The 144,179-nt window shown below is 40.6% G+C and overlaps 1 protein-coding gene across 1 annotated transcript; it reads right to left on the minus strand.

Moving 5' to 3' along the window:
• Window positions 1-312: 312 nt before the first annotated feature.
• NEBL (nebulette) lies at window positions 313-111,336 on the minus strand. The gene is given in 29 exon segments (XM_045464332.1): window positions 313-5,680; window positions 7,544-7,650; window positions 29,985-30,134; window positions 31,362-31,454; window positions 33,841-34,012; window positions 34,998-35,102; window positions 36,393-36,485; window positions 38,005-38,097; window positions 39,679-39,771; window positions 42,122-42,159; window positions 42,162-42,213; window positions 45,285-45,377; window positions 47,728-47,832; window positions 50,739-50,849; window positions 51,018-51,128; window positions 56,183-56,293; window positions 58,287-58,397; window positions 61,045-61,155; window positions 65,903-66,010; window positions 67,971-68,075; window positions 72,438-72,539; window positions 74,127-74,240; window positions 84,705-84,806; window positions 85,775-85,876; window positions 95,272-95,382; window positions 102,401-102,511; window positions 104,153-104,257; window positions 110,958-111,029; window positions 111,121-111,336. Coding segments are annotated over 29 exon segments (3,036 nt in total). The 5' UTR covers window positions 111,199-111,336; the 3' UTR covers window positions 313-5,503.
• Between the last annotated feature and the right edge of the window lie 32,843 nt (window positions 111,337-144,179).

Consider the following 144,179-nt stretch of genomic DNA (forward strand, 5'->3'; position numbering starts at 1 on the left):
ATTAAAATTCTACCATTGAGAACATATGAGGAATTTAATCTTGAAAGAAGTGAACTACAACGCTGTCCTATTCTGGTGCTTTGATATAAACTCAGATACTGAGCTGGAAAAAGCATAAGATTGTTATCATTTAAAACTGTGTTTATTTGGGGGAGGAAGACACGTTTTGAATGACTCTCTAATGGAAGTGCACTGAAGCCAGCAGATAACTACGGTGTGATTTAATGTAAGTTGTCACGGTAAACCTAATTCCCGGGGGAGCAGCAACGACCCAAGCACCAAGAGACCAAGGTGAGAACCAAGAAAGAACCATTTTGTTATATCCTGCATTTATTTAAGCAAACCGAATGTGTAGAGATAGGAAATTAAAGCGTTGTAATGTCTTACAAATACAGAAAGAAGACACAGAATAATAATACCCTGAAGAGAGTGCATCCGAACACAGTTGTATCACAGAACATCTGCAGTGACCACATGGAAGCCATGGCCGACACATCCACCTGTCATTCTTGTTCTGACATCGTTCAAGGAGATTTAATAGATCAATCGGCGATTTGCTTTTTCAACAAATACCACTACTAATGATTATAGTAGCCTTGAAGGGTTTGTGAGTGACTATACTAAACATACATGATGCTCGGCTTAAGGTGTTATTTCAGTGCCGTTGTACATTATCCCGGGGGAAATAATGTCTTAGTACACAATTACTGTGACATCCACTAAAATGTGAACTAGTTTGCATAGGTTAGTCCTTTGGGCAGCACGATGTTGCTCTAGTCCACCAAGGCTTAAAGATTCACAGTGTAGAGGAAAAAAACATGAATTAAAGCATTTCTACTAAAATATATTTTAATAGCTGGTGTTAATTTGCATAACAAAAGCCAAATTATGTTCATAACATCGTATCATTCTATAAGCCCCTTCATTTCAAAAAACATCGTTTCCACCCAAACCGTCTGCTCTCAAAGTTAGCACAACCTTGCAAATGAATCATCAACCACAACTGCACGTTTTTGAAGCGAACAGAATCCAAACTGCACATTGGTTTCGTTCTCTATTCCCATCACAGGTCAAAGGTCAACATGTCCACACCACGCCTGCCACAGGTCTGGTGCTGTCTCTAAAGGCTCCGCCATTCATTGTATGGACACCGAAGAAATGGGACTGTGATGCGGTTTTCTCTTTACCTTCAAAGCAAATCATTCTTTACAGCAACTGGATTACAAAGAAGCGTGTACTATGTGAACGGGACACCGTGTAGCAAACACAAAAAGCATCTGAATCCCATGGCTATACTGAAGTGATAGGGACAGCTGGGGAGAAGTCTGCCCTGGGGATCCTTCCAGGCTTGTGGACTCCAGCGGTCTAGACATCGTGAAACGATGGCCACACAAGCATCATACAATGTCCTGATTTTTTTTTTTTTTTTTTTTTTTTTTAATGAACAGTTGACAGTCAGCTGCCTGGAAAGGATCCGAAGGGGCATGGAATACTTCAGAAAGAGACTTCCGTTTTAGCATTCTTAACTGAGTTCGCGTTGTTCCTCGCTTAACTGAAGCTTTCTCGCCTCGGAGTCACGTTACCCAGAACATGCACGCTCTAGCCACTTTTAGATTATCAGAAGCAAATAGCTAAGGTATAATGACATTTATGAAGTGAATCTCATCTTCTGCAATGAATTCAGCCTCATAACATAATGCTTCTATCTTACAATAGGTATTTTAAGTCTCAGGCCTGAAGTTAATGTTTATGCATCCTGACTACATATATAAATCCACAAAGAACCTTTCAGAAATAGATGGGGAAAGTCAGTGTTTTCTAAAGTTCTAAACCTTTACAGGTAAAATACCATCGGTTACCACCTTCCGGATCTGTCAGGAGCGTCTCACTCCCCCACCACAAAAATACCAGTCATGTATAATAAAATATTACTATAGAATAGATAGAAGTTTGCTTGCTTGCTTGGTTTTCTTTCCAAGACCATCAGGGATTAACAAGGGCAATCAAAAAGGCACCTTTTTAAAATATATCTATATTATAATTTTGGTATAAACTCCATCCACTTTATATAGGGGATGTGTTATTAAAGGATCACACACGTTTTCTTTATCTTTTCATTAAAAACATTTCGTTGCACATGGACGCACCTGAAAAAGAGATGTATGTACCTCCTGAACTTCACTGTTCGAGAAAAGTCTGGTTCCCGCCCTCCCGCAGCGTCATCAAGCCCGACGGGGAGATGACGGGGGAGAAAGACCGCGGGCGGCCTGCCCACACCACATCTCCATCATCTTCGAGCAAAGAACCAAGCTCTTTGGCAAGAGAGGGGCCAGTCCAACCTCATCCATGTTCACACAAGGTGCCCGGAGAAATCGTGCTGGCAAATTCCTGTGTGGTCTCTGGAGGTGGGGGAAGCCTGAGGAACAGGCAGGGACCACGCGGGGATCTGACAACCAGATACAAATTTTAAACTGGGCTACGCTGCGGATGTGTAAACGAGGACAAGAAGGTGTGAAGAAATTTGTTTTGCCACAGGTGAGAAATAGAAATCCTCCCTAGAGAACGAGAATTAGTAAAAACGCTTGCTACAAAAACTGACAACAGAGGTCCTCTATCCTGTTGGCTCTGCTTTTCTCAAGAGAGACAGGATCCGCGTGGAGTTGTGTTTTGGGAACCTTATACGCACGTGTCAACCTGCTCCTTTGTGCTTTTTATCAGGCTTGAGAATGCATCAGATTCAGAAAATCAAGTGCATGCTCCCTGTGCTTGAACATTTCCCAGTCTCCTTTAACTTGATTTGTAAAAGATGGATTTTTTTTCCAACCCTTCTTTCGCCGCCAGCGTTATGTATGAGATACGGGTCGCCAAATTGAAGGGGGGAGGCGCGTGCAAAGTGGAACCCCTGTTCGAGAATGTAGTTTTGAAAAATGATCCTGTAAAAATAGCACTTTGGTATTATACATGTATGTTTCCTGTATTTCTGCCGAGATGCTCAATATCCTGACAAGTTTTAGTAACAGTGACATTATCAAGTTATGGTGTCGGGAGCACGTGACATCTCGGTCTCCCTCAGTCTTTATGGTAGAGTAGCTGCTCTCTAGTTAAATTCTGAGCAGGCCTTGATTCCTAGAGGCTGGGAGCAGAAACATCCCGCTGTGCAAACATTATGGGAAGCTTCCAATCTTAGGAGAATTATTCCCCTAATAATTATTGACTTCCACATTCCATGAATCTGATTTTGAAATTAGTGGATGAGAATGACCGTGGAGCATCAAACTGCTGCCTTACGGTATTTTCTCAAAATTATAAGCATCATGTCAAGTCTGCTGCTGTTCAAATGTGCCATTTCTCAAAAACTGTACCCGTCCCACACTTAGTCTGCAGATGTCATCAACGACTTCACAAAAAGTGGACTGTCTGGGGGAAATATAAGTAAATCGAGCAAGTTCATTGCCCTAGGTTTTAATGCACAGAAATTTTTGTAAGAATGTTTCCATTTCAGCTTGTCTTTGTCGGTTTGCCTACGAGACTATCAAAACGCAAATGGGGTCGATTTAATCATGACCGACCATTTCACTGATAGAAAAAATCAGTCCAGTTGGTTATGTAGTAATCTGTGAAACCCCCTCAAAAAGACTCTCTAGTTTTTTTTACCCAAATTCCTGTCTTTTCTTTTTCTGTGACTGTCTTACAGATGCAGCTCGAGTGTAACAAAGCTTTATTTGCTCTTTGAGCCGGATCGAATGAAACTATCGATTTTCAAAAGTATGCGCTAACTTTTCAAAAAGTACAAATGAGTTAGCATTTGGTTTTGGACTCCTAAACACTTCAAAAAAAAAGGTACTTTATAGCATGTTTTGTTAATTTCTTTGCATATACTATAGAAGGGAGATATCCCCAAGATCCATACATTTCACCATATTTCTGTGACTTGGCTTTTCCAGCTTCATCACTGTAGAGTGAGTCTGTAGAGTCAGGCCTCCAAAAACACTACCCTCCTGCACGTCTGAACCCGTCAGAAAAACACAGAGTCGCTGATGGACGTTCATTTCTCCAGTGATCTAGACTGTGGACCACAGGTGAACCTTCATGAGCCACCAGCAAGGGCTGTAGCATGGCTGTGAGTCCAGAAAGAGCCTGCAAGGTCTCTCATTTCAAATTCGAGACAGGACAACAGTTGCTTTTTTCAGTGGACAACCTCTTGGGCCTATACCTAAAATCTCGGTTGGCAATTTCACCTTACCCCCTGAATGTGGTTTAGAAAAGAAAAACCAGAAGAAAGTGGAAGGGAAGTCTTTCCAAGTCTAAGCGGTTTCGGTGGCTAGATTTCCATTCCCAGATCTGAATGCCGTTTTCCAAAACAGGAAACCGGCTCATCTCGGTGTGGAGGGGGGGACTTTTTGCTCACGTGTCGCCTCTAGTACACTGCGTCGTCACTGGCTCCTAGTCCGTTTTCTTTCCTTTTCAATCAACGGCGGCATTAAGTTAATGAAAGTTGCTCAGTAAACACCTAAACCACTTATGTGCTAGAGTAGACGTCTATTTCCTAAAGGTGTAAATCCTTCAAAACTAGAGTGCAGGACAGCAAGCGGATCTCAAGCAACTTTTCAAAAGATGTTTTTCTGATGAGCTGGCCGCTAGAGGGAGGGGCTGTGAGGTTATCAGCCACGGTTTTTGTTTTCATAACAGGGACGGGCAGTGCGGCTGCCTATGTTACAGAGCTTGAACCTACGTGACATGCAGCAGGGTAAAAGCTACTAGGGAAATAACAGCGATGACTTTAAACTTTGCCCTTTGCGGAGTAGCTGTGACATCATTTGGTCCTGACATTCTGTGCAGTCAAGCGTAGACTCGGGCCCACAGGATGTAAGTGGAGAGAAGGGTATCCCTTGATACAAATGAGAAATAAATAGACCCAAGTCAGCCTAGGGAACAAGGAAATGTCTGTTCGGTAGAAGTTTCTAGGTCCCTAAGGCCACCAGTCAGTATAATTGTAACCAAACTGTCATTCTGCCACTGCTTATGTTTATTATATTAGGCAATTTTCACTTGAATTGGAAATTCCCCAATGACTCAAAAGCTAACTGTTTTTAAACCATTGGCCGTGTTACTGAATTAAGAGAATCGGCTTCTGGTGGTTCCAAAGTGACAGCTAAGAAGTTTCAGAGACTTGTTACATTTAAGGGACACTCAACATCTCTATTAAAGTCTACAAAAATACATTTCCCAGCAGTGTTCGAAAGCCAGTCAAAGGAAACCATTAACACAGTTAGCAGCACCAGGGTCTCCAGACCTAACGATTTTGTTTACAGCAATTCCTGAAAATGCTGCTGTTTTCAGCCCAGAAGTCATTCCCTCTTCCTGGTACCTGTGTGTCTAATTGTCAAAGTAGAGAGAGATTATTGTAAAATAACTGCCAAGTTGTCTTAAAAGTATCTTCTAGCCTTTAAAAAGATTAGGTCTAGTATACATTAGAATAAAGCTCAAAGACAAGGGGAGATAATTAATTAACAAACTCGATGTAATTCGCCGGGAGCATCCCCGTTTTCCCAGTTCTCTGCACCGTGCCGTACATCCAGCCGTCGTCGATGGGCTGCACGTTGACGATGTAGTCGCCGTCCCTGAAGGAGACTTCGTCTTCGTCCTGGGCGCTGTAATCGTACATGGCTCGGTAGGTCCTCTGAGAAAGGAAAGAGCGGGTCACGTGACGGATACGAACTAGTTACGGCCACAAATGCCAATCACGGCAAGCCAGCCCCCACGCGGTAAGGGAACTACGAGGAATGTTCCCCAGTATAGGACTTATTTCTGGAGATGTGCACACCTGAGCCTAGCGTCTGTCCCAGTTGTGTCCGGCTCCAGTTTACCAGTCTAGCAAAAAGGGTAATGTTTGGGGGCCCAGAATGGGGACAGAGAAAGGCCCTGGCTACAATCACCAGCCCATCAACAAAGTAAGCTTTGAAGCAGTAAAGCCACCTTCCCCAGCTACAGATAACCCCAGAGACCTCAGGTCATGGAGATTCTCCCCTCTTCCACATTCTTCAGAGAAAAGCTCTCCTAGTGGAGACAGAGGCACGTCACTGTTGCTGTCCCCCATCCCCGTCAGGGAGAGGAAATGAATTTTTCTTAAACAGATACAAAGGATTTTTGCTTCCTCTTAAAAACACGTACCACAAATAAAAGAAAAACACATAATATACTTACTTTGTAGGTTTCTGAATCCCGGTGACAGAAATTTAGTACACAAGTGTTCTGAATATTGAGGTACGCATAACATAATAGGGAAAATTTTCACTTTCTAACTTTAAACTATATTACAAAGCTATAGTAATCAAAACACTGTGGTATTGACATAAACACATAGATCGATGGAACAGAACAGGGACCCCAGCAATAAACCCATGCATATAAGGTCAATTAATTTATGATGAAGGGGCCAAGAATACATAACGGGAAAAGGACAGCCTCTTCAGTAAATGGTGCTGGGAAAAGTGGACAACATGTGAAAGAATGAAACTGGGCCACTCTCTTACACCATACACAAAAATTAACCCAAAATACGTTAAAGACTTGAATGTTAGACTTAAAAGCATACAACTCTTAGGGGAAAAAAAAAAAAAAAAACCATAGGCAGGAAGCTTCTTGACATTGGTCTTGGAAATGGTTATCTGGAATTGATACCAAAAGCAAAAATAACCCGGTGGGACCACATCAAACTAAAACGTTCCTGTGCAGCAAAGAAAACCACCAACAAAACAAAAAGGAACGTACCAACTGGGAGAAGATATCTGCACATCACACGTCTGCCGTGTGGTTCGTATCCAGAATATAAATTTAGTTTCACCACATTTGTTTTCATTACAGACCAAGAATTTAGTTAATGTGAACATTGGAAAATCTCAAAATTCAGTGAATTCAGGGACTGAGGAAACTGGCTGAGACACAAAGAAGGTCAGAGCTGGTAAAGCTGAATTCCAACTGCTTAGAAGGACCGCTTGTTGCTGAGGGCTAAGGTTAAGCTACTGTGTCCGGAGGGTGGAGAGAATTTAGCACAAGATGCCCATGTGACCAGATGACCTTGAACAGTGCTTCCAAACTTCACATTTAGCGAAGCAATCAGGAAGTACTTCAAGATTTCCAATGGGAGGTTTCGAAGACATACGCTGGCCATGTCATTTGGGCTGTAGTGGCCATTTGGATTGCTGGCCATTTGGATTAATGTGACCCGATATTTGTGCTTTCTCGACCTGAAGGAAGATGACAGTTGGCTAATGCCCATCATGAGGTCACAATCAGGATATCGTTCTGGTAGAGTCTTTCTATGTTTTACTGGTTACGTGTTTTCACATCATGCTTTCCTTTCTCAGTGGTTTACCTCTGTAAGTCTTTTGCTTTCTTCAAAAGGGTACAAACAGCAAGGTCAGCATTTCCCCTTTATGCGAAAATGGAAAATACTCCATGCAAATCAATTCCATATGTATTTCTATTTTGGAGACAAAACGGGAAGAGCAGGGAAGAACAAACACTTCAAACTGATACTTACTAGATTTGGTGAGTGCTGCATTGACCTCACGGATGACAGGCTGGTCTGGTGCATGTACCCATAGCCTTGAGAATGGCTTTGCTGATAAGCTCCAGGAAGGACAGGTGCTGCACATTAAACACACACACACAGATGCCTCAAAGCGAGTCTCAAAATACCCCTCCCAAGTCCTCAAGTGATGTCATGCTCCGCTAGAATCCTCTGAAACAAAATGCCATGTCTAGTGTCTTGTGCAATTGGGGTAGTAATGTTAATAGTGATCTCTAGATTAGCACACATTTTGGCCACTAAGCACAGACAGAGGGAATCAGTTTAACACACGGTGAAAATATGTTCTAGAAATATTTGTGTTACTCGACTGCAGATGCTCCGTGCAAACAACATGAGTACAAAACAAAAATTTCCCATAACCTTTTAACAAAATCTCATTTTTACTGAGCTACGTAATCCCCCTAGACAGTTTCTAAAATTAAAAAAAAATAAGAAGAAGAAATGTTGGGGGCGCCTGGGTGGCTCAGTTAAGCGTCCGACTTCGGCTCAGGTCATGATCTCTTGGTTCATGAGTTCAAGCTCTGCATCGGGCTCACTGCTGTCAGCACAGAGCCCGCTTGGATCTTCTGTCCCCCTCTCTCTGTGCCCCTCTCCCACACTCTCTGTCTTTCACAAAATAAATAAATAAATAAACTTAGAAATTTTTTTTTAAATAAGAAATTTTTAAAAACTTTGGGGCGCCTGGGTGGCTCAGTCGGTTAAGCGTCCGACTTCGGCTCAGGTCATGATCTCGCAGTCCGTGAGTTCAAGCCCCGCATCAGGCTCCGTGCTGACGGCTCAGAGCCTGGAGCCTGTTTCAGATTCTGTGTCTCCCTCTCTCTCTGACCCTCCCCTGTTCATGCTCTGTCTCTCTCTGTCTCAAAAATAAATAAACGTTAAAAAAAAAAAATTTAATCGGATTGGCAAACCAATGATAGAGTATAAATGTTTTCACAGAAATAACGGATGCTCTCAATATTTCAAGACATACAGCTGAATACAACTTTACAAAGATGGTAAATATAGCATATGGTTAGCTTAGCAGTTAATAATGAGTCTATCCCAAAAGAAGACTTTATTTAGAATATATAAATTCTCCATTTTATTTTGCCTGTAAGTCAAGACTAAATAAGTCGGCCAAATATGTTACCAAAGCCTAACAAATCAAACCATGTAAAGAATTTCACAAACATCCTTCTATGTCAAAAAAAAAAAAAAAAAAAGCAAAAGAAAAGAAAACAGTAACATAATATTCACTCACTGTGTGCTGTTCTTATCACTAATTAGGACATTCAAAAGACATCATTCCTGCTTTGAAGAACACTGAATTCTAGAGAAACCAACAGAGAAACTAGATACAAACCCCACAAACTCAGTAGGTGGATGCTTGAGTGTGTGTTTCTAAGTATATTTAATTATTTGTAATCAGAAGCATGGGGCTGGCTATGAATCAGAGTATTTTAGTAGCACGCCCTTCGTTGTATCTTGAATAATCATATGATATATTAGTAAGACTTATACATGTGCTATAAAAATCCATAATAGGTTGCCATTTTTGCTCAACTAGGTTGAGTATGTAAAGTAATTACCCTAGGTTGATTGATTTAGGACAGTTTTTATAATAAAAGAATAAAGCAGATATAATTCTTGGGTACGATAAATAATTAATATTTTATAAGTGGCATGTGCAGTCTAACGATATATGAGAACGTCAAACTTTAAAGATGTTGAATCATCAGAAAATTACAAATCATTAATGTGTTCTCCAGATAATAGTGATATTAGGTTGAATGGAAATTTTTAAAAAGTTCTTGAATTAATTCATGTTACAGTGTGGCCACAGATCGTGTTTATTTATTGTCTCGATGTTCAAAGAGACAAAGAGAAGCTGCCAAGAGAAGCTGCCAAGACCTTTACTTGGATTGTAGAACATTCTAAAGTTATTAAAGCATTAAATATCAAATACTTGAGAACATCGCACTTCTTAACATTAGCAGCTCAATTTAAATATTTAATGTCAAGAGGAAGTCAGGCATATCGTCAAAATTCACTCATGAAGAAAAAATAATGAAATCCCTAAAAATATCTAAGTCCACTTAATCAGCTGAGGAGAAGAGCCTTTTCTGTGTGTTGGATGCCCTGCCCATTCATTTCTTCACTCCCTCGATACTCCGCAAATATTGACTGAGTGAGTTCATGTGTGCCCAGGGCTTACTACATTGCCTGTCACTTAGTAAGCCTCCATAAATTTTAACAACTATCACCATCCACTACGTTCAAGGCATGCCAGGCATGAAAGGAGAGGAGTGACGAAAACAATTGCTCTCCCCAAGCAATAGTGACCCTGGACATCTGTCCTTTGCCGAGCTGAAGACATGGCTCAGAATACTTAGGGCATTTCCAGTTAAATATGTAAGTCAAGGGCACCAATTGTACCCCCAGACTGGCAGCCGTGACTGGTTTTTAGCCATTGAAACAAATCAGTGCTGAGGCACCTGGGTGGTTCAGTCGGTTGGGCGTCCGACTTCGGCTCAGGTCATGATCTCACGGTATATGAGTTTGAGCCCCGCATCTGGCTCTGTGCTGACAGCTCGGAACCCGAAGCTTGCTTCCAATCCTGTGTCTCATTTTCTCTCTGCCCCTCCCCCACTTGTGCTCTGTCTCTCAAAAATAAATAAATGTAAAAATAAAAAAAATTTTAAACAAGTCAGTGCTTTATAACTTATTATTTTAATCTATTGCTAAATTCTAAAAGTTAAATGTAAAACTCTTATAAACTTGGCTTAGAATTAAAAAAAAAAAAACTTTTATCCTTTGTTACACTATCAAACTGACCTTCACCTTCTGATGTGCAGAGTTAAGCAAAACCATCTTAAAATATTTTGGGGGAAAACCACTAGGAAAAGACAATGATGAAAAATATTTTTAAACATGCTGTCTCGTATGCTGTAATGTGTTTATGTTTATATAATTTGTACGTCATAATCCCAGGACTGACAGTTCAAGAGTGTTGTTGAACAGCGTTCTCTAATTTTGGCTTTTAAAAACCAAGTGTATTCATGCCTGTTCGACTGCTCAAACCTGGCCTGCAAAGAGAACCTGTAGCCACTGTCAAATATAGCAAGAGAAGAAAGTGATGTATTTGCCCTAAATCTGTGTGGGTTGGAGAGAACAGGGGAGAGTTTAGAAGGAGGAACCTTGGGGTAAACATAATCTATCTTGTTCTTACGGTTTCTCCTCATGCCTTTATCGATTCTTTCCATTTCCCTCTCCGGCTGCATTACTTAATGCACGTTCCTCGAGGGCTATCAAACCTTGTTATCTACCTTATACCTGATACAATAAAAGAGTTTTTAGGAAGCTCCTATTAGAGCTATGAAAAACATAACTGAGAGCCCAGAGGAATCAACTTACTAAAAGCACATGCCAATCTAAAAAGAGGCACAGACATTGCTTTTCTTTATTGTTTTGGTACGTGATTTCTTTTGTATGTAGTGTAGGTAAAGTAAGCAATAGGAGATTTAAAACAATGGCTTTGGAAATTGGGTTTATTAAGAATTTGGGTGAAAGATAGCTAGTCTGTGTGCGTGTGACATTCTTCCATGAAAATACGGAACTCCAAAGGTTTTGCAAAAGCAAGATAGTAGGCTAATTTCGCCACAAACCTGGCCTTTTTATCAGAGAAAAACATATAGTGCCCTCTTCCTTCAACCAGGGGTCAGATTCCACCGGCACTGATACAGATGGATAATGGCGAAGGGACCATGACAGTCTTCCAATTCAAGAGTCTTGAAGTTGAAGAGTTTTTTATTACAATGGCGTAAGAGGCATAAAACAATAGTTTCATTATCCTAAGGCAACAGCAAACACACAAATGTGACTCAATTTTCATTTCACACTGGTAAGATTTATTGACCAGAGGTCTGGAAGCTGACTCAAGCTTTAAGGATTTCAGGCTCTATTTGGAATGTCTCATAGTATTTAGAAAACCAAAATCTCTCCCCTCGTGCACCGTAAAGTTCTTGCACAAACAGCCAATACTAATATTTTCTATTTAACGTTTCTCCTTATCACGGAAGGAGATAAAGCCAAGATAAAGAAGCACGCAGACACAAAGATCATAAAACAGAGGGTGAGAATGGAAGAGGAAACATGTTTTGGAAGCTTCGCAAATCTGAAGCTGCAAAAATAAGGAAATACGCGTAAACATGTGCAGTAGAGTAAATGAACCAAGGATATGCACCCATAATAAAAGGGGAAGAATATTCAAAAGGAGGCCAGCCCACTGTGGGGGAGAGGTTCAGAAAGCCTCACCATGACAATAGCATAATAGTAGATGGCCAAACGCCACACACAAAAATAAGAACGGTGCCTTAGCCCATTAGGGTTGGTATACAAAAAAATACCATAGACTGGATGGCTTAAACAACAAATGTTATTCCTCACTGTTCTGGAGACTAGGAAGTCCAAGATCAAGACACCGCAGACTCAGGGGCACCTGGGTGGCTCAGTCGGTTAAGCGTCCGACTTCGGCTCAGGTCATGATTTCGCAGTTTGTGAGTTCGAGCCCCGCCTCGGGCGCTGTGCTGACAGCTCGGAGCATGGAGCCTGCTTCCGATTCTGTGTCTCTCCATCTCTCGGCCCCTCCCCTGCTCATGTCCTGTATCTCTCTGTCTCTCAATAATAAATAAAAACATTTTTTAAAAAATTAAAAAAAAAGACACTGGCAGATTGAGAGTCTGATGAGGATCCATTTCCTGGTTCATAGATAAACTACTTCCTTCAGCTGAGCCCTCGAATGGCAGAGGGGCTGAGGGAGCCCTCTGGGCCACTAAATCCACCCTCATGACCTAGTCACCTCTTAAAGGCCATACCTCCTACTACCAACATTTTGAGGATTAGGATTTTGACATGTGAATTGGGGAGGGACACAAGCATTTAGTCTGTAACAGCTGGCTAACCTTAAACATAACATAAGCAAAGAAAATAATTTGGGAGTGTTTCTCATAGGCTTACTTTAAAAAAAAAAAATCATCAGAATAAGGAGAAAATCACCCTTCAGAAGGTTTGCAATCAAGAATAGAGGATACAATCACATTACTGTCCTATTTTCTTAACAGCTGACTACAGTTTTATCACCTACTATGTGTCAAAGAACTTAGAGAAGCGTGGGATGTTTTTGTTTTCAGAATAAAGAATCTCGATTTGGGCAACCACAGGGGAGTTGCTAAAATGAACAATGACCGTAAATGAGAAAGTATGAAGATACTGCTGGCCTTGAAGTAAGTATTAAATAAGGAGCCAGAACCTCATCAGATCTCATCTTGGCCATAAGCAAGGTGGCTGAGCTGACTGGTAATAAAATAGGCCCATGATGTGGACCTTTTTGCTCAAGTAGCTTTTACAGGTGCCATCAAGGGTTCCAATTCAGAGCCTCGCTTCTTCCTGGCATCTGATTCTCTCCACAAGCCCCAAGTGAGCGCTAAATCCACAACATTTATGCTGAATCCAGCGGCAAGATGCTTTTTTTTAATCTGATAGAATGCTAGGCACTCTAGAAAATTCTTTCCCATCCCTGCAGAAGACAGAAACAAGCCAGATTGCCTCCAGGTTTTTGTTTGTTGGTTTTTAATTATAAGCTGTAAATAGACAAGTACCTAAGAAACCGGCTTACGGCATAATAAGCTATGAATCAACAGACTTTAACATAAAAGTGAGCTAACCTACAATTGAGTTAAAATCACCAAGTTGTAAAGACAAGCATCATCGTCATCACTGGGATACAAAACAAGTGCTCAAACTTTGGAAATCATACGTAAAAATAAAAGCAATCATTACTATTTCCTATGCTAAATTTCCAGCTCTGGCCAGGCCAGAACCTTGTGGGAAGGAAAAGGGAACAGAGACAGAGAGGGAATCCGTTACTCTGTGGGTGGGTTTCCATTCTGGCCACATACTGAATTCACCTGGGATCTTTTAAAACCATGTTATGTCCAGGTCCCCCAGACCAATTAAATCAGAATCTGTGGGGTGGGAGTGAAGGGACTAAACGTCGCTGTCTTATTTTTTCAAGGATTCCAAGTGATTTACATGGGCAGCCACAGTGAAGAACCACCGGGCTATCTATCAGCTTTCTCCCCAACCCGACACAAATTTAGAGGCTCACGTGACCCTATTTACGCGATTCCTAAATTCGCCCTCTCCCCCTGAAACCGACTGAATATTTGTGTTGGCTGCTTCCAAGATTCATATGCTGAAATCCAAACCCCCAAGGTGATGGTTTTGGGAGGTGGGGACTTTGGGAGGTGATCTGGGACATGAGAGCGGAGCCTCTAGATTAGGATTCGTGCCCTCAAGAGAGGCCAGAGAGTAGCCAGCTCTCTTTCCATCAGGTGAGGGTACCAGAAGATACCGGTCTGCAACCTGGGAAAAGGGCCCTCTCCGACTCAACTGTGCTGGCTCCCTGATCTCAGAGGCCCAGCCTCCAGAAGTGGGGGAGACGGATTTCTGTTGTTTGTAAGCTATCTGGTCTGTGGTATTCTGTGACAGCAGGGGGGAACAGGCTAAAGAAAATACACATCTCCCCCTCCGTGACTTGTTTGTATTTGTGGAGGCGAATGTTTAGCCCCAGACATGAGAAGCAACCAGAGGCCGTCAGAAGAAATCTTAGTGAGGGGAAGCTCCCTGCAGAAGAATCCAAGAATCCAGCTGTTCCGGTAAGGCAAGCACCAGGAGGCACCACCTAGGGAGGGCGAACCAATGGAAGCCGACCCCGCTTCTGCGAGGCTGACCAGAACAGGACCTCTGAGAGAAAGGGGGCTGTGCAGCCAAAAAATGTCTTTACAGATTCAAAAATCATCCCCCAAGCCAGTGCTAGGTTCCTACAATTTTCTCCTTCTAGACTCCGATATCATCTTTGTTTTCATTTCTATTCTCGGATAAATGTTATTACTCTAAGGTGTTGCAAACCCCCTTTAAGACAATTCAATACATGGGAACATATTTAATCACCTAGGTATGTGTCCCTGTGACACTTCACGGGGGAAAGACGTAACATAGGACTCTGCCTTCCAAGGAACATACGCTATGAATACAATAAAATTTGATTGGATGAAGGGCTTATATGTTAGAGGACTAATTCAGTTTGCTCAGGACTCGCCCAGTTGTAGCAGAGGAAGTCCTGCTCCCCAGGAACCCCCTTGGTCTCAGTCCAGTTGGGGTCCCCCTACTACAACATGCCCTGTGCTCAGTGGGTCACACGCATCAGCTGGTGAAATCGTCATTCCCTTACAGGTGGCAAAATGCCCACATTTTCCAAATGAAGAATCTGAAGGTTAGAGAGGTGCAGTAACTTGGTTAAAAAAAATATCAGGGCCACGTGGAGCTGGTATTTAAATACACAACAGTCTGACCCTAGAACCCTACAGTCTACTCTATCGTCTGACTGTCCCACAGCAAAATGATATGGACGAAATGACAAGACAGTGTGAGATCAATGTGCAAAGAAGCATTGGGAAATCGGAAGCGTGAAAGAGGGCGCTGTGGTCTGGAGAGCACAGGAGCTTCCAGCATAGAGGGCTTTGTGGGGAGTTGAAAGACTCCTCAGTGGACCACTCACCCCTGCGGTGGGGCAGACTGCAGAGAGGGAAAGGCGAAAGAAAAAGAAGTTTGGTGCGTGGGGAGATGTGGAAGTCGGCTTCGTCGGGTTCCCAGAGGTCACTGTCACTAGCACGGACTCTTTCCGTGGTAGATTCAGGGTAGAAACTCCACAGGAAGTTTAGGTGACTGTGGTTGATGATGGGATGCTAGTTACATCGCTGGAAGAAATTACGGTGAGAATGAGTCATTCGCTTTTGGAAAATCCAGCTCAAGTCATAGAAAACAGCATTACTTCTGAAGCAATGGCTTTCAGATTTCTTTTAAGGCTCATTTTGGCATCTGATAAGTCTCTGGAGTGTTTGTGTGTGTGTGTTAGAGAGAGAGAGAGAGAGAGAGAGAGATTTGTTTCTTCTTCCCTTTGCCAATAGTATCCTATTTTACTCAGGACAATTGTCACTCAGTCACCTTATCCTGTATGAATAATTTCAAGTCTGGGTTTAAGCCACACGTCCTAATAGGACTTCAGCCACTCTCCCACTGAGCAAGGAAGACCCCCATCATGATGCCACCTGACAATTTTCAAAATCCTTCTGGAGGACACTGCCTGCAAGGACACGGTTACTCCCCCAAGTCAGCATCAGAATGGCGACAAGCACTACAGTCATGCTAAGAATTCAGTTGCAAATATAATAAGTCCAGAAGACTGCTTAACCATTTCTTCTCTAAATTTAAATAATAGATTTACAATGTTGCTCTAGCCAAATATAAGTCGGATATTTAAAGATTCCTACTTACCTATTAATCGCAAAAGGAAACATCCAGATTATGTACTTTCTAGCGCTATGCATGTATGCATTACATCTTACCACTTCTTTTCTAGATTTGGCTTAGTTGCCCCCAAATAAGAATTTCGGATATATTGTTTTAAGGCTCTGCAGTTCGTAAATATTGGAAAAAGGGGCACTTGGGTGGCTCAGTTCGTTAAGCATCCAACTTCAGCTCAGGGCGTGATCTCAGGGCTCCTGAGTTTGAGCCCCGCATCGGGCTCTGTGCTGACAGCTCAGAGCCTGGAGCCTGTTTTGGATTCGGTGTCTCCCTCTCTCTCTGCCCCTCTCCCACTCATCCCCCCCCTCTCTCTTCCTCTCAAAATAAATAAACATTTAAAAAAATCACTAAATATTGAAAAAAAGAATCACAAAATAAGCTATTTTTTACATTATCAGCCAGGTACACTTAGTCTCACAAGCCAGGAAAAGCAGTAGGTCGCGATTTCAAAGCTAACTGGTTTTTGTCATGAAAAAATAAGTCTGTGAATCTTCTCTGGCAGAATGGAACCAGGACACAATGTGTTTTGAACAGAACTAGAGAGATTTAGAGTTAGGAATATCTGCTATTTTGCCTCAGAGTAATCTAACCAGTTTACTCATACATTTACATTTGAATATCAACTTGTGTGTTTCTTCTCCAATTTGTTTCTCGGTTTTAGCTATCTAATCCAGGAGAGACTCCCCAACTTGTAACTGTAACACAAACCACACGTAGAAGCAGCATTGTCACTGAGGGAAAAGGAAGTGCTTTTTGCCCCAAATTACAAAGTCTTTAAAAATGTTCTCGTGGCACAAAATCAATAAGGTATGTATCTGTGTCTACGCACACACATGCATGCTATCTCTCAAAACAAAACAAAAAAGAAAATAAAGGAATTCACAGTATGGAAACATATAGATAGATATAGATAGATATAGATAGATAGATATAGATATAGATATAGATGTATATAGATATATAGATATAGATATATAGATAATATAGAGATAGATAGATATATGTCCATATCTATAACTTTCTGACAAGAAATACATAATTTGGGGCAGTTCTTTGATAAGATGAAAGCAATAAAGAACTTAAGGATAGCAGGGATACAGGGATGCTGTTTCCATTTGGGTAAACCACGGCACTGAATCTAGTGTTCGACACAAGTTATGCCATGACTGAAAGGTCAGTTCATAGCAAATCCCAATTTTCCTCAATGAATACTACCATCCATATTGTGTAAGTCAGTCTCATCCAGAAAGATTCATTATTCAACAATGAAAAAAATTCTCATTATGCTATCGTAGAGGATAGTCTATAAATACCTGTTAGATAAATAGACATAACCTATTTTTAAAGACTTTAAAACAGACTAGGCATGTGGTTTCTTCTTGTGCTAATCAATTCAAATACTGACCCTTGGGAAAAGCATCAGTCCACAGGTAGTTCCCAAATACAGTTTTATATTAGACACCCTTCGTGACAAGGCACACTAAATATCATATATAGATACATCTCAGGCTTGGGAACACTTCTGAATGAGCAAGCGTATATTTTTTCAACCAACAGACATACACGAAACTGAACCAATGTGTCCCTGACATGATTTGAAGACAGGGAAATGTGGGCAAATGAACATAATGGCTTGTCTGGGCCTCGCGGAGCCCAAGGTTCAGTTTAAGGTAAGTGGCTGGGGCTGAAGAAATAGGCAGGTACCAAGAGTCACAGTCAAGTAGGGAGATGGGGAACAGGCCCCCGGAATCAAAGGCATGCAATTTTAAAGATACTTTGACAGGATCTAGGTAAGAATCTGACAGACTAGTAAACAAGTTCAGTACACAAGGGTCAGATATATGCTGGGAGATAAAGATCCAAGGCAGAATGTCTGAAAAAATGTGGAACGGGCAGATGAGGAACATTTTTGGAATAAGAATAGGCAAGGAGTAGGGAATCTGGCCACAAGAGAGGAAACACACAACAGTGAGCTTGGGCAACAGGAGATAATGACCGAACAAAAGGCAGAGACTCAACACAACGTCACCCGGCTGCATCAGCCCGTGGAAATTTTAAGTAGTTCCTGTAAAAAGTCAGGATCCAATCCCCATGACCTACTAGCCTGGGGCGGGAGGATGTGGGGTACCTGGATGAAATAGGAAGTCGGGGCAGGAAAGGAAATGCATGACTACAAAGGTGACATTGTGACTGTTTTATCTCTAAGGCAGATATGCAAATATGTGGATCTACTCAGTCCGCCATCCAACTTGGATGTTAAATTTGATCCCTAAAACCCAAAACTACCCTTTCCATTTTCACTGCTGATGTTCAACATGAAAAACTCATTCTGTCCTTTCCACGTACATCACTTCACAATTTACAAAGCTCTTCCAAAGTTTTCTCATTTGACACATATGCTATGGCCACATTTATCTCCTTCCCGATGATCAAACCTTCTCTTTCTCCCCAATCAACTAGGCTTCGCAGGAAATATATTTCTAATGTTTTATTGTTTGCTACTTTCGGCGTCAGATGTTTCTCCTTCACACACATATGGAACCCTTTGATTTAATTTTGGCAAATCAATGAAAGACACATGTGCATCTTGAAACAAGTGCTATTCATTAGGACTTGATCCTTTTCCCAGCTTCACACTCAGAAGAGGAAACTTGTGACGCTGCTTTCATTCCCAGTCTATTGATATCAGCAATAGGAGTTTTTCTCTAAGGACTTCAAATTCAATCAGAATCCTGAACCTTTTTCTCCAGGAACGAACTAAAAGTTTCTACCAGTTGACAATATGTGCTTTTTTGCAGGCTAGAGGCACCAGCTAGATGGCTACATGTGATCAGGTAATAGCTGACAATAGGATTTTACATTATAAAGGACTCATTTATTTTCCTATAGATTAGTTTCATCACAGAAATTTATCTCAGAAATTGACCACAGAAGTATCTCAGCTATCAACTCTTTAAATCTTCCTGCACTTAAACGAAGACAGGAAAACATCACTTTTTGACAGATATTGCGCACTTCTCAAATTCAGATTGGAAGCAGCTCTCACATACAGGGAAATAATGCGACTGAAATTTTCTTGTTGAAGGCATTTTCTTTACGGAAGTCAGGCTAAGAAGGAGTTGGACTTTTTCAGGGGGCTAGAGCTGCCCATCGGTAGTCAGAAACCAAAAGTAGTGGCTTCCCTAGAAATACTGGCACATTTATTTTAAACAAAGACAAAAATACGAAGAGTTCAAAATCAAAAGTGTACTTCCTACTAAGCAGTTCTGGCTTTCTAATTTTAAGACTATGCTCACCATTAAAAACAAATGTTGTATTTGGGTAGAATACCACTCATAAAGCATAAAACGTAAATCCTCAATGCACAAAGAGGATCAACAGAAAAATTAATGCAGAGACCGAGCAAAGGATTGTGACGTTATGGACACTGCTCCTATTAAAGGAGATTTTGAAACACCGCTGGTTGGATGCATATCCATCACTTTCAAAATATACTAGTAGTTTAGTATTGTGCCTGCATTTACTATTTCTGTTCTCAACTTAGTGGTAAATTTAACTTTCAATGATGGCTATTATCCTTCGGAACTCAGGGTGCATTCTGGGGTCTTTGCTGTGTCTAGGACAGGGGCGACTTGTGCTTACACTTTGTCTCCTCTCGTTCACCCTTTATTCATCGAGCATTCGCGGCCCTGCGCTGTGTACAAGAAGCAAAGCTACATGGCACCTTTCATTCTCTGCCACCATGGAGTTCATGATCAAACAATAAACTGGAATACGCTGAGACGGAAGCGATACGAGGTATGAATTTCAGAAGTCCTTACTCAGGACAGTTGTCACAAGTGAAATAAAACATTGAAATGAGAGGTCTTTATGTGAGAACAGAAGTGTTAATGTAGGAATAATTTACTGATTTCTTGGTTATGAAAGGTCACCCGCTGACTCAGGCTTTGTAATAAACAGAGGTTACCATGTTATGGTCCAGCGAAACATCTTCCGTTACTGCTTAAAAAAAATTAAGAAGTAAAAGTAAAAAGGCTATTATTGCACTGTTACCCTCAGCCACATTAGCTCTAATTAGATTTAATAAATTAAAGACTGATACCAAGTTTTAGTGATTTAGCACATGTAACAAAGCGGTCTCTTTGTATTTCAGATCAAACTTTAATTTGAATGTATTTATGTGTCAACAATATTAAGTGTCTGTATTGTTGGTACTTTTCTAGATGTAGTTACAGAATAGAGAACAAAGCAGGCAGAACGATTCTGTTCTAATAGAGTTTATACTCTGGGGGAGACATAATTAGTTAATACATAATGCAATACAGTATCAGATGATAAAAAGGATGATAGCTATGTACCCAGAAACAGAATTGCTAGATCATATTGAAATTCTATTTTTAATTTTTTGAGGAACCTCCACGCTGTCTTCCATGGTGGCTGTACCATTCTACATTACCACCAACAAAGTATACGGGTTCCGATTTCTCCACATCCTCGCCAACATTTATCTTCTTTTGTTTGTTTGAGTTTTTTGTCCGTCTGTTTGTTTGTTTGTTTTTGGACAATAGCCATCCTAACAGATATGACATCATGTCACATTGTGGTTTTGATCTGCATGTACCTGATCTGGAAGAGATATCTGTGGCTCCTGGCTCACTGCAGCACTATTCACAATAGCCAAGAAATGAATATAGCCCAAATGACCATTGACAGATGAACGGAGGAAGGAAATGGAACGATGGAATATCACTCAGTCTTGAAAAAGAAAGAAATCCTACCATTTGTGACAACATGGATGAACCTAGAGAACATGATACTAAGTGAAACAAGCCAATGATAGGACACGATTCTACTTATACGAGGTATCCAAAATAGTCAAATTCATAAAGCAGAAAACATAATGACAGTTGCCAAGGGCAGAGGGAGAGGAAAATGGGAAATTGTTGCTCACTGAGTATAAAGCTTCTGAGATCTGCCGTACAACATAGTACCTCTAGTTAACGATACTGTATGTTGTATGGAAACCAATTTGACAATAAACTATATAAAAAAAGATAAAATGTAATATACAAATTATCTAATATACAAATGCATGGATATAAAGTTAGGTAAATAGTAAAAGAATTAAAAAAAAATACTGTACTGTGCGCTGGAAAAGATGTTAAGAGGATAGTTCTCATGTTAAGTGTTCTTATCAATCATACACACACACACACACCAAACACACACACACATGCACACACACACACACACACACAAGAACACAAGGAAATTTTTAGAGATGGTGGATATGTTTAGTATCTTGATTGTGGTGATGGTATCATGGGTATATGCATATGTCCAAACTCATCAAAATTTTGATATTAAACACATGCAAATTTTGTTTATCAATAAAGCTTAAAAGAAGAGTTACAGAGAAAAATAAAGCAGGGTAAAGGGATAGAGAGTTATGGGTGTACGTAGATTGAGAGTTTTCCAGGTAGAGTGGTCCAGAAAAGCGTTTCTGATGAGCTGACATTTAATCAGAGACCTGAACCAAGGGAGGCAAGCCACAAAGCACCTCAAAACACTTGGGAGTGTTCCAGGCAAAGGGACCAGTGATTGCAAAGAGCCCACGGTGAGAGGACACCTAACGCCGGGAGGTCTGTGTGGCTGGAGCAGACAGTCTGGCAGAAAAGGAAACTGGAGACATGACCAAGTAAGTACCAGACCATGCAACACCTTGTAGTCTACGGATCTTGGTTTTTAGATGAAGTGTGATTGGAGCTATTGGAGAATTTTGAGCAAATATGTATGTGATCTGATGCAGGGTTTTTTTTTTTTGTTGTTTTTTTTTAATTTTTTTTTTCAACGTTTATTTTTATTTTTGGGACAGAGAGAGACAGAGCATGAACGGGGGAGGGGCAGAGAGAGAGGGAGACACAGAATCGGAAACAGGCTCCAGGCTCTGAGCCATCAGCCCAGAGCCGGACGCGGGGCTCGAACTCACGGACCGCGAGATCGTGACCTGGCTGAAGTCGGATGCTTAACCGACTGCGCCACCCAGGCGCCCCTTGATGCAGGGTTTTAAAGGATCATTGGTCACTGGGCAGAGGTCAGCTTGAAGAGAGGCAAAAAGGAAATTATAAAGATCAGGAGCCTATTTTGGAGATCTCCAGGAGCCGGGATGGGATTTGCTCAGGGTGTACCGCGACTAGCAAGGAGGGGATAGATTTGGAACAGATCTATAGTGAACAGAGTCAACAGGTTTACAGACGGATTGAATACGAAGTGGGAGAGGAAGAAAGGCAATGAGGACATCACGGGTTTTGTTGGTCTAGTGTTGTGAATGATTGCGTCACCAGCTGAGATGGTGAACAAAGACACGAACAGATGTTTGTTTGTTTGTGTGGGAAGATAGGAAATTAGACACTGGTTCCACACGTAGGATTTGATACGCCTATGAAGCAGCCAGCAGTAGGCTATTTTGTCTGGAGTCTGGAGGTCGTGAGAGTAGGAAGATGCCATGATTTTGGAGTTTCTGCTCTTCTACATCGATGCTGAATATCAACAATAAGAGACACTGTGACATCTGAAATAAAAATCCACACTGCTGTCTCTACACCATGAGCCCCTCTACAGGCCCTTCTGGTCTTGGGATGCCCAAGAAGTCGGTTCTCTTGGTAGGATCTAAATCATCCAATGCAGGCTAGATCCGTAGACAAGCTCCTAGAGGGGATTAAACTTCCAAGCCACAGATTCAATTACCTACCAGTCTAGAGAACGGGTCCTCTCCGTAGCCTCCAACTCTCCTGCTGGACAGAGCCCAAGGGGAGGGCCCACAAATAATATTCTCTTGCACCCTGTCCCTGAGGAGGCTGTGGCTTGGCACTCCCCACACTCTGGTCTGGTCTTCAACCTATTTCCTAGACACACGGCCCCTGGGCTTAAGACGTGCCAGAGCACCCCAAGTTTCCCATATGCTCATAAGCTACTTTTCGGCCTCAAACACTCCTTTCCCGTGTCCCCACCTGGCTGATTCCAACTCTCTGTGTCAGTCCATCACAACGCCTTCCTGGATACAATGGCTTCATGCATCCGGCTCTCTCGTCCGAATGTGAGTTATTCGAGGGCAACAACTAGACCTTTAATTTTTCGGTTTCTAGCGTCTCCCACACGTAGGAGATAAATGTTTAGTGGATAAACAGATGTAGTTATGGATGCCTTGAAAACACGCACAGGTTTAGGACAATCAGCTCCCTAATTGGTGCACTGCCCTCTTGGTACACCTACAGACAATCTACTGAGAGTTCCGGAATGTGCCGAAGCATTTCTCGCAAGAGGGCGTAGGACACGGGCTAGAATGCTATAATAAGCACAGCTCAGACAGGGCGGCCACAGAATTCAGAAGCTTGTTTTCCATCAGTGAAGGCAGGACAAGGTCATCCCAACAAGACTCCTTCACAACAGAACTGAAAAAGTTCACAAGGCTGGAAAACCCAAAATGTCCATTTTAAAAAGTACCTCTGTCTTTCTTTCCCTGTCGCACCCCCATACCCTTGTACGCTCTCAAGGGAAACAGAAGCACATAAAATACCTGAAGCAAAATGAAACACGAGTTCAAACTGAGAAGGGTAGACACTGGGCAAGACTGCAAACACACAGGAACACCAGCAACACAGAACACTGCGAGTTAGGGGAAACCAAAGAAACACAAAGTCGTACCGGGAGGCAAATACACGTTGCAGACAAGTGTGTGGAAGACAAACACAGAGATCAGAGAAAACCTTGCAGTGAACCGAGCAGGAGACATCAAGAGTATTTCCAACTCAATGAACTGCGTGTCGAATGAAAACAAGTTAACCTAATCTGATACCAAAAGGCAATAAAGGTAATTTCAAATGATACTATTCAAGAATCAAAACAAAATCAGATCAAGTTTAAATAAAAAGCCTCCTTTATTGAATCAAAGTAACACAGTAGAGATGTAACATGAAAATGCTTTGGTAACTTAATACCTTGGAAAGTAGATGGAAAAGTAAGAAAGCTCAAAATAATCGCATAAGAAAAGGAAAATATTCAGCAATCAAAGCTAGATGGGAAAATATCATGAGAAACACATAAAGAAAACAACGATAAAAACTTAAAGGAGAAGGCTTCTATGCTAATGCTCATGAAAACCAAATGTGAATGACGAAAACAAGGTACTTTTGCCTCAAGGAAATGAGCCGATTGTTTAATCCTTTATCCTAACAGAATTTCCTCTGACTCATAAGAAGAACCCTAAAATGATGACTCTCATAACTGCCCAGCTACTTAATTCACAAAGTAGAACAGATCAATTTTAGAACATAAACGTATTCTCATACACAGAAAAGAAAGGGGGGGGGGAAGTTTATGTAAATTTATGGCAAGTAGTTTAGGAAGTGTAAAATATCTTTGAGAGCTTCTTGTTCTATGTCCCTCTTGTTACACAAGTGGACTCTGTGCCTAATCAAGTTAGATGCTCTCCAGAGACCTCAGTTCAAGGAGGAGACAGCCAGGGTGAAGTCCAAAGCCTCGTCCTGTGGCACACAGCTGTGTCCACTAAAGTGCAGCACGGTCACACACACACCCTCGACAGCAGGGAGATAACCCAATCTCCAAGGACATCTCGCTGGGACTTAGCACATTTTATCCTATAAAATCCTAATCTGTATCTAAAAAAAAAAAAAAAAAAAAAAAAAAAAAAAAAAAAAAAAAAAAAAATCGAGTATGGAAGAAAAGCTGGCGTTTCCAAATACTTACGTTGTCTTTTTTTCTTCATCTTACCACTAACAAGTACGGTTTTAAAATTCTATTCCGTTTCTAGAATGGTACTTAAACCAATACATATGATTAACTAAAGACACCAAAGGTTTTCATCAAACAGCCGTCAAGACCATAAAAGTTGCTTCCTTCTACAGAGTCAATCAGCACCTCCTTCCCAGGGCCCAGCATAGTACACATTTCAAAGGGGACCCTAAATTTCAAAGAAACTAAGAAGTCATGGGTACTGCTTCCTCCCTTCACCATCAGGAGAAAAAAAACAAAACAAAACAAAACACTGGGAATGTTTCTATTTTAGGTTATTTTTCAGCTATGCTTTAATGTCCTTGAAACATATCAAAACATCATCCAAACAAAAATGGGAGAATTTCCTTGAAAGCCTTCCACAACAGCCTTTTATTTAAAAAAAAAATAATAATTATAGTGTATATATTTATGCACACAGTTCTAGTTTTTAAGATCTTAGTTTCTTGTATACCCGAAACTACTACCACATTACATGTCAATCATATGTCAATTAAAAAAAAAAAAAAAAAGAAACAGGAAAAAAAATATTAATTTGGCCATTTCATTCATTCACCCAATACTTGCTGAGTGTTTATTCTTCACAGCTGGTGACAGAGTCGTGAACAAAAGAACCAATATCTCTCTTGCAGGGCTTCTATTCTAGCGAGGCAGAGACAGACAAGCAAATAAATAGATATATAATATCTCAGATGGTACCAAGTGCTAGTGAAGGAGAAAAAAAGGGACAGACAGGAAAAGTGCTACTTTGTCTCTGGGAGTCAGAGGGAGGTGTCTCCAAATAAAGTGACTTCTGAGCAGAATTATGGAGAAAAACGGGATTCGGCCAAAGCAAATATGGGGATGAGAGGGAATGTTCCAGGCAGGGAAGCAGTTACGTACAAGGCGGCAGTACAGGGTGGGAGCTTGCTTGGAAGGTTTGAGGGAAGCGGGGACCACAGGAGTGTTCCGAGAATGGAAAGAGACGAGCTTGGGGAAGTAGCCAGGGCCCAGAGCAGGCAACGGTGAGGATTTGGGTTATATCCAGAATGAAATGGTAGCAGAAGAATGACGTGATTGGACTTTCGGAAAGATCCCTTCTGGCTACCAGGTGGAGGAAAGAGCAGGACAGAGGGCTGGCGGCCTGAGAGGCAAGAGCAGGAACAGGAAAGCGGTCAGGAAGCTACCGTGATGGTCCGAGGCAAGGAGGGCCCCACTGGAAACGCGGAGTGAGGGCAGAGGGGGGCCCAAGCAGTCAGATTCTGCGTATGTTTTTCCCGGTGGAGCTGATAAGATTTGCTAATGGGTTGGAGGTAGGTGTGAGTAAACAACAAGGGTCAAGGATGACTCCAAAGGCTTTGACCTCAGTACCTGGACGGGTGCGGTTGCCATTTAGCAAACTGAAAACCTGGGAAAGAGCAGACTGTTGTGGGGGGAAGGTGGGGGGCGGGGATATTGCTTTGAACATATTGGGTTTGGTATATCACTGATCATCTGAATACAGACACAAGGTGCCAACAGCTGGAATGCGTCTTGCCTCCCTTAAAATCAATGGAGTTGGGAGCATGTTCCCATGTATTCTAAAATCTTTTCAAATTAACACAGACATCTGGTGTTACACATACTTGTATGTACGTTAGAACGCTTACTGGTACATCTTTACTTCTGCTTCGTACTTCAGTATCCATTTTCCAAACTAGGAAACGTCACTAAAAGCAGAGCACCTTGACCCCATAACGGGGGGCTGAGAATGACAAGGCATTTTCAAAGGCATTTTACAAGCCATTATTTAAGCTACTGAGATACACCTTCCTGTCAGAAATCCAGCCCCCAACCCCCACCGCCACCTAACATGGCGTCTGAAATTCCTCCATTTTAAAAAATGTAATTATGCCCTCTCAATCAAGTGTTAATCTTACATTCTGGCATAAATATAAGAATATGTATGTATACTGTCTTTCTTTTTTTTTTTTTTTTTTAATTTTTTTTTTTCAACGTTTATTTATTTTGGGGACAGAGAGAGACAGAGCATGAACGGGGGAGGGGCAGAGAGAGAGGGAGACACAGAATCCGAAACAGGCTCCAGGCTCTGAGCCATCAGCCCAGAGCCCGACACGGGGCTCGAACTCATGGACCGCGAGATCGTGACCTGGCTGAAGTCGGACGCTTAACCGACTGCGCCACCCAGGCGCCCCTATACTGTCTTTCAATGGAGACATTTTCTCATTCCGTTTGGCATAGAATGGGGTCCTTTTGCTAGAAGTAATCAGAAAAGAGAAGGTATGGCTTGGGAAGAGAAAGAAGAGAGAAGCCAACAACAGCGGGTTTTCACAGTGCAGTCCTGGGGACAGAGAATGGAGAGTCAGCAGGTGCAGAGGGACTGGAGACGTTTGGCGGAGGGGGTCTGAATTCTTCTCTACGCAGGCTCATCCCAGTCCTCATCACTGACACCTTCCACATCGACCTCCAGTGTAGCCTTCCTTCTGGACTCTGATTGCCTACTCGACACCTCCATTCGAACATCTCACCCACACACCATCTCAGTGCTCCGTTCTCTCTCGCAAAGACATTTTTCTCCCAAAGCCTCCTTGGCCCAGTTAACATCATTTAGCATTTGCGTTTCGGCTCAAATCCTCCTTCTCTGGGAAGGCTTCCCTGACATCAAGGCCAGATCAAATTCCCCGGTTGTACATCTTGCGGCCCCCACGCTCTCCCCCTCAAAGCCCCTTCTCTGTTCTTAATTATACATTACGTGGGTCAGTATCTGTTTCATGTCAGAGTCCCCCACCAGACTCCGAGTCCCTTAGAGCAGATGCACATCTCTTTTGCTCACTGCACTATGCATCACCAGATCTGAGCTCTTGGCTGGTGTAAAAGAACACTCAGTAAACATTCGGTGAATAAATGAATGAATGCTGCATTGGGTGCACAGACGTGAAGTCGAAGGGTCACTGCTGAAGCAGAGTCTCTAAGGTACATCGCATCAACTCTAAAACACTGGACTGAGTAAAGTTGACTACAATGGCTCCGAGTTTATTCTTGTATTTGCTTTGCATTTTGCTCGTCTCATCAAACATCGGCATTATTCCATACCTCCAGAACCCCAGAGGACACCAAAGGGAGAAATCAATAACCCCAAGTCCAAAATCAAAAAACTCAAGAAGTTACTGAACCCTTTGTTAGAGAACCAGCCACAGAAAAGGAAGCTCCCCCATGACTGCTGTGTCTACAAGACGGCAAAAGTACCTGACAAACATTTCATTAGAATCATAGAGAAAAGAGATCTTTAAAAACGTCCTAGTAAGGTGGGATCTTAAAAACCAAACCAAACCAAACAGACAAACGAAAGGCAAACTCATAGAAACAGCACAAAAGTGGTTGCCCGGGGGCTGGAGCGTGGGGAAAACAGGGAGGGGTTGGAAAGGGGGTAGAAACTTGGAGCTATATGGAGAACAAGCTCCGAGAATCTAACGTATAACGTGGTGACGACAGTTGACAACACTGTATCGTATCGTTGAAATTTGCTAGAAAAGTAGAACTTTAACGTTCTCACACACACACACAAGATAACTATGTGACGTGACGGATGTGCTAAGTAACCAGCTGGGGGGGGTGGGGGGGAGTCCATTTCACAAATGTACTCACATATCAGACCATCCCATTGGACACTTCGGATACCTTACAATTTCACATGTCAATTGTACCTCAGTAAAACTGAAACATCAAAGAAAACAAAACTTTCGACCCAGCTAAGGCCAGTCTAAATATGCAGTTTAAGATGTATAGGATGTAATTGACTCTAACCTCATAAGTGCTTTATTTGAATGGATGAAAAAAAAAAAACAAAAAAACACCAATCATACAATTGCAAGGGCTTTCACGGTTTTATCAGGTCTTTGGTCACTTTGCTTTCTCCGCAACCGCCCCTCACCCCCATGTTAAGTTGCTCAGCATCAAAATTTCCTGCCGTTGGGATGTCAGCGATAGGACCTCTGTGGTTGAAGAGGAAATTCAGGGTTCTTTTTATTCTTATGTGCTTCAGACCCCTCACCTCCTTCCCCATGGCACTTAAATGGAGGTGCTCCATGGTCTTAACTTTTAATAAGACCTTTGTCAGCAGGATTAGTTGAACATCCAAAATAATTTCAACTAAAAGGTCTAGATGTAATCTGCCGGTTTGGATATAGAAAACCGGAGAAGGGATGACTACATAAAACATAGGGAAGATTATTAACAATGAACAGTATTTTCCAGTTTTGTTTTGTTTTTAAATCTCGTATCTCAAGTATCACAGCCAATTTCTTTTTTTTTTTAATTCTTTTTATGTTTATTTATCTTTGAGAGAGAGAGAGACAGAGTGTGAGCAGGCGAGGGGCAGAGAGAGAGGGAGACACAGAATCTGAAACAGGCTCCAGGCTCTGAGCTGTCAGCCCAGAGCCCGACGCGGGGCTCGAACCCACGAACTGTGAGATCACGACCTGAGCGGAACTTGGGCACTCAACCAACTGAGCCACCCAGGCGCCCCTACAGCCGATTTCTTTTAGGCAAGATCTAACTCTGTCTGCAAATGTATATCAACGTTAGAACGCACACAAGGGGCGCCTGGGTGGCTCAGTCGGTTAAGCGTCCCACTTTGACTCAGGTGTCATGGTTCCTGAGTCAGGGCCGCACATCGGGCTCTGCGCTTTCGGCTCCTCTCTCTCTGCCCCTCCCCCACTTGCACGCACTCGCTCTCTCTGTCTCAAAATAAATAAGTAAACTTGAAAAAAAGTAATAATAAAATAATAATAAATGCACACGAATTCATAGCAACCCCTTCTAGCTGTTCCAATATAACTGTAAGATTGATTTCCCTCAATGGAAATCAAACACAAACTCCACAGAACCCAAGTGTCCACTCTGGCTGTGTACCTCCATCACACCATCATGCAACAAACTCACACAGCAGGTCCCAAGACCCTTTTGTCAATAAAAATCCATTGGCGGTGAAAATAGTGAAGAAAGACAGGAAAAAACAAACGTACAGGAATGCAAGTTAGTAGTATAAAAGAAAAGGACTCCACTTTCTGAACAGAATTTAAAATTTTCAAACACACCCAGGCTACATGTTTGTGCAAAGGTGAAGAATGTTAGGCACGCTTACGACAGGTTTGCAAAACTGTATTATTGTTCTCTGAGACTGATTCAAATTTACTACCTCCTTCGTCCGACGGCCTGGTTACCTCACTGCAGCATGAAAAGCTGGGGTAAATCTCGGATATTTCTGACTTGTCGTCTCCCAGACCTGTGCCAAAAGTACTGCTCGAATGAGAGCGAGAACGATGTCTCCTATAGTGACTTGCCTTTTCTACAGCGGAAGGAAAATATTCGTATTTGTGATTAAGTGACTTGAAGAACCACAACAAAAAAATTACTGAAAAAAATGTAACAAGGACACAAAGCAGGTCTCTTATAAATAAAAATCCCAAAGCTCAGGCATTACAAGTTCTAGCCACCTGTTACCAAACTTCCACATATGCTGTGTCAAGTGCATCAAGGTTGAACAATCACTTATGCTCATTTTAAGTGTAGATTTTGAAGGAGAAATGGGGGTGGGGTGGGGAATTAACAAGAACTAAGGAAACACTAGCAAACTAAAATGTTTCTATCAAACATAGCATCTGGTTATACATAATTGTTTTTAAGAATCGCCAAGCGTAAGTATTTGTTGCCTTTTCTTTATCTTCAGAAAATTTAATGAGAGCTTGGCTGCTTATGTAGATCAAACCGAGGACAAAAGTATTAGAGTCCCTATTTTCCCTTGGGCTTTCCATTTTATTAATGTCAGTAACTAAATGTAGAATATAAATCAGGGGGTAGAGACAGACCCAAAGGATATAATACATCTATTTATATTGTTTGAAATAACTGCATAACTGTCAAGGCTTCTGTGTGTTCAACACTGTCTGAAAGTCTGAAATGCCAAAGCATGCTATCCCTGTACCCAAATATCCAAGCCATTCAGTTTTTGCTTTTAATTAGAAACATGCGGTCTAAATTAAAAGTCGAGTGAACTTGCGACATACGCCATAAATTCTGCATTATACAAAAACTCAGAGATAAATTTTAAGGGTACCAAAAAGTCTATTTTATTTTAACACATTCATGATGCTATATAGGACACCTCCCCCACCTTTTATATAAAGGAGAAACGAATCTCCTTTATATCTTAGCAGTTTAACGCAATCCAAATAATTGCATTTGAAAGCCCAGAAAACCTATCAAATCACATTCACTAATGAAAAGCAGAAACAAGGAAGCTCTGGACACCTTTCCAGGTGAACCTGGGACAAACTAATCTAGGTCCGATATATTAAAAAGCTGTTTTGCGAGGTTTGTTTTCATGCATGATGAATGGCATTTTAAAGCAGCATGGCATTTTTTTTTTTTTTTTTTTTTTTTTTTGGTTTTTCAAATCCTCAACTTTAAAAATTCACAATTCACAGTTGGCACCAGGTGCCTCTAAGGCTCAGATGAGCTGCCCTTTGAGGACAAAACCACGTAAATGAGGAGGAACTCAAAACGTAAGCAGTACCAGAGAGCATATGGAGACTTCTAGACTGAATATTGTCTTCCAGGGGATCAATGTCGAAGATGGAGCCAGGATCTGTGCGCCAAACTTTGAGGTCTTTTACCAAAAGGAAGAAATCAACAAATCAAGAACGAATCTTAAAAAGTCAGCACCGGAGTCAAGCACAAGTCTGGAAAAAGATGTACATAAGAAGCAAACACGTAGAGGCAAACCCACGGTCCTGCAGACATCAGAGAACGAAGGGACAGTCGCACCCACATAGATTTGGTAAGAAAATCTTGTGAGCAAATTTAAGTTGCCTGGTTTATTTTTCATTGTCCTTCTGTCTGCAGCCTGTGACTCATCACCCAACACACATGCATACCAGACACCCCCCCGCATCCCTGAACCCCCAACACTCGTGCTCAAAGAAGTAAAATGTTTGACATAAACTGCTGATTAAGGACATGTGAGTAATTCCCAGGGAGTGACTGAGAGGTTTCGATCCGAGAAAACCAAAGAAAGAACAGAAACTTCTCTCCTGAGGGCATCTGGATGCTCAGCAGAAGCATCCAACTCTTGACTTCGGCTCAGGTCATCTCACGGTTCATGAGTTCAAGCCCCACGGTGGGCTCCCCACTGACAGTGTGGAGCCTGCTTGGGATTCCCTCTCTCTCTCAAAACATAAATAAGTAAACTTTAAAAATAACTCACTTCAGTTACTCCCTGCCTGGTTCAAAAGTTCGTTTGTGGAATGTACTGCATTTTGGGGCTTCGTAGGGAAGTCCTCAGTGGAAAACAGTCTCCCCCCCAAAAGAAGAAATGCACCGACCTCTGGATTACCCAGTATGGGAATAATTTAGAGACATGTATGTTGCATTTAGAAAAAAATAGCAATTTCTAGGGACACCTGGGTGGCTCAGTCAGTTAAGCGTCCAACTTCGGCTCAGGTCATGATCTCACGCTTTGTGAGTTCAAGCCCCGCGTCGGGCTCTGTGCTGACAGTTCAGAGCTCGGAGCCTGCTTCAGATTCTGTGTCTCCCTCTCTCTCTGCCTCTCCTCGACTTATTCTCTCTCTCTCTCCCTCCCAAAAATAAACATTTTTAAAACAATTTTTAAGAAAAGAAAAGAAACGAATTCCATGTTATTGTCAACAAAAACATCTCAACCCATCCACCCAACTGAATATGATTCTTTTAAACAATCAACTTTGGAAGGTGTGCAGAGCTATCTGCAAGGTGTGTCAATCTATTTGGAATCCCTCTTGGAAAAGACTTGCAGATTCACTTAATAATCACTCAACAAACTTACGCCCTGACTTCAGTACCGTTGTTTTATATGAAGACATTACCCTGTCAGATACGCACCTCCGTCCCTCAGCTCACCTCTAAATGGCCTTTCACTAGTTCCAAAAGGCAAGCTCTTACTTGTGAAGATGAAGCTAACTTCACATGGAGATTGCTGGTGAGCATGTTGCATGGTTCCCAAAAATATTATCTGAGCTTTAGAACTGGGCTAGCTACAAAAATTCAGACGCTAACTGCTCTGAAGAAGAACAATCATTTGGAAGTATGGGTCGTTTGTGCGTACCGAAAACTCAGTAACTGTCCTTTCTAGCCCTGCCTTAGATTCCGGTGTGATCACTGCTGTCTCAGCCACCATTCAAAACTTTGTTCCGAACATGCGCCCAGACAAACTAGGAGGAATAGTGAGAAGTTTCCTTCCTCTCAGATTTATGGCACGTGCAGACAGCTCTCGGTTATCCCCACTCGGGGATAATATCAAAAAAAATATCAAAAACGGAGCCTGGGTGGCTCCGTCAGTTAAGCGGCCGACTTAGGCTCAGGTCATGATCTCGCGGTCCGTGAGTTCGAGCCCCGCATCGGGGTCTGTGCTGACAGCTCAGAGCCTGGAGCCTGTTTCCGATTCTGTGTCTCCCTCTCTCTGACCCTCCCCCGTTCATGCTCTGTCTCTCTCTGTCTCAAAAATAAATAAACGTTAAAAAAAATTAAAAAAAAAAAATATAAGCTCTTCATATTGTGGAATACCATCAGAATCTCTCTGGCACTATTTGTGGTAAAAGGTCCTACATGGGATCAGTTCTATTATTTCTGTCCCCCATGTAGACAATGTCTGCAGTACAAGGCATTGCTCAAGTACGTTAGCTAAAGGAAGAGAAAACAATTGTCCGGCCTTTGTTATCACTCCTGGCTGGTATCTGGGCCGCTCCTTGGCTTAAGAAGTAAGAACACTCTTAAGACCAGCAAGTTATTGAAGACAGAGAAGCTCCAATAATCCAAAAGATGTGCGATGATAGCTGACAAGGATCATGAATCCCATTCAATGTGGCACAAACAGTTAACACTTAGCCTGTCATCCCTTTTCAATTGGGCACCACATCCAACATTTGAGGACGAGTCCCATGAATAAGGAGGCTGATTCTACAGCGGGGGCAAGGACCACCTTTTTGACCGTGCACACCTGCTGAGAACCGTCAGCTTACCAACAATGATTCCAGGTCTCCGGTCCATCTCCACAATGTGAGGATGGACGCCCTTGTAGGCCGCATCGCTGACAACTTGGGTGTTCTTCCTCACTCGCTCTGTCACGGGGTCATCTACAACAGGAGTAAAGCCTCTGCCCTTTGTCTTTTCAAAGTCTTCATGATATTTTACCTGAAAAAAAGGAAAAACAACATAAACTCCAACTGAAATTTCCTGATTGTTAACAGAGCTCACACAATTTCGACATAACGGCAACTGTTACAGAATCAACTACATCTAGACTATTTTCCACACAGATGTGTCTTTTCCAATTACTCCGAAAATAGTGTCTGAAATGTCAGCTTCCTAGCATCAGAAATCAAGTGCTGAGATTTTCACAACGGTTTTCCTCATTACGGTTAGAAGCTCTTTTAAATTATATATAAACCGGTATATCGGTGAGAAGGTTTAAAAGATATATATTGTTTAATCCTGGCAATGTCCTAAAATGTACTAACTTAGGTATAAGTTAATTTTCTATTTTTAAACTTTTAATAGGTTTTAAAATGATACTCTATTTCCACACATTGACATGATTTTTTTTTGTATATATATATATATATATATATATATATATATATATACACACACACACACAGTTCAAACACACATTTTTTTCATGTTCTGATATTGGATTACAGTGGTAGTTATTCAATTCTGTAAATCTTACTATATACCACTGAATTGCACACTTTAAATGAAGAAACCTTATGGCCGATAAATTATATCTCAGGCAACTGTCTTAAAAAAAAACATACCTAACTTTTACATTCTTTGCAACATGTAAACATACCAAGCTCTGTCTTAAAATTAACTGAAAAGAAGTCCAAGCAAATGTCTTTCACAAAATGCATTTAGAGTAGTCATGTTAGAAATAAAAACACACCCCAAATATCACTGAGAAAAATTACTTTATTAGACTAAATATTTCCATTACATTTCAGTGTGGTTAGCGGTCACCCCCCCCCCCTCCAAGGGAGGGTCCCATCTGCGTTTTGCTTTGCATTCATGCTGGTTAGTTATCCAGATTAATGGTGAACAACGCCTTCTGTATACCGGGTGGGGCCGTTCCTTAGTATGTTTTAGTCATGAGAAGAAGAAGCTGGTTGTACCCTACCATGGAAATATGATTTTGTGCTTCTTTGACATATCTCAGACCAGGCGTATCTAAAATCAGACTTGGTCTACCTTTCATCTGTTTATGGTCCTGGGTATATTTTACCTGCAAAGGACACAGTAGAACGTACTTAAACAACACGACAATTGTAAGAGAAAACATTACGCCACGTTTTCAAACTTTCCAAATGAGTGACACATCTACAACAAATTCAAAATGATTCCCCAAGTAAGTTGTTCAGTGAATTACAGGTCATTCTAGGGTAACAATCTAAAATTTTGCTCTCAAAGTTCACTTTTAAAAACTAAAGCAAAAACCACCTAAATCTCTCGATTAACCAAAAACCAACGTGTGAGTGAGCGATATCCACTAACAGTGTAGTCGGGAACAGTGGAAAAATCCACACTAAATTAAACAGGAAAAATCCACACTAAATGAAACCTAAATTTATTTTTCTGTTTCTAATATTTCCCCGTTTGCCACCATAACACTGTTGAAGAATATATACCTACCAAGTCCAAGCATCCCTCTATTTCCTTTTATTTTTTTTTCCCATTGTGGAGAATAAGAAACTGTGAGTATCAGATCTAATTTCCTTCTAAGCAGCCACAGCTTAAAGGTAATTTATGTCAAATACGGTCAGCATCTCTGGACAGAAATGCCACTGGCGAACAGTAAACCGTAAACCCTAAATGCTGATTCCCAGGCATGAGCTATCTTCTTGATAACTGACCAGCAGAACTCTGCTATCTATGAAGCTGGTTATGCATGATATGAGGAAAGCAACGATTGAGGACCTGAGGACATATGTGCAATTCGGAACTGAAGCCCTGATATTTACTAAAAGAAAGCACACAATCCAAATAAGACACTGATGTGCACCACGGGCCTTTAATGAATAACTGAATGCTATACGCAATGCATTTAAAGATTTTTTTTCCCTCTAGGTCCCTACTCTGGAGTAATGAGTCATTTCTGATTTTGTTTTGCAGAGAACATCTAACAATTCACATTCAATGGGATACATCTGCACAATGACAATTATTTAACTTACGCATCAAAGACTTCACCACTTTCAAAGACACTGGCTAAAGTAACATGAATCATTGTTTAAAGGAGCATAATATAGTTTAAAACTAAACTTTGAATGTAACCATTGGTCACATCTGGAAATACCGAGGAAGGGCTTGCATGATGACGTCAGGTTGCGCAACGGCAGCTTTTGGAAATCATCTGAAATTACACGTGGACTTACTGCATGTATCACAAATGTTTCTTGAGAGTACGTTTTATTTTCACGGGGAAAAAAAAAAAAACAACAACAAGAAAAAGACTGCAAGTAAATAATAAAGGACGCATCCTTTGTAACGGACCAAAATGAAAAAAGCAACTTGCCGAACTAAGATTTTCTTGATTCTTCTTCACTCTTTCCATTTCAGGAGTTACACTTAAAGCTGTGGCTCTTCCCAGCTGACCTTTATAATAAACCTATCATTGCGGAGAATAAAAAATAAAGAGCACGGTGAATCCATTCACCTACATAAGAGTCTCACAGTAGCTATCTTAAAGAGCTAGCCGAGAAAAGGGCACAACGGAAAACAGAGAGGATGGCTTCGGAGGGCTAGCCACATTTACAAGGCTTGCATCTGAAATCGATTTCAATTCATCCCACTGCGTCTATGGCTGGGAATGACGTCACTGTGAGTACACTCAAATACATGGGCATACTGTCAGGAAAGCGGACATGAGCACTAGATCACAAAGGAACATGGTAAGAAATGTCTTTCATGGATATCGCTTAAAGGCACTCGTACCCATATACTGTTGTAGTCTGTTAGTAATTAACTGCAGCAGGGTTTTCAAAAAGATGCCTAAATAGGCGACCGTGGTCATCCAAAAACTGGTCGCTGCACTTCCCACGACCCCATTCTTCCTTCTCAATAACTGAGTTCCTTTCTGAGAGTAATGGAGTTATATCAACCTTGCCCCTAGATATATCGGGCAGAGATGGGCACCTACTTCTCCAAAACACAGTTGTTAGGAAAATGGCCAAACAACAGCCTGCCTTTGTTTTATGATCTGCCCCCAAAGACTTTAAAGGTTTGAAGAATAAAATATTTCTTTGAGCCTAATAGATTTCTAGATTTCCTCTTCCAGAGAACCCAATCAAATTTTTTTTACTGTTTTTTTTTTTAATCTTTGAGAGAGAGAGACACAATGTGAGCAGGGGAGGGGCAGAGAGAGAGGGAGACCACAGAATCCGAAGCAGGCTCCAGGCTCTGAGCTGTCAGCATAGAGCCTGACGCGGGGCTCAGACTCAAGAACCCGCGAGATCATAACCTGAGCCAAAGTCAGACACTTAACCGACTGAGCTACCCAGGCACCCGCAGAGATCTCAATCTGTATGTCAAGGACTTCAAAAAAAGATGCTCTCCGTGAACTACACCTATGGATTACAAAAACAGAAAGGGGTCAAGAACAGGCCAGGAGTTGGTGCTTGAGGAAAAACTAACAGCCCCCTTTACAAGTGCCCTGAAAAATGGGCCTGTCCCGTGTGACCTGTGCAGGCTTGCACACTTTATAATTTTACCCCCCAAGTCATCATCCAAAAATAAAGCGACTAGAGCTGGGAGTGGGCGACAGGGCTGGACAGGCTAACAAACAAGAACACATACAGGTAAGAAAGGCAGTGGGAAAGCTTATTCGAAGGGCCAAGACACTAGGAGCCATCGCCGCATCCCTTTGCAGAACGACAGCAACTGTAAGCGTTCAGACAAGAGGGAGCCACAATAATCGGTCGCCAAAAATCATAACTGGCGGTCACTGGGAACTCTGGAGCCCGGAATGCCTGGCTGTTCCCACACCTAACACTCCACACCATTTCAAGTTAGACAGGCAGTCAACTGAGAGCACAGTATCAACTTGAGAACTTTATAAACACAACTCTTCACTGACATGTTGAGAATACGTTTGCTATCATAAGGAAAAAAAGTTACTAAGGTCACACATTGCTGAGGTTCTTCTGGTTTTCTTTAGCTCTCTTCAGCTCTGGTGGATCAGAAATTGAAGTTGCTTGTTTAACCCCTCCTTTGTATTTTACCTGCGGAGGATAAATGAGAATTTTAGTAGATAGCAGAATGGTCAAGACACACACACACACACACACACACCCCACAGAGCATGAGCCTCGAAATTAACCCTATCTTTCCACACTTGTCCCCACAGTAGACATGCAGAAACCGGTCAGTTCATGTCCACACCTGGATCCTTATTCTTCTGATGTGGCAAGCACAAAATGGCGTTGTGCTTCTTTAAAATGATGTTTCAAGGGGTGCCTGGGGGGCTCAGTCGGTTGAGCGTCCGACTTCAGCTCAGGTCACGATCATGTGATTCGTGGGCTCGAGCCCCACATCGGGCTCGCTGCTGTCAGCCTGTCAGCACAGAGCCCGCTCAGGAACCTCTGTCCGCCTCTCTCTGCCCCTCCCCCGCTTGCACTCTCCCCCAAATAAAGACATTTTTTAAATAAATAAATAAATGATGGTTTCAATACATATTTTGCTGTTCAATGCCAAAGCAAACTGCAAATCCCACCACTAAAAGCAATGGGAATATAGGGGAGAAACACAGGAATGAACCATTCCAAGAGAACCACAGCGAAGCTGCTGGCCCAGCCTGGGCCATTTACTCTCATTCTGGAGGACCACTGGTCCTCTGGAGGACCATTTACTCTCATTCTGACCTGGGGCTTCCACCTTCAAAAGAAGCTAAAGATCTCTCCCTCCTACTGCCTTCCAGGGATATTATAAGGATCAGGTGGTGTTCAGCCTGATTTTCTCCTCTACCTGTAAGAACTCACACTCACATTGTAAAGTCTTTCAAAACTACCCGTTTGGGAGGAAGAACGCTATTGTTTATACTGGTAAAAGTTCCACAAAAGGGTCCAAAAAATGGGAAAAATAGCTAGCAAGGGGCACCTGGGGTCCCCAGGGGCACCCAGGCAGACCTGGGGTCAAATCCCAGCTCGGCCCTTCAAACTGTGGGTCCCTGGCATGTCCTCTGACCTCTCCAAGACTCAGCTTCCCACACCTACAAACCAGAGAAATAAACTGCGCCGACCTCAAGGGTTCAGAGAAAGCGGTCAGCACACATGCCATATTGGAAGTATCTCACAATTATTAACTCTCGTTCCTTTATTAGCAATAAATCATTGATGACTAATGTTTTTCATTTTATTTACAAGGTTCCCTGCCTTGACGTTATGTCTTAGCAGCCCAGTCAAGCCGGGTCTTCTCCTGCTCTTTTCTAACAGCTAAATTCTTCTTCTCAGGTTGACAACACACCCACTTCTCTCCAGGTCCTTCCCTGAAAGGAGAGATTTACCCACGAACCTATGAGGCCCGTGGAGACAGGAACTAGGTCTCACCCATCTTTGTGTACCAGCAACCAGGACCACGCCTGGCACCCTGGGGTGCTTAACGAAGACTTCTTGACTAAACGAACACAGCTAAATCATAGCCAGACAACCCCAAACTTCCCGGATTGCACCGGAGAACCAAAGTTCCTGCCCTTGAGCATGGGACTGCAGGAAAGAGCATCCGATCCGTAGAGGGCTCGAGCTTTTCGGAGAGCACTGTGAAGAATAAAAGTGCATGACGCTTGCTAACACAGAGGAAACACTTGCCGCACTCAGCTGCTCCTGGTTTCTCCTCACCCTCTCCATCTCTGGCGTGACGCTCACGGGCGTGGCTTTGTGGCACGGCTCTTTGTACCGGAGCTGAGAGACAGACAAGGTGCGAGACAGGGTGGGGTTACGTGAAGGAAAGGTGCACCCACAGTCTGCAACAGATTAAAAGAAGCGTCCTTAGGAGTTCGCGGGGACCTGCGCATCGCTAGCAGACTTCACCGTCGCCACGAGCCCAGGCTGCAAGCTTGTTCTCGCCCGAATGGTTTTGAACTCTACCTTTGGCTGTTATTCTTTGCGTCGCATCATTTGTCGGGGGCCCCCCTCCGAGTGTGATCGGTCCCGGGAATAATAAGTGATCCCTTCCGTGAGTTCCTCTCTTCAGAGCACAAAGGCAACGTTAGCAAACTACCATTTCGTATTTAAAAATAAAAATCCTACGTTCCTCTCATCGGCAAGGAGGATGGCACCATGCCTGCCCCTTCGTGACAGGCTGTCACTGCGGAAACGCACCCCGAACCTCAAAGTTTCCTTATCTACAAAGCGCCCACGTGGGAAGGCCTGTGCTCTGACTCGCATTTATGGAAATTTTCCTGCCCTACCGTGTTGAGGTGCTCTTTCTTAGCTGGAGGATCAGGCCCCAACATTTGTGGTCAGTTTTCCGGCAATTCTGCAACACCCCGGGAAATAAATGAGCCTCCAGCACAAAGAAACAGAATAGTAGGTCCATCAAATGAATCTTTGACAGGCAAAAGTTAAACTGGAGGTTAAAATCCTATTATAAGGAACTCCACAGGGACGGTCTTAATGATCTTCCGGAGTTTAAATTTAGTGTAAGGGAATTTTTTTTTTTTTTAAGACATCACAAGACCTTCAGGGCCCGCAGATAAAATGGACCCGGGATGCACACCCTTAACCGTGAGTGTGCCAGTGAAGAGAAGCTTGACAAGCCTGGAAAATAAATGACAAAGGGTCAGGCCCCTTCCGTGTGGCAGCTTTCCTCAGCGGGCGGCTTTCTCTGTGCCGTGATATGTAATTGAGAGTTTAGGCAGATTCTGTGTCTGTGTCTGTGTCTGCGGTAAAGTGAGAAAAGATCCAGTGTAATCTCTACGGATGGCAGGATATAAGGAAAGATTACTCCGAGTAGAGCTCGGAGGGGAAAAGTCTGCTGAACGGCATTACGGATGTGGAGAAACTATCGTAACCAATTTCTGGTGGGTCTAAGTTTGGGGAAATCAAACTGATAATGGCGACTGTTCATGTCTTGTTTTCATCCATTCACAAATATGCTAAGTGCTCTCCAGGTAATACCTCCCTTAATGGTATGGCTCCTGTGTCACAGATAAGGAAATTGAGGCTGGGAGAGGTTGGTGGCTTATAAAGGTTACACAGCAGGTAAGGGCTGGAGCTGGGATCAAGCCAGGAGACCAGGGTCCACATTCTTCCCGTTATTCTGTATTGTCCAAATTTCTACCGTGCACACACCACTTGCCTTATGTCGGGCCAGCTATCAACTGGGCTGTGATTTGCAGTATTCGTCTTCCATTAAATTAGGTCACTATTATCTTCAAATAAAGTTATTTTATGGGAGTGTTATGTGTCTCTGATAAATTGAACACGACTATCCTTTCCTTTCGAAAAAGAGGTACATTAAAACAATACAATCCCTAAATCATGGCCTGCTCACGCGCCAAGCACCTATCATTTATATACCAACCATACTTTAGGAAACACTGGGGTTCCCGACGTGACTCCTTAGAGCCCGAATCACAATTTCTCTCTCACCATCATCTTCTGCCGTCTTTCATCACATGCACCCATCACACTAAACCTTCCTCTCCTTGGACAGAACCTGGACTGTGAACAGGTTCAGTTTGCTCCGCCAGGAAGGCACTGCTTCACGACATCCACCCCCCCAGCTGTGATTAATTCTTCAAGATCCAACTCAAATGTTACTCTTCCTCCGAGGGTTTGCCTCTCTCTCTCAAGGACATACCCTTCCTTCTCTGCGTTTCCACAACCCTTTGCAAAGGGAATACTTGCTTATCGTTAAACGACACACTGCGCGTAAAGTACTCCAAAAGCCTCGTAAACAGTCAATAACTATTAATTATGGTCACAGCACTTAATGCGTAATGGGTATTTATGCCTCTGTCTGTTTCTCCTAGAGGCCTTGAGAATCCTCACTCATCTTTGAATTTCCCAAGAACAAGAACAGAGCAGGCATTCAGTTAACATGTTCTCGGATAAATAAATGCACGCACGAAGTGTTGTGCTAGCCCAACAGAAAGAAGGGCGAAATCCTATCTCCACCTTCCAGGCACGGGCCCTCCAGCAACAGAATGCATCATCACGGGACTTCACCTGTGTAAGTGCTGGGCCCCCCATTGTCTACTGCCATCCAATAAAATAGAAAACAGTACTTAAAGCAACATGATCACACATTGCTGATGTTCTCCTGGTTTTCTTTGGCCCTCTTAACTCTGGAGGATCGGAGATGGCTGTTGCCTGCTTTATCTCTCCTTTGTATTTCACCTGAATAATGTATTGAAAGAACAATGCGGGTTTTATTCAACACAAGGCTTGCAAGGTAAGAATTCTGCATTTGTAACCATTACATAGTTGAACTTTTTTCACCGCCAACGTTAATTTTCCTTCCATGGGAACACAAATTTTTATTTCAGCTGGTGATGCTTTTAGGATTCCTTTATCCTAAAGTGTAAATAAACTCATATTTATTCACCTAGCCATACTACAGGAGTTTATTTAATTACAATAAGCAAATGCCGCTTACGAGAATGAGTTTTATCATTAGGCAGATACACACACACACACACACACACACATAAAAACCTTGGGAATTATCTTAAGTAATATAATAACTTATCATTTTTCTATCTGAAAAGCCGTTTCTACTCATTAATGTATGAATTACAATTTATCATGCATTTAAAGTCCAAAGTCAAACCGAGTTAGGGGCAGAGTCTTCGGGAAGACTGCTTATCTGAGTGAGAACACACAAATAATCCAGGATAAGGAAAAAAATTAAGTGGCCACAATAAACGAAGAGAAAGAGGAAGGTGGAGGGAAATGTACTAAAAGCAGAGGCCATGACCTCTGTTCACTATGGAAGGGCCAGTGGCAAAAAGTCAGGAAGTGTCTTGTACCCACATAATCACGTTATACAAAGCCAGCCTGTATGTAGTCTGGCACCCATTCTATTCAAAAGCCCTTCCTTCAAATCCATTTAGAGGAAGATCAACCAGACAAAAATGATAAAGCCAGCACACTGCTAGGCATGGGACAAGAAACAGCTCTTTAAATTTATGAAAAGATTAGTAATGCCATCCTATCTGGTGGTATTTCAATATGTCTAAAATTCATGGAAGATTAGATTCAAGAAAAAGGACACACATAAATATTTATTTGTATGCAAACACAGGCTGAACTTAAGAGGCACATGCTGAAATTTAGCAAAGACTTAAATCTACACAAAACAGGGTTTAGAAATCACTTGGTAATGTTTAAATGATGAAGGCTGAAATCCACACTGACAGTCGCAAAGAAATGGTAACCTAAATATCTAAGATATCATCCATGTCCTAGTAGCCGTAGGTTGAATATGGGTAACAACAACGTTAGCTCAGACGTGAAACAGTTAAATTGAGAATACACCAAGAAAGACTACCTCTAAATAAGATTCAAAAACACTCCTTAACAGAGAAAGCTAATAGCTAAAAGGCTTGTACGATGGAGGTGGAAAATGTCGAGATCTTTAAATGTTAGAGAATCATATCTTCGTTTGACAGATCTAGCTAATCTTGAAAGGGCAACTTTCCATTTGAATACTAAGCAGGAGTTTATGGCCCAACCTTATAGAGATACAGAACTACACATTTATTGTTTGCTGGAAAAGGCAGTGGGACGCTGGAAAAAGAAATGATAAACCGCACTACTCTGTGCGATTTTCCTCGGGTGAGAAGCTAAACATGATTAAAGATGAACATTTTTGTTTTTCAGACGACTCTAAACTAATCAAAAAGGCAGTCATTTTACTGCAGGCAATGGAATCGCCTACCACAGAACATTTTTAACACTGTATCTCAGTACACTGATGGGTGCATTTCAAATATTATCATTTGAAAGTGAAGGAAACAAACATTTCATCCTTCTCTGCCAAACAAACTTCTCCAGCTGGACCCCAGCATTGCCTGACACAGGCTCTCGCCATGGTGGATGGGAACACCCTCATTGTAAGGTCTTCTCTGGAAGCCTCCTTCAGGAGCTAGCTTCATTCAGACTACAGAAATTTTACTGCACTAGTATTCTGCAGATTTTTTTGAAATATGATTTAATACAGCATTACCTTGCCTTTTCTATTTTTTCTCTGCAAAAGCCAACGCATACTCATACTCTAGAATGCCACATACTGTCCTGACTGATATGTATGTCTAACCAGACCAGTTCTACTTGAACTAGTTAACGAAAGGCTCTGTGTCTAAGAGTGAAGGTGAAGAGAAAGGTCACGAAAGGGATTTCAGGGGTGCCTGGGTGGCTCAGTTCGTTGAGCACCTGACTCTTTATTTTTCTTTTTATTTTATTTTGAGAGAGAGAGTGCAAGCAAGGGAGAGGGGCAGAGGAAGAGAGAGAGAGAGAGAGAGAGAGAGAGAGAGAGAGAGAATCTCAAGCAGTCTCCATGCCCAGCACGAATCCCAACATGGGGCTTGATCCCAAGACCCTGGGATCATGACCTGAGCCAAAATCAAGAGTCAGACACCCAAAGGACTGAGCCACCCAAGAGCCCTGAGCATTTGACTGAGATGCTCTGAAAATGAGCACTCTCTCTCTCTCTCTCTCTCTGAAAAAAAAGAAAAGAAAAGAAAAGAAAAGAAAAAAAAGAAAAGAAGGGGATTTCAGGAAAGAACTTTATGACTTCCTCAACAAGAAACTAAATATCCATGGAAGAATTGTTGTTGGTAAAGATAGCAATTATTCATTGTAAATTGTCAAGCACTGAAGGGAGAAGTTTTTTACCCATCACAGTACCTGCTCCTTGCCTCCTCTACCCTTCCCCCCCGCCCCCCAAGCTCAAAGGTAACTGGAGGGTAAATTATTTTACAAATCATGGTGAAGGTGCATGTTTTTGTTTCGCTGGGAGCTGGAAAAAGAAAAAGGCAAACGGGGCCTTTGAAACCTTCTCTTAAGCCACCAAATCAATGTGCTAAGGGCCTTTAATCATTCCACAGGGTAAAATTTCTTTCCTCCAAGTTGTGGAGAGGTACTGAAATTTATCTTTTCTCTGAAAAATTTAATACAGTTAAAATTCTGTTCAAAAGATGAAATCTAATCCCAGATTTCATTACTGGACTATTAAAGTGATCTATCTCTTGTGCACTATGATATATCAAGATGAAACACTGCTTTAGGTTCAAGGGGAACAAGGCTACAGTTTTCCTTCTGAAACTGAGACCTTTGATATTTGATGAAACAGCATTTTAACAAAGCGAAGAATAAAAGAAAAGCAGCCAGTTTAGCAAAGAACTGAAAACATTTATCTAGCTGATGTTTGCTTTTGGAAAGGATAATTAATGCTATGGAGAACTTACTGAACTAATATTCTGCTGATTTTTCTTCACTCGTTCAGTCTCTGGAGTATCTACTATGGCCGTGCCAGCTCCTACTTCTTTCTTATAAAATACCTTAATTATAAGAGAAGGAAAGAATAACTGTAAGCGTATTAGAATTCAAGTCCTAGATTAGATTCTTGTAAAAGAAAGACAATGTCTCAGGTTCTCAAGTAATGTGAATACAGCCTCTATTTACAAGTACCAAGGTCATATCAATCAATTAAATAATCCATTATCACAATAAATGCCCAATTCTGGTTTCATATTGCATAGTATTCCCCAAGTAACCCTCTCATACTTGTTCTAGAGCATGCATGCTACCCTAGGTGACCGCAGATTATTTGGTCTTAGGATATAAGTTGGCAAACTAGAGTTCCCGACTTTAAATATGAATATATGTTACATGTGTGTTTGAGGAAAATCAAAGTGCATACTATAAAAGCTTACTAAGCAGTATCATTTAATTCAAAAACAGCATGAAATTTTAAGCAAGTGCTACTCTCCAAACACAAAGATGCCTTCATTCTCTTCAAAGAAAATACTGGCTCTGTCACCAACATCAAAGTTTACTCATTCTGTTTCCCTTGTCTTCCACTCATTCATTAACCTTCCCACGTGTCTCTCCACTCCTACCAACAGCCACCCCTTTCAAAGACAAAGCAAACTGGGGTGCCTGGGTGGCTCAATCGGATGAGTGTCTGACTTCAGCTCAGGTCATGATCTCATGGTTCGTGAGTTCGAGCCCTGCGTTGGGCTCTGTGCTGACAGCTCAGAACCTGGAGCCTACTTCGGATTCTGTGTCTCCCTCTCTTTCTCTGCCCACCCCCCGCCCCCGCTCGTATTCTGCCTTTCTCTGTCTCATAAATAAATAAATATTTTAAAAGACAAAGCAAAACAAAAAAAATGTTTACAGGATAATAGAATAATTGTAAGAAAAGCATGTGAGGACAGAACCACTCCCTCTGTTGAGACTAGGTAATCCAGGAGGCCCTGGTGGGGGTAGGAGAGTAGGCCCCAGAGATGTTTTCCTCCACAAGATAAAAATCTAGAATACCATGGAATCACAGGAGATAAGGGTGGAAACAGCTTTTTTCCCAGATCTTCCCTTCCAGCCAGACTTTACCATTTATTAGCACACCTGCTTTGAAAGCCCCAGAGGCACCTGTCTAGCACACCTTGAGGTGTGGAGCTTGCCAATTTATTTCAAAGTAGAAAAGATTCCAAAAGCCCTCAGACTTAACACAATATACAGTTTGATGAGACATTTGCTTAACTCCTAAGGGACTAATGAGCTAGTTCTACATAAAAATATTGGCTGTTTGGTCAATTTTTATAATTTTATTTATATATCCATTAAATGTAGACCCAGTCCCTTAATTCCTATCCCTGAAAATAAAAAATATGAAAGTTTAAGAATTGGTTACAAACTAGTAAATCCCTAAATACATTATCATTTTAAATCAGTGACCTGCAAGAAAATTACTTCATATGATTATTCTCCTCTTTGAAGTAAATTCTGTGTAGAAGATTAAGACCTCTTTCCTAAGTAAAATTTTAAATTTCAGTTAACAAGAACTCTTGCTTGTACCAAAGAAGAAGATTTGAATCTGTAATTCCAAAACAATCATGATAAATTATACCTTGTAAGAACATTTGGTACTATTAAAGAACAAACAAGAGGCCCAAAATGGAGTCACTTATGTTAAACCCCATCAAGACTTAATACCTAACCTAATTGCAGTTTCAGCCTCTCCCAAGAGCAGACTTTTAAACCAATCAGCCTGGAATTTCCTGATCAGCGCTAGAGAGGTAATCTGCATGATAGACCCCCACCCTTTTCCTAGGGAAGGTGACCTTGTCTGAAGCAATCCTGTCTTTTCTCTTGCTAATAACTTCCTTGTCCTGCAGCTTTGGCCTATAAAGGCTTTACATTTTGTACCTCTCTACCGATCATCCTCTATTTATTTGTTAGATGGGATGCCTCCAGATTCCTGAATCATTGAATAAAACCAATTAGATCTCTAAATTTACTTGGTTGAATTTTAGTTCTTTAAAAAATGTTTTATTTTAACGTTTACTTATTATTGAGAGAGCGTGAGCATGGGAGGGGCAAAGGGAGAGGGAGACACAGACTCCGAAGCAGGCTCCAGGCTCTGAGCTGTTAGCACAGAGCCCGATGCGGGGCTCGAACTCACAAACTGCGAGATCATGATCTGAGCAGAAGTCAGATGCTTAACCGACTGAGCCACCCAGGCGCCCCGAATTTGGTTCTTTAAAAAAGTACTCTTATTATGTTAAAGAAGTAAAGATAATATGTTTGACAGAAAATTCAAACAATGCCACAATCAGACAATGAGGAACAAAGGCCCTCCTAACAGAAACAAAATTTCAAGGTGGCAACTGTCAGGGAATTACTACTCACCGCACTAATGTTTTGTTGAGTTGTCTTGATTCTCTGCATTTCAGGACTATCTGCCACTGAAGAATAGTTAGAAAGCATCTTCTCTGCTTCGTCTTTATACTTTTTCTAGAAACAGAAACAGCTAACATGAGTCTGAAACTGTGTGTGCGTTTGTGTGTGCCCACAGGCATGAGAGATAGAAAGAAAATGATGTCTCGTCCATATATGATGATTCAAAGCAGTTGTTGAGGTGACAGCAAAAATCAAGGGAGTAAGCAAACAGAGTAAGAAAACAGAGTAGAAAAGCGGCCTCCCCTCTTCTCAGGCGATGGTCCCCACCCTAGTCCATTCAAAGGCCTCTGGAGGGCTTGGCCTCTATGTCACTCCTAAGTTTAGAACCTTGTGATATTGTGATTTATAATAAGATATATCTATGGTCTTTGTCCCTATTTCTTGCACAGAACTCCTAAAACCCTCAGAATTTCTTGTGGTGAGAGTGATGAAGGTATCTCTTGCTATGTTAACGAAATGGTATTTGGACACACTGAAGTATGGGACTGGTTGCCAAGGAAACCAAACTTGTGATTAGAGGGGTGGACCTTTCAGTCCCAACCCCCAACCTCTGGGGATGGGAGAGGGGCTGGAGGCTGAATCGTCACCAATTGCCAATGAGTTCATCAGTCATGCCCTATGTAATGGAGCCTCCATAAAAACCCAGAAGGAGAGGGTTCAGAGAGCTTCCGGGTTGGTGAACATTTGGAGATTTGGGGGAAATGGTGAATGAACCTGGAGGGGGCTTGGAAGTTCTGCGACCTTTCCCTGTGCCCTCTTCCATCTGGCTGTTCTGAGTCATAACTTTTTATAATGACCCACTGATCTAGTCAGTAAAATGTTTCTGAGTTCTGTGAGCTGCCCTAGCAAATGAATTAGACCCAAGGCGGGGGGGGGTCCCAGGAACCTCTGGTCTATAGCCTGTTGGCCAAAAGCACAGGTGACAGTTTGCAACTGGTATCTGAAGAGGGGAGGGGGACAGTCCCGTAGGACTGAACCCTCAACCTATGGAACTTGGTGCTGTCTTCCAGTAGATGGTGTCAGAGATGAGCTGAATTCTCCCATACCCGACTGGTGTCTGAGAACTGGCCGTCGGGGTGGGGAAGCCTCCACATACATGCACTGGAATCGGTGACGAGAACAAAGAAGAAACCTACTCTTTGATGAGCAGCCCGGTCCCTGTTCAAAGGAGCCCCTAGAGCTCCTGCAAGTAAGCTGGCTCTCTCCACCCGCTATTTCTCACGCTTCTGGATTTATGCTTTTTGCTTCCTACTTCAGAAAAAGAGGCATTTGTATAATGGAAAGGTACTAGCATTTCTGTAGTTGAGATAAAAATCTCAATTCTTCTGTCTAGTAAATGTATTACTACTGAGAGCTCCAATACCTTCTCTGAGTACCAGCATCTTTACATCGTAGGTTTGGTTCGAGACCTGCATTAACACACCGAATCAACCCCACAAGCAGATACTATCACTGTCTCCTCTTACAGATGGGGACACTGAGACACGAGCTAAGGAGTGTCAGAGCAAGGATTTGAACCCAGGCACTCTGGGTCTAGAGCCAGCGAAGTTAGCCATGATGGCTTGTGAAGAAAGGTAATTATTATTGAGACTCAGCACAGCATCATTACAACTGTATCCTAAATAATTAAAACTCCTTGAAGTTAGATGTATCCTTCTGTCACACATACACAAAAGCAATGCTATCAAGTTAAAGCAGGAATTCTGATGGTTCAGGTGTCACTTCCTATGGAAAGCCTTTACGCCTGATGCCTTACTTCCTGGTGGCATACATCACGCTTTGTAATATTTGCATGATTATTGATTATTAGATTAGTCTGCAGTTCCCCAAGGGCAAAACCAGGTGTAGTTTTGCACGTGAATGGAAGTATTTTCTGAATGAATGAATGAGATTGGCATTCTAGACACAGTAAATTTCCTCCACTGATTCCAATGGCCATTTGCCTATTTTACATATTTACTTTTAAGTTTAGTCAGCCGATATAGCCGACTTCTACAAGTTCATGTGCCAGCATGAGACACTGAGGACAGACAAACATGCACTTCAGGACCATCCAACAGCTGTATCATCTGAGGAGGCCGCGAAGCACACAAGTCCTCTGGCATTTGACGGCCATCAGGACACCCCCTTTTGCACCAGCAGGTGTTTGGACCCACTGCTTACGTTTTAACTGGAATGTTAACAAATTTGGTCAGATTTTGTTGAAAAGTATCTTCTTCATAAATCCCGTTAATCAAATGTAATTCCTTGGTCAGCTTTCTATAACCATTTTAATTTTTCATTCCCCTTTTATTATTTTTTTCCATTGGGATGCACTCTTTTCCTTGTACATTGGATAGCAAAGACAATATTCACTAATGAATTCTTTGCCCGGATCAGATTTTATCCAGAACTTCTTCTTCCATTGCATATAGTCTTTTGTGGTCATATTCATATCCAGCTTTTCTATGAGAGTTTTTTTTTTCCTAAAGGGTTTTCTAGAGGACATGTGACAGGTAGGTACACTTGGTAAATTAAATCTTACCAAGAAAACAGTTCTTCTCTTAATTTTTAGTTAATATTCTATTTCACCTTCCACCTCGTGTGGTTTTATTCACTCTTAGTTGGAGCTGATTGTTTTAAGGATAATATGCATTATGAAATGGTTAAAAGACAAACTCATTTTGTAATCATTTTCTGTAATGTGAGCACTGGATTCAAGTGTGCAGAGTCAAAAAATAAAAATAAAAAGATCAAAATGTCGTTGGACTCAAACAGGGGAGCCCGGACACTCAGTAACATCCATTGAATTGAATTTACAGCACTTGTCCCTTTTGTTAGTGAGATTAATCAAGTGTGGCCAATAGCTCCTTTATAATAGAGTGCACTGACTTTTAATACAATGCCCTCAAAAGATATCAATCTTAGAGACACATGAAGCATATGGTGATTGAATATCAGAAGAACGCATTCCTACCAACCTGGCTATAGATCTCCGATGCCCTCTTGGCTCGAAGCATGTCCGGGATGTCCATGCTTATTTGCATCCCTTTCCCTTTAATTTCATTTTCCAAGTCTTTCTTATATTCTTTCTAAAAGAACAGAAAATAATCTTCAGAGCTTTGCTTAACCTTCCATCGTAATGCAGATATTTGCGTGTTTGACGGTCAAAGCCACACGTGTGAAGACGCCATTTACGCTTTTTCTATACACAACTCACTGTGTCTGATGTCAACCTTGTATCCCCATCTGTTTCTCACCTGGCTGGCCATTTCGGATGCCTTCTTAGCTCTCTGGATATCAGGAGTGTCTGTGCCCACCTGCATGCCCTTCCCTTTTATTTCAGTCTCCAGATCTCTCTTATAGTCTTTCTGGAGAAAATAAAACACACAGTGAGGGCTCCACGCGAATTTGAAAAACCGTTGAAAACTGCGATGTCATTTTGGCATCAGGATCATGGCTTTTGACTCTTCCTTCTTTTATTTCTACAAAACTAGGAAGAGTTTTAACTTGTGGGAGGAACATGGCTTGGAGTGACTTATTCACAAGTAATCAGAAGGCTGTTTTCTACTAACCTGAATTAGGAGAAAGAACACAGCCAAGGGGAAAGTTTTTATATTTCAATATGATCAAATTGATCAATTATTGGTTAATATATAATTCATTTGATGAATATCAATAAAACGTGATTGTAACACTGTCACTTTTTGCTCTGTAGTGAATCATTGTTGGTTGCTTTTCTGGAATCCAGTCCCTCTTTCCCCCACCCCACCCCCCCCATTAGCTCCCTGACTGGCCAACAGGCAACTCACTGCTCCCCCGATGCAGTTGGGTGAGACTGGCCTAAGTCTGAGGGTCCTCTTGGGCTTACATAAATCATTAGACCCCATCCCTGGTGCTTCGTGACTGCTCCAGGGATAAGGGTGATTCTTTTACTACACAAGATATCAAGAAGTTTGTCTTCTTCTTCTAGACATGGGTGGAGAAGAAGGGGACCCCAGGAGCCGTGAAAAGCCTCTTTGCAAACAGAAGAAAGCCCGCCTGAGACCCGAAAACAGAAACTAAAACCGAATCACATGGTCTGGGCTCCAGATCAAGCCGTGCCTAGGGCTTCCTCTACTGTTTGGTTCTAAGAACAATAAATTATCTGAGAAGCTTAAACTGAATTATGTGTTACTCACAAAACAGTCATAATTACACACACACAACATGGCTCAGAGACTTGTCACATTTGAAAACTCATCATAAAAAATAGAGCAAGATGTGCACAAGTTGTACACTTTTCTGTACGTATGTATTCTTCAATGAAAAATTTTGTTCAAAGAAAACGATTGACTGTATCTAATTAAATTTCTTCTGAAACAGTTATTTCCTATTATGTTAACATACTGTAGATGTGCCATAATTGAGATTTGTACATTCCCTGTATAGAGTAAATGTTGGCTTGCTTATTTGTCATATCCTAAATTTTAAAAGGTATAAACAAAGATCTCAATCGCAGAGAAATATTATATTTTGCCCTATCTTCTATTCATAACTTGGCCTATTTTCACTGACTCAGAGCCTCAACTTCACTTTTCTGAATACAGTTTAAGTAATAGTATTTAACTTGCAAGATCACAAAAGTCATTATCAGTATGTCTATAAAAAGCCCCCCATTTTCAGTAAGCCTCTTTAAGGCCCTGAAAGAAAGCACTTCATTTGAAGGATAACGTATGTAGAAAGTGAGGCACTGGGGTGCCTGGGAGGCTCATTTGGTTGAGTTTCCATCTCTTGGTTTCAGCTCAGGTCATGCATGATCTGATGGTTTCGTGAATTCGAGCCCCACATTAGGCTCTGCATTAAAAGTACAGAGCTTGGTTAGAATTCTCTCTCTCTCTCTCTCTCTCTCTCTCTCTCTCTGCCCCTTTCCACTCACGATCTCTTTCTCTCTCTCTCAAAATAAATAAATAAACATTTACATTTTTTTAAAAAAGACACTGAGGCACTGACCATACACAGCCACCACGGTCCCAGGGTAGAAGTATGTCACTTAATTTTGCAATATGAATGTTCAAATCTAAAAGCGTTCTAAAGCACATAGACTACATAGTTCACTAGTGACATCATTTATGTATTAATGCACAATAAAACACTCTAAAACTTAGAAGGCTTAAAACAACATGACAGCACCTTTATTCCAAAAGGCAAGCCCCCGTGCACAAGAGCTTTTAGAGGCTCTGTCTGAGTCTTGTTTGCTAATGTCCTCTTGGCTAAAGGAAGTCCTATGGTCAATTCCATAGGTATTGGAGGGCTTAACTATTGGGAGTCATTCATGTAGCAATATATACCTCATTCATTTCTTTGAAAAATTAAACCCTGAACTACAGCAAAGTCCCAAAGTTTGGCTGAAATGAATGTGAACGCCTGTCAATTGGGTAAAATGGGACATGGCTATGATTACACGCAAATGAGATCTTTGGATTGCAAAGATAATAACATCACCACAACCCTGATGTATGGGCAATCATAGGACAGCTGACCCCCCCAGGCCTTTTTCCCCCCTCTTCTCAATAGCTAGCATCCAGCCCTAAGGTACACAGAGAAATTGAAAGCAGCATATGGTTGAGTAAAACAAATCTATACCATAAGAAGGAAAGACATGACATTCTAACATGTCATAAAAGGAGTATGTCTTAGAAACCTGTCTTAGGTAAACATGTAAAATCGCAAATTTATGTTCTTTCCACATTGCTTTCTCTAGGGCAAGGATGCTTTCTTTTGGTTTCAATTCTCAGGCCCATGAGGATGATTTTGAATCCTCTTCTCCAGCCTCGAATCCCTCACTCCCAACCCCCTTCCCCCAATCCAGTACCTTGAGTTGGATATTGCCCTCTCCTAATAAAGAGACAAACTTCAGAGAATTGTAAGTAGTGATTTGGTAGTTTCTTGGTAGTTAATTACGTGGCCCAAGGAAGCCACCACTAAAAAGTACGATTAAATCTACGAAATGAGTAACAAGACAGAGCTTGGACCAGGGCAGAGCAAAGTGGATGGATTTAGAAACCATGTTGGGGGTGGAGTCAATAAAGTTGCCGACAAAAGGAATCTCAGCGGCTTCGGAGACCTCACTGATGCCATTTGCTGAGAAGGGAGTGGAAAAGGAAAGCAGATCTGGGGGAAAAGTGAGGGTTCTGGTTTTGGCACGTAATATCGAGAGCATGTTAGTACACTTCACGTGTCGTTTACATGTGGCAATGCCTGTGACACATCGAAAGGTAAATGGTTGCATATTCACATCCATGTTATGAAACACTTAATCCTCCTGTAAGAATGAGGTAGAACTATATGACGTAACACGGAAAAGGGTCCATAATACGAAGCGAGAAAAACAAAGCACAGATCAAAACACATGGTATTTACGGATTTTTAAGTCCATGTGTGCCTCGTGTATGTTTATTTTATTACACATAAAAATAGATCTGGAAGGTTCTACAGCAAATTTGCAACAATGGCAATCTCTCAGAGAAGAATGAAAGGAGAGGTCTAGTGAAAGATTTTCAAGCGCCTGTTCGGCATGCAGTCCCCCAACTCAACCATTTCTAAATGAAACCCCTGTTGGTCAAGCATCTTACGCCATCCCCAGATGCTTTGTCTAAACCAGTTAGAATCATCCCATCCCCCTGGCCAGTCCCTAACCCTGGGCATGAAGCACCTGGCAGTTCATCAGCGGCTGCCTCCTACCCTCCAGATTTCCCGAGAGGAGTCAATCCTGAGCCAGCTCTTCCTGGGGTCACTGCAAGGGTCACATTACAGCTCTCAGGGTAGTTCCACTGAACCCGCCCCGCCTCCCACCCCCCTGCTCAGCCTTGAGGTAAGTGAGCAGCATGCCTTAACCTGCACCCCAATATTCTCTTTACAAATGCTTCTCACAAAATCACCTCTTTCCAAATACTCTCTGCTCCAGTGACTGACTTATTTATTTATTGTGCGAGTCGGGGAGAGTGACAGAGAGAGAGAGAGAGAGAGAGAGAGAGAGAGAGAGAGAATCGCATGGAGCCCAACACAGGGCTCGATCTCACGGCCCTGGGATCATGACCTCTGCCAAAACCAAGAGTTGAACACTCAGTTAACTGAGCCACCCAGGCACCCCCTCCAGTGACACCCTTACAGTCTCAAAATTGCTGGAAAAGTTAGAGAGGGAGGGAGCCAAACCATAGGAGAATCTTGAACACTGAGAACAATCTGAGGGTTGATGGGGGGTGGGAGGGAGGGGAGGGTGGGTGATGGGCATTGAGGAGGGCACCTGTTGGGATGAGCACTGGGTGTTGTATGGAAACCAATTTGACAATGAATTTCATATTAAAAAAATAAATAGTTAAGAAAAAAATTAAATTCCATCCTAAAATAAAAAAATAAAATTAAAAAAAATTGCTGGAGGAGTTCAAGAGGTATGGAACTGATTCTGAGGTATTTCCTTCCAAAAAATACACATATGGTCTGACTCCTGCACTGTGTTATCTGTTATCTATCATCTCATAGCATCTAAGCCAAAACTTCTAAATTAAAATCCTGTCGTTACATGTATTACATGAAGAGGAAAATATTAAATGAATGAACGTGGTCATTCATGATATAGAATACTTTAATACAAAATACTTTCATACAAAATGCTAACCCTGCAAGAATTTCAGGCACGGTGGTGAGGTCAACAGGGATTATTTCAAGAATGTGCAACCAAATCATGCAGAAATGGTTATCGATTTCATGTTGGAGTCTCAATATGTGACTTTTCAAGTTCTGTTCAGAGAGTTGGAAACACAGATATACCAGGCAGCACGTGACCTATCCTTTAAAATAAAACAAACATAGGGGCGCCTGGGTGGCGCAGTCGGTTGGGCGTCCGACTTCAGCCAGGTCACGATCTCGCAGTCCGTGAGTTCGAGCCCCGCGTCAGGCTCTGGGCTGATGGCTCAGAGCCTGGAGCCTGTTTCCGATTCTGTGTCTCCCTCTCTCTCTGCCCCTCCCCCGTTCATGCTCTGTCTCTCTCTGTCCCAAAAATAAATAAACGTTGAAAAAAAAATTTTTTTTAAATAAATAAATAAATAAAACATAGTATGAAAACATTTATTGTAGCCTAGACGAATGTGAAATTTGTTGTATTACAAGAATAAGGTAAGAAGGTGTGTGTGTGTGTGTGTGTGTGTGTGTGTGTTCTATTAACATGACTTCCCCCCAAGTTTTCTTTGATATATTTAAAGGAAATGAGTAAAGCAGAAACTGTAAATTTTCAAACAAGCATGATGATTTGGAATGGTTTCCATTCCAAACTTCTACACTAGTCACAAAGCTTTGGGAAATTCCATGTGTTAATCAGGTTGTGAATACGATTTGTTCAATTCCAAAATACAGGTTTTAAGGCATCTGCACCATTCGCTCCACTAACCTGACTAGCTATCTCTGAAGCTTTCTTGGCATGTTGTATTTCAAGGGTGTCAGTGCCAATGTGCATCCCCCTCCCTTTAATTTTTGACTCCAGGTCTTTCTTGTATTCTTTCTGCAAAAAAAAAAAAAAAAAAAAAGAAAGAAAAAGAAAAAGAAAAAAAAGGCTACATTTCATAATATTCATACACTCTGGGGATAAACATACTATCTATAATCAATGATACCAAAAGATGGCTGAATATATAAGAAGAAAATACAGCTTACTTCGTACTATGAATGATCACCTAGAACTCAATTTTCTGAGCTGCTTAGAACTGTATCACTATTCTCACTGAAGAAGAGTATAGGACGCTCTGAAGGTTGCTATGATACACGGTGAGAATTTTCACTGACAACGGTCTGAAGGGCTGGAGGATAGAGAGGTAGGTTTAAAGAGAGTTGATGCTAGAGAAAGAAGGCTGGCTTTGAGGCCAGAGCTCTCAACTGCGGTGTGACACAAGGAATGTTTAACACTTCTGGTTTACTCATCTGCAAAACGGGTGTAATAATTCCTGCATACAGGATCCATGTGAGGATCAGTGAGACAGCATATAGCATAGTGTCCGGGGAAGAATAAGTATTCAGTAACTGATAGCTTCTTTTGGTCTTTTACTCCTATTTTCATATGCTAAGGCTCATTTATTGCTGTTCCTTCTGCCATCATGCCATTCAACTGTATGGGGATGGACTCTGCCATTGCGAGTCAAACGATTTTTCCAAGCATTACGGACAAGTGATTACAAGCTCTGCATCTGAATGTGGACTGCACATGTCACCCTAACAGAAAAATCTGTACAGAATTACTAATTTCAGAATGTGTGATGACAGTATTAGCCAAAGACATCATAGTGGCTTTTCATGCTTTCTTTAGCTTATTTAAAGAACATGAATATGGCCAACGAGGAGTATACATTTTTTTAAAAACACATAACAATCTTGAATCTTTTATATTAAAATATGATACGCCTAAACTACCAAAGAAGTTAACTAAACAAATGAGTGACCATGAGAACCATACCAGATCATCCTCACATTACACTCCTCTGGCTCCAGATACAATGATTAGGACGGATGGGTGTGGGCACAGGATACAAGTGGATCCAGTGAGATTCAATCCTAGGACCTTCACTGTCACTATGAGAAACAGGTGCTCACTTCCCACTGAGATTACTGGCACAGATGTGAGTCACCCTACTGTGAGGAGGGGCCATCACTTGGAGGCAGCCTCCCGAGGTTGAAGCAATAGAGAAGATAACAGAACTGAGAGATGAGGGGAGACATCATTTGAATTCCAACCTGAAGGAGACTTGGCCTTGAACTTCGCTATTCATAAGCCAAAACATTCCCTTGGTTGCTTAACCGGGTTTGAGTTGGGCTCCTATCATTTGCAGCCTGACGAATGGGGTCACCTTCATCACCACCATCACAGGTTACCAACATCCGGGGACACAACTTTAAATTTCTCACCGCTCAATTGAGTTAGACTCTCCTCCGTGCACAGTGTCATTACCCGACACCAAAGTAACATACCACGAGGATGAAAGAAAGCACTGAGTGCTTCAGGAGCATTCCATTCCTTCCTACAAGTTCCATGCCAAGTAAGCAACGGATTTCATTTCCCAAAGAGGTTGCCGTGGGCTCACCCAGCAGCTGGGGTAAGGGCTGGAGGGCTCCGCTGGGCTGGGAGCAGGAGAGCTCGTGAACTGTACTGCAATTCTTGATGGAACACAACGCCCGTCCCCAACCTTCTGCCTTTCACTTACTTAAAAGATCAAGTTAAATCTCATAAAAGTAGTCGGGCTTCTCATTTAGTCTGATTTATGTATATTTCTCTACAGTGGGGAAACGGTCATGGTTCTCATGCCACGTGGAAAGGAGATGGTGAACATACTTTTTTTTTTTTTTTTTTAGTTCATCGACTGGGAAATGACAACTAGGACATAGCTACTCGTATTCATCTCATACACAGAAGTTGTGGACTGTCTATAATCTTGGAGAAAGATTTACAGACAAGGAAATCAGCTGAGAAATCCCTACATTCTCAGCTGGTGAATAAATATACTCACCTCACTTGCCATTTCAGATGCGCGTTTTGCTCGCTGAATGTCAAGAACGTCTGAGTTAAGTTCCATTCCTTTCCCTCTTATTTCATTTTCCAAATCTTTTTTATATTCCTTCTATGAGACAAGAACATTACAGTTCAACACTTCCTGGGACACTCTTTAACTGGTAAACCGTTTCTCATGTTTTCTAGAGATCACAGAAAGGAGAAAATATTTCTAGAGAGAAATGAATCAGACTCTTGAGTATTTACGCTCCTTATTTCCCACAGAGACTTCATTTTCTCTTTTAGTCATGTTTAGGGTGGCTTCCAGTATTATCAGTAATTTCCCTTTCATCCTTTCTTCCAATATATTTTGGTACCATATTGGTGCCATATTTTAAAAAGATGTCTCCCTTTTAAGTGGTGAGGAAGGTCTTAGGAATGGATGCTTCTTATTAATTATTTGAAGTATTTCTTTGAAAGCTGTCTATAAAATATGAACCACCAACAGATCACAGTTGAAAAAGAATTGAAAATTACAAAATCAAAAGGACTGATGTAGCCAAAGTTTAAAAAAAAAAAAACCCACTTTATTCAGATTCATAAAACCAAATAATTTCCTACAGATTGATAATGCATAGTTTGAGTGTCATCTATTTTGACATTATATTTTAAGTAGATCCAAATGTCTTTACTAATATTTATATATAACTCGGGGTGTTTTTTCTGCTAATGAATTTCTTTTTTTTTCCTACTGAATGCATTACGAAAACAATATATATCTTGATCCAATTCAACTAAGTCGCACTTATGACCAACTTGGCAGATAAAAGATGAGGCTTCCTCTAATAATAAGAAGTCATGTTCCAGTTAATTCTAGGGTTTATTTGATGTTATTTTCTCCTTGTCCAGCATAATTAAATTAGCTAGTCCTCTGCTTAACTAATAGCCTACAAGACATTGTAATGACCCGAACGTAATTTTGGAAAGAGCTCTGGAGTCCAATGATCTGGATGAAAGTCAGAGTGCTTCGCTTATTTGGTCATGTGACCTCCAAAAGACTTTAAGTAACTGAGCCTTGATTCCACACACACAGGCAAAATGAAAATAAAAATACTTTTTCCACCAATGTCTCAGGGCAATTGGGAGAATGAAATGAAGTATGAAACAATATTTTGAACATTCTGAATGGCAGTATAAATGTAAAAACCATAATAAAGTAAAAACTGCAAAGACAATTTAAAGCTAAGTGCTTATACTTAGAAAAGTTACAATTTCATTAAGCTACTGAGAGTCCTTTTAAAAGAACTGAATTAGAAGATTTTTTAATCATCGTCTTCTGGGCCATTTCCTATTCTGATGCATACGTTCTGAATCAATAAATCTAAAATAAGATTCATTCAAAAAGAGAAATGAAAGAGAAAGTCAATGGCATGTACATTAAAGTCATTTATGGACCTTAAAATAGACCTTACACTGTCATTTGTATATAAATGCGAAAAAGATTTCCTTTTCAAAATTTCATATAAATAGTGCATATCTTTTAAATGGAAGACAATAATAGTAGGAAGTTGCCATTTGATTAGCCTTCAACTTCAAAAAATTTTATAGAACTGGCAGTGAGAAAAGGTAGGATAGCACAAGCACTCTTCCATAAATTATTCACCTATTTCAGTCCCACATACATCGCAACAGTGAAGCACATTAAATTTCTAAAAGCAGTTCAATGGTAAAGGCCAACTGGCAGTCAGTTATTAAGGAAGTTCATGTAGGTAATTGTACTTGAATTTATTTCACTGGTTTAAGATATTTCTTTCAGGAATAATTTCTTCAGTTCAAAATTCAGGGTGAAATGGAGGTTTCTAATACTTCCCCTTAATGTGAAAAGAATCTATTAAAAAAAATTTTTTTTGAAAGAGAGAGAGAGAGACAGAGCACAAGTGGGGGAGTGGCAGAGAGAGAGGGAGACACAGAATCGGAAGCAGACTCCATCCAGGCTCTGAGCCGTCAGCACAGAGCCAGATGGGGGCTCGAACCCAAAGATGGTGAGATCATGACCTGGCTGAGCCGAAATCAGATGCTTAACCAATTGAGCCACCCAGGCGCCCCTAAGGAGAATCTATTTAAGCAGGGAGTTGGAAAAGCTCCAAGTTACTTTTCAGGCATTAATAAACAAAAACAAAAATAAATTTTTAAACGGATGGACTAGGAGCATGATATTGTTAATCGTTAGGTTCGAAGACCTTAATGTTCAACAAAGGTAATCCATTAATTGTGAGCCAAAACACACCAAGTTAGGGGATGGGGAGAATCCTGCTGAGAGTAAAATGAAAAATCAACACGAGTTCCTATCGTCTATATGCTAAATATTTGTCCCCCTGAGAACACAATCCACTCATAAATAATGTGCCGTTTATTCAGACCTTCACCTTGGAGCATCTCATTTCTGCTATCAGATGTCATGAGAATGCTACAGGGGTGCTGCAGAAAAAAACCAACTGTTTATAGATCTTCCGAGATATAACCAAACACAAAATCAGAATATTTTTCAAGTTTTTTCCAGGAAATCTGGGTGAGTTTTCCCCCCAACTTTAAGTGGAAATATTAACACACACTTTCCTGTTTCTAATGAAAATGAAAAACTCTACTAACAAAGGTTAAAGTGAGAGTGGGGGAACGGATTAACATCTTAAACAGTAGAGAACTGTCGGGTAAATACTTCCTGGGTTCTTTCTTTAGTTTTCTATCACAATATTTAATAGTAAATCGCAAGATCATACCTCTTTCAGAAGGTTGGTGATGTACTTAACATGTAAAAATTCTGGAGTCTTGTCTAAATCGAGTGATGACCTTCCTTTAATCTCCTTCTCAAAATCCTCTCTGTAAACTTTCTGTTAAATAAAACCATGTAATTTTAAATTTAAGAAAATACTAGTGACTGTTGAGAAGATATTAGTACCAGAGTTCCCAGAACAAAATTGATGTTTTCCTTATATAATTCTACCACCTCAGAGTCATCAGAGCCACAAGAACACGATTCCACCTTTACCGTAAATTTTAGAATTCTACCAAACAAAAGGAGAACCGTTAAGTACCAACTGCCTCTGGGAGAGCGCTCTGAGTGAGGCTACTTAACGTCTTACTAGCGTGTCACTGTTTGACGTCAGCTGGATTGGCGAGGAAAACCAGTAAAGTTGGCTATTTGCGAATCACGTGACTGGTTCGTGCTAAAGGGAGTGGATCATCCACGGGGGGAAAAAATCTGGTTTCAAGGAAGGCCATTTAAAGCACAATAGCATTAATGTTGAGGTTCTTCTCACCCCTTTCAATGTTATCCTTTTGTGAATTCAGCAAAGACCATCTCTAAAATGTAATGGAGGCTGGTGCACATTTTCCTTTAATGATTTTGGCATTGAGACTATTTCTCTACCATCTATGGGGTTTGATATGAATTAAATTACACTGTGAGGAGTCTTCTCTCCAACCTGACAAATTGTTCTCTAGGTTCACAACAAGGAATGAAAAGGGGAATGCACACAGTGCTGTGGAGGGCAGGCATCCATACCCCCACTTGCCCCCTTGACATTCTCTGCCATCCTTTGGCTAAGATTCCCTCAATTCCAACGTTTGAACGATGCGTTTGAAAACCAACGGCAACTCATGCGTTAGGACTATAAAACCAATCTCTCCCAATAACAAAACTGTCCATCCATGTCCTTCCATGTCCATACTTACCAGACAAACAAAAGCCCGTATTTTACCAGCTAAGTATTTTATTCAAATTGCATCACAAAGATGATAAGGGTAAATTTCTGCATGAGATTGTTACTAATGCAAAATGAAAAGCCATTTCCAGGTTCATAATATACTTATTGCAGAGATAGGTAATTGTATTAAGGAGTTCTCCCAAGCCACGAGGGAGGGTAAGAGAAGCATGTCGTTGCCTCACCCGTATTTGTGTCACAAACAGCAGGTTCAACAAATGACCTATGTAGAACCACACACACACACACACACACACACACACACACACACACAGAAAAGGCCACAATAGATGTCCTGGAAATACTAAATTTAACAAAGTGATTAAGAAGTTGCATTGAGAACATTCTGAATTAAAGGAACTATAGATATTATTAAAGAACAATGAGAAATTGTCCCCTTCTTTATGTGGAACTAACCAAAATTATACGGTTATAAAGCTGAATCCAGGGCATTTCCAGACTAAAAAATGTCTCTTTAAAAAAAAGTAAAAATATAAATATGGGTATGTTTATTTACTTCAGATAATTGACTTCAAAAATCCTTTCTTCTATGAAAAAAATATTTTACTGAAATAAGTCATTGAGGATGGTTGATTATGACCAGAACTGGCCAACACATGACTAGGGGGGGAAAAAAAAACCTTTAGTATGCTTTTTGTCAAGAGAGCTATATTTATGAAACAGAAGACAAAGAACTTTCCAAAGCCAGATTTAGAGGTTTCTTCTAGAAAGCCGACTGATTAAACCTATACCTAGAATAGAAGAAAGTGAGAGAAGCCTAATTATAGGCTGTCACAGAAACATTAGTGACTATTCCTGAGATCATAAACACTTGGCTTTACCCATAGGAGGTTCAGGAAGCTCGTTGACAAGCTTACCTCTTAAGGATAAAAACCATCCCTAAGCCAGATGGTTCTCTCTGTGTCCACTTTGTTGGATATCTTTCACATCGACTGATCTAAAATTTTCAGATATTTTATGTTTCTAGCCTTTAGAGTATAAATTTGGTCTCAAGATATTTTCTATTGGGAGATTTCTCTCTCTCTCTCTGTCTCCTCAAACCCTGCTGAGCAGAAACATAATTGCTGAGCCTAAAAATCCAATAGCCAATGGCTATAATTAAAGGGAAAACATGTCTCAGCCTCTGCAAAAGATAATTCCCCCCCTAGCGACAATATCAGAAATCAGAATAGTGAAAATTGAAAGCCAATATTAACAAAAGGCCCACTCAGCCCCCAATGTAAGCAAACTCCACAGCATATAATAAATGTATTACTACAGTTAAACCTTAAAGCTGTTTGCACCTGATGTCAAAACAGCCAACCAAAAGGAATCGATTAGTTCATTTGACAGATTTTTATTTTCAGTTGGCAACATTTTATTTTCCTTTTGTACTAGGTAGCCACACCAATGGTAAAGGCAAAGGTAGCAGACTTCTAGAAACAATAGCACTTTTCCGGTGCAGAAGGTGCCTTTAAAATTCCTGTCATCGGCATAGTGAAATCTGTTCTTAGGGAATCTTTCCCTTTTGAGGGTCCATCCCCAACAGAAAAAAAATCAACTGAGCATTTCGTGCAAAGAAAAACAAGTTGGCCTACTTTGCCCATTGACTCTCTAAGAAGAAGATTCTCTTTATGTTTTGGGGGATGCTTGTTTGTTTTTTTAATCCATCTGGTTTTTATGACTTGAAGTTAGGGGACTATTTGTTTTCTTCCATGAGTCCGTGTTTCTCAAAGCGTGGTCGCTGGACCACCTACATCAGAAGCTCCCGGGATATTGTTAAAATCCAATTCCCAGGCTCCTCAGCAAGACCCACGGAAGCACATCCTGAGGCAGCAGCGAGGGATGTGTCTTCCCAATATGCTTCCCTGAGACACAGAGTTCAAACACCACAGCCGTGGGCGGGAAGAAGGGCCGGGAAAATGGGGGTCTTCAGAAGAAAAAGTACAGAGAGGATCAAAGAGAAGGAAACCAGGAACATGTCCCTTGGTGAACAAAGCAAGGCAACGTAGCACAAACAGCTAAATAATAGCAGCCCGGGGCTGATGGGAAGAACACAGAAAACCCAGTTTGAAGGTGCTGGTCTTTTCCTTAAAGGAGGAGGCAGGATGAGTGAGAGATGGGGGAGAAGGAGCCGAGCCGGGCGAGGACTATAAACTCTACAGGCCCCGGAGGCTCAACCCGGAGGTTGCCTTCCAGCTCCCCACTTGGCATCATCACAGCACTTGACATACTATTCTTGAAATGCAGAGAAGGTGGTAGGACTGAATGTTCGCGTCACCCCAAAATGCATATGTTGAAACCCACCCCCGATGTGATGGATGCATTAGGATCCATCCTTTGGATGGACTTTCCCTTGGAAAGTCATCAGGATCGATGAGGTGAGGAGGAGGAGGCCTTCGTGATGGGGTTAGCGCCCTCCTACAAGTCACGAGAGAGCTTGCTTCCCCTGTCTACTCTCGGCTACATGAGGACACAGAAAGAAGGCAGCAATCTGCCCCCCACAAAAGGATCTCGCTAGAAACACGACCTCCCGGCACCTTGATCTCAGACCTCCAGCCTCCAGAAGCATAAGAAATACATTTCTGTTGTTTAAGCCCCTCAGTCTGTGGTACTTGGTTAACAGCAGCCCAGACTGACAAAGACAAAGATAGGCCGGTAAGAGCTATCCCCCTAAACCTAAGTTGTGGTAGGGCTTCTCACCTATGACCAAATTTACCTGCTCCGCCAGGTCAGTTAAAAACAACAGCTAATTTAGTCGAAAGATTCGCCTGACTATCCTTGATCAGACTCCTCTCTATTGGCTTAAGAAGTTACAAGACATGAAAAATACACGCGATTATCTTCTCCTTTGTTGCTTGAAGAAGAAATCAGACAACTTGGACAATTCAACAAGCCACAGCAATGTCTGAGTGCCCTTTCCTTGAGAAGAGGAATTATGACATTTCAACCAACAGCACATAAACTGTTTTCAAAATTCTTGTGAGGGTTCTATTGTCCAGAAGTTATCTTTTCTCCCTGTTTCGGTGTTGTTACTGGAGAACAGAAAAGATGGTGCCCACGGAGCATACATAGCTGGAACGCCCCAGAACACTGGGCTGTAGTCAGCTGATAGTACTGTCCACTATTTCTGTCCCTCTGAAGTAATAACTTGGTGTACCCATAGAATCTGGATGTTGGCGGCAGAGAAAACCCTCTGTGCCTGGTATCTGGTCCCCAAAAATGTAGGGACAAAAAATGAACAAAAGAAATCTCACTGGGAAAGAGCAAAATCATTTGGGAAATATCTGGACACCACTCAGCATCATTTTAAGTAGGGAACAAAGTACATACACACAAAAAACTCTTAGCTTCTCTCTTCTCTTGATATTTTAAAACTTCCATGTCACTGTTTATTTGGGGGAGGGAGGAATCAACTAAATAAGCTAACGGAGAAACGAGAATCATTCATGACTTTCCCAGGCCCTAAAACATTGGCATTTCCTGGATATGTAATTTCAGATAAGACAATTAATTTCAGTGGATAATCATCAATCTAGGGGATTAGTTGACATATATAAAGGTTTGATCATATTGCTTAGCACAGAGTAAGTATCTAATAAATGTTCTATTGTCGCTGAAAAATAAAAGGCAAATAAAGCAACCAGCCCTTCGCTTTCTTTTCCTTTTTTTTTTTTTTTTTTTCCTCCTCATCAGACTTTTTACCTGGACACAAACTGAAAATGTCAACTTTGTAATCACAGGATGTGATCAGTTGGGAGAGCATGTGACTATCGATCTCAGGGTCATGAGTTCAAGGCCCACGTTGGGCGTAGAGAATACTTAAAAATAAAGAAACGAAAAAAATAGTTGATAGCAAATCAAAGGGACTCACCTCACTATGCATCTTTTGAGCCTCCTTTGAAGCTTGATACAATGGCGTCTCAACAAATTCAAGCATCGATTTCCCCTTATTTTTCTCATACTCTTCTTTATACTTAACCTTCATTGAAAAAAAGTATAAAGAGCATATAAAGTTCATTAGCCCTTCCACAAATAGAGCGAAGTAAAATCAGTATGTCCGAAGTTAATCATCCTAGTTTCTAAAATCACATTATTCTGGCCACTTTGGGTTGGTCAGTGGGTCCCCTGTGGTTAATGACGTACAAAAAAAGTAAACAGGTAATATACAAAAATATTTAAGAAGTAAAAATAACTTAGAACTACTAAATAACGTAGTTCTGGGACTTGGATGAAGTATTTAAATTACTGCGATATACAGATATATCTCATATATAAGGGGTTAATATGGATACGATCATTTTATACATGTAGAGACAGAAATGCAGAGATCCCTGCGATGGCTTCAAAAGTCTATGAGTAAATCATGAACAAGGAGGAAAACATAGTGCAATTTTGTCTTTCTGTCAAAGGGAAGGCAGTGTTCTCTGGGGGCACTGAATTTTTCCATAGACGTTGAGTAAAACACACACACAGAGCTTTTATGAGATTGCTTTCAGTTTCACCCTGCATTATTTAATAATATCATGTCATGAATTATTTATTTCAATTACAACCAATCTCCATCTTATTTTAGTTTATAAAATGATCGATAAGTTCCATCTCCTAATAACAGAAACCAGAATTATACGTAGCTGTCAGAGTGATTGGCTTTTTCTTAGCAGTGTCCCTTTTTAAATTAAATTCCCAGAAAAGTTTTGATCATGATTCATTTCCTTCAGAAATGTATTTTCATTAAAATCCTTAGGTGTAAATAATTTTTTTTTTATGATATTGCTCCTTAAGTTATATAATAACAGCAGTTTTAATGGCATTTCAATACAAAGGCAGCTTTTCAATACTTAGAACTTTGTGGTAGCGGGAAATGTAACAGATTTTTTTGAATTCCTATTTGTAGGACGACTTCTGTTTCGGAGAACTAGCTAGAGTGATCAATGAGAGTGTTTGAAGTGTAGTAACATACTATGGTAGGATAAAACTTTGTGGGAGAAATTAAATGAAAATAAGAATACAAAGAGAAAAAAAAAAGTATGTTTCCAAAGCTTAAAGGAGAACTGATCTGTATATTTTTATTTTTTTTAATTTTTTGTTTGTACATTTTTTAAATAAATGAAGGTGGGTATCAAATCATTAAAGAATGTATGTTCCACAGAGTACGTTTAATACACTGATGTAAAATTATATCTTAATAGATGCTAGAATGACATCTTTTGTAACTACTCAGAATAAAAGAAATATGCGGATACCAACTTTAAAGTGTGCATGGAAAAAGAAATTTTAAAATTTCTTTCAGGGAATACACAGAATCTTATCGTTGAAAGAAACATTAACGTAAGATCTTTTTTTTTTTTTAATTTTTTTTCAACGTTTATTTATTTTTGGGACAGAGAGAGACAGAGCATGAACGGGGGAGGGGCAGAGAGAGAGGGAGACACAGAATTGGAAACAGGCTCCAGGCTCTGAGCCATCAGCCCAGAGCCTGACGCGGGGCTCGAACTCACGGACCGTGAGATCGTGACCTGGCTGAAGTCGGACGCTTAACCGACTGCGCCACCCAGGCACCCCAAGATCATTTTTAATCACACTGGTAATTGAGCTGAGAAATTATACTAAACTTTGCGCCCGGAAAATGAATTCTGCAGCTGAAAACGACAAATCGGTACACTATAAAAACTGAAATCGTCAGGAGATTTGATCATTTAAGTAACTGATACAGAAGTTTAAAATTGTGTGAAGGATCTTTCTTTACGAAATGCTGTGCCCCCGAAACATGGTTCCAGCTTTCCCAACCCAGTGAGACTGAATAGTGTTTGAGATCTTCCAAAGCAACGTTCACTTCCTCAGGATGCAGGTCCTTTTCGGCTGTTGCCCCGGCTCAGGGGAGGCCTGTGGCGGTGGGTAGTTAAAGGGTCCAGAAGGCAGTGGGGGGAGGGGTTGCGCACCTGACTCTGGAGCTTGGCATTGCCTTTATGGTGCAAGTGTTCAGCGGCGTCCGCATCAAAATGGTACATTCCTTTGTTTTCCTCAAAAAGCTTTCTATACTCCCGCTAAAACAGAGAACGTGAAAATAAAATCAGGATAAAAGAGACTGATTAAAGCAACTAATCCTTAGGAATGCAAACTAAAAAATACAAGGCAACAAGAGCGGCAAACCCATCGTGCTGGCTGCTCTTGTGGACTTCCCACACTAAGGGAAACCACAAGGCCGGGCAGACCAGCTCTAGGTGGTCAAGGCAAGACACCCAAGAGAAGCAGGGGACAGCCAGCTGTCAGCACAATGTGAAAGACACTGGGGAGTGGCAATGTTAAAGCCAGTGACGGGACTCGTGTGAGCAAGCAAGGTGGGCAAAATAAAGGCGATCTGTCCAGCCCGTATCCTCAAACAGAAATGTGTTTGATGGCATCTACGAGAAGAGAAGGAAAGAAGAACCAACAGAGGAAAGGAAAGTGGGGGGCAGGAAAAGAAAAAAGTTGTACAGGAGGGCTCGGCCACGAGAATGACTGGCAAGGATCATAAGGAAAATGAGAGAGTGAGAACTAATTCAAATAATTTTCCTAAAAGGAGAGGGTAGGTGGTGCCTGCGAGAAAAACAGAGGAGTCTGGGTAGAGCCGGTTGAATTTTTAAGGTGAAGAAATTGGATTAAGACACAGACAAAAAGGTGAATTTGGAAGAGACGCCAAATTTGGCAACCGTGGGACTCCAAATACAACAGCGTGCGATAAGACAGAAATTGCTTCGTGACTTCTCTCATTAAAGATCAGACAGTTATTTCACCCTACTTGGAAAAGCCTTCTAGAGATAAACAGTAACTCTCAAAGACTCAAGGCTACAGAGACTTAAGGTAAAGCTGGCTGCCCCTTAAGCAGTGAGGATTTCAGGGGAAATGGCAATTTTGTGCAGGATGTAGGGAGAGGTAAGCTTGCATTCAAAAGAGAGCGGGAAAGAGCTGGCCAGAACAGAAGTGACTTTCAGGTCTTAGCAGATGCTCCAGGGATCTGAGAGTGAAACAGGAAGAGGCCCAGAGCCAGGGATGGGAAGGATGGAAGGATGCATGGGAAGGGATGTTCCACGGGGACGCAGCGATGGGTCCCCGGAGTGCTCCCAGGCGATTAGAGCACTACGTCATGGGTTCCCCCAACAATCTAACCAGAATAAAGTGAGGGAGTAAACTGCCCCCCAGGAAGCTCAAGAAAATGTTCCCATCCTACATCTCCACTGAAGAGCATAAGCTCTAAATTTTGGCTCCTTTGCTAATTGAAAAAAAGTAAATAAACAATTTCGAAGGATAACAGCATGCTCAGAGACTTTATAATTTACTTAAAAGTTATTTTATAATACGTAATTAAAATCATCATCAACTGGGGTGCCTGGGTGGCGCAGTCGGTTAAGCGTCCGACTTCGGCTCAGGTCACGATCTCGCGGTCCGTGAGTTCAAGCCCCGCGTCGGGCTCTGTGCTGACAGCTCAGAGCCTGGAGCCTGTTTCAGATTCTGTGTCTCCCTCTCTCTCTGACCCTCCCCCGTTCATGCTCTGTCTCTCTCTGTCTCAAAAATAAATAAACGTTAAAAAAAAAATCATCATCAACTAAATGTCACACTCTAGAACGTACTCCATACCAGGTTTAAAATCCAGAACTAGTAAAGCCGAAGGATACTCTGTCTGCAATAGTGGATAGAGACTGAGGAAACGTTAATAAATACTGTCCCCGATGATCTGTTTTAGGGACAGGGAATTTCAGAAACTCCGACTTAAAAAACAAACAAACAAACAAACAAAAAACCAAACAAAACCTATTTGAACTAAGGTCTGCAAAACCATTTTCAAGACTCGCTGTGCCTTATACAATAGTCTCTGTTGCCTCCTAGTGGGAACGACAGGGTAACACGTGCTATAGATTTTTCACTTATGAAGTTATAGGAGAGCCCGAGCCCTATTTTCCGGGAGGAAATGTTCCTTCGAAGCTTTAATTAGAATGGCCGTTCAAACTCATAAGGACAAATTTTACTCTACACACTATGTGTTTTACAAAATTTGTGATCTATACCAAAGACATTTAGAGGTCTTTAAAAAACAGTGATTTATAACAAGCTGACAACTAATTTTGGCAGAATGTCTGTTTATTAAGCACTTTCTTATTCAATCTTTTGATAAAATTAAGTTGCCTTTATAAATCAGCAAAATTCCCATTCTCTTCACATTAAAATTTAAAAGAGGGCAATTCTAATGTACAATAAATTTTAGCCAATGCATTATCATACAACTTTAATAAACAGACACCTCAGAGTAACGCATTTGAGTCTTAAACTCTTTTTCTCCCACGAAGTAATTATTCAGCCACGATTTTTCTATGGGAGAAAAAAAAGTCTAGAATCTAGGCAAAGGCACCACCTGAATGAAGATTTAGACTTTAAAAATGGTATATACGATAAATGTAATATGTGACTTTGCTGGGTTTCTCTGCTGAGGAGGTGATAGAAACAATTTATAGTAAGCTATGATTTCTTAATTTTGCCATTCTTATAAAATAAAGGTTAATATTCTTGACAAGAAATATTGCCTAGGAGTGGTATGTATTCTTCCAGCTACCGAATTTTTTAATTACTACCATGATATTTTTATTGTCTTATCTACACAGGAATCCTCACATCCTTGGGAAATTTAACCCAAACAGTCAAGGGCAAATGGTGCTGCAATGATCAAAACAGGATGGCAAAGACTGAACGTGAAGAAAGCAGCCAGCTCGGAGAATAGCAACGTATCGACTTTTAGAAACGTCCCCGTGAGGCATGGAGGAAAATGTGAATCTCAAAAAGCCACTAAAGGAGCACAGGAATGTGTGCACAGGAGGACGAATGAGCACTGAAACGACAGGAAGCATGAACAAAATGTCCTTGACCTGAGTCTCATTCTACACCTGACAGTCCTCTATGGTTCTCTGCCCAATAGACAGCAAGAAGGACAGACTGCTTTTCTCCTGAGGACCAATGATAAAGTCAATTAATTAATTTAAAAATCTCTGCAAGTACGAAGTCTTTACATGCATAATATATTTCAAGACGGAGGTCAGGGATAGTGGTGGAGAAAAGACAACTACAAAATAGCGAACAGAACTCTCAATACTTCGAGGCCAAGCGCAGACATTTCTAAACCTGATCTGAAGCCAGATCTCATTCTTTAAAAATGTTTTTGTGTTCATTTATTTATTTTTGGAGAGAGTGAGAGAGAGAGAGAGGGAGGGAGAGAGAGAAAGCCAGGGAGGAGGAGAGAGAGGTGGGGAGAGAGAATCCCGAGCAGGCTCTGCACTGACAGTGCAGAGCCTGATGTGGGGCTCAACGTCATGAACCGTGAGATCGTGAGCTGAGCTGAAACCAAGAGTCAGACGTTCAACTGGCTGAGCCACCCAGGCGCCCCTTTATCTCATTTTTCAATAGTTTGGGAACCAGGTCTGGACTACAAGTTTTGTTGTTGTTGTTGTTGTTGTTGTTGTTGTTGTTGTTTTCATTCCTAAACTGTGAGCATATCTCCTGAAGACAACTATTTTCACATTCCTTGCCCAACATATTTTCCACCTAATCTTACCTGGCCCAAAGCAGACATCCAACACATCTGGATAATTTTGAGTGCCTGGATGAGCACGTAATTATTAGAGCTGGCATAGAAATAACTTGAGGTCAAATTACAGTTCATCATCACCAGGGGCTACTCTGAGATGTAGGCAATGGGGCACAGGTGAGCCGGGGTCCTCAGCTATGAGAACCGGTGAAGTCGGGGTCCACACGCTTTAAGTGTTTGAAACAGCAACCAGGAGGTGAGTTCTGCCGGAATCACTACTTGGCAGTGTGCACAAACATTTTCACTAGGGCATGAAAAAAACCGCTCTCGCCCCCTAACTGCTTTGAAGAAAACGTGGAAGCCTCCACAAGACCCAAAAGTAGAGTGCCAATGTAATGTCGGATTTATTTCCAGAGAAAACACAAATTAGCCTAAGACGATCTTGTATGTTACCGAGGCCCATTTAAATACCAGACATGCTGCTCTGGCCCCCCAAAAATACAAGATCCCTGCTTTAAGCCTGACCTTCAAGTGGCTTCAGTCTAATGCGGAAGAAGAAAGAGGAAGAAGAACGACAGAAAGAAGTCTCGTGCAAGCACTTTGAAGTGTAGTTGTTCAACAGGAAAGGTTGCATTCGGGCGATATTAAAGAGCTAGCGAGAACCCCCTGTGTAAAGCGACAGCTTTCGTGGGCTTCAAGCAAGCAGACCGCTACTTTTGAAGGAGTTAGTAATTCAGGGAGAGGTGGAGCCCAGGCACGCCTGATGAAGCAGGTACGCTCATGAACAGGCTCAAAGCCATCCTGGCTCTCTGGGGCCACAGGGCATCCCCGGCTGCCATCAAACAAACCCACTTACTCCGCTGAGCATTTTGCTGGCTTTCAAAGCATGGTCTAAGAACAAGTTTGGGAGATCCGAGACTGGATCATGCATATTTTGAATGTCTTTCTTGTACTTCACCTATGAAAATAACAGGGAACAACATACCGTCCAGGAGAAGAAAATATTATGCTTTTGCATTATCGCCATTATTATTTTCAATACATCGAAAAACACCACGTAGTGGTAAATTAACAGGCGAGTTTACAGGCGGCCACAAGATGGTGCTCATTTACTACAGAATAAGTTAAAAAAAGTTACTGCTAGGGTCTTGAAAACATTTTGGTAATTGCTTTTATTGTTTACATATTTAGAAAGGGTGACAGTCACAGAATCAGGTAATTTTAATAGACATTCTGTTTTCAAAAGGAACAGTAACTTTATTCTTTAGAAACTACCACATTTTAATTATGCTCTGGAGCAATTTAAGGGTTTTTGGTGTTTTTTCATCCTATTGCAATACAGGCCTTCTTTTATTTCCAACTATTCTGAATATACAATATTAGCAATAGTAATACTAAAATATTAATAACAGAAAATATTTGAGCATTTACTTTGTGCCAAACATTTTATACGTAGTATTTAATTTCCACAACCCTTGTGGGTAGATACTCTAAGTATCTCCATTTTACAGAGGAGTAAACTAAGGCACAGAAAGATGAAGGTATAGAATTACGAGGCAGAACAGAATTCAAATTCAAGCAATCCAATTCTAAACCCTGTGCTTTCAAGCACTATGCTCTAGGTTCCTTTACGTCTATTGCAACCCTATCTGCTTTCCATTTTTACACGCACACGAGATAAAAAACAAATAAGACAAAGAATCCATTCTGATATTCCAGTGACCCTAACAGACCCATTTCAAGTGTTGGTACGAAACACAAGTGAGTGAAGAGGCACAAATAACAATACCTACTAAACATCAAGGGAAATAAGCTATGCTGAGTCCCAAGGACAGGGCAAGAGTTGAAAAGTTTCAGTGATCTGACAAAGCAACAGTTCAACAATTCCTCATCTTAATACTTGCAAAGGTATTATGCATCCTTCAACCACAGCAAAGTGATCCATTCTTTTCCATGTTTCCGTGTTTACTCTCTGCTTGATTCTAATAAAAATTTAAGGCATCTTTTCATGTCAACTGAAACTTAATTATTTTTAAAAACATAAAATGAAACCAAACCTGTGAAGAAGTATTTCACAGCGTTTGCATAAGGGATAGGAAAGACACTGTTTCAGACGTTATCAGTGCAATTTCTGAAAATTTCTTTCTTATAAACTACCATATGCCAGGTTATACGTTACAGGAGCCCAATTTCCTGGGCACAATTACATGAGTTAACTGTTGTCATAACCACTAATTTAACATACTACATACCGCTTATTTTGAAAAACTCTGTAATCTGGTTCTACTCTTGATCAGATAGAATAGTTTTATTAGCAATACTATTCCTAACTTATTAACTAATCAGTAATCAGTAACCATTAGTGGTAACTTACAATAATACATTTTCCTCAAGAAAGCTCTCAGGAAAGTATGCTTCAGTGTTTGCAACTAAAATACTTGGGAACTGCATCATCTCGATTCAGTATTAGCAATTAGTAAATACAATACAGTTGATTCTAAAGATACTGAAAATAATTGCCTATGAATCACACGTCATAACTTACATCGCTCACCAGTGCAGTGACAAGCTGACTTTGCCTAAAAGAAGCGTTTTCAAGAGGATTGTAACGATGTTTCTTATCCTTCATTTCACTATCAAATTTTTCTTTGTATTTAATCTGCCATAAAAGAAGAAAACAGGATAAATTAAACAGCACATTTATCTTTAAGCTTTCAAAATGAAACATTTGATTTTTAATTAGATCAGACCTAAGCTACCTTAAAAACAAATGGTAACAAAGCTTAAATTCCTGGTATTTTTCCTCCTATAAAGCTTAATTAGGCATAAAAAATTTTTTTATGGAAAAACAACCTCTACTTGAACATTGATCATAAATGCAATTAGGCATGAACTCAAATCCTATTAACAAGAATTATACACTAAAATCTCAGGATTTTTAAATGTCAGGTTTCCATTTCTGCATTCTTATTGCCTATGATCAATTAGAAATTGAGACCACAGATGAATGAAAGTCTATAACATTTAGAAAATGGATCCTGAGACCCAGAATTTGAATATGAATTTTCCTGAGGGAATTATTCCAAATACGGGACATGGTTTAGGTTATGGTTTTTCTCATCATTTCCCAGTTGCTCAAAAATTCATTTTTAGGGATTACATTTTCTGAAATGTCCTGGGTCTATTTAATGTCAATTTTTTATTCCTCTGCTTTAGCTCCACAGTTATATTCAGCAGCAAAGTATCTCTAATACTTACTCTGTATTATTTTTCTCCTTTTTAAAGTAGTCTATCAATTTCTCTATAGATAGAGAAATATGTGAAGGTAGGTTATGATAACTACCTGAAATGTAGATACAAGTCCTTTACTAAAAACAAAACCCAAAAAACTAGTTATCTCGGGAATCTCACACCCGCTTTGATTCCTGTATCCAGGAAAAGGAGGCATAGACGTCAAAAGCAGAAGCTCACTCTTTTGTTCTCTCACAGTAACTTTACAATATTACAATTCTCACAGTATTGTGTTCTTACAACATTGTCCTAATGCATCTTCATTCATATATCTTTAAGCCCTACCTCGAAAAAATTTTTTCTAATTTTTCAAAGTTTATTTATTTATTTTGAGAGACAGAGCGTGTGCGCACAAGCCGGGGAGGGGCGGAGAGAGAGGGTGACAGAGAATCCCAGGCAGGCTGTGTGCTGTCAGTGCCGAGCCCCATGAGGGGCTCGATCTCAGGAACTGTGAGATCATGACCTGAGCTGAAATCGAGAGTCAGATGCTCAACCCACTGAGCCACCCACCCACTGAGCCACCCAGGGGCCCCTCGAAGTAATTTTTATCAAGAAGCAATTTGGGTCTGGCTGCCACTATCTGTTTTAATTGAGTGTACCTTGGGTGATGTCTTCCTCAAGGACACATGTCTGGTACCTATGGGAGACCGCTAGTGAAAATCTTGGTGAGAATACATTTGGAAAAGATTCCAGGATGGCTTACAGGAAATATTTTCTGCTGTGCCTCCATTTGCTAGTAATAACTTTCTGATAGTCACATTGCCTTACAAATTCAGGCGAAACCTCATTTATTCTAATTAATTAGACTAGTTAATAAACTTTACAAAGCAAGAAAAACTCTGATTTTATACGAAATTTATATATTTATGTCTTGAAATCAGGCACAATATCACCAATGAAATAAATTTAGATCTCATTTGCTATTTTCCACAGTCATGGGCACCACAGCAAAAGTTTCCCCTCCCTGGTCCTCCTCTAAATTCCACTCCCGTGGTCGCAGGGCACTTGTCCATCCCTCTTCCAGGGCACTTGTTACCATATTTTAATCTGTGCTTTTGTCTCTCTAGGTTTTTAGTGCCTAAAGGACATTTGCTTGACAATGAGAGGAGACTCTCTTAACTGTCGTCCACCCGAATGGCACTCCTGACTCAGCCAGATTCACCAACACTCTCCCCTGACTGAACAAGACATTCTAACTGATGGCCTCAGTGCCCTGAACGTTCTGGTAGCTGTTTACCCCATCAACCAATCCACCTATGCAATCCTGGCTTGCACCAAGTTTTCCTTCAATGATTCAAATTCTCCAACCCCGGGCACCATAAGCATCTTAGTTACGTATTAGCTAAGTGGCAAAATTAGGTTATATCCTCTCCGAGAAGAGAGAGCCTGTCCTACCGTCTGCCCACAGCATGGAGCGGGTGAAACTTGGAAATGAACCTGAAGCCAATGGCATTCTCACCTGCCATTTGTTTTCCCAGGCGAAGGTATGGTTCCGAAAAGCAATAATAGATCCACATTGGGATGACTCCTTTTTCCTCTCCTCACTACATCGAGCCTGTGTTGAGCTCCTGCCATGAGGTAGGATGAGTTACCACCCGAGGCTGGGGGTGGGATCAAGATACACTCTGTCAAGATGGGGGTCGGTAGTCTTTCCAGCAGCAGATCTGACTCACAGTCGCTTAAAAGTGGTTTAAGCGCCCCAGCACTTCCATTCCCGTTAGCTACGTTATAAACTTGCCAAGAGTCAAGCTGAATTCGTCCCTAACCCCATTTACGCTGGCTGTACTTATCATAATCACGTGATTGAATTTAACACTGCAAACACTGATATAATATATATTAATATACATATGCATGTATGTATGCATACGTGTGTTTATACTCCTGTGCTCACGAAGTCCCCGTCCCTGAGGGAGGCCCCGGGGACATGCAGTAAAAAATGAACTTGATTCCATCCAGGCGTCACTGCTGATGGTTAGGCGCAAAGACAAATTCCGGGAGGGTGAGCTGGCTGCAGCGGCACAGGGCAATGAGGCCACGGAGCCACATTTTGTGGCAGACCCTCTTCAAGTCTGAGGAACCGAGGGTATTTGAGTTAAGTCGCGAAGAGAGTGTACTTAGTGAGGGAAAGCGGGGAGAGGGGTGGGGGGAGGGGCATGCTGATAGAGTGTGCCCAGAGGGAACAGCAGGTGGAAGGCGAGAGAGGGGCACACAGCATGATCAAGGAATTGAAGAACACAAGGGTGGCGGAGGATGGAGATTACACGAGAGACCGGAGAGCAGGAATGGCCAGGTCCTACGGAGCTCTGTAGCTGTCATGGATCTTGGGCTTCATCCTAAGGCCGGTATGAAGTCATTCTAAGCACGTTTGCGACTTGAGCAGGCTTGCCACTGGAAGGATTTCGGATGCCAGTCTGGACAGAGCGTGTCTTGATCCCACCCCCAACCTCGGGTGGGAACTCATCGTACCTCATGGCAGGAATTCAACACAGGCTCGATGTAGTGAGGAGAGGAAAAAGGAGTCATCGCAATGTGGATCGATTATTGCTTTTCAGAAATATACCTTCGCCTGGGAAGAACAAACGCCAGAGTCGATGGCACGTGAGAATGCGTCACGTTCATTTCCAAGTCTCACTCCCTCCATGTGGCCTCCGTCCCTCATGTAACTGTGCTGGCATGCGGAGAGCAGGATGGCTTCTCTGTGCTCAGAGATGATGTAACCGACGCTTGCCACTTAGCTAATACTAGATTAGACTATTTTCTAATTTTGGACATATTTAAATTATCTGGGTATGTCTATTCTCCCATTAGACAGTGAGCCAGGAACAAAGTTTTATTCATTTTTTTATCCCTAGGGCCTGGTATAATGGATTGGAATGGATTTGGTACTTCCTATATGTTTATTAAAGAAATATATAAATTAATGATGAAAATGATAAGCAATAACTCTCTTTTATGACTCACACAATGAGTCAAACCTTGAGACGTGTCGGAGATTACAGGATCTCTAATATTTCTCTAACTCTCCAAGTACACACACACACACACACACACACACACACATATGCACACACACACGTGTGCATGCACACCACAGTCACTGTTAAATCGATCGGAACTAGAGCCCATGAAGAAGATAAAGAATGTGAACGGAATGCAAAACAATAGATATAAAAACATTATACTGAATCCGTATTTTACTGTATAGTTCCTGCTGGATTTGCATTCGTTCATTCATTCACTCATTCAAGAAATATTTATGTAATGGCTCCTCTGTGTTGCTCACTGGGCTAAAGAGGGCCATAACTGAAGAGACTGAAGGAACAGTTGGTAACTGTGTTCAAATATTTGAAAAAAATCAAAAAATGGCATTTGCTCTACTGCGGAAGGTAACATTAGTATCGACGCGTAGTTAGTATACATGGGTAGTTAGTCTCCATGTTTTCTGTGGATAATGATGAAAAGAAGTTACATTTAGGCTAATACCTGCAGGATGTGCAGAAATCATTCAGATGAACATTAGGAACTTTTTTTCTGAAAGTCCTCTCTGATCTCCCAGACTGCTGGTGTATTTTTGAAACATCCCGCCTTTACCCAGTCACAGAGATCACACCGTGGTGTCATGATCTGCCACACCGCTGCACTGTGGATCTTTCCCATTAGGCTGTAAGCTCAGTGATGGCAGGGGCTGTATCTGTCCTGTTCACCTTTGAAAATCTACCCCCAAGCACAGGGTCCAGCATGTAATATCTATCTCATTTGAACAAATACATGGATGGAGAAGGGATTCTTTCATTGGAAGGCAGGAGCAGGTACCTTCCACGGTGTCCTCAAATTTCGATATAGCCTTGCGATAGATTTTGATGAGAACTTTATTTTTTTTTTCATTCATCCAGCATAGTTTACTTAGAACCCTGATGTTTAAGTTTCAATATCCACCTCAATACCTTAAGACCATTCTTTTCAAAATGGAAAAATACCAATTCCCATCTAAGTAAAGGATTCTTTCAGAAATTGTTAGCATTCCATCTATTCATTTAGTATCTCTTGAGGCATTATCTGTATTAACCTCTATACTAGGCACTGCTTTTACTTGTTCCTGAGGATAACAAACTCACATTTAGGTGACAGAGTCAGAGATGATCATCAGGTAGCCATTACTGAATACTAGAGATCACAGAATCGATGTTCTGGAGAAGAATAATAAGAAATCCCAAATTCACATTCTTTCGAAATATGCATGGGAAACTGCACGCCTCACATGTAATGAGCATTAGTCACAGCTTAGGTCCTAATAAGGGTGAACTAGGGGCATAAATTACACATCTTAGGAATAATTGGGTACATAAAATAAGCTATTCAGAACTAAATGCCATTCTAATGCAATATTCTCCTGAAAGTATTTAATAGAAGTCTAATATCTTAAAAATACAACAAAGTGTAATAAAGTACTCTCATGACATTACTAATTAAGCACAGAGTAATGCAAATGATCCCAAAATTTGTGATCATACTTCACACAAAATCATGGTTATGTTTGCGTGGAGGTTTGAAATCCATTCACACTCTTAATTCACAATCCAAATATAGAAATATATTACAAATTGTCTCAATACCAAATTGTCTCCTTTCGACTTACTAGTCTAACCTGCACACAACTCCTTTCGGGACAACTTTATTTTTAAAGATTTCTACCACTGCTACACATTGGGTTATACACCCTAAGACTTGAATTTTAAAATTCTGTCTAACCTTTCCAGGTTATTTCTGTAGTGTGAGATCAGTGATTTAAAATATATCTGTTGCTCTTATCCTTGTAATAAGTGTAGTAAGAGGCAAAGTGTTGTGAAATTTATCTCTAAGCTTCAGTACTCCATGTGATCTGATTCAAAGATGCCTAAGGAACAAAGACACAAGAGTTTCCCTCATTAGTTAACCACAAAGCAAAATAACTTCATTACATAAAAAAAAAAAAAAAAACATGCTTATCAGACACTGACACCCAACTATTTCTTACCTCTTGCTATAAAGGGTTGCATGTAAATGAAATGAGAAAAGAGCCAAATGGTTTCAATGGGTCCCTTGGTCACCTTCTGACTGGTTCACTCACTCACTACACATACACATTCAATATCCTATCCTATTTTCAACCCACACTTCACACATCTGAGTGTCTGTCTCTTCATGCACACTCACATCTCCTGACGTGATGCTTTCCCTTGACTAACTGGGGACTCAACCATGGAACAAAATATCTCCCTCCAGTTTCAAGACCACTTGAGAAAGGGAGAAATAGGTGTTGGGTTGGGTGAGTTGGCTCCTTATGTACGTTACCCCCTATACCTGAGTCAATTACTTTGCAAACAAATGAAAAGTTACTTATGCCCATGACTGATTTTATTTACATTATAAATACCATCATATCTAATGATCCTGATGTTTACCAACCTTTCCTTTTAATATAGGAAAGGTATATAGGATCATACTCCTAAAAGTTGATGAGGAATGTTAAGATTTAGCAAGATTTTCAGAGACCCACACTTGGAGAAAACACTGGAATTGGTAAACTACAATAATATAACTTAAATCATTCCTCATAACTGCATCTAGACAAAGCAGTGTTTCAATGGCCGAAAGCCTGACTTCTAAAGCCAGTAGTTCAAAGCTTCACCACGAGGGGTGCTGGACTTCAGCCCCACCTATGACTCCAGACAAAGGAAGAAAAAAGCAGAAGCAGACTCCAAAAGAAAGCTTTTCATCATCGCCACAGAAACAAATGTTAGGGGAAAAATGGAAAATTTGATAAGTATACCTTAATTATCAGTGAAAATGAAGCGTAAACAAATAACACAATGCCATATACCTATAGGCACCAATTCTCTCCAAGTTTGGATGAAATTAAACTAAAAGCTATCAAGGAAGATAGTATATCCAGATTCTCATGTAGAACTTGCCATAAAATCAATATTCAATTCAATCAATTCAATCAGGTCTGAATTTTACACAAAATCATATCCCCGTCCTTATTTTCATAACAAAATAACATCTTACTTTGTACCAACTGTGAATGATCTAGAGAAATTTGTTTAATCAGTCTATGTATATTTATTGAAGTCCAATCTGTGCTATTCTGTAATGATGAATTAAACACATGTCAACCCTGTCCCCATAAAGCCCGCTATGTGGTAGTAAAGGAGATATTTCACACGCACACACACACACACACACACACACACACACACATTTTTGACTAATACCGTGTTAAGAACTATAAAGAACCAGAACTGAGAATGAAGGGGAGGGAGCAATACAATTTAAATTGGCAAGTCAAGGATGCGACACTGAAGCCAAAATTTGGGGGTAAAGAAGTTGGTTGGGAGAGTGTTTGCCAGGAAGACAGAATGGGAGATTCTCCAAACCAATTAACATCCCCATTCAATTTGAGGACAATATTTATAATTAAATTTTAATGGCAATCTAAAATGTACTTTTTATGTTTCAAACCCATTCTTGTCAATACATCCCATGCAATTTTAGAACAAACACTAGTTATTATAAATACAAAAGTTTTCCTTGATGTTATAAAACTAACAGAATTGCATTCACCATGTAGACAAATTTCCAGTAATAAAGACGATATATGAATATATTAACAACTCAGCTGTTCTTAAAAGGATTTTGTCCCCCCCCCCAAAATAAATAAATACACTTAAAAAAATCTTTTAGAAAAAGGGGGCGTTTGGGTGGCTCAGTCGGTTAAGCGTCTGACTTCAGCTCAGGTCATGATTTCACAGTTTGTGAGTTTGAGCCCCACACTGGGCTCTCTGCTGAAGCCCACTTCGGATCCTCTGTCCCTCTCTCTCTCTCTGCCCCTTCTCCACTCATTTTTTCTCTCTCTCTCTCAAAATAAACTTTAAAAAAAATCTTAAAAAAGAAAAGAAGTTTGTAAGATGATGGCTTCAACAGTTACCCCCACTAACATTTGAGATCCCCGGAAATACACGAATCTCATTATCTTGGCACGCGACGTGTCACTTTCTTTTTTTTTTTTTTTAACTCATTTTCTCCTGATTACTTGACCATCATTTTATGTGCCTACTAAATTTTTAAAAAGGAAACTTTCACAAGTATGGCAGCAAAGCTGTTGTACAAGTTAACAAAGGGTTTTGGGTTTCCATCACCTTTCCCAGGCTCAACCCCTCAGAGGTCAGTTTACTGGTTACTTGGAAGAACTCTGCCCCCTGCTCTCTCGTTCTCACCCCTTCACCAGGCAGGTCTTTCCACTATATGCCGCGAGCACTACCTCCTTTCCACCTCCTCTCTCAGTGCTCCTGGTGCTATCTGCTCTCCCCCTCCTGCACCTGTCCCCAGGGTCCTCTGCTTCCTGCCTTCCTAAGTCACTTCCTTTCTAGGCATTGCTTTGCCTTTGAGTGCTCCTGTATCTACAATCTGTCATTAGGTGAGGAGCAAGACAATACATGATGGTCGAATTGTCAGTGAAAATAAGAAACCACACTTTCTGCCCTCGACTCTAGTTCACACCCCTGAAAATACACACACGGAACGTGTCGCGTTCATTCCAGAAGTCCTCTATATTCATCTGCCCAGTTTTCCTTTTTCTCTCATGAGTTTATGAGAGCAGCAAGAATGTCATGGGGAAAATAAAGATGTAACTTGCAAATTACGATCTGCTTAGGTATCTGGTTGTACAGTTGCTAAAGGAATTGAATTTTTTTTTTTTTTAACCTGCCTAAAAACCCAGGGAGGATCACGTGGTAGGATTTCTGGTGACTTAATCTGAAATATCAAAATAGGAGCGAGTGGTTAGCTCAATCAGTTGGGTGTCTGACTCTTGATTTTGGCTCAGGTCATGATCCCAGAGTCGTGGGATCAAGCCCTTTATTGGGCTCTGTGCTAGGTATGAAGCCTGCTTAAGATTCTCTCTCCCTCTCTCTCTGCCCATCTCACCTGTTCACGCTCGCTCACTCTCACTCCCCAAAATAAAATTAAAAATTTTTAAATAAATTTTAAAAAATAAATAAAAATTAAAATTAGAAAAAGCCTTTCGCAGACACTTCCTTCTCTATAGACCATCTAACTTGTTTAATTTTTTTTAAGTTTATTTATTTTGAGAGAGAGAGTGTGTGAGGGGGGCAGAGAGAGAGAGGGAGAGAGAGAGAAAATCCCAAGCAGGCTCTGCACTGACAGCTCTGACTCAGGGCTCGAACCCACAAACCACGAGATCGTAACCTGAGCCGAAGTCGGATGCTTCACCAACTGAGCCACCCAGGTGCCCCGATTTAATTTAGTTTTTAAAATAAATTCTGCCCACAACATGTGGCTCGAACTCATGACCCTGAGATCAAGAGTCACATGCTCCACCAAGTGAGTCAGCCAGACGCCCCTTGCATGGAGTTTTTAACATTAATTTTGGAAGAATTAACATTTTTACAATATTGAGTATCGAGACACCTGAGCTAGAGCACAGTAGGTCTTCTCATTGGTGCAAATGTCATCATGTTCTTCTATCTGGTTTCACAGTTTTCCTCATTTACACCTCTCCATTTTGAAATGTAATCCAACTTTGCAACTTGAGGAACGGGTATTGTCAAAGTTGAAAACACCGTAAATGTATAAAAATCGCTTTTGATATTACTATTGTTGACCTGGCAAATATTATCATTTTCCATCGAGAGAGTTTTAATTCTATAGTCAAATACGCCTAACTCTCCTTATATAGCTTCTGGATCTCCGGTCTTATCTAAGAACAACTCTGTTATCCCTATGTGCTATGTATATTCTCCTGGGTTTTCTTTTAAGATTTAAAAAATTATTTTATTGTTTACATTCACATCTCTAATCCATCTGGAATTCATTTTGTATGTAGTTTAAGATTCAGGTCCAATTTTATTTTTACTCTGATGGATGGACAGTTATGTCAGCGCCATTTATTAACTAATACAACTTCTTCCCACTGCCTTGAACCAACACTTTCATCGTATATTAAATTCTTATACATATTGGAATTTATTTCAGGATTCCCTATGCTAGCCTACTGATCATTTTATCTCTTACTGTACTAATCCCATATTGATTTAATTTCAGTGGTTTTATATTATGTTATGGTAACTCACAACTAAAGTTCTTCACTGGTCTTCATTTTCATACTTTTAAAGGCTATTCTCAGGCATTTCCTTTCCATTCAAACTCTAAGATCGTTTGTCCATGCTTAAAAAAAAAGTTCTATTGGCTTGTCATTGAAATTGCATGACATTTATATATTCATTTGGGGAGAACTGCAATTTTTACCTGCCGAGACTTTCAGCCTAAAACATGACCTGCCTTTATACTTTTGCGGATCTTATTTGATGGTCTTCAGTAAGATTTCAAAGTTTCCTTCATTTGTCTCACCTCTTTCTTACCTTGCGATTAAAGAAAAGCATTCGGAAATTGATATTTTATTACCAAGTTACAAAGTGTGTGTATGTGTGTATAGATAGATAGCAATCTAATTATTGATCTAATCTAATTGGTATCAGGATTGCTGAATTCTCGAAATCCTAGGAAATGTGACAACACAGCCCACCTCATTAAAAAGGGTTAGAATTTGAGCCTGGAGAAAAGAAACCTTTGTCTCATGCTTAAAATTGGACGTATTTTTATGCCTTAGTGAAATTTATAATTATTGCAATCCTATCTGAAATAGTTTCAGAAACATTATCTTTGCACAGTCTTGCAATTAAAGATATTATCTAAGATGAAATATTTTCCTGTGCCACTAGAAACAAAACCTCTCAATCAAATCATTGTGGAGTCATCACTCGAGTCTTACTTGACTAGAAAGTTTAGAAGCTTCCACAGCATGTTCGAAATCTGGTCTTCCAATTACAGCAGGCTCTTTATTCATTACTCCTTGCCCTTTCTTGTACTCTGCCTAAAATGAATAAATATGAGAATGTTAAATATTTCTACTTTCCAATGAAGCATTACATTAACATTAGCTGAAATAAAATATAATAGATGGTCAGTCCACAAAAAAACATCCCTTACAATCCACCAAATGATAAAATGCTGACTGCTAGGGCAGAAATTGACTTCGTGTGGTTATATAAATAAACTCAACCCTTTTGTAGTAAAATAATTACCAAGTTTGAATCTTTGTACCCTGTCACCATTGTCATCATTGTGTTTCTGTATAAACCCTGAAAAAAAATACTAGAAGAAATTTCTGGATAATTGAGATCCCAAATTCTGCAGGCAGACAGCCTGTATGGCTCGCTTGATCTCAGGAAGTTAGCCCTCTTTGGTTAACATGAAGTTAAATTTCGGAAATAGCTATTGATTTTTAAGGTGAGTATAGTCTACATTATTCAAATATTTGGTTTGTGTTAGGTCATCATTTTTAACCGAGGTGCAAAGGTATGTTTAAGTTAAATGGTATTAACCAAGAAGGATATCTTGGAGAAGATAAGAAAACAGCCACGATGTGTAGAAAATGTACAAGGGTAAATGGTGGCTAAAAAGAATCTGCACAATTAACAGGAACACGATGGGAATAAGGCCAAGTGATATTCTTCGGGACAAGGTAAGGTGAGAGATAATATCAGACCAGATGACTGACAAAGTTGACTTTCAGGCTGAGACATCTGAATGCGAGCATAGCACTTACTTCTCTGAAAGTATGGCAGCATTAGCCATAGTGAAGGCAACTTTGAGCAGCTTCTGCATATACCTGAATAACCTACATAGTCAAGTGGATGATTCAGATTAAAAAAAAATTGAGACGTCATGAATTCGGATTGATTTCACCAATTCAATTAACCATTCAACTACCAAAGCCACAGGTTGTCTCCTGAAAAAAATAAGAAATCATTTCTGCTCAAGAGAAGAAAGAGAGATTACATTGCTTATGATCTTGGAGATCTGCGTTGCCATCTTGATGTCTGGTCTGTTGAGATCCGCACTGTATGTGTGGGTGTCCTGTACATCTTTTCTATAAGAAATCTGATCCAAGAGGCAGTTTTGATTGAAAGAAAGAAAAAGAAATTAGTAAATTTATATAACTACCAGACTTAATGTCTACAAAATCATTTATCTGTGCTAAATCATCTTAGAGAACCCACCGACCATGAGCTGTTTTTTAAAGTTTTTTTAAGCACAACCTTTATTTGAATAGATACATTCTTTTTTCTACCATACCTAAGTCTCACTAGCATTACTGCATATGAACTGGATTCATACAACATAACAAAATGTGAGCCCAAGACTTTGGCACAAAACCAATCTTACAGGATTTTACATAGACCGCTCTGATAAGCATGTCAACGTGGGTACGTGTGTATGTGCATATTCACATACAGAATATCCTCACCAAGGGCCTTAACTTGCCCATCACACAGTCTTGACCCCCAGTGGATGCAGGATAAGCTCAGCACATGAAAGTAGAAAATCATTTCCTGGGGTAAGGGTGTGTGAAGCTGTTCCTCTCCGGCTTTCTCTTCCTTTTCTGACTGGACTCTTAAAATGCCCGTGTGTGGGAAGACTAGTCACGTTTCCTGACAGTTTTATTTTCTAGCAACTACCATCACATTGAGTCCAAAAAATAAAAGCAATTACATTAAGGAACATTCATTCTCTGAATGCACATGAGATGCAACCAGACTGAAGCGCAGAAAATAGAAAAATATATGTAAATTTAAAGAGAAAAATATATGTAAATTTTATCAAACCTACTTTAGGTGATGGTGGTTATTCAGATTTGAATTCGACTGACAAACAGGAAGTGAGACCAGACCAAAACTAGTATAAGGCCCCCCGCCCCGGTCAACACCTCACCAATCTGTCCACTTCTCTGTTTCTCGAGGTTGGTCATAAGCTAAAGGAATATTTATCTATTTTCCAGATGTAATTCTACCTGGCAATGTCACCAGGGGCTGATTGATTTGTCCATTACATTAGTTCTATTAAAGTTCTAACGCAAAGAGTGCAGCAATGGTCGTTTTTAAGACCCACCTTCATTTTTTCAAGGCGTAGAAAGGTAAGACACAGAAACTTACAACTGAACATCTACACAAAATGCACAATTATTTATATTGGTACAATACAAATATTTCTAATGCTGCCTGTGAATTTTCTACAGTAGGATCATCTAAGGTACTTATTCAAAAACTAGATTCCTGAGGTCCGTCCCCAACCCTACGTAACAGAATTTCGGTAAATGGGGCTCAAGAATCCGCATTCTAATGAATTCCCCTGTTGATCTATATAAGCCAGTGTTCTAGATAATATCAATGTATCTTGTTATTTTCCTTTCAGTCTTGTAGAGTTAAAAACCATTTGTACTTTCTTACTTCCTTCAAAAATAATTATCAGGTACAAGAAATGAAAATGCATTAATACTTTGATAGGCTCCCTACGCATTATATTATTTCATTTCGGTGAAATGTTTACATACATTTCTATTTATTCTTTTAAGGGCTTGCTTTTGCCTTACCACCAAGACTGTTTTTTTAAACTGTGTTTATAATCATGAATCTGTCTAACAAGTAAACACAGCTTCGATGGAATTCGCGTAATTTCAGCAAGAGCATCTGTTTTCTTCACTATTTCTGTTTTCACAGGCTTTACCTTAGCAAGTAATTCAGGTGGGTTTTGTGCACACGGGTAGCAAAAGAAACATGAAAACGGGCTGGAAACGGAGTTATATTGTTGGGCGAATTTTAAATCCTTCGGGATTTAAAATTAAGCCAATTTCATTGGCTTCAAATAGCAACACGCTCCCGCTCCAACGATGGCCAATCAACCTCAGCCGGCGCTCAGTTAAACACAAGCTGTGTAAACAAAAACCGACTCTTGGGTGAAAACAAACCGAAATTACTACCCACCTACAAGACTAACTGTTTCTAAGTTACTGCATTCATACAAAAACCACAGGGGGGGAATGTCTTTTTGTTTAGAAAAGAATGAGGATAAAAACGGAAACCCTTACTTTCTGAAAAGAGCTGCAACCTTCCAGAAATCTAAGCTTTGCATGGGTTATGTAATTATATGCTGCTCAGCCTAATGACTGCGTGAAGAGAGGTGAGGGGCACAAAGGTCGCAGGAGCAGGACTCTGAATAGGGCCCCATCATCCATGTAAATTGCAAATTAGAGGCCGGCATATGTGACTCCAAACAAATATGAAGATTGACAAGAGCTGCAGATTCAAACAAGCGGACGGCACAGAGCCACACAGGAGAGCAGCACGGGAGCCCGGTCGCTAGTCAGATCTTCCAGAATATCAGTGCGTGGGGACATCCCACGGGAACGGGGCTTCATGTGGGGAGGCGCAGGGCCACCAGCTCCTGGGCTGCACCATGAGCAACGATGTCTGAATTTGGTGGTGTGCCGGCTGCCCGGCTTTGAGGGGGGCTCGCCTGACATTTCTCAAGTGTCCACAATGTGTCTTGGCTCCGTTCTGCAGTCTGTCCGAACCCGGGAAGAGGAAAAACGGTACGCGGCCGAAGAGAGGTTTGGCAGTGGAAGGTCAAAGAATATATATGGTTTTTTCCCCCTATTTCCGGAATGACTTCAAACCCCCAAGTGCTAACTGTATTGGAACAGTGGACCGACCGGTCTCCGTTCTTCAGGCTGTCTTCTCGGGAATCTTGAATCTTAGAAACTTCTCGTGTTCTACAGAACACTGTTGAAGAAGGAGAAAACAGGAGGCTCCTGAAAATCGTCAAGCCCAGGATGCGTGCAAGCTCGAGGGCCAGCGACTGATTTTACCTTGTTTTGTGTAACGTGTTGCTCCCTACTGCGTCCTCAGAGCATAGGAGAGGAGGAAAAAAGCCGGAGGAGGGACGAAAAAAGGAGAAGAGAGATACTTCAGTCTCTTCCCAGGAGAAAGTGTGTTTCCCCACTTCTTTAAATCTCTTATTACACCTTTCAATGAAGTTTGATTGTTTCCTTCTATAGTCCCAACCAAGGCAATAAAGGAATTCTCATACGATGACCATTTTCTTATACGCTGATCCTGTATCCAAGATAAACTGCTTTACCTTTTTAATAATATCTGTAGAGAATGATTGCAGTTTCTTCTTCAGGAACACCTAGAATTATTACTATACCTGCTTGATCTCTTCCTCTTATCTTCCCCCCCCCATCCCCCCTCCCCCACTAAATTTATTTCCCTGCCCTTTCCCACGTCTCTGGGTCATTTTCCGTTGTAATGGACATTTATCCTTTTCTTTTAATCCGCCTGGGATTTTTCCTTTGGAAACCGCCTCTCTGTCACTCCACGTGAATTGGTGGGGCGGTCCAATGCAGCCTACCTTCTTGATGACAGAAACAGCCACATGACCGTCTGTCCAATCAGATACCCCATCCCCTTGGAAACCATGATCGGTAAGAGGGCAGACACACAACCCAGGGAGGGCCAGAGGCACCGATGGATCCGAGGCTGAGGGAGAAAGACCTACTGTCTTTCTCTCTGGGATCAGCTGCTGAGGGGCCGATTTGGTTTTGGAAACACCAGCTGTCATCTCGAGACCACCTAGCCAGAGTCCGTCTGAAAGCAAAGCCACGAGACGGGTCGAGAGGAAGAGTCCCGGGTGACACTGTGATCTCTGGATCCAGTTACACTTGAAGGCAGCTTGAATGTCTAATCACGTAAACCCATAAATTCTCATGTTTTACTTAGCTAACTTGAGGCGGAGTTCTGGTGCTAACTCTAGAAACTCCCGACGAATGCCATCTCTTCAAGTTTTTCCGCAGTGGCCAATGTGTTCTTCGTTGCCTCCGATAGAGATATTAATTCCACCAAAATTTCTTTTTGAACTTCTTATCTCACCACGTTCACTTGGGTAGACTTAAATAAATCAAATCCAACTGGCCCAGAACCATTCATTCCCTTTGCTACTCTGCTGAAGGGTAACGTGATTCTTGGTGAGAAGAGACTAGATGGGATGGACATCTTTTAAGTCTGCAGAACGGAAGTGAGCCGTGTGGCCTGTACTTAGTGATAATCTTAAAGCGCGGGGGAAGTCATTCTCAAGAAATACTTTTATTGTCATCGGAAACTCTCACATGAGAACAAGCTCCCAGGTATCATCAGATAGGCACATGGACTGGAAATCCCATCGTACGCTTTTTTCCGTCTGGGCGTGCTGTACGGAAAAAACTAGTAAAATATTACATTGCACATACGGTTTTTTGAGAGAATGTAAACCTTTTATTTACAAGTAAATGCAGGATCTGATACTCATCAGAAGGCAGAAAAGTTTTCCGTTTCCTAAAAGATGGAGTAGAATATGGAGCTTTATCTTTGTCGTTTTTATCCCTGTCTTGTTTACAAAAATCATTTTAGAGTTGACAGACATTTTCTTACTCGTGACTTCATTTCACCACCACCGTAATCTTGTAAAGAAGGCAGAATGGGTATTACTAACTACTCTTGGAGATGAACAAAATACTAATGTGTCTATTTTAATACTAAGTCCTGAAGTGCTGTTATTGTAAGTCACACCAGGAAATCACAGGGAACCACGAATGTTTTTCCAGTATCATTTTACTGATTTATCTCTAAGCTTTTTCACTTTCTGGTGGAAAAGAAAAGAAATTGTATCTCCTGATAAGTTTTTATTGCCATCAAGGAAGTATATACATCATGCTCAAAAAAGACATTAAGTCTCTTGTTTCCCTGCTGAATACTTCCTTCTAATACACATTGAATTGGTTACCAATATGGTGTTTTGGAAAAGTTTATCACTCCAATTTCACCCCAAGTCTATACAGACCACATTACTTGCAAAACTGAAGATGGCAATTCAAACTTTGTTTGACTTCCTTCAGACCTATTGGGTTTCACGTCTCTGATAAGATTGATGAGAACTAATCATGTTACTGGGGTTTTCATTTCGAGCCCATCTTTAGGGGAAAGTAACAGGATAGATTACCTCCAGTTCCTCTAAATTACATTAGAAGAATTTGGCAGGGGTACATCCCTTAAGATACGAAAGGATTTAGATTGGCTGTTTTTAATAATTTCCTGGTTTTAGTATCAACAAGATAGGTAGTTATATGGGTTCAGAAAGATTTTGAACGTGCCCTTCTGAACTAAACGCTTCTTAAAATAAATTGCATATTGAGTTGGCTCTTTTCTAAATCTAAGCTCTTTTAATTACTTCAAATTGACTATGAAATCATCCTAACCTCTCAAATCACCCTTTAAAATTGGAGGAGGACCAAAGAGGACTCATATTTTATGGAACAGCTCTTCTGCAAAGCCCTTTACATGTACCATCTCATTTAATACTCGTGAGAGCCCAGTGAGGTAGATTATCACTGCCCCATTTTACAGATGGGAATGCCGAGATTTGGAGATATTAAGTAACCTGTCCAAGGTCATCCAGGCAACATGTGGTCTGACTCTGAATTCCTTTTCTGTTATGTGCTACCATGGGGGGGGTATTCAGACAAATGATTTCCCCCCTGTTCCGTGTTCACTGAATTTGGGGGTGACAGAAGAGACTAGCACCCCTAGAATAGCCTTCCTCTTGAAACTCTCAGTTACGCAGAGGTGAGGATTCAGACGGCCCTCACCGGAGCCCTCTCCTCTCAAGGCCTGAGGGAGAGAGAGGTTCTAAAAGAAAGATCACACCCTTAAGCCCATTGGTGGATGTTCTAATAAAAGTTTGAGCCAAAAGAAGGCAGAAATTACAAGGCTTAAAGCACAGCTGTCCTGGTGTCCTGGTTCTCTTAACAGAGAGTGGAAACTCACTTGCTTTGGGGAGAAACATAAAAAGGCAAGCCAGGATGCCTCTCTACATTATTTCTAGGTAAATCAGATGTACATGTGCCACACATTTTAGTTTACATTAAATCGCGTCACTTCGGGGCACAACGTAAAGCGGCACTCCACCTTACGAAAGGGTAATTCTGTTAGTTAGTTCTGGGCAGATGAGGTTGACCGGACTGAAGCTTTATGGGAGACAAGGTGTCGTCTACCGTGGAGATGCGGTCGCCTCACCTACGAGCCAAGAGAAGTTCCTGCTTTCTTGGGGCGTTCCAGACCTAGGTTTAAATCTCATATTGTAGGGACCACAAATGTATTATTCCGAGTGCCTTGACTCTAGGGGAATATCAACTACTTCACAGGTAGAATACAAATATCATTCTCACTTTAAATCTGAGCAAATAGTCTTAAACACTTTCTAAATCCTATTATATGTACAAACTTTGCATGTAAAGGTTGAGCCGAGAAGGCAGAGGAGTGTAAGTAAATACACCCTTCTCCCATAAGTACACAGTATTGAATGGAAGAGAAAAGGCCTTTATACTCTATTCCCTCAATCCCTCAATCAAAGACCTTTTAAAAGAAAAGGCACAGTCAAAATAATAACCCCGGTTCTATGATAAGGAACTTCCGTATTTGAATTTCATTGAATTATAGAGTTGGAAAAGGCTTCCCGAGGGTCCATGTAATGTGGTCCGGCCCCTCCCGGACCACCGTCGCCACCTTCTTTCCTGCAGCGCCTTGAATCTGTTCATCTAAATTCTGATGATAACCTATTTGGTCCCACATTTAAAAAAATTTCACGTAAAATCTTGACCAGTAACCAGTGACTTTTAAGAGGGAGGTAGCAGGGCGTAATGGAGAGCGTGGACTTGGGAGTTTGACTCTTTGGTCTCGTTTTCTTCATCTACAAACTGGGATGCAGTGCAGGGACTTTGCGAGAACTGGAAATGATCAGGGTCTTGGCACAGTTCCCGCCGTGCAGCAGGGCTCGCTAAGTGGTAGTTATTATGATTATGATCCTCATTCTGTAAGCAAACCGTTCTTACAAAGCATCCCCTTAAAATGGCCTTGCTGGTAATTACAGACACGTAGCTTCCTCATCTCTTATCAAGGTTAAACCATCTTAGAAAATTGTCTTGTTATTGGCATATGTTTACACATTTGAATTAAAATGTAAGACCTCACTCAGTTTTTACTTAAGCACTGACCTATTACAATTTAATATCAGATAATTGTTGCCAACCTGCAAAGAGACACTGAACAGCCGGGGCTCTGGGGACAGAGTCAGCAAAGCACCATTCAATAAAGGAACGCAGTGGTGGGACAGAGCCCACGTGAGATGACCAAGATGTATCAGGTACTTTCCAAAGAAAGGGAGTTTCTTGACCCAGCTAAGGGAGACACCTTTATCATAACTGATTCTAACTCATAAAGACCCAAACACACAGTTCCTGCATTCTTTCTAGAGAGCAAAGAACTGATAACGGGGAGAGAAATAGGCTTCCACTGAAATTTCAGGAACAAACTATTCTTCTGGGCCACCAGGAGAGTGGTGGTCATTGAACAAACACATGAAAGTTTTCATGTGCCTGCTAACTTACAACCGTAGAATCTGCTAACTTATAAAAGAATTCATTCTCAGGGTGCCTGGGTGGCTCAGTCAGTTGAGCGTCCAGCTTCGTCTCAAGGTTCACGAGTTGGAGCCCCGCATGGGGTCACTGCTGTTAGCACAGAGCCCGCTTTGGATCTTCTGTCCCCTTCTCTCTCTGCCCCTCCCCCACTCACGCTCGCTCGCTCTCTCTCTCTCTGTCTCTCTCTCTCTCAAAAATAAATAAACATTTTAAAAAACAATTCATTTTCATTTTCTATGGGCTTGTTTAACTGCTTTCATGTTCTCAATGGGTATTGAGTTTGACAATTTGCTCTTCATATACATTCCAAAAGAAACAGGGTACAATCTCACTAGCATTTGTGACTCTTCCCTGGATCAGTGATTTATGGGGCCCTTTCTCCAAGTTCTTCTGGAATTCTCGACTGGACACTATGGGAGCTTCAGCATCAAGCCAAGGGCACTCCAGGAAATGCTAATAACCCAACAGGTCCAAAGCACAGTTTCTAATATCTGTAAGTGCCTGACATTTTAAAGGCATTCCACAAGGTTTTTATGCTTTTGACAGAATAATTCAGATGGACTTCTGACTGAACGCTGAGAGATAAGAAAGAAAGAAAGAAAGGAAGGAAGAAAGAAAGAAAGAAAGAAGGAGAGGAGGAAGGAAGGAAGGAAGGGAAAAGAAAAAGAAAGAAAGAAGGAAAGAAGAAAGAGAAAAAGAAAGAAAGAAGGAAAGAAGAAAGAAAGAGAGAAAGAAAGAAAGAAAGAAAGAAAGAAAGAAGGAGAGGAGGAAGGAAGGAAGGAAGGAAGGGAAAAGAAAAAGAAAGAAAGAAGGAAAGAAGAAAGAGAAAAAGAAAGAAAGAAGGAAAGAAGAAAGAAAGAGAGAAAGAAAGAAAGAAAGAAAGAAAGAAGGAGAGGAGGAAGGAAGGAAGGAAGGGAAAAGAAAAAGAAAGAAAGAAGGAAAGAAGAAAGAGAAAAAGAAAGAAAGAAGGAAAGAAGAAAGAAAGAGAGAAAGAAAGAAAGAAAGAAAGAGAGGAGGAAGGAAGGAAGGAAGGAAGGGAAAAGAAAAAGAAAGAAAGAAGGAAAGAAGAAAGAGAAAAAGAAAGAAAGAAGGAAAGAAGAAAGAAAGAGAGAAAGAAAGAGAGAAAGAAAGAAAGAAAGAAAGAAAGAAAGAAAGAAGGAGAGGAGGAAGGAAGGAAGGAAGGAAGGAAGGAAGGGAAAAGAAAAAGAAAGAAAGAAGGAAAGAAGAAAGAGAAAAAGAAAGAAAGAAGGAAAGAAGAAAGAAAGAGAGAAAGAGAGAAAGAAAGAAAGAAGGAGAGGAGGAAGGAAGGAAGGAAGGAAGGAAGGAAAAAGAAAAAGAAAGAAAGAAGGAAAGAAGAAAGAGAAAAAGAAAGAAAGAAGGAAAGAAGAAAGAAAGAGAGAAAGAAAGAAAGAAAGAAAGAAAGAGAGGAGGAAGGAAGGAAGGAAGGAAGGAAGGAAGGAAGGAAGGAAAAAGAAAAAGAAAGAAAGAAGGAAAGAAGAAAGAGAAAAAGAAAGAAAGAAGGAAAGAAGAAAGAAAGAGAGAAAGAAAGAAAGAAAGAAAGAAAGAGAGGAGGAAGGAAGGAAGGAAGGAAGGAAGGAAGGAAGGAAGGAAGGAAGGAAAAAGAAAAAGAAAGAAAGAAGGAAAGAAGAAAGAGAAAAAGAAAGAAAGAAGGAAAGAAGAAAGAAAGAGAGAAAGAAAGAAAGAAAGAAAGAAAGAAAGAAAGAAAGAGAGGAGGAAGGAAGGAAGGAAGGAAGGAAGGAAGGAAGGAAAAAGAAAAAGAAAGAAAGAAGGAAAGAAGAAAGAAAGAGAAAAAGAAAGAAAGAAAGAAAGAAAGAAAGAAAGAAAGAAAGAAAGAAAGAAAGAAAGAAAGAAATTTTATAGTCCTTTTTGAATAGGAGAGCTGTAATAATTAAATTTTGACAGCATATCCTTTAGCCCTCATGTGGTGAACTACAATTCCCCAGAAAATCACGAGGGATGGCTTCCTTACATTACTCTGGTGTTTATTGACCTCCATGGCATGTTTGATCTCGGGTGGCTCCTTCATATGAGCATAATCTGAGAATCCTCTGGCAGCATCATGTTTCTGCTTATAGGCAACCTTAAAAAACACACATCAGTTAGTTTCATTCAGGGGTATGTTAAATTCTTACCTGTTAAAGTTCAGTGTTTTCGCTTGAAGTTTGTGTTTTTGAATACCATCATGATGGACATAGTCACCTAAGCTTCTATAATGAGAGAGTATACACAGTGCTTTAATGTTAGTGCTTCAGGTTAGACTTGTAATTCTAACTCTTCACTGTTGATTTCAAAATTCCGTACGCTGAAACTCCCACCCATATGCAGCTCGCTTGAATCTCAGCTACAGTTTTGGGAAACCTTCCAAATCTATGAGCCTTTGGGGGTCATAAATGTCCAAGGTTTAAATCTTGGGAAAGCAACTGACATGGTGGGGGGAAATGATCAGACATTTATAGGTGAATTTTTTCATCTTTTAATTAGTTGTTATGACTTTCCGTAGGCACAGTTATATTATAACATAAACCTCATGAAACGCCCTAACCTTTGGGAGAAAATATAACGTGCGGGCAGATTTCTGAGATAATGTCCTCTGGGAGAGAAACGAGCATCATGCCAACACTATCCATTGCTATCACTCCAATCTGTTTCCTCCTGGGATGGAGAGAAGGCGTGAGAAAGATTGCTTCAAAAATGGAAGTAACCAAACTCAACAACAGAGTTAGAAAAAAGAAGATCCAGAAGGCAACAAACAAACCCCTTCCCCCTAGTCTATTCTATAATCCTATGTCTCTCCCTAGCAATTTTCAATTACTCTCATTTTTTGTAGAATTACTGATTTTCGGTCTTCCCTCACTAGAACATAACTGCTTAGCTCACTGAATGCTCAGAACCCAAAATAGTGCTGGCATAAAGTAAGGAAGAATGACTATTTGCTCAATGAATGAACGAATGAAAATAAAACAGGAATGAATGAATGATTTTAAAATTAGTTTTAAATATATATTAAAAGTTCTATAATACGAAAATATTTATAGAGTTAGAATAACTTGAAACAAGAGAATAAAGACAATTTGAAGAGAAAAACTAGAAGAGTATTCACCAAGAACAAAACAAGATCTAATTTTTAATGAAAAGGAATACAGCTAAACTTGAGGAAAACTTTTTACTAATACAAGCTCCTTGACAGCGATGTCTATATCTTCTTAGATATCTTTTAATATCCTGTGTCTATCATAGTGAATGATGGAGTATAGAAGTCAATAAATGCTTGGCGAATGCATGAATAAATGAGTTTATTAAATATTCTCAACTTTAAAAAAAATGGGGTGCTTGGTTGACTCAGTCAGTTATGTGTCCAAATCTTGATTTTGGCTCAGGTCACGATCTCACAGTTCGTGGGATCAAGCCCGGCGTTGGGCTCTGTGCTGACAGTATGCAGCCTTCCTGGGATTCTCTCTCTCTCTCTCTCTCTCTCTCTCTCTCTCTCTCTCTCAAAGTAAATAAACTTTAAATACAAAATAAATAAATAAAAATTGAGGCACCTGGGTGGTTCAGTCGATTGAGTATCCGACTTCCACTCAGGTCATGATCTCACATCTCGTGGGTTTGAGCCCTGCATCGGGCTCTGTATTGACAGCTCAGAGCCTGGAGCCTGCTTGGGATTCTGTGTCTCCCTCTCTCTGCCCCTTCCCTACTCACGTGCGCGTGTGCTCTCTCTCTCTCTCTCTCTCTCAAAAATTAATAAACATTAAAAAAATTTAATAAAAATATTCTCATGAACTCAAACTCCTCATGGGTCTTAATAAACACTATTAACCACTTGTTTATCTTAGATATAATATACTTGTCTGGAGAATTAAAGTGATCATTGTAAAACTAATTTTTACAAATAAAATCATTGAAATTTACCATAAAAAAAGAAAGTCACCTGTTGCAACTATTAATATTTAAATCCCCTCTCTGGCTCCCCTACCAAGTTCTTCTTGAAAACTTCTCCATGAAAGAGAACTCACCCTGGGGCATCACAGTCTCTAAATTGTGAAAGCTGGGATACCAGGTTCCTCCTCTAATGAAACCCCCATCTGTCTTCCCCTGGAAGCCATGCAGGAGTCTAGCTCAGGACAGAACTTCAAATGTAGGTGCAGAGCTATCAATGACTTCCATTCCTCCAGACCCTCTGCACAGAGTAAGGCCCTGAGGCCCTATACCCCTAAACGCCCTCCTCTGCACAATTTACAATTAGGCCATCTCTTTCTTAACATGCCCAGAATGTTCCAGATACGGTCTGACCTCTCCTAATTAGAACTGTCCAAGCCAGGTTATGACCTCTTCCGTGTTATACGCTATTACTCATGTACCCATAGATGACAATGTTTTCCTTTCGACAGCGATGTTGAGATTTCTGTCAACTAATGCCCTTAAGTCTTGTTCGGTTCTGCCCCGCTCTGTTCTCACATCCAATCTTGCATGTCTAGTTGATCATCAGGACTTACACACAGCACCCCATGTTATTCCAGGGACGATTCATCTTGTTAGTATCTGTCCATTGACTTAACCCATCAGGATATCTAATTCTCATGAACATATCTTAAATTTTCACCAATTAGTTATGTTAAACAGGAAACCCATTAAGAACCACCATTTAAGTCGACAAAGACCATTATGTCAGTTTCATTACATTCTATATTATAACTTTGGGGGAAAGGAGGAAGAGTTTAATGGGTGGCCAGGTCTATTAAGCTAAGAAGAAACTTTTATCAGATGTGTTTCTTCTTCTTAAATAAAAGGAGATAGCACGTACTATTTCCTTTTTTCTGGGTGCCTGGTTTAATTTGTATTACTTGTGACTTTATAAACATAACCAATGCAGCTGATCACTTAGTGGGTTATCATAGAAATGGCGAGTCATCAAGCACAATTTTAAAAAGAACCCTTTCTTTAAAAGGCTGTGTAATTTTCTCCCTGCAGCATTAAAAGTCATTTCATTTATAGCTGCCACTAAGCACCAGTTTAGAATTAAGATTACATCAAATTGGAGGCAGCCGAACTTTAATTTATCATATTAATTTTCATACTTAGAGTAGCTAATGGAAAATTATGTCAAGCCAATCAATTTTCCGATAAATTTGATTTCGTAGGATTTGTCATTATGGTGTGGCATCTCCCTAAATTAACACTGTTTTCTTCATACCTTAACAATTAAAGCCACTTGGGTACTGGATACCTAACTAATGGAGGACAATTTACAATAGTCTTTTTTTTTTTTTAATGTTTATTTATTTCAAGAGAGAGAGAGAGAGAGAGAGAGAGAGCCAGGGAGGGGCAGAGAGACAGGGGGAGAGAGAGAGATTTCCAAGCAGGCTCTGCACTGTTAGCCAAGAGCCCGATGCAGGGCTTGATCCCACAAACCGTGAGATCGTGACCTGAGCCAAAACCAAGAGTTGGGTGCTTAGCTGACTGAGCCACCCAGGTGCCCCACCGTGCAATAGTCTTGTACACATATATATAAATATGTTTATAAAAGTAGTGTATACGTTTATCCTATACATTTGATGAGATAGTATATATTTATGTCACATATATACACGAGATCTGTATACATTTCTAACTTCCAGTAGATTTTAGAACTACTGTCTGGGTAAATGGCACTTCTAACCCCATAGCATAGACACCTCGGAGGCTCCTGAGGCAGGACCCTGTAGCCACTACAGATAAAATGTAGGCGGTCAAACATCTCCTGAGTTCAGACACCTGAGTAGCCTGTATTACTTCTGTGATAAGAGATTATTGAGCCTCTGCGTGAAAAAGCCCTGGTGAGAAGGATCTCACCATTCCATGGCATGGTCCATGCATTTCCAGAAACTTTCTTTGTGGTCTTCATTCATAAAATTTGTAAGGGGTGGGTGGGGAGGATAGCTAATAAAATGGCATCCAAAACCCTCGACATCTTTCTCTCTTTTTTTAAAAGATATTTCTTGGGGCGCCTGGGTGGCGCAGTCGGTTAAGCGTCCGACTTCAGCCAGGTCACGATCTCGCGGTCCGTGAGTTCGAGCCCCGCGTCAGGCTCTGGGCTGATGGCTCAGAGCCTGGAGCCTGTTTCCGATTCTGTGTCTCCCTCTCTCTGCCCCTCCCCCGTTCATGCTCTGTCTCTCTCTGTCCCAAAAATAAAATAAACGTTGAAAAAAAAAATTTTAAAAAGATATTTCTTCCTCTTAGTCGTTTTCTATAAGGAGCATTAATCTAGCTAATCTCACCTTATTCTAGTTTGAATGAAAGCATCTGACAATGTCTGCCAATTGATTTTAACATAATATTTTGATCCAGTGTCCTAAGTTTAAGGAGACTTTTCATTAGAACCCAGAACACCATGAACTTCCAGAATCTGTCTAGTACTCTAACTTAGCCTACCACAAATCCGATACTATCTGGACACAGTAAAAGGTTAGTTGTTTAATTTTTTCAGACACTGTCAAACAGTTTTACTCTCTTGCCAGTCTTATTACCCGGTAAGCTCGGAGAACTTTAATTTTAACAACAATAAAGCTGATTTACACGAATCTCAAGAAATGTGATTACATCCCACTGACGGGTTATTACATTACATTATTCCATTGAAATAGATGCTTTATCCAGAATCCAGGGTATTTCTTCCTCACAAGTTCAGTGATTAATTACAATAGTGGGCAGTGCTGGGGGCACATACATGTCTTTCCCAGGGTGCACACTCTCCTTAACATGTGCTATGCATATAACACATGTTAACAATGTAAGTGACAACTCATTCTGGAGGGAAAAAAAAGATTCTACACTCTACACTATGGATTATCTTTCACGTTAAGCTCTATGTTGCATGTGTTTATGTACTATAGCTCTGTTTCTGCCACAACAAGGTGAGAAAAGTTGTACATTTTCATAGCAGTGAGGATGTAAATATCTGACAATGTTACCTTCCCAAGTATAAAACTAAGAATAGAATATTCCTGGGGCGCTCAGTCGGTTAAGCGTCGGACTTCGGCTCAGGTCATGATCTCGTGGTTCGTGTGCCCGAGCCCCGCGTCGGGCTCTGTGCTGACAGCTCAGAGCCTGGAGCCTGCTTCAGATTCTGTGTCTTCCTGTCTCTGCCCCTCCCCACTTGCACCCTGCCTTTCTCTCTCAAAAATAAACATGATTTTTTTAGAAAAAGAATATTCTTCCTCTCTTGTATAACTGTTGTTTGTCATATATCAAGTGTTGTACTGATTTGCTTTACAGAGTAGTCTGTATCATCAGTAAGTGGGTAGGTGATCACATGTTGGCAAGGAAAAAAAGGGGGCACATTAGTCATGGTCAGCCATGCCAAACCCTGATATCATATATTTTTAGCCTTGTGTTGTGCAGCTGAAGTTCGCTTACTGCTAAGCTGCGTACACAGCAGACATTTAAATTTGTAATAATCAGGTACTTAGAAATGTTCTGCAAAAGATAACGATGTTCAGTCGTTTTCAAGAGCACTTTATTTTCAGACTATTTTTAAATTATCATCTACTTTAAAAAGATTCCGAAGGGGGCGCCTGGGTGGCGCAGTCGGTTAAGCGTCCGACTTCAGCCAGGTCATGATCTCGCGGTCCGTGAGTTCGAGCCCCGCGTCGGGCTCTGGGCTGATGGCTCGGAGCCTGGAGCCTGTTTCCGATTCTGTGTCTCCCTCTCTCTCTGCACCTCCCCCATTCATGCTCTGTCTCTCTCTGTCCCAAAAATAAATAAACGTTGAAAAAAAAAATTAAAAAAAAAAAAAAAAAAAAAAAAGATTCCGAAGGAAGAAGTAAACTTTTTGAATACGAAAAACAGTGGTAAAAAGAGGTGATAACAGTGTGTGGTTAACAACCCAGACCCTGGGTCCACATTCATGTGCTGGCTTTGCCATTTATTGGCTGTGTGATCTCAGGTAAGTTCCTTAGCTCCTCTGTTTCAGGTTCCACATCCCCCAAGTGAGACTATCTCACAGAGTATAGTTATGGGGATCACGTGATGCAAATATATGTAAAATGCAGAGAACGGCCCCGGACACACAGTAAGCACCTCTATGTGTTCACTATTATTTTTAACCTAAAATGTAGCATAAAGTTTACGTATGAACTATGTAAAAGGAAACATTTCCTCACCAAAGGAGTCAACAAGTTCAACAAAATCCATTTTACAAGTATTTACTGAATATCCCCCTGTCTGCCAAGGAATATTCTAAGCTCGGGGGTAGAACAGAGAGCAAGACATGTGAGGTCCCTGCTCTCATGTCACTTAGGGAACCAGTAACAGATTAATGAAGTTAAAACATTAAAAACAAACAAACAAACAAACTGTGCTATGAAGAAAACGAAACAGTAAGTGGGTGAGAGAGAGGTGAAATACTCTATTTTGAAGTTCTATTTTAAGAAATACAACAAATGAAATGCATTACATATTCCTTATGTCTTGATGTACAAAAGGGGGAAATTACTCTTCTGGATTCAAAATGGGTTTATAGGATGACAGTCCTTAATTTGCCCTGCAACGTGCAACCACTGAAATGGCCACTTCCAGCGGAGGTACTCTCCATGGAAACCATAATCCACGGAAAAGGAAATTTAGGAACCACTTGCCTAACTGAGGAAGCACAGGCCTGTGGATTCTGAATTTAACCATTAACCCTTTAACGTTTGCTGTAAGATTTCAACCTAAGTAAGCTGTCCTAATTAGATCAAACTTTGCTCTATTAAGAGTTGTGACTGGGATTCGGAAAAACAGCATCGGGTGATCACAAATTTGCCTGTCCTTTTCATGTTCTGTGACTCCACCAGTGACTACTGACAGCACATCAATTAGCAGCTTCTAATTTTCATTCAGTATGTGAGACCCAAGATAAATAACCTTTTTGCTAAATATATTTAAATATACATTTTAAATATTTTAAATATTAATATATTTTAAGATACTAATTATATTAAGTTAAATTCATATATGTCTATGATTAATATATATAATTATATATATAATACATAATATATAATTATAAACATAATAAATATATATAATAAATATATACAATTTTGTATATATATAATTATAACAATTTAGGAAAACCACACCTCACTCTGAAGCTGGGTAACTTCTCTTGCAAAGACACTATCAATTGTGGCTGGCATCTGCCTATACAGAGAATTGGAAAGATTCTTCTTAATGGCGCCTTTGTATTTTGCCTACAGAGGGGGAAAAAGGGAAAAAAAATAAGCATTACTTTTTTTTTCCACTGTGAATATTGAAAGAGAATAAAAGGCCACTTTCTTCAGAAACAGAATTAATTTAAAAACCCGAAGACCATTTGAACCTTAGATACTAGGCTGAAGAACATATTCCGAAGAGAGATAAATCCAATGTATCGCGGAAAAAGCTTTAAATGAGACGCTCAAGGAAATAATGACTATTTTTCTATTTAAACCCGTGCACATTTCTAAAAGTAAATCTGTTTGTATATATTGAGAGTTTCAAATGTTTGATCAGCAAAGAAAAACATGAGAAAAATGAGACAAGTGAGCTATTCCAGAAAACACAAGTTGTTAGAGTGTACTGTCTAGAACCCGAATGCACAGTGTTCCTTTATTCAAATGTTTTTAACCTCCTTCTACCACGACTGCAGCAGGGATGGGGGGGGGGGGCGGTGAGGGTGCTGTTTCTGTGCCTTCCCACCTCCAATCTGCACCGTCTCTAAGTGATCCCAAACATTCATTACTCATAAAAAGAAAGACTCATTTCATTCACCGTCTCCCTCAGGAAGATTAGGTTCAAAGTAACACAACAGATTGTCCACTTCCTTTTTTTTTTTTTTTTTTCCTTTTTTCCTTGCTCTGCAGTTAACTCCTTCAGGAAAAAGAATCCATCAGGAATTAAAGACATCAAGAGAGTCTCTGCACCGGAGAAATAACAGCTAATGCAAACAAACAAAACTACGTTTCTCCACACTCTATAGCTCCCACTCAGGGCTAGATTTGAGCGTGGGTTTATCAAGCGTAGACAAGGTGTAAACCTCGTGTTCTCACGACTCTTTGGAGTTGGGTGTTTAATAAAAGAAAATTTGCCGGTTCGCAAAATGTTTTCACGTGAGGGAAAATAATCCCAAGAACATCATGTTGATCTTTTTCCAACACAGCTGACGAAACACTAGAGGTCAGTCAATTACAATACGATTTCACTCATCCTCGTTTCACATTTATCTTTTCTAAGTGATCTAGTCACAGACTACAGAAATGCCTTCTCACAGATATCATTGTTAATAGTGTGCTTTATAATGCAGAATAAACTGTAGCTTGAAATGTTCTCAGAAAGAGACTATATGATTTTTCAGCTGGAACATGAATGGAGTGCATTTCTCACTCTGTGATTTCGTAAGTGCCTCTGCTGAACTGATCCTACTCAAAACTGGTTGAAATTGATTTAAAATTACTTACCAAAGATACTACATTGTATAGAATCAGCTGGTAAATTTTACTGATTTTCAAAATGATATTCAACAATTTATATCTAATACACCTCTCCGGAAATAAAATAATGGAACTTCTAAAACAATTTTTCCAGGACTTTCTACCTATTGAATAAAATCTTTCTTTTCAAGAGTAATCCTACATACATATGAAAGAGCTGGAGTCAAAATAGAGACATATATAATAAAATATGTCAACCTTAGAGTTAATTGACATTGTGTGTAGAATTACATGATTATATAGATATTGCCAACATTCAGTGGTGCTCTCAAAACTATTATTCTCTAATTTTAACGCATAGACTCTTATCTACACAAACAGAAAATGAAAATGCAAGCCATTCTGAACGTTTGGGTGCCTTACCTCAGAAATAAAAGCACCAATGTTTTTAACATGGTTTAGCATGGGCGTGTCAGGCACAAACGTACACTTGTCCTTAGACTTTTTATATTCTTCTTTATAATGAATCTAAAAGAGAGAATAACTGACATAAGACAAGAAAGAGGAAAAACCATTTGAATGGTCCTTTTTTGAACAGGAGAATGAGAATTACTTGAGAAAGCCCGTTTTCTGAAGGAAATACTCAAATGAGGAATAATGCTCGACACCAGCCAAATCACATACACAGGTATCTAACACAGACCTGCAAGGGTGATGAGACACAGGACAGAAAGACTGTTGCTTAAGTAAGTAAGCATCCCGTTATCATCAAGGGTCACGTTGGTGGACTCCCGTTGACCGTGGGTCCTGTCTGCCCAGCTTGCTCAGCCTATTACCACACACTCCTCTTTCATTCGACAGGTGTCCTAGTTTGTCGTTACTTTCAAGCCCCTGACGACACAGTTAAGCCTACAATCAAACAGAAACCTAGCTGCCTACCTCGAGGCTTAAAACAAGTAGCCATCGGGAGGGATGTAACCAATTAAGAAGGAGCGGCAGAAGCCAAAGAAGTGGAGGTTCCCGTTAGCATCATTCCGTGCAAGGGGCTCAAACTGTGGCCACAATGAGCTTCCTTTACTGATTAATTCTGCTCAAATCAAACTTACCGAATTTATGAGCACCCACAGGCCTCCCCAGCTGCCTCCCCTCCCCCGACAGGAGCAGATGGAGCCCTGAAAGCTTGCCACCTGGTGGAGGAGACCACTCCAGAATGCCACGGGCAGGCAGGTGCCCGAGACAAAGGCCAGAGAGGCTGAGCTGAGCACGCGCATCTGTGCTCTCACCCCCCCGCAGTAAAATGAGTCAGTCCTTTCCCCTTAAGGAGGGGCCAGAATTGTCACTCTGCGGGTAGACCCTGCATGAACACGTGAGCTGAAAAGAAGTCAGGATCTGTGGACAAGGCCCTGTCCGCCCTGTCACACCAGTTGCCACCCGATCTGAAAACTGGCGAGGCAAAATTTATGACTAGTTGAGAGGATGAAGGTAATTTGCTACAGGTTGCATCACCCTGTAATAAAGTCACGTTTGGCTACCCAACACTGTAAACACTTTGGCTGAAAAACATGTCCCAGGTCGGATGATACATTACATGGTCTCCCTAATTAGAACCTAAAAGTGAAGTTCAGTTGAATACCTACCTGGTTCCTCAAGGACACGACTAACACTGCTTGCACATTAGCATTACCTAGAGATTTTACCACGTGTCAACCTGATGTGAGGGACGTAATTTGACCTGGGGTACAACCAGATATGAACATACTAAGTAAAGTTATTTCAAAATACCGTGTCTCACAGCTGCGACTCAGGTATCAGACGCCTACCGCATTAAACATTTGCTTTGTTCCTGAAATCAACATTGGAACATATTTATCTTATCTGAGCACTAAATTACCTTTTTTCTTCTCAGAGATTAGCCATAATTTTAGGTCTCTGCAAATCACCCTCCTCAGCCACCAGTAATTAAACCGTTAATGGCAGTATGATAAATAGTAGGCTATTTTGATCATAAGGAGAAAAAAAAAAAAAGTAGCCCCGTTATATAATTAAGTGTGAGAGAAAAGAACCTATCATTAGGCTTAAGTTTGGCTCATTATTTTTATCTTTTGCCACCACATTCTTCACTGCAGTGGTATGCACTATGGCTACGGGCCTCCCGATAAGCTCTGACCTGAGCAGAATGTTCAGGACAAGCGCGCAGGATAAGGGTGAAGTGCTTCCTTCCTTCGCTGTGCAGGCAAATGGTTCAGTCTTAAGTGGGATCCTCGTTCCTTTCTTTGGTCTTTATTGAAAAGATACACACACACACACACACACACACACACACACGGACACGTATGATTTGCTTATGGACACTCATATTGTACTTGTAGTGAATTTTACAACATGAGTGACAAGAAGCAAATGACTTAAAGTTTTATCTAAAGAATGTCCATATTGTTAGCCTTCCTATACCAGGATCATAGAAAAAGCTAGATGAAAGGGAACTACACCTATAAGGGACACAAAATCCTAGGGGAAATAAAATCACTGAGTCGACAGCTACTTCTTAATATGGCCATGGCCCCATTTATTGGCTAGATTGCCTATGCGACCCCTTTCTTTCCCAATAACAGAACTCAAATGTATTTATGAGAGTAGCCAGGCCCCTGTCTGAGTGTCAGAGGACAAATTGCTCTAAACCAGCCATGTTTTGCTCCCTCCCCTTGGCAAGTGAGCGGCCTCCCCCGGTGCCCAGCTCTGGCCAGGGGACGTTTGTAGAAGTCTTCCCAGCAGTGTCCCTGGTGGCTCTGGAATAAAGGGGAGAGACCTGGCACAATCCCTTGACATTTTGCTCATCTACCTTCTTCCTTCCCCCGTCACAGGGATGCAACAGCAGTGGTGTCATCAGAAGGTCATCAAACTAATGATGACAAAGCAGAGGGAAAGGAACCTGAGAGACTGACCACATCCACTGTACCAAGACTGGACCCTTACCTCCAGGTGTCATTATGTGAAAATAAAAAACCGCACCTATTTGTTAAGCCTCTGTGCTAGGGTTTGCCTATTACTCGTGGCCATCTTGCACTCATAACCGAGATCCTGTGCAAGTTACTTTCCGGTTTTTTTAATTCATTTTAGGAAGAGAGAGTGAGCAGGGGGCAAAAGCAGAGGGAGAGAGAGAGAATGCCAAGCAGACTCCATGTTCAGTGATGAGCCTGATGCAGGGCTCAATCCCACAGCCCTGGGACCATGACCTGAGCCACAGTCAAGAGTCGGATGCTCAACCGACTGAAGCACTCAGGCGCCCCCACCCAAGTTCCTTTCTAATTGAGGCGGGGAAAGGTGGGAAAAGTTGATGACTTAATAATCAATAAGATACCCCAAGTATTTAGCTTCTGCTCTGACCATGCCCAGGAATCCTGCCATGTCTCAACTACAATTAGAGTTAAATCTGTTCACTTAGCCCAGTCTCTTGGTATGAGGTTAGCTAATGGCTGAACGTGGATGACAAATGTAGAAATGTCCGAGGATATTTCCTTGTTAAGGCGCTCAACCAAAAGTACAGACAAACTCTTTTCTCAAATGGAACCATATTGGCTAAATGCAGCAAACCCTGGAAGAAAGAACTGTGGCCCCATCACTGTGAGGTGGGGGGTGGGGGGGTGGGGGGTGGGGGGGCACTCATAAGCAAATCTGCCGTCCCAGACTCTCTTCACACAGTCGGGGCTCTCTCTGGAGGGGTAGCCACGGAATCTAATGTTTTCAGCGCTGGAAGGATTTACCCACAACAAACAATGCTCAGTTGCCTGGAAAATGTTCTTTCTGCTGCCATGCAAGTGAACACCCTCGGAAGGTTTGAACCAAAACACTGAGTCACAGGCTTTGTGCAGATGTGGCTGCGCTCGCTCAGCAGAAACTCTTGCTGCCTAATTTACAAGAAACGTACCAAAACATCCCCTTTAACCTAGTATTTTTTTATGACCACCTCACAAAAGGCCACTAGATCAATGATTCTGACGGCTCAATAGCCAGGTTTGACAGGTTTGACGTATTCAAAGAATTCATTGGATAGTTGACTAACAGGCCTAGAGAGAGAGAATGAGAGAGGGAATATCTGGAGAAATAAAAAGCATTACATAGTTAACAGAAAAATAAAAGAGGTAGCCTCAGAGGACCAGGTGTCTTTAAGATTGGGAAGAGAGAAAAAAAAAAAAAAAAAAAGATTGGGAAGTGAGTTCCATAGAGGGAAACTGTACAATATGAGCAGGGCAAGTGAAAGGCAGAAACTAGGTGGAACCAAAAACCAAACTGAAAAACGGCCTCACACTTTATTCACACAGTGAATGAAGCGGCTGTTTCATAATATACCTTACTTTTTAACCAAACTTCTAAAAACTAGAACTTTTGCTTGGTCCAGAAAGTGTACATTAAAATTTGTTTTTAAAAAATGATTGTCCGAACTCCTCTTTTCATTTTTGTTTCAGAAGCAAAAGAGGTAGGAGCACCCGGGTGGCTCAGTCAGTTAAGCGTCAGACTTCGGCTCAGGTCGTGATCTCGCAGTTCGTGAGTTCGAGCCCCGCAATGGGCTCTATGCTGACAGCTTGGAGCCTGGAGCCTGCTTTGGATTCTGCGTCTCCCTCTCTCTCTGCCCCTCCCCACCTCTCAAAAGTAAAAATAAATAGAAAAAAAAAAATAGAAGTAACTGTTCAGATGATTCCTTGGTAAATATATAAATTCCAAAAATTAAGCCAGTATCTTAACACACACAGAATTCTATTTTGAAACAAAATGTGAACATGTACACAGATATAAATTAGACCACAGTCTATGATCTAAATATGTAAGTAATAAAGATATTCTGCTATGCCGCACAGATCTATAATATACAAAAATTACGGCCACGTGTTTGATTTCTCCTGCATGGAAGTGAACTAACATGGCTTTGGCTTTTGCAAAATGATAAAAGCCATGCCCCTCACCATCAGGTTGGTTTAAAAGTCACTGAAAAATGGGGCACCTGGATGGCTCAGTCAGTGAGGCGTCTGACTCTTGGTTTTGGCTCAGGTCGTGATCTTGTGGCTTCGTGAGTTCGAGCCCCCGTGTGGGGCTCTGTGCTGACAGTGAGGAGGCTGCTTGGGATGCCCCTCCCCCACTCGCGCTGTCTCTGTCTTTCTCAAATAAATGAACTTTAAAAAAATAAATAGGGATAAATAAAATAAAATTAAATTAAATTATAAATTAAAAAATAAATAAATAAATAAATCGGGGCGCCTGGGTGGCTTAGTTGGTTAAGCGACCAACTTCAGTCAGGTCATGATCTCACAGTCTGTGAGTTCGAGCCCCACGTCGGGCCCTGTGCTGACAGCTCAGAGCCTGGAGCCCGCTTCGCATTCTGTGTCTCCCTCTCTCCCTGCTCCTGCCCCACTCATGCTCTGCTTCTCGCTCCTTCAAAAATAAATAACATTAAACAAATTTTTAAAAACAAAAATAAATAAATAAATAGTCACTGAGAAATTATCTCATCCAAAATAACTCCAATAAAAGCACCTGCTAACTGAAGTTGCCACTTCCGTGCCAACGGTTTCTATAATTTAGCTCGTCCGCGGTTCGGTTTTAATAAAAAACATAACAATGCTGGAAGATGTACTGTTTCCAGAGTTCTGGAACTTAGGGTTTTCAATGGTAGCATTACTATCAGCAATACTAGAGTAGTAAATAAGAGTAACACTGAGATCAACTTTGCACGGAAATCCACAGTGAGAGGAAGCACAGGAGAGTAGCTAAGGCCCAAAGGGCTTTGTGTTTACTCCTTGTCCCCGCCGCTTAACTGTGTGACCCAGCAAGACAAGAACCTCCCTGAGCCTTCGTCTCTTCGCCTCGAAAGTGAGAAAAACGATGGAATCTACGCCAGACGCCGCTGTGCCTGTCACTCGGTAAATCTTAACTAGGCTGATGGATTCGTTGTTGTCATCATTTTATCATGCTTACGGTTTACGAGGAACTTTCACACGCGGTAGCTTAGGACTATTAAGTAAGAGCACAAAGAAATACTCCATTTAAAATCCAATTACATTACACGTCAAATACGTGGAAGTCGTATGATTCCCACCATCCTCTGGCCCTTTCTGACCAACCACAGGGAGTCAGAGTTATATCTAAAATGGGACAGAATGGATACACACATAAATTTACAGACTCAGGAGTTAAAAACAGCTAACATCTCTTGAGTGCATACAATGTTCCAGACAGTTCACTAAACATTTCAGACGCGTTACCATGACCTAATCGTACCGTAATAGATGGTGTCCTTGAGGAACTGAGCCCAGTCAGCCCAGACCCTGCCGGCACACTACCCCACTTCCCTGGATTGACCACCTTTGAAAACAAACATTTGCAAATATTCTGATCGCTTTGCTCATTCACTACCGCGGAAATGGCCAACAGCCCCAGGCACCTATTCACCTCTGTACTAGCAAATAGTTGACAATCGTTTTAATGAGGATCTAAATGCTCTTCCCTGGTGAGCAACCTTTTTCCTTGGGCTTCTAGAATTCTAGCTTCCATATTTACTGGTTTACCAATACATAATCACGTGTGTGTTAAATAATTCTACAATCCTAAGATTTCCTGGAGATATAAAAGAAGCTGATCTCAGTTAATGAAAAGAGTCACAAGAAAAATGCTTCTTTTTACTCATACCATCGTCATCTAGTTCACGGTTCTTAACATGCCGCTCGGTAATCCATAAATCCAAAATTGTAAATGCACACGATGTATATACAAGTATATATATGGTTTGTTTTCCTGGTTTGGAAATAGTTTAGAAAACTATTGCATTTATCAAAGTCCTCAAAAAATCCCCAAAATGTTTTCTAAACCTCCATTCATTTAGACAGAGATCCTCCCGAAACAAATTACACCACGGTACAAACTAAGAAGTCTTTGGGGTTCGCACAAGGAAAGTGCTCTGAAATTCAATGCTTTATGATTTCATGCCAGAGTGACAACGAAATTCATATGGGACAGCATTCTGGATTAGGAACACGGACACCTGCTCCCTACAGAAATTCTCTGAATAGGTGACCTTGAAGGAATCAGCGAAAACTTCTGGACTTAGTTTCTGTGATCTGAAAAACAATTGTGTTTTAACAGAGGACTTCAATGTTTTGTCCCCAACTCGATGATTCTGTGACATAATAGTGCCATACACACAGTGCAAAGGAAGACAAAAATTACTTAAGCCACTTACGTCACTAATGAGTTTGGTGCATTTTTTGGCCAATTCCATGCTGAGGTCTTCAATCACAGGCTTAAAGAATACCTGTCCAGAAAAACAAGGAAAGGAGACATTTTTTCTAACGATCAACTTTGAGGAACAAATACCCTTCCTGGGCAGATGCCTTCCTACTCACCGTGTCTTCATTTTCTTCTTCCCCTGTTTTTTCCTCTTCAGCTTCATCGTTTACATCCTCAATTACAGGGACCCCCATTTTTACTTTTTACATCTAGAGGTGCTTTGTTTTGTTTTGTTTTTCTAATTCACTAGGACAGCCCCTTTTTCTGTACTTCAGCACCCTCGAGACCTTGGAGTCTCCGGTGTTCGGGCAGAAGTGTCCTTGCCCAGGCCTCGTCCCAATTTAGCTTACACGTCACTCTCCTTATCACAACCGCATGTGAGTGGATAGAACAGGATTGCCCAAGTGGAAATACCACTTTAACAGGCAAAATTCGGCTTCGGAACCTTTTAAAGTCAACATTCTTTAAACTTGGAAAGGAATCCGAAAGAGACCATTTATTTCTATTTCGCCAATGTAATGCATTCATACAATAGTTTGAAAGAGGCTTAACGATCTTTTTCTGGGAACACGACTCAGCTCTAACACTCCAGATAGCACACTCAAAAGCCTGTTATCTCGAAGATTTCTCGACTCCATCTAAATAAAGCTTTCACTGGAATATCAGACATAGCTCTCGTTTGGTATAGTGAATCTGGATCATTCAAACTCATTTCATTAACCTAAGTTAATTTTTTATGAGACAAACACATACTTCTCACATTCTAAAAAGTACTAGCTTTAAATTAGCTGATTAAAGGCTAGTAATTTATTATGAAAAGCCCTTTGAACCACTTCAAAGAATCTATTCTGAGTTAATTATGACCGTTAATCTTATATTGCTATTGTATTATTTTAATTGTAAACATCATTAAACATGAGAAGTCGCAGTTAACATGGGTTGATACATCATTTAAGAATTCTAGAAACATCATTGTTTCAAAAACATAATAATCGTGCTCCTCCAATTCGGCCCATTGTGTCAATTTTTACAAATTCGCCAGTTTTTATATTATAAAATATTCACTTTTTATATATTCCTCAATGTGTACTACATGCTTGGAAAAGTTTGAAAAAAATAAATTATAATGGTATTTATAATGTGGTGTCATCAATTATATAATTAAAAATATATTTCTCAAAAAAATTCTTTATTGTCAATTTAGGCAATCCTAAGGCTCTATACAACTCATAATTTATCATTTTGATTATTCAAATTCTAGGGTAAATTAAGTTTCACAAAACCATAACATAACAGTGTTGGACATAAAAAAAAAAAAAAACTCAGGGTGTATAATGAAATCAATTATAAAATACAACTTAATTCAAAATACATTATTCTAAATAGCCAAGTATAATGCTATTTTCTCTTGATATCATATCTAGTTTTCAATTTTCTTCAAGAAATTGCTTTGGCTTTACCTAAACTAAAAATTCTGACATGAAATATATCCTAAACAGTCATCATGTATAGATTATTCCTCGAATTGTCTTCCACGAGGCTAAAGTTCCACAGAATATTCTGGAGAAGAAAGGGGTTTTCTTACACAAATGTGCTTGGAAAAACCTGTATTCTAATTTCTACCCCTATCACTTGGAGATCCACATGGCATAATGACAAATCAGAAACTCCCAAGAAGACCCACAACGAAAAACACTATTTAGATCTCCTTAATCCAGCATTTCTGAAACATGAAATCCTATTCATCTAATCTAATCTAATCTAATCTAATCTAATCTACCTACTTATTTTTTAATGATGCCCAAGCTCCAGAAAAGTAACATTCTTCTGTAAAGTATTACTTAGGGAAATATTATCCTACTCTGAAAAAACAAAAATGTTGTATTCTAGAATAGTTGTTTGTCTTTTCACAAATTGTTTTATTTTATTTTATTTTTATTTATTTTTGGGAAAGAAACAGAAAGCAAGTCGGGGCGGGGGGGGGGGGGTGGTGGCAAGAAAGAAGGAGACAGAATCCCAAGCAGGCTCCAAGCTGTCAGCACAGAGTCTGATGCGGGGATCGAACTCACAAACTGTGAGATCATGACCTGAGCTGAAATCAAGAGTCAGACGCTTAACCGATTGAGCCACCCAGGCGTACCCTGAAATGATTTTTAGATACAGGCTAACTTAATGGCATCATATATCCTGCTTCCTAGCAAAATGCCAAAAAGAAGTCCCCCAGGACCGATGAATTTGGAAACCTTTACTTTTAAAATAACAACTCTGTTATTTTAAACATGGCTGTGTAGAGAATTCGACAAGGAAATTCTCTGTGTGTTAGATTTGTTCCGTAAAGGAGCAGAATGTGTGAACTCTGTTTCTCTCAAGTCTTCTGCCAAAAGACTGTTCTAATATTCCATAGAAGATCTATTACATTATCTTTATTTGGAAAAGGGGAAGAGCAATTTCTATGAGCTTTGCTAACAAACTTCTAGAAGTGTAGGGAGAACATCCTGCCAGAGCTACTTAAGATGACTTGTGTTGTTCACAGTGACATCCATTCCCCACGCAAATTACCTTCAGTGGACTTCAGCGGCTGCTATTTTCTCATTTCCCATCGTGTAATAAGTTCTTATTGACTCTCCACTGTGCTGGAAGAAAATAATTTGTTGAGATTACGCACAGAAGTTTTGAAAGCAAAACCAAACACCATATGCAATGTAAACACAAATTTTCCATTTGAGATTTTAGAGTCAGAATTTTAAAACCACAGGGATCCTGAAGAAATCAATGTTACTAAAAGCTCGCTCTTTTTTTTTTTTTTCTTAATGTTTTTATTTATTTTTGAGACAGAGAGAGACAGAGCATGAGCAGGGAAGGGGCAGAGAGAGAAGGAGACACAGAATCCGAAGCAGGCTCCAGGCTCTGAGCGGTCAGCACAGAGCTCGATATGGGGCTCGAACTCACAGACTGTGAGATCATGACCTGAGCCGAAGTCGGATGCTCAACCGACTGAGCCACCCAGGCGCCCCAAAAAGCTCGCTCTTTTACAGAGGACAAAATGAAGATCAAGAGAAATTAATTATCTGTCTCATTCACAGAGGTATTCAATGGAACACCGGGACCAGAACTCACTGGAGCTTTGTTCTTTCATTCAACTAAGGGCTGCCATGCCAGGCACTGTGCTTGGTGCTAGGGATGCAATGATGAGTAAAGCATTCTCTGTGCTAAGATAAGGCAGGAAATAAATTAAAAAAAAAAAAAACTATTATTTATAACATGCTAGATGACCTCCCTCCTCAATGGATTCTTTGGCATGCAACATACGTTATTCCTGTTGATTGCATGTATCTTTTTTTTCCCCTTTCACCTGTAACTATAATATAAAATTCATGTAGTTTTCTTTAAAACATTTTAAGCACCTGGGTGGCTCAACAAGTCAAGCAACCGACTTCGGCTCAGGTCATGATCTCGCAGTTCATGAGACAGAGCCCTGCGTCAGGCTCTGCGCTGACAGCTCAGAGCCTGGAGCCTGCTTCAGATTCTGTGTCTCCCTCTCTCTGCCCCTTCCCCAATCACGCGCTGCTCTGTCTCTCTGCACCCCCCCCCCCAACCTGCTCACGCTCCGTGTCTCTCCCCACCTCTCTCTTTCTCTAAGAGTAAACATTAAAAAAATTTTTTTAATAATTTTTTTTTTTTAAATAAAGCCTTGCACTTTATCACAGCAAAGCTCTGTTGTCAATAGCTCCCAAACGTGACTTGGGGAATAAGAAGGAAGTTCTTTACAGACAGCTATCATGTTTCAAAATTCCCTATTGTCCTCTTTTTCTTTTTTTTTAAACCAAGTTAAATGTTGTGTTTTAATATATGTTTTCACCTTGGGACACCCCAATAAGGGAGTGTCTGAAAAACCACTAATCCCTTTTACTTATCCTGTACTTCATTTACGTTGCCTACCTTTTACGTTAGTGCTCTCTCCATGCCCTGATACAGAATGAGAGCAATGTGGGGATCACACTGTTTCTGGCAAGGCCCTCTACTTCCCCAGGTCTGGCTCTCCCACACCCTCTAAGGCAAATTTTTTAATCCCTCTCCACCCTAATTCTCCATAGTTAACGCGAAAAACCAAATTGACAGAAGTTCACAAAAGCAAAGCAGTTTAAAAATAGCAAAGCCCCTTACAGACACAAGATTTGTCAACTATCCAACAAAGGCACACAGCTGCAGGAAAAGCACTCGGTACGAAAGGGTCTTCTCATTTGAAAGGGTAAGACTATCACATCAATATGTTTTTAAAGGCCAGAGGGGCATCGTCCAGCCTCACAGCCTAAAGATAGGAGCTAACTTGCACGGTACAATACAGAAGTCCTGAATCTGGTTAGAGTTTGATGCTTTCGGGCAAGCAAATGTGTTTCCATGGCAACTTCCAAGTCCCATGGGTGATTCAGGTCTCTGGGGACAGAGCCCCTGGCCAAGGAGACTCTTGTGTTTCATCACCGGCCATGCAGTGCTTTGACTGCTATCAGTATCCTGGTCACATGCAATAAGGATCTCCCAGAATGTGACAAACGTTTCATACTTAGTTCACTTTTTCCTCTTTTCTTTATAGTGATAGGACACGTGCTTTTCGCCAACACGGTGATGAGTGGGGCTTGCAAATGAAAATCCGTAATAATTAAAATGGAGGTGCAGTTCTGAGTGGAGGAAAACTTACAGAGATCAACTGAATTTTTCCGCTTTAAGAATTAATTCAACATGTCTTATTACAAAATATTCTCCCTGAATGGTTCGGTCAGAGAGGAATTGGTTCATCTGACTTGTCCGCCTGTGTTCGCAGTCCATTAGATACTCATTTTCGGTTGCCTGGGTTTTCTGTTTTGTTTCGTTTTGTTTTGTTTTTATGACTATCCCCCCAGAAGGTTCTTGCTTCTCAGCGGAATCCCTGGTCACTTCGCATTTGCCTCGCATATTTCCTCACTGTTTGGCATCTGTCCAGAAGAGAACTTTACTAAAAGACGAGGGTCTGAAACCGTCCCTTCATACAAGAAACATAAACTCTCTGGGCACCAAGGTGGCTCAGTCAGGTAAGCGTCTGACTTCAGCTCAGGTCATGATCTCACAGCTCAAGAGTTCAAGTCCCAAGTCGAGCTCGGTGCTGACAGTTCAGAGCCTGGAGCTTCCTTCAAATTCTGTGCCTCCCTCTCTCTCTGCCCCTCCCCCACTCGCTCTGTCTCTCTCTGTCTCTCTCAAAAGTAAATAAAAACATTTAAAAAGATTTTTGAAAGAAATGTAAACTCTCTTGGGCAATTTGTCTTCTTTACAAAAAGAGAAGAGCTCTGTTTAATATTAGCCCACTCTATTTTTACAATTTACATTCATTAAGACCATCTTCTCCTTTTTAATGACCATTTCATTACTGTTTGTTAATTAGAAATCAAAAGAACACAAAGCAACCTGAATAATTGTCACCGTTACTAATTACGCCATTAAAATAAGATTTAATAGAGTCGGCTTTTTTGGATTCATATTCCTGCTTTCACAAATAGAGAGGCTACTCACAAATGAGAGCTATGTATCTACACTGGTATTGGAGGAGGAGGAAAACAGGAAGCTGCAAACCGTTTTTGCACAACGTCCGGGCTGGGTGTAGTTGGAATGCCAAAAATCAAAAGTTATCTATTCTTCTAAACGCATTGACTGGGAACGGGGCGGGGCTATTCTCATTCAGAGTCGACATTAACACAAGCATCCCGTGAACTGAAGGACTTTGGTTTAATTCACTGCTTCCTTGAGACATTAGTTCAGTATGAACCACAGTGAAGCTAGCTAATCATGCGATCACTTGCACAAGCCTTCCCGCTGAGAGAAGCTCGAGGTGTGAGTGGCCCCTGTGTGGCTTGTGACCAGAACCAAAGAGTCCCACATAAATACCTTGCCTGTCCCCAAAAGTATCTCTTTCCTAGAATTTGGTGTGAGCTGTGTCAGGAAAAATTGTGAAAGACTTGGGAAGTGGCACACACTCACACAAATTACCTCCTGTGTTATCTAGTGTTACCTTCTGGCTAATTTGGCCTTTCTCTGTCTTTGAACTGCTTTACAGCAGCATAAAATGTTAAAAACCGATAACAATGCTAATGATGCTTTATCCATGCAAATGCAAATTAATTGTGTCCTGGGGAAAAGCAATTGATTATCGCCTTGTCAATAGAGCCTTTTTGCATTTATTTGTAAATTCATTTCAGCATCCCCCTATTACTCATATTTGTGCATTCTTCAAATGTACCTTTGACCCAGTCTTACCCTCTTACTGGTGCCCTCATTAATCAATGAGTTAAAATCTCTTAAATGTGTTCATCTTACGTTTCATGAGAATCATAATTTCACCATTTAAAAAAAAATATATCCTTTAACAGATGCAAATGATTTAATCATCCTCGTTGCTTTCTTTTAACATTTGCAAAACTAGAAAGGGAGAAGGTATACTGCTGATTGGCTAAAGCCCTCCTGTCAATTGTGAAATATAGCTGTAACAATTTTGGGTGTTTATTGAAATTAGCTTTTTGTTTTGTTTTGTTTTGAGGTCTGATCTCACTCGACTATTGGCAAATGCCACATGTGTACTTGTATATATGTACATTCACACACCACACACACACACACACACACACACACACACACACACCATGCATATGCACTAGAGTAGAGTTAATTCACCACAGCTGCTAGTTCCCTCTTGAAAAGCATACAAGGCTTCAATAAATGCAAAGTCTTAATTATTTCTCACATCTGGAAAAACTTGAATATGAGAGTGGATTTATTGAAGAAGCTCTTTGCTTGGCTGTCAACACCATATCAAGAGCCAGAGAGAGAGTGTGGGGTTGGATCACTGTTGGCAATTCTTTAACTCTTCGGAGATAGATGTTCTACCAATTAATTTATAACATGTCCGGAGCAGGAACACGATTTATGAAAACATAGTAAAGTAAATGATTTCCTAGTCGTTTATGGAGAAAAGCTGTTTTTGTCATGTTTTCAGGGGGGAAATCATGCATTACAATGTGGAAATAATAAGGAAATCCTTAAATCCTAGGAATAAAGGGGAAGGCTTTGGGGCTGTAGATTAAAAAACAGCCAACAGAACAATAATTTACATAAACACACGCAAAACTAGACAATTTGGCCCTTTTGGAGGTAGTGGAATAATGTTCCTAAAAGGGGAGTAGGGGAGTTACATGAGATCATAACAAGGAGATTTAGTAGAAGCCAAGGAATGGACAGATCCCTCCTTAGGGAGGATATTTAAGCCAGAATTAGGCAAAGTGATGGGATTTAGGGAATGTATCCAAAGAGCATTTGCAAAGACCCAGAGACAAGAGTTGAAGGAACCAAAAGTTCAATGTCACTGGAGAATACAGTGGGAAGAGCTGAGGGTAGCAGAACAGGAGACCTCAGGGGAGAGACTGACAAGAGTACCTGGGCGGAAATCACTTATCTTAACACAAGAAGCTTAAACCAGTTTGAAGCATGAACTGTTTACAAAGAACACAGTTCCTGGTCAATTAACAGCAGAAACAGCACCTTCACACCCACTCTAGTCCCTTCATATGCCTCAAATTTAATTTCTACCCCTTCATTTTACCGTGAGTCAACTGAAATACTCTGTGTATCTAGAATTTACGAAAATTCATAGTGAAGAAATCTCTCCCAGGTTTACTAGTTAAACGAAGAAAAATATTAAGGGAAATATATTTGTGTTATATACACCCCCAATTAAATGGAATTTATGTTAAAGGTGTTTATAATACAAATTTCATACTTCCACATTTCTTTTTTTAATGTTTATTTATTTATTTTGAGAGAGAGAGAGAGACCATGAGGAGGGGAGGGGCAGAGAGAGAGGGAGGGTGAGAGACAACCCAAGCAGTCTCCCTGCTCAGCACAGAGCCTGACATGGGACTCAGTCTCACGAACCGTGAGATCATGGCCTGAGACAAAATCAAGAGTCAGACGTTTAACCGACTCAGCCACCCAGGCGCTCCATATTTCCACATCTCCACAATTTCAAGTTTATTATTGGAATGCACCTCTTTTTCTTCCTTTTTCCTAAACAAGTCATACCAATGTTTCTACTTAAACCTTAAGTATGCAATTACCGTACCTACATTCACTAAGGCTTTGTTTTATCGTGAAATCGTGATTTCATCCTAGTTTTAAGCCAGGGAAAACAACACAAGTGATTCTCACAAGTTCAGAACTTGTGAAGCATTAATTCCTGCATCTTATTCCAACTGTTTCCACGGAGTTTCTTCATGTATAATGCAAAATACAACATAATATCAAAGTAGAATCATAATTAAAGTAAATGTATAATTAAAACAGCTATATAGTGATGTTTGGAAACAATTGGTACCCTTTGAAGAGCGAGAACTAGTTTAACATTAACTGGGGTGATTTGTTAGTACTCTCTTATTATTTAATATGTGTGTGTGTGTCTTCATTCGTTTACTTCACCCATAATTTTGTGTGCATTCTGCAGGCCAGGCACTATTTTAATCTCTTCAAATAATCAATGAACAAAACCAATAAAAATCCCTACCCATCTCTCCTATTTCAATCATATATTCCTTCATCAAATATTTGAATATCTACTTTGTGCCACGCTCCGTAGTAAGCATTGCGTCCCGAGGTTATTCCAAGTACTGAATGTACATATGACAGTCAATATTCACTGGTATGTTCAGTTAAAAATATGAATTTTCTTCGACTATGAAAAATGCGTTGGGCTTATAAAACCTACATTTTCAACAAAGCAGCATGTTTTAAAGAATTTTTATCAACGTGCAAATAATTTATAGATATCAATTTTCTATCCTATTTTTTTTAATGTTTATTTTTGAGAGAGAGAGAGAGAGAGACACAGAGCACAGATGGGGGAAGGACAGAGAGAGAGGGAGACACAGAATCCAAAGCAGGCTCCAGGCTCTGAGCTGTCAGCACAGAGCCAGACGTGGGACTCAAACTCACGAATCGCGAGATCGTGACCTGAGCCAAAGTCGGATGTTTAACCAACTGAGCCACCCAGGAGCCCCAATTTTCTATCCTATTTTATACACTATATCTGTAGATGATTTTCTCCATCCTTTTTTTTCCCCTCAAATCGTGTGTGGGAAATTTGCCTTCCGAACCCCAATACGCTTGGCATACTTTTGATTTGCCCCTAAAGTGGCATCCTTTGGGCAATGTCTATCTATGATGTTTTAACTATATCAGAAATTATTCGCTGGAGCAGCTCCGTCTAGGAGACCTATAATGTGAGCTCCATATGCAATTTTAAGTATTCTGGTTGCCACATTAAAAAAGAAACATAAGTTACTTTTAATGGTATATGTGATTTCGCTCAATATATCCGGATTATATTCATTTCAGCATGTAATCAATATAAAAAGTACTGGGGTATTTCACATTTTTTTCTACGAAGTCTTTGAAATCCAGTGTATTTTATCTCATATTTGCAGTTCATCCCAATTCAGATGAGCTGTACTGGAGAGTGACCTACCATTGCACGTTACAGCTGTACAATAATGTTATAAAAATTGTAAGCCATTCGCTATGTTTTTCATTTTAATTGTATATACCTTAAATGTGAAAAAAAAATACATTTAACATTAAACTTCTTAAGAGGAGGGTTTCAGAATCCTAATAAGCAATAAAACCTGCAATCTAATTTCGTTTCCAGACCTACTTAAGTCAGAGTCCTCTGTATGGGAATGTATTGTATTAAAGGTTTCAACGGTTCTTCTAAATAATGAATTAACTCTTTAAATGATGTTTTAATTAACTTCACCGAAGGTGTATTTTCAAAATGCTATCTTGTTTCATTAATGAGAATGACATATTTAAGGTCCCAGCAGTTTTCAGGATAAATAGTCACTCTTTAATTATCTCTCTAATAAATAGATAATTATATGAGTGAATAATAGATATTGACTCTTTCTCTACTTAAATACAAAAAAAAAAAAAAAAAAAAAAAAAAAAAAAGTCCAGATAGTGAAATATCTTCCACTGGTCCTCCCATTTTTAACTCCTAGAACCTAATTTAAAATATACCAGCAACTGTTTACCAGCTTGGCTTAGTTACCTAAGCCATTGTTATGAAGCAATGTTACAATGATCCTTTGCTAAAGAGGCCTGATGGATCATTTAAAGAACTGAAGTGTCTCACTGAAATGAGATTTTTTTCTATTAAAAACTTTAAATTTTCAAATTCTCAACAGAAAAGCCCTTGAGCAGCGAGAGGAAACACAGTATCTCTCACCTCTGTTCTACAAAGGACCCATGGAACCAGCAAAATGGATATTTTGTAACTGCTAGGATCTTCGCTAATATCCAAATGCGATGAAGTGCTTTGAATCAAAAATGCTGTTACATAAAGTGATATCCAAGGACTTAAATTTTACTTGTGTCATCCCTCGGTCAAGAACTCTTAGAAGTCAAGAACTCTTAGGAACTCCGCCTGCTGGGTACTAGGAGAGGGCACAAAAGCATTGTGTGTGTCACAGGATGCCAAGCACTATGACTGTGGGCTTCACCTATAAAATCCCATTTAATTCTCACACCATCCATTTCACAGATGAGCCACTGGGACCCGGAGAGATAATTTGCCCAAGTTCTCACACTAAGAGATATCATCCCAGGTCCGTATCGCTTCAATCTGTGTAAAATCTATGGAAACAGGGAACAGGAGAACATTCAATGACTTATTTCTTTCTGCGAGTGATATTATTATTATTTTCTATCCTCTTTTTCAATTTCCAACTTCAAAGTAATTGTCACTGATGACAGTATCATGGCTGACAGGAAGAGTACTTGTGGTGTGGGGACAACTGGGTTCCTGTGGCAAAAACAAGACTTCCCAGGAGTCAGAAGCAATGGTAAAGCACGTAATAATGAAAGTGTTAGGAGCACTCTTGACCTGGCAAGAACCTAATTTGAGAAGCTTTCCTGATTGTTATTCAATAATGATACATTTATAAGCAGTAGTAAGCTGGAAAAATATTTAACAACCATCTCTCCCAGGGGGAGGAAGGAAGGAAGGAAGGAAGGAAGGAAGGAAGGAAGGAAGGAAGGACACGGAAGGAACACAACTGACTCAGATGAGCTGACATGAGCCAGAAACACGAAGCACTGTGAGTAACAACAATAAAAAGCCTGTATCTCACAGTGAGTGGACCAAAGGTTGCCAGTAGACCTGAGAGACTAATCTTCCAAATTTTAAAACAGGCATTTCAAGATACACAGTTATGCCCCAGTGCTATTCTGTCCCATATCTGTGTGCTGATGAAATCGTGCTAACAAATATCATTTCAAATTTATCAGAGCAGCCGTTTTTCTCTACTGATGGCCATATAGTAAGATCATAAAGTCTGTGTTTGTGTTACTCTTAAAGATAATTCAAATGCATATCAGATACTGTACACACAAACGAAGGAAATGGGATGAAAAGTAATGTAAGAGGCAGATTTTACTGTATTTAAATAGAGTCTCCCCTTTCTACATAACTGCCTTGATACCCAAAAAGATTTGACGAGTTTTCCTTTAATGCAATTCAATGCATAACAGTTTAAACAGTATGGAGTTTCCTCAAAAAAAAATAAAAATAGAAACACCATATGACCCAGCAGTTCCACTTCTGGGTATTTATCTGAAAAAACAAAACAAAACACCAACTCAGAAAGATATCTGCACCCTCATGTTCATTGCAGCATTAATTGCAATGGTCAAGATATGGAAACTACCTAGGTGTCTATTGACAGATGAGTGGATAAAGAACATATGGTGTGTGTATATATATGTGTATATATATATATGTGTATATATATATATGTATATATATATACACACACATACATATATATGTATGTATATATAATATATACGTATATACATATGTATATAATATATATATATATATATATATATATATATATATACCCACACTGGAACATTCTTCAGCCATAAAAAGGAAGGAATTCTTGCCATCTGAGACAACATGGATGAATCTTGATGGCATTAAGCTAAATGAAATAAATACCAGAGAAAGACAAATACCATATGATCTCATTTATACGTGGAATCTAACAAAAACAAACAAAACAAAACAAAACAAAACAAAAAACCCACATACACACCAAGCTCCCAGACACAGAAAACAGATTATTAGTGATTGCCAGAAGCAGGTGGGGGGGGGGGGGGTGGTGGTGGTGGTGAAATGGGTAAAAGGGATCAAAAGGTATACATTTCCAGACATAAAATAATAGGGATATTATATACAGCATGGTAACTGTATACATGGTATACATTACCAGATATAAAATAACAGGGATATAATATACAGCATGGTAACTGTAGTTGAGAATACTGTGTTGCATTTGAAATTTGCTAAAAGAGTAATTCTTAAAAGTTTTCATCATAAAAAAAAACACTTTTTGTAACTCTGTATAGGGATGGATATTAACTAGATTTGTTGTGGTGATCATTTCAGTGTGCGCAAATATTGAATCATGTCGTTCGACACCTGAAACTAAGACAATGTTATATGTCAATAATACCTCAATAAGAATTTTAAAAAAACACTAAAAATTCAGAATATTGTAAGTATTCATTGAAAACAGTGTGACAGCAGTGACATTTTTGTAGCATGCATTCCCTGATTTAGACAAAACTGATAATTTGCAAAAAAAAACCTGAATTTTCTAGATTTATACTAGAATATTAGGAAAAATTCATCTCAAATATAAGGACAATAATAATTGTACTAAAGAAATACTGGCCTGAAATGTACTCTGAGCTAAAAATTAAAATTTCACTTAACAATACTGTTTATTTGTGAAGCGCATGTGTTCTAGCCACTTCTTGTAAATCTAACCATCTTTAAAACACAGAATAGCTACTTTCAAGGTTTTCTAGGACAAAACGGTCCAATAAAACTGACCTCTTTAAAGAGCAATCCCACTATGAGGGTCTTTCTTGTGTCAAAATTTTTACTTAAGGATAAAGTTTGCTGTGAAGGAGGTTTTTTGGCTGACAGACGTTAATGAAGTAGCAAAGACACCTTTTTTCAGACCACTATTATAACCCAAGAAAGAATTTCCCTACAGAAATATCACTACACGTGCATCTGATCAAAGCTGTGCTTAGTTCCTTACTTTAAGATTTAAAATCACTATATATAGGCGCCTGGGGGGCTCAGTCAGTTAAGTGTCCGACTCTTGGTTTCGACTCAGGTCATGATCTCATGGTTCGTGAGTTCGAGCCCCACGTCAGGCTCTGTGTTGGCAGCTCAGAGCCTTCTTGGGATTCTCTCTCTCTCCTCTCTCTGCCCCTCCTCTGACTATTCTTTCTCTCTCTCAAAAAATAAATAAACTAAAAAAAAAAAAAGATTTAAAATCACGATATAATTCTTTTGATAATTCTTTTTTCTTTTAATGTCTATTTTTGAGAGAGACAGAGCAGAAGCAGGGGAAGCGCAGAAAGAGAAGGAGACACAGAATCCGAAGCAGGCTCCAGCCTCTGAGCTGTCAGCCCAGAGCTGGACGCAGGGCTCGAACTTGTGAACTGTAAGATCATGACCTGAGCAGAAGTCGGACCCTTAACTGAATGAACCACCCAGGTGCCCCGCCCCCTGATTTGATAATTCTTTATGATATTTACTTTCTCTTATACAAATAATCATGAGGGAAGTCTCGGATTTAAACTTAATCAGAATAAATAGCTAAATTGTATCATCCTACATTAAAATATCATATGCATGGGTTTTAAAAAACTTCTAATAGCTTTAGATTTGCTTAACAAAACTTACAAGATTTTTTTTTTAAAGATATCATCTGATTATCAATTAAGTGTGGCCCAATTCAAACTACAAAGGTTTCTCTAAAGGGGTAAATCATCTATATGATAAAATCTAATCTTCTGGGGTAGTTGCAGAAGACTTTATTACAAAGAAAACTACACACAATTTTATGCTTTAACTAGTGCTTTATTTAATTTACCTTTTCTATTATACTCTAAGTTCAGTGTCGTACTAATTTCTTTTTTTTTTTTACTTTTCTAAAACAGCAATAGCAAATGTCCTGTTGAAACAAACTATCTTTGTTTAAATATTCAAAGGTTTAAATATCTATGATATAAGGACTAACTAGTTTTCAACACATCATTGAAAATGTATCTTTTAAAGTACATTACAGGCTTTTGTGACGTTTGTATTTCAGGGACAGGATTGGTGACTGTATTTGGGGTCATGGCTTGGCAAAGATTACAACTGACTCAGGACCTAAGTTACGGTGAGGCTTCTCCTCAAATCCTTTACATTATAGTAAAAAAAAATGCCTGAAATTATATTCCACACTGAATTGATAGCAGAACTTTATGCTGTTTTCTACCCTGGCAAAAACAGTACGACTGACCAGGCAAAAATGACTAAGCACAGAAGAGACGCTAAGCCCACCAGATCCTCACGGAATGAACCTGAATCGCTGAGCCACTGTTGGCAAAACACATCTGGTGTGCAGAGGGTAAAAAGCATCAGCCATGCCCCGAGGAGTCTACCATCTGAGTTCGAAACCCCACTCTGCTATTGGCCTGCCCTGTGGTGTCATTTGAAGTTTTTGGTCCTTTATTTTCTTATCTGTTAAAAATCAGGTCAGCCTTTCTAGGTTCTGAGACTGTATGATTACCAACTTTATCTACTAATCGCTGGGGCACAGAGTTCGAAGATAAAAACATCATCTATCAACAAATTCTTTTACCAAATCACTTTTGGTTTTGGGAAAAGTGGAACTGTATTGAATAGCAGACACTGTGGTAAGGCCTTTACGTATCTTGTCTCATGGCATATTCATAAACTCTTTAGAAAGCAAATCCTGTCGGGATCCCCACACCGGAGCTCAAGAAGGTAGAGTAATTTGCTTTAAAGTAACATCAACAGGACTGGAGTCAAGATCTTCTGTATGTTTATGTATCTTCTCCCCATATAAACCCATGGCGAGTATTCAGCACTGTGATGTTATACGGCTGGACTGTACTTTTAAAAAGTCCCCTTGTGTTTTGACTACAGGTCAGAAACCAAGCAGGTATGACTGAATGGCTAATAAAGCATGAGATATTTATAAAACCTATTCCCATACACATCAATATGTCGTGAACTGTTATAAAGACAAGGCCTTTAAACAACTACAAAGACATTTTCATAGTCTACTCTAAAAACTAGAGTATTAACTCAAGGTACCTATATAGATGAAACTATAAGTGGGTTCCACATGCACATAAAATAGGGATGTATTCCCAAGGCATGGGAAATCATCGGTGATTCAGCTATGCTGAATACATTCGCGGGTGTGTGTTCCAAAGTCGATATAAACATAATCAGTGGGAAATTAAATTCTAGTAGAGCCAAGAGCATGGCTTTGAAAAGCTTTTAAGCATTTATCTCCACAATGATCTCATGGGGAGTTCAAGCTTGCTTTTCAAGCAATGACAGTGTCCAAAGCTCTAAAAAGCAGATATTTACCATACCATTCAATCTGTTGCAAGAGTTTCTTGGCAGTTTGACTCAATATGAGAAAATAAAGTTTTCATGTCATCACAAAGGGGAAAAAATTGTTATCTTAAGCATGTGTCCCTAAGTTCCTTGTCCCTCAATTTAATTACACATTCTCTTTCAAGGTTATAATAATAACTTTTATTATTCTTCACCCTAATAGTAGTTTAGTTCTGTAAATATGAATGCGAACTAGAAAAAATAAAAATCACTATTGAAAAATAAACGACATGACCAACACAACTTTATTTTATATTAGTTCTGCTTTATGTTTTCAGTTGTATTACCATCTCCTAAAGGAATGCTTGGAGACTGCGGCTTATAAGAAGAGTAAATCAATGGCACTGATATGTTGGAAGTGCAAACATATATTGGCCATGTATATATTATTTTAAAATAATTCAGTATTTGGATCAAAATATCAATATTTGAACTACTATCTACAAATCATTACGTTAGGTATTGCAAGAAATATAACACTGAATAAAATCTAGCCTTTCACAGCCATGAAGCAATTAAAGAGTATACTAAAGCCATCAGAGAATTGCAGAGGGCTGTAACCATTCAGAAGATGGAAGAAATCAGAAATATCAAGGAGACTCTAATCGAGGAACACTGCCTTTGATCTGCACATTAGGAAGACGAGCCCACTTGCCACAAGTGAGAAAAGGGAAGAGGGAAGACAGAGCACAAGCAAAGGCAGCAGAATAGCCATACGTGAGCCCCCATGAGAAATACGTTGAGTGTGCAGAGACGAAGTGTAGGAGTAAGGAATACATGAAAGGCAGAACAGGACAGCTGCAAATGTCGAGCCAACAATTTTATATATAATTCAATCAGAAATGCTGCATCTTGAAGTTTTTTAAGCAGAGGAGTGACATAAAAATCCAATATAAAAAGATTAATCTAGTTCCGATGGGCTGGCACGAAAGGAAAGAGAATATCAGAAGATTTCTGCAAAAGAGGCAAATGGAAAAAATAAAGACAGATACCAGGGTCACGAAGTTGCCAAAAGTAAAGATTTGAGAGACGCTGAAGTTGCCAAAAGTAAAGATTTGAGAGACGCTATAAAGGTGGAGGCAGAAGGACGCCTGAGTGGCTCATGGGTTGGGCATCCAACTCTTGGTTTCGGCCAAGGTCGTGATCCCAGAGTCATGGGATCGAGCCCTGCGTGGGACTCTGCACTGAGCGTGCAGCCTGCTTAAGATTCTCTCTCTCCCCCCATCTCTGCCCCCTTCTCCCCCAACTCTCTTTCTCTATCTCAAAAGAAAAAAAAAAAAAAAACGATGTAGGCAGAGCAACAGACAAGACGTGAAGAATGAAAGGCTTTTGTAAGGTGTTGAGCTGTTTGCCTAGAAAGGGAGGTGCGCTTAGGCACGCGCGTTGAACCTAAGGTGGAGCTGTTCAGGTGACGTATAGCCATCAGTTAGGAATGTGAGGTGGTCAGATTAGGGCACTGGCTCAGCTCTGAGACAGGAGTCCGAGTTCAGACAGGCACGCGCAAATAGTGGAGAAAGTAAAGAAGACAGTTTCACAAAGGCATCTCCTAAAGAACAGCAAACCGTCCTCCAAAGGCACTGCTGATTGTTAACGCTGTAACATAGGAAAAGGTCCACTCCCCAAACAAGGTCTCCTGTGGGACAAAGAAATATTCTCTCTATTCTGTTTTCTTAACAATTCTCAAAAACTAGACTACTTTGTTTTAATGGAACGCTTCATTAAGAGTATTTATTGGAAAAAAAAAAAGTATTTATTGGGACACTCTTATAGGAGTTAGGAACTTATAGAAGTTAGGAACTTATAGGAGTTAGGACACTCTTATAGGAGTTAGAAGTTAGGAAATTTATTATCTTCCCAAAGGTGCTTTTACAACCATTTACGTATTCTTGTCTGGTTATAAAAAATGATAAATGTTCATGGTTTACTGGAAATAGCAAAAAGCATAAAAACCAAATGTTTGAAATATTGCATCGGGAACTGTTGTCGAATTTTATCAAATGCTTGTTCAGCATTAGGTGGCTTTCCTTACTTGACTTTTTGATTAATATCAATAGTATATTAACTTTATAATATTACTAGATTTCCTAATATCTAACCATCCTTGCATTCGTGAGTAAAATACTACTTGCTTTTGGTATATTACTCTTTAAATGGATATGATTTCATAGCATTTTATTATATAACAATATGTATGTAATAATGAACATTTATGTTAATGACTAGAGCCACTGATGTTCATGAACTTGAGTTTTCTTTCAAGGCTATTACCTTTTTTGGGTTCTATGCCAGGTTATGTACATTTGGAATGGCTGTTCCCTGAAAATAGGACAGACTCAACAATAAAGCTATATCATACATGTCAATAAACCTACCTGCATGAACCATGCTCGGGTCCCTGACTCTTATAAGCAGACTGTGAATCACATGACCTGACTATCCAGCCATGGCTCATTAGATCAGGAGCAGCCATTGCACTTGGGGAAAGGAAGTGCACTGGCCATCCACTGACTAATAAGAATGTGTTTCATGAGTTTGAACGAGAAGACATTTCGTTGTAGATAATCAGAGGGTGGTGACTGCTGGGGTTATAAGGCCAGGTAGACTCAGGCAGATGGCTGTTTTGCAATCAGATGCTGAGAAGGAGGCTAAGAAATCCCATATTGAAAAGCAGAGACAAAGAACTACACAGACCCTAAAAGAGATGGTTAAAGAGATTTGCTTTCTAATGGCTTCACAATTCCCGTGGCGTCCAATACTCCCATTGGAACTGTTTGCTATGATATTATCCTATATCTTGCCTATATATCCCTTTTTTCTTAAGCCATTCCTTGGAACCAAACACCCCTAAGACAACATTAGGGACAGGAGCCTTTTAGAAAGCTAATTATTTCATAATTTTTTTTCAATGTTTTCCTTGGTTATTGCTTTGCTCAGCTTTTGTAATTCCTCTGGCATCAATTTTGGAAGTCCCTACATTTCTTTTAAAAATCCATTTCGGGGCGCCTGGGTGGCGCAGTCGGTTAAGCGTCCGACTTCAGCCAGGCCACGATCTCGCGGTGCGTGAGTTCGAGCCCCGCGTCAGGCTCTGGGCTGATGGCTTAGAGCCTGGAGCCTGTTTCCGATTCTGTGTCTCCCTCTCTCTCTCTGCCCCTCCCCCGTTCATGCTCTGTCTCTCTCTGTCCCAAAAATAAATAAACGTTGAAAAAAAAAATATTTAAAATCCATTTCATTTGTATTTTCAAGATTTATTAACATAATGTGCTCTTGTGGGTTTTGAATTTAATAATAATCTAATCTGATTCTGAGCCAGAAGAGATAACCACACATCCAGAAAGATGTTCAAAACTTGAAAGAAATGCATGAGAGGGTAAAAATAATGGAAGTGGGGATTTCAAATTATCAAGACAACTTTAATAACAGATTTAATATGCACTGATGATTCTAGCTCTCGAGATTTCCTTTATATATATATATATATATTTTTTTTTTTTATGTTTATTTATTTTTGAGAGAGAGGGAGAGACAGAGTGTGAGCCGGGAAGGGGCAGAGAGAGAGGGAGACACAGAATCCGAAGCAGACTCCAGGCTCTGAGCTGTCAGCACAGAGCCTGATGCAGGGCTTGAACTCACGGACCGTGAGATCATGACCTGGGCTAAAGTTGGACGCTTAACCGACTGAGCCACCCAGACGCCCCACCTTTTTATAAATTTTCTTAATAAAAGTTCTTTAGAGTACAGAGCAGGCATCTAATAAATGAACCGATCACTATAATAATACTTCACTGAAAAATACTTTTTAGACAGTTACATATATAAAGCACCAGGCTTTGAAAATTTTAAAGTTAATGTTTTAAATCAGATCCACAAGCTAACAGAACATATTCATATCCAGATAGTAAATGAACATTCTATTAAAAACACAATAACGAAAACTCATTTCCAAATGTTATCATAACCTTATCACTTAGTTATACAGCATAGTAATACATAAAAGACTGTCTTTCTATGATAAATCCTTATTAACTAAGTCATCCCTTATTTCAGAAACAGCTAGCCTTTTATTTCCTGAGAAGTGAAACATAATGAATCATAAGGTAATTAACCAGTCATCTAGTTTGACAAGATGTTTGATGAGTACAGATTACTAAATGTCAGAATTCTAAAACTACAGGCAAGAACTGTTGCTTCCCAATTTCTTGGTCTACACAACCCTGAAACGTAACCATACTGAAACAGCTACAAAGGAGGGGTAGAAATAGAAGGAAAATCAATTTTAAATATAAAAAATTTAAAATGTAGAAACATCTAGAGTCTGATTATGAAGTCTTTCTCAGGCAGTTCTGAAGAAAACAATCTAACTTCTAAATGCTCCCTGAAAGCCTCTAACCTTGTTTAGGGATGAAATGCGTCCCTAACTGAGGCTCTGTAAGATGACAAACTGTTTTATACTCCACCACTAGAGTGACAGATAGATACAGGATATTTGAAACAGGACACAGGCGTCTCGCACTGCACTGACCTGCAGAAAAAATTACTAGAATATCATGTATTTTTTTTTTATTTTTTTTAACGTTTATTTATTTTTGAGACAGAGAGAGACAGAGCATGAACGGGGGAGGGGCAGAGAGAGAGGGAGACACAGAATCGGAAGCAGGCTCCAGGCTCTGAGCCGTCAGCCCAGAGCCCGACGCGGGGCTCGAACTCACGGACCGCGAGATCGTGACCTGAGCTGAAGTCGGACGCTTAACCGACTGCGCCACCCAGGCGCCCCTCATCTATTTTTTTTTTTTTTTGTCTTAACATTCAAGAGAGAAAATTTACTAGTTTCTGGATCTACAGCGGCACATACATGTAATTTATAAGTAAATATAAAATGTACTGGGGAATCAGCTCAGACTTTTACCTGCTGACAGGAATGGCATGGTGAAAAAGACAAGCTCAGTGCACTAAATTATAAACCTGATGACATGAACAATCCTGCTTTGGCCTAATAATCCCGTGTGCGCCTAGTACAGAGCTGATAAGAGCATCAATTTTTACAAAATTAAAACTCAGCTTGTGAATCCAAAGTCCGCCATTTTGTTGCCTCCCAGAACACGCACAATTGCACTTAGAATACTGCCAGCAAGAGGGGTGTTTGGGTGGCTCCGTCGGTTAATCGTCTGACTCTTGATTTCTGCTCAGGTCATGATCTCACGGTTCGGGGGATCAAAGCCTGCATCGGGCTCTGTGCTGACACTATCCTCGATAATGGTCACTAATGTAATGTCACACTGGCCTGACACACTTAATTCATTTGTCTCTTCAAAATGCCCTCTCCACTACTTCTCCGAGGGAATAAATGTAAAATGGCAGTAAAGTTTCCATCTCTCTTACTGATACATCCGTTGATGTCACAACCCAAGTAAATGGTGGGATGTGCACCACGGAGCTGGTTTGCAGTCTGAGGCAATTCGGGAAATGGCTGTTTTATTGACTTCTCCCATCCAAGTACTAACCGGGCCCGACCCCGCTTAGCTTCTGAGATCAGATGAGATCGCGCGCGTTACGGGTAGTATGGCCGTAGACTATTTTATTTACTTCCGAATGCACACCAAGCTCCAAACTATTGACAACTTGGGCCACGCATCGCTATGTATCACACATCTCTAACTTGTAATTTGGAACAATTTGGATCTTGGAGAGGCTGGAAAAAATCAAGGTAGCTATGCCAATTTTGATATAAACCAACTTACAGGGAGGATGTTAAGCCAACATAGGAAAGTCAACTCCCTCTGAACAGCATATAAAACGCCTGAGCAGCAAACATGTCCACAAAATGAATGCGTTTTTCTGTCTCACACTAACCTTCTCTATAATTATTCTATTTTATTTTGGGGGCATCTGGGTGGCTCAGTCGGTTAAGCGTCCGACTTCGGCTCAGGTCATGATCTCACAGCTCGTGAGTTCGAGCCCCGCGTCGGGCTCTGTGCTGACAGCTCAGAGCCTGGAGCCTGCTTCAGGTTCTGTGTCTCCCTCTCTCTCTGACCCTCCCCCACTTCTGCTCTCCTTCCCTCTCTCTCTCTCTCTCTCTCTCTGTCTCCCTCTCAAACAATTAAAAATTAAAAAAAAAAAAACAATTATTCCATTTTATTTTTCAAGATACTTTTTTGTGTATATGCCAAGATCTTATGATTAATACCTGAAGGGAAAAAAAAAAAGCAAGAAAAGTATTTTTAACTCCTTCCTGTTACAAGCTGGCATAAACAATTTATGTTAAAAGGCAGGTGATACTATAAATGGAAGTTAATATGATCATTGAGGAAACAAAGACAAACATTTCTGCTAACGTATTAATAAAACTATAGGATCCAAAACAATCTACACAGGACACGATGAGTACAGTGGTTAAAACCTAACTACTAGAGTTAAATACTGAGTTAGAATACAAGCTCCGTCATTTAGCAGCTCTGTGTGGTTGGTCAAATGATTTCACTTCTCAGAGCCAAGCGTTCCTCATCAGTAATATTGAAATAACAAAGATTGCAGCCCTAGTTGGGTTTTGTGACAATTAAATAAGGTCATGTACTTAGAGCACTTTCATCAGCACACTTAAGTAAGCGCTTAATAAATCCTTAGTATTATTTTCATTCTCTCAAAATTGTTTCCCCTTAACATGATCAAATTAAAGCACAAGACTATGCACTAAAAAATTCTGTAACAGGGGCGCCTGGGTGGCTCAGTGGTTAAGCATCCAACTTGGGCTCAGGTCATGACCTTGCAGTTCATGAGTTCGAGCCCCGCGTCAGGCTCTGTGCTGACAGCTCAGAGCTTGGAGCTGCTTTGGATTCTGTGTCTCCCTGTCTCTCTGCCCCTCCCCCGCTTGTTCTGTCTCTCTCTTTCTCTCAAAAATAAATAAACATTAAAAAAATTAATAAAAATTAGTAACTTTTAATAAAAAATTCTGGAAAAAATTGAACAAAATATTAAAGTATTACTGGGGATCAGTATGAGGGTTCTTCAAAGGTTCTAAAATGAATATATTATCACTAAAAATAAACCAGATCATGAATTATTTTAAATATCCAAAACTAAGAAAATATTTTATGGCAAGAGAAGGCATCCAACGGGGATCTAGTTTCTTGCTAAGAGAGGAGTCACCCATATTTTCTGAGAAAATCATATTTTTATGAGAAAAATCATGCAATGTGTTAGGTGAGCATATGGATTCCGGTCCCACTGCTGACCCTCTGGGTGATGTTGGGTGAGGCCGTACTATCTTTGTAAGCCCTGCCTCCCTTAAAATAATAAATGTAGTCCATGCATGGGTTATCTTTAAAAATGCTTCCATTTCACACTTTGTGTGTTTTTATAAACACAGGAATCCTGTCACCATGACTTTTGCTTTAAAAGGGTTTTTTAACACCTATTATAAAGGCTCTATTATTAGAACTGTGTGCTACTAGAACATTCACACATAGAATGGGATTAATAGTCCAGAGACAGACCCACACGCATAGGATAAAAGGCATTCCAGTCAGTGGGGAAAAGGAAGATGCCTTAAGAAATAATGTTAGAACGACATGGGAAACAATTATCATTGGATCCACTCCCCAAACCCCACACCAAGATAAATTCTAAATGACACCTACATGTAAAATACAAAGCCATGGAAGATCACGGGGAGGGATTACTCTATAACCAGGGACTGGGAAGCCGTTCCTAACTCAAAATCCAGAACCAATGGGGAAAAGAATGACTACATGAAAACAAAAACAAAAACAAAAACTTGACTACATAAAAATAAAAATAAATAACAATCTAAAATTTACACATAAAAATAAAACAGTGTAAGCAAAATATAGTTAGTGGAGGTGGGGGCGGGTAATTGCAAACAGATCGTGAAGGAGTAACAGCCCCAGTAAAAGGAACTTTTAAAAATTCAGACGGAAAGACCAACAACCCAATATGGACAAAAGCTGAACATACAGTCTACAGGAAAAGAAATGCAAATGGTCCTCGGGATTAGAAAAGATGCTCAACTTTCCTAAATGATAAGAGAAATACAAATTAAAACATGAGATCTCATTTTTTACCTTTTAAATTAGCAAAATTTCCAAAAGTATACAACATACTCTGATGATAAGACTGTGGAAAAATTGGCCCTCTTGTATATTACTGTTGGGAGCAAAAAACTATTCAACTCCAATGGTGGTAAATTTGGCAATATCTAGAAAAATTACAGATGCATTTACTCTTTGACCCATCAGCCCCTCTTATAAAAATCAACTCCCAAAAGTACTGGTAAAAAAAAATGAGATGATGCATTTATAAGACTATTCATTACAAGACCAATAATGGCAAAAGACTGGAAATAACCCAAATGTCCATCAACTAGGTACTGGTTAAATAAACTATAGCACAGCCACAAAAAGGAGCTTTCTAATCCATAAGGCAGATCACCACAGACTGCTATGGAGTGCTCCCCAGGATACAGCAATAAAGGAAAAAAGCCCAGTACAGGAAAGTATGTACTGAATGTTACCATTTGGTTGATAAAGAGGATATGCTATATAAACACAGCTACTTACAAATTTTTTAAAACATAAGGAATAAACCAAAACTAATAAAAAAAGGTGGGGGGGGGGCCTCATGGCTTAGTCAGTTAAGCATCCGACTGTTGATTTCTGCTCAGGTCATGATCTCACAGTTCATGAATTTGAGCCCCGCATCAGGCTCTACGCTGACAGTGCAGAGCCTGCTTGGGATTCTCGGTCTGTCTCTCTGTCTCTCTCTCAAATAAATAAATTAATAAAAAGGAGAAAATGGAACAATGTTTATGAAAGAAATGGAATGTTTATGAACAAGAAGGAAGAAATGGAGCTACATCTCTTCCAATATACTTCATTTCATATTTTGATTTTGGAAAATCATGTAAATATTTTATATAGCTAATATGTATAAATAATTCAAAGAGACAAATATAAAGCAACCTCTAAAATCTAAAATCAGATTGAAATAATTGGACCTAATGATACATTGGTTTAAGTAGCATAGCCACACAGAAAAGAATTCTTTTTAGTATTTTGCCATGTTGCATTCACTATATTTGGTACCAACAAGGCTGTTATTTTGTAAGTAGCATATTTTTCTGTTTCTAAAAAAGTGTGTTTTACTAACTCTGTCCACTAAAGATGTCTAGAAATAATGACAACCCAGTAAAAACTGGTAATCAAAATATTAGAAAAACGATTTTCTTTTTTTTTTTAATTTTTTTAACATTTATTCATTTTTGAAAGGCAGAGAGAGACAGAGCGTGAACGGGGAAGGGGCAGAGAGAGAGGGAGGCACAGAATCCGAAGCAGGCTCCAGGCTCTGAGCTGTCAGCACAGAGCCCAACGCGGGGCTCAAACTCGCGGACCGCGAGATCATGACCTGAGCTGAAGTCGGCCACTTAACCGACTGAGCCACTCAGGCGCCCCAGAAAAACGATTTTCAATCTATCTTCATGAACAATCTGACATAATCACTGAGAAACTGAATTTGTGCCTTTTTTTTTTTTTTTTTTTTTTTTTTTTTTTAGGAAACAAATGTCAAGATTTTATCCAACAGTATTTTATACCGTTAAAAGAAAATACAGTGCTGATCCATGGCGAAGTTTTCAGGTCTAAGGTGAAATTAGAAAAATAAACCAATCTTGAGAAAGAACGAAGTGTGAGGTATCACAATCCCAGATTTTAAACTATACTACACAACTGTTGTAATCAGAACAGTATGGTACTGGCACAAAAACAGACCCAAAGATCAATAAAACAGAATAGACAGCCCAGAAACAAATCTGTGCTTATTCTGTCAATTCATCTATGACAAAGGAGGCAAGAATATACAGTTGGAAGACAGTCTTTTCAACAGGTTTCCTGGGAAAACCAAACAGCTACGTGCAAAAGAATGAAATTGGACCACTTTCTTACACGCCATACACAAAAAGAAACTCAGAATGGATTACAACTCTAAATGTGAGACCTGAGACAATAAAACTCCTTAAAGACAATAGGCGGTAATTCCATGGACATCAGCCTTAGCAACATTTTTCTAGCTGTTTCCTCAGGCAAGGAAAACAAAAGTAAAAATAAACTAATGGGAATACACCAAAATAAAAAGCTTTTGCACAGTGAAGGACACCATCAACGAAACAAAAAAGCAACCTACGGAATGGGAGAAGATATTTACAAATTATATATCCAATAAGGAGTTAATATCCAAAACATATCCAAAACTAGTACAAGTCAACACTAAAGAAGCAAATAATCCAATTAAAAAATGGGCAGAGGATCTGAACAGCTATTTTTCCGAAGAAATCCAGATGGCCGTGAAAAGATGTTCAACATCACTCATCATCAGGGAAACATAAATCAGAATCACAATGAGATATCACCTTATACCTGTCAGAATGGCTAATATCAAGAAGACAAAAAATAACAAGTGTTAGCAAGATTATGGAGAAAAGGGAACCCTTGTGCTCTATTGGTAGGAATGTAAATTTGTACAACCACTGTGAAACCAGAATGGAAGTTCTTCAAAAAATTAGAAATAGGGGCACCTGGGTGGCTCAGTTGGTTGAGCACCCAACTCTTGATTTTAGCTCAGGTCATGATCCCAGGGTGGTGGGATCAAACTCCATGTCAGGCTCCACACTGAGTGGGGAGCCTACTTAAGATTCTCTCTCTCTCTCTCTCTCTCTCTCTCTCTCTCTCTCTCTCTCTCACACACACACACACACACACACACACACACACACACACACACACCTGGTTAGTGTCTATCTGCCTCCAACTCAGCTCCTCCCTCCCTCCTCTGCCCCAGTCTGTCCCAGAGGGGGCGCCCTGAGCACTGCGTCTCCATGGCTTCCTTGCAGGCTCTCTTCTAATGGAGTCTGGCCAGGAACAGGAGATCAGAAGGTAGGAGAAGAGAGAAGGAGGGTATTTCTTCCCTTCACCCATCCTCCTGTGGTGCCCTCCTCTGGTAGGAGCTTCATCCTCACACCTATAAAACCCTGATTCCAAGTTCTCCATGGGCTCCCCCTCCCCTCCCACCCCAGAGCGGGATCATGACCCCCTGAATCTCTGGGCGCCTCACTATCTCTTGCCTTTTCCCTTAACCACCCCCAAACCTCAGTAAAGTCACTTCATTTGCTGTCACATGGCTTTACCCTGTTTTCTGCTGAAACCTGACCAGTACAGGAGCAGACACACACTGCTGTACTCACATATCCACATATATACATACATACACATGCTCTTCTATATTTGTATATGCACACACAAACCCACACATGTACGCACAGAAATACATACATATGAACGTTACGTGTGTGTCCAGGTGTGAGGTTGGCAATAAATTTTACTACCATTATACATGAAAATGCCCTTTTTTGGAAGGGGAAATAGAGTAGCTAATGGCCCTAAATAGGCTCCCCAATTTTTTTTTTAATGTCTGGTTCCCAATCAATTTTCTTTATACTCATAAGGTAGAGCAAAACTCATAGACACATAGAAGCACGAGGGTCAAGAGAAAAGAGCATGAATCTGGAGAGCTGACAGGTTAAGAGCATCCCCGCCCTGACGTGGGGCCAATAACTGGACATCTGTGTGCCTTGCTCACTCCTCTGTGCCACAGGGACCCAAAGAAGGGCCCCACCTACCTCGTGGGATTCTCGCGAGATTCCAAATGCACCAGGTGCTCCAGAAACATGAAAAGCACGAGAAATAGATCATTTATTCTATTTCACCAGACTGCATACAGTGCTACATCAGTAAATTCAGAGCGGCGCTTTACACCCCTCCCTCCCCCACCAAAAAGCAAACTGATCATCCATTTAAGAGTGCTCAAGACTGAAACGGACCTTGACAGAAATATCTAGCCTATTCCTTCTCATCAGCAGGACTGCATCGAAACCATTCTGGACAGATGGGTATTTAGTTCTATTTTTAAAGACCTCCAGGGAAGGAGATTCTACAAACTGCTTTGGCAGCTGACACGCCAATGCATTGGAGGATAACTTATAAATATAAGAACAGTTAAAGAGGGTCTCCAGAATGCAGCCCGGCATGTGTGTGCTCACGGAGCACTGACACGCAGCTAAGAATCATCGTGAGCATTCCAGCCACCTCTCTGATTGCTGTTCCTCTTGCTTTTAATTATAAATGGTCCTTCAGAAAGTGAGTAAACTCAGGGGAAGGGGGGGAAAGGAGACTTTGTATTAATAAGAAAGATTCTGAATAATATAAAATACACTGATCGTACCTAGTGCAGAGACGCAGAAGGCTTCATTCAGAAATAAAGGTTGGGGGGAAGAGAGCATTTTTCCTCCTGACATGTGGGAGATGTTCAATAAACACGTGTTAGGCGAAAGCATCTGAGAGGTATAATCAGCCCCTTACCCATTTAATGAGGAAGAGTTTTCCCGATGGGCCATGTGGAAGTCAGCTGATGCCACGTAGAAGCCAGTCTGGTCTGTCCTACCACCCTTTCACCCGGGTCCTGGCTCCAAGAACCTGCTATTTCCCAATTCAGGTAGACTTCTGAACTTAGGCACCGGAACTCCTCCTATCCAAAAGTCCAGCAGGAATGACGGAAGGGGCCAATGGAAGATGAAATCCAGCCTACACCTCCTTCGCCGGCCCTTTTCTAATTAAGTGCCCGGGGAGCCACCTTTTCTAACTGCGCACAAAAGCGCAGCGTAAAGCTTGCGGAGAGCCTTGCTTTGACCCCACCCCTGGGTCTCCAAGATTTGAAGACTTTTCTCTCAAGATAGAACAATTCTTGGAGACTGAAGAGCAAATTCAAAATCACTCCATATGAGCGACTGTCAGCTAGGGTGACTTTTGCCCCCAGGGGACATTTGGCAACGTCTACAGACATTTTTGAGTGTTCCCATTGGGGGGTTCATAATGGTATTTAGTGGGGAGGGGCCAGGGATGCTGCTATGCCTCCTATAAGGCACGAGATGCTACCCAACAACAAAGAATGCTCAGGATCATGAAGTCCACAGTGCCGATGCGGAGAATCCCTGTACTACACGCAAGGCCTTTCCACGATGTGTCTGGGGCCAAGAAAGTTTTATCTGTAATAGTTTACGGTGCGTGTAAGCCAGCCTGCTCAGACACCCACACCTTAACTTATGATCCAACAAACATTTACTGAACGCCTCGAGGTCTCTACTAGGCACGCAAACAAGTAAAAGGCACTACCTTCCCTCAGAAAAATTATAAGCTAGCTGGAAAAGAAAAGTGCGGAACAGTATGTTGGAACAAACAAAAGCCCGGAGGTAGGCAAGCACACAACTGCATGGAGCGTTTCTGTCATTTCCGAGATGAGTGAGAATAGACAGGCAGAACCTCCTAGAATAAATCTGAAGTCCTTTTTTTTTTTTTTTTAAACTAGGAAGATAATAGACATAAAATTGAGAGAGGATGGGCGGAGATAATTTAGTTTAGTAGTTTCGTATGCTCTCTGGAACACTGTCGAGTTTTCCCTACAGAAAGAGATTATAAATAGTAGTTCAGTTCCAGGTCAGCCCAGAGAAGCTTATTTAACCATAATCCAGCTGAAGTAATAAAACAAGGAGTCTGGCATACAAGAGCCCTGAGCTTTGTGACTCAGAAGACAGAAGGACAAAGAGATTACTGCCTCCTCCTGGCTTCCCCTCGCCCCTCCTCCCTTCCTTCCCGGAACCACACACCAATTTTCCTAAGGGCAAGAATAATCCTGGAAGTGATTTCTTTTTTTTTTTTTTTTTAACTTAAAAGTAATATACATAAAAAAATCAAACTGTACCCCCACAATTGCAAATAAACAAATCCTACCTCAGACCCGGATCCCCAGCCTCCCTTCCCAGAGGCAGCCAAGCGACTGTTTATTGTATTTCATCCAGAAATACTCTCTGCATATACTCATGCAAACAAATGCATGCATATATGCATATTAACATTTCAAAAATCACATACAGAAGTGGGAGCATACTCTACAGTCTGTTTTGTACTTTCTTTTGAACCATAAATCTACCTGGTTTCTTTAGCGGATGCAGAATATTCCACTACATGGATGCACCACTTGTATTGACAGAGGATGACTTCTAGGAACATTTTGAAAAAGCAGAAGTTTCTCTCTCCCCTCTTACAATTCAGTGCCCGCAAACCCCAACGTTTCCCTGTCCTCAGGGCAGAGCTGCCCCAACGCCTTCACTTTCTCCTACCGACCAGTTCTGCCCCAGCCGTTTCCCGAAATGTCCACTCTCCAAAAGGGCTTCTTCTCTCCACCAAACACAGTTAGCTGCTCTCACAGTGGCTGACCTTGCTGACCCTACTTTGAAGAAAGCAATCTGATTCACCCTGATTACTATATGAATTACTGACAAATCCTTCACCTTCACTCTTAGAAAAGGAGATGCTTGTAAACGAAGTTGAACCTAATTATTGGAATTCCAGAGAGAACAACAAAATTGAAAAAAACACAATCAAGTGCACAGCATTTTGAGTTGGGGGTTACCATACGGACTACTGATTCATGTCAGAGAATCTAGGCAGAGAGCTTCCTCTAACTGATGACACTTTGGGCAGTTTCTACTTTTCCTCTAGCTAAAAATCCATTCATTCTTGGGGCGCCTGGGCGGCTCAGTCATTTAAGCATCTGACTTCGGCTCAGGTCATGACCTCGCAGTTCATGAGTTCGAGCCCCGCGTCGGGCTCTGTGCTGACAGCTCAGAGCCTGGAGCCTGCTTCCGATTCTGTGTCTCCTCTCTCTCTGCCCCACCCCCATTTGTGGTCTCTTTCTCTCTCTCTCTCTCTCTCTCTCTCTCTCAAAAATAAACGTTAAATTTTTAAAAACCCACTCATTCTTCAAAAGTTCTGAGATTTTTCACAATACTCCGATTCGGTAGGGAGCCTGCAAGGATGACAGATGCCTGTGGATGTGGGTCATTAGTACCTGTGTACCTGTGTAACACAGGGACCCGCCATCCTGACACTGGCCACCAGTAAAATGAGAAAGGACAGAAAAGAACATTTTAACTAAACTCTCCATTATGCCTCTTATGAAATCCTATATGCCATATAAAAACACCAATATCTCCTCATCAGATGCACAAAAAAATTGCCTGAGTAGCTACTGGCATCTTGTTGCTATGCTGTAGCCAGAAATAAGTATTCCCTTTCCACCAGGGGCAGGATGGTTGCAGGCTCAGTTCTGAAATTATATCCTGTTTGGACAGAGACCCAAGGTAAATGCTAAAGTAACGTAACACGGAGCTGTAGGCATGATTTATAGTAATGGGTTCTTCTGCTATCCTTACGAAATTTGACTAATTTTTCAAAGACGACTTAAACAAACTTGGGATTTGATTAAATGAAATGCTGCTTCCTTTACCACCCCTTTTCACTTTTTCGTTTCTTTTCTTTTTAATTTCCTATTGCAAGCTTTGGCTCATAAACAATGAGCCAAAGGCCCTGCCTATGCAAACGCCTATATGGAAATTATCCACGGTTTGTCCCGAGGTTGTTGAGTATTAGATGTCATATTCTAGGGGTTTCCAGCCAATTCTATTCCCCAGGGACATATTACTGTAGGACTTAGACTCCAAGAAAGAAATCTGTCCCTCATTAGCTGAAAGTGGCCAGGGAGAGGTTTTTGTTGGAATCTACGTGAGCCAAGCAGGCACGTGGGTATAGTGTGCAATCTTGCATTCGGCAAGGGCCCGCAGCATCGCTGCTGATCGTCCATCCACCTGAAGAGTCATGCTGAATAAGGGTTGCTAACAGTATTCAGGAGGGAGAGAGAAAAGACGCGCACGAAGAGAGAAACACAACGCAGGACCATCCCTGTCAATAGCACAAACTCTCCACTAAGACCTCAGGACTCAAAGATGAGAGGCAAAGACCCCTCTCCTGAAAGACGTCCCAGATGAGTTGGAGCAAAAAGAAAAGCTAGAGATGCTGAAGGTCTGAACACGCAGTAGCAGTGGGTGGGAAGAAGGGATGTGAGTCTGGAGGGGCTTGAAATGTCACTTGATGGCTGCGTGCAGGGGCCGGTGGAGGTGAGGGCGTCTGGGTGGCTCAGCCAGCTGAGTGCTGACTTCGGCTCAGGTCATGATCTCGCAGTTCGTGGGTTCGAGCCCCGCATCGGGCTCCGTGCTGACAGCGCAGAGCCTGGAGCCTGCTTCGGATTCTGTGTCTCCTTCTCTCTCTGCTCCTCCCCCGCTCATGCTCTGTCTCTCTCCGTCTCTCAAAAATCAGTGTTAAAAAAAAAAAATCTAAAAGCAAATAAATAAACATTAAAAAAAACGTTTTGGGAAAAAAAGATGGAGAGGATAGAGGTTTCTGACCAGCCACCAGATATGCGGCAAACATAGCAAATAAGATGGGGAATAAAGAAGAATGAGAGGAACGGATAATGAGGTCTGTCTGGGATTTACTGACCTTCAGATGTCCACGGAACACTGTGGCAGATCACAGACTTTGGCTTCCCCGTGTAAAATGTACAGTGACTCTAAATTATTCCTATAAAAAAATAAATCTTTTCTTCACGAGGATTCTTAGTGAAAGCTGACCAGTGGCAAGACAAAAGGAGCGTATCATCAAATACGGAATAACGGACTCAGATAGGGGGTCCGGCGCCCGGAGCCAACCGTGGTCGTCAGTAGCAGTAAATAAGAAACATGAAGCAGCTGACGGTTAGTCTTTGAAATCAAGGAGAGAGAGGCCTAACTATAAACTGTGTATCCTCGGTTAAATCAAAGCCAAGTCAGTAACAGTACATGAAAACCATATCCCGAGAGTCATAATTTCGATTGCTTGAGTTAAAAACCAAATTCTGTCCTTTAAGTGTCTATGTAAATATCCTCTGCTAGTGTAAACACAGAATAACTCGAGAGAAAGAATGCACAGAATGACTTCCAGGTGGCAAACGGTCCAGGGCACAGGCTGTAAATGGCCGGAGAGCCAGGGTTCAAATCCCCGTTCTGCAGCGCCAAGACCTTAAGCAAGTAGCATCAACCCCGACAGGTCATGTTTCCTAAACCGTCACCGCGCCTCGTGGTGAGATATGAACGACTCCTACACAGGCACGACCAACTGTATACCTAAAACATGAGCCTTTCTTAAAGGCACAGCCCATAAAACAGCACCATCCAATAGAAATATGATGTAAGCTATCTATTAACTAACTTTTCTAGGAGCTGCTTTTTAAAAAGAAAGTTTTTTAAATCCAGTGAAATTAATTTAGCAATATCGTTCGACTCAACATATCCAAATTATTGCCATGTCAACACGAGGTCAATATAAAACTATCCATGAGGGAATTTACATATTTTTCAGCTAAGTCTTTGAAATCAGGGTACAATTTACACTCAGAGCGCATCTCAATCCAGACGCTAAATTGTAAGGAAGAAACTTGGTGTAGATTCAGATTTCTATACTGATCCAGACGTAGCAAAAGTTTTCTAATAACTGAGTCCAGTATCAGGTTTTAAGTTAAATAAAATTAAATGTCCAATTCTTCCGTTGCACCAGCCACATTTCAAGCACTCAGGAGCCACACGTGGCTCGGCATCTAGGTAAAAGAATA

This window comes from Leopardus geoffroyi, chromosome B4, assembly GCF_018350155.1.
Source record: "Leopardus geoffroyi isolate Oge1 chromosome B4, O.geoffroyi_Oge1_pat1.0, whole genome shotgun sequence".
Lineage (NCBI taxonomy): Eukaryota > Metazoa > Chordata > Mammalia > Carnivora > Felidae > Leopardus > Leopardus geoffroyi.